Source organism: Salmo salar, chromosome ssa15 (genome assembly GCF_905237065.1).
Source record: "Salmo salar chromosome ssa15, Ssal_v3.1, whole genome shotgun sequence".
Taxonomy (NCBI): domain Eukaryota; kingdom Metazoa; phylum Chordata; class Actinopteri; order Salmoniformes; family Salmonidae; genus Salmo; species Salmo salar.
In genome coordinates, this window is record NC_059456.1 from 80,398,038 (window position 1) to 80,538,768 (window position 140,731).

General features: G+C 43.0%; 2 protein-coding genes across 5 annotated transcripts; both read left to right on the forward strand.

The window, feature by feature from the left end:
* Positions 1-5,850: 5,850 nt before the first annotated feature.
* On the forward strand, positions 5,851-46,197 carry LOC106572016 (msx2-interacting protein). 4 transcript variants are annotated; one of them, XM_014145713.2, is made up of 15 exons: positions 5,851-6,247; positions 9,936-10,256; positions 16,138-16,743; positions 29,927-30,087; positions 33,466-33,681; positions 33,800-33,951; positions 34,062-34,187; positions 34,330-34,443; positions 34,575-34,688; positions 34,814-34,914; positions 35,013-42,897; positions 43,107-43,442; positions 43,612-43,806; positions 43,977-44,135; positions 44,283-46,197. In XM_014145713.2, exons 1-15 carry the CDS (start codon positions 6,165-6,167, stop codon positions 44,409-44,411), a joined length of 10,698 nt encoding a protein of 3,565 aa, XP_014001188.2. In that variant the 5' UTR covers positions 5,851-6,164; the 3' UTR covers positions 44,412-46,197. The 4 variants fall into 4 exon arrangements, with proteins under 4 accessions (XP_014001188.2, XP_014001189.2, XP_014001190.2 ...); XM_014145714.2 differs by having other exon boundaries at positions 29,930-30,087; XM_014145715.2 differs by having other exon boundaries at positions 5,852-6,247; positions 33,466-33,666.
* Positions 46,198-68,211: 22,014 nt separating this feature from the next.
* Positions 68,212-114,036, forward strand: LOC106572015 (ephrin type-A receptor 2). The gene is made up of 17 exons (XM_014145712.2): positions 68,212-68,388; positions 69,729-69,808; positions 72,681-73,332; positions 103,208-103,363; positions 103,612-103,971; positions 105,187-105,314; positions 105,584-105,752; positions 105,963-106,056; positions 106,682-106,737; positions 106,825-106,950; positions 108,619-108,804; positions 108,967-109,028; positions 109,162-109,371; positions 109,563-109,712; positions 110,715-110,908; positions 111,373-111,528; positions 112,936-114,036. The coding sequence occupies exons 1-17, from the start codon at positions 68,307-68,309 to the stop codon at positions 113,042-113,044; spliced, it is 2,970 nt and encodes a 989-aa protein (XP_014001187.1). The 5' UTR covers positions 68,212-68,306; the 3' UTR covers positions 113,045-114,036.
* The last annotated feature ends 26,695 nt before the right edge of the window (positions 114,037-140,731 follow it).

A 140,731-nucleotide genomic window follows, 5' to 3' on the forward strand; every position in this document is an offset into this window, starting at 1 on the left:
ATTATTGACAACAGTGTTTCACATACCATGGGAGTATATAATGAAAAATATACTGACACATCCCCTAACCTTTTTAATAAGGTACCTTGCAATAATGTTGTTTTCAATCCATGCAGAGCTCTTGGGAGATAGGGATGATGCTCTTGCCATAAGAAAAGCACAATCAATAGTGCTACTCTTTCACACAATTCCTTGGCCACAACCAGTCTCTTTATTCTCAAATGTCACTGCCATTAAATTGAGCCAAAATATGTTTAGAATTACACCTTTTGGACCTTAGCAGCCCTGAACGAATGTAACAAATGCTGCTATAGTGTAAAACATTGGTTACACATTTTATTACAGGCCATCATTGTAAATAAGAATTTGTTCTTAACTGACTTGCCTAGTTAAATAAAGGTTACACACACATCATATGATGTAACGGTATTAATTGACACCAAAGATGTGATAATAATCTCCTGACAACATGATGTTGATTTCATCACAGGCAGGCTCATGTCATATGGTATATTGATGTGAACCATGTCAGACTCATCTTGAAAAGAAATGTACACAAAATGGCTGAAGCATAATGTTGGCACTTGTAAATCACACAAAATGGCGTGATACAAACTGTTTGCAGGCTCTTTTCAGAAAAGACGAACAAACCAATCATAACTCGCTATATTGAAAACGTCAAATAGTTTGAATTCTGCCTCTCTTTTAACTGAGTGTCCACAGACTAAAGTATGGGTGTGTTAATTGAAAATAATTACATCGAATATAAACATAAATGTAAATTACGCCTCCCAGGAAAAACCTATTCGGCACTGTTTTTTGCTGTATGCAGATAGGCCTACCTCATTTAAACCCCACATTTATGGCAACCACAGCAGATTATTTTTTCAGTCCTTTTCTCTCTTTTGACAGCAGTTTTCTGGCCACTATTAGTATGCGCAGATTGTATTTGACAGTAAGGTATTTATTTGCCTGCCTCCAAAATTGGACTTGTTTATTCCGTTTATTTATTCCATGATCATTTGAAGAAGTGTGGATAATAAAACGGTGCCGCATGATAATATAATCCAGGGTCGACCAAGATTGAAGGTGTAAAGGAATATGGCAGGGTATAGGCTTGGTAGTTCCACCACAAAATGCCTGTTTTAGATAATAAAACAATTGTACAATCCACGAGGTTATTGGATTTTATTTAGCAGTTCCTTTTTACATCAGAAATATAAAAAAAATCGTTGCGTTGTTATTGGAAGCACACGATTATTTCCAAGAGCATTCATGTATGGAGTTCGTGAAACAGCCGTGGAAATTATAACGTGCCAGTATCTCCTCGTTGACGATTTGACTCAACTGTAGTCTTCCTACAAATGTCTATCTCTGGCCCTTTGGTAGGCGGGCCATACGCATGCGTCCTTGTTCAAATGCAGCTCCTTTTTTTAAATATATATTTTTTTACCGCATTGCAGCGCATGCGTAGCCTAAAACAATGGATTTGTTTTCTTCACGTAGGCCTACCCATCCTTATTCAAACTGTCCATTAGATTTCATGAAACCTTCACTGTAAACTGTAGCCTACCGTTCCGTCAAGTAATTTGATATTTAATAACATTAACTAGGCTAGTCTACTGAACTTGCAACACAAGGACTTTGACCTATAGGCAATTATATCTTATCACCTTACTTTGTTTTGTGGACTTGTGCCTGATTATGCTGTTAATTATTAAACAGAGCCCAGAAACTAGCAAAAGTGTGGTATTACTGATGTCTGTGGTATAGCCACTAAGTTGAAATGGCATAGCAACTTAGTGTTGGAGCTAGAAACATAAGCATTTTGCTACAAATCTGGGTAAGCCACCAATAAACTTTGATTTGACTTATTCAAAAGTGCAAAGATATACACTGTATACACAAGTATGTGGACACCCTTCAAATTAGTGGATTTGGTTATTTCAGCCACACCCGTTGCTGACGTGTATAAAATTGAGCACACAGCCAAGCAATCTCCATAGACAAACAGTGGCAGTAGAATGGCCTTACTGAAGAGCTCAGTCACATTGCTGTGGGGAATCAAGTCCCCACAGCAATGTTCCAACATCTAGTGGAAAGCCTTCCCAGAACAGTGGAGACTGTTATAGCAGCAAAGGGGGAACCAACTCCATATTAATACCCATGATTTTGGAATGAGATGTTCAACGAGTAGGTGTCCACATACTTTTGGTCATGTAGTGTATTTTGTACAGGTAACGCACTGCTAGGTTAGTTATCCTCCAGGGATGAAGTGGTAAAAAAGGGGGAAACCCTGAGCGCTGTGAGTATACCCTATGCAAATAAAGATCAACTTAAAGTGCCGACCCATCATTCAGGGCAGGTGTCACATATCAGTTTGCAAACAATGTTAAAAAAAATATTGAATTAATAAGCTGCATACAAACATGGTCTCTTTTTTGCTTTCTTGAGTAAGGCAGCTCCAAAATGCAGGTGTTTCTGCCTAGCTCAGTGGTGGTGGGGCAGCCAGCGGAAAATACGGAGCGTAGGTGTTGGTAATGTCCTCTAGTTGCTCAGTGTTGTGTCACTCATGGGGACACTGTTACTGCAAAATTTACGGGAAGAGCTCAAATTTCATATGAAATTTCATATGAAGAGAAATTATAGATAAAACGTATTGATGCACATTGGACATCAACATTACACAAGTTGAAAATCGCAAATTCAACAATGAGTCGTTTGGAAGGAATCAGTACCTAACTGCAAGCGTTGCAAAGCAATCACTAGACTGCTATTCAGTGGAGTGGGTATGTGGTCCAAGTCTGGGTTTAAGGGTCTCTTTTCCAAGCTTAAAAGGATAAACATTCAACAACATGGGCCAGAAAAGGTTGAATAGATTGACAGTGCTGTCAATCCAGCATGACTTTTGCCATGTTCAAAACAACTGGAGAATCTCAGACTTCAGTGAGTTCAAGACAACTGGGAACTGGGGAAAAAAACAAGCTCTGACTTGGAAAATAAGTTTCCAACTCGGAATTCCAAGTCGGGAACTCAAGCCTCTTACTAGAGCTCCAACTTGAAGATCACTGACGTCACGATTCGACCTTGTTTAGTTCAGAGTTTCCAGTTTTCTTAAAAGCACCATAAATCCAGAGAATGCCAGACTTTGATAACAAACGTTGATTGACAAAATGTACCCACAAGAAGGACCGTCGCGTCACCTTCCTGTTCAAGTGGGCACAGCACAACAAGGTGAGTCCAAAAATGTATTGTATGCTGCAGCATAATTTATGTAATATGCCAGGTATATATGTATACTGTAGCTAATTAAGTAATACTAAGTGTATGTTGTGTAGTAAGCTGTTAGTAGCCCATGTGCCTCACCCTAATAATTTGGTCCCTTTCCCCCTCATAACTTAGCCTACTGTTCTGACTTGGTGGTGCACATCTAGCCTATAGCCCATTTTAGAGAAATGTAATCATCTGTAACGATGTGAGCTGAGAGTCGGGAAGCAAGTTCAGGGAGTGAATGTTTTAATAAATAAACACAACATAATACGAACAACGCACAGACATAACACAGGAACAGAAACAATAATGCCTGGGGAAGGAACTGAAGGGAGTGACATATATAGGGAAGGTAATCAGGGAAGTGTTGGAGTCCAGGTGAGTGACGCGCAGGTGAGTGAAGCGCAGGTGCGCGTAACGATGGTGACAGGTGTGCGCCATAATGAGCAGGCTGGTGACCTAGAGGCCAGAGAGAGAGCACACGTGACAATACCCCCCCCCCGACGCGCGGCTCCAGCCGCAGGACGCCGACCAAAATGATGATCCCGGGGATCAGGAGTGGACCGGTCACCTCTGCTGAGGTGTGGGAAACCTGTCAATCCGGCTGAGACACGGGAGCATGGTGACCTATAGTGCCGGAGAGAGAGCATAAGTGACGGTACCCCCCCTCCCAGGCACGTTTGGCTCCAGCCGCAGGACGCCAACCAAAGGGACAATCCCGGGGATCAGGAGCGGACCGGTCACCCCTGCTGATGTGCGGGAATCTGTCACCGGCGGGGGCGCGGGAACCTGACAGACCGGCTGAGACGGGGGAGCCTAGAGATCCGGCTGAGGCATGAAAGCCTGACAAGCCGGCGGAGGCAGGGTAGCCTGGCGTGTTGGCGGAGGCAGGGGAGCCTGGCGATCTGGCTGAAGCATGAGAGCCTGTAGCGGCTCCCGGACCCGACTTCATTCCCACTGACACAAAAAACTAAAAACACTCCCTGATGCTTCCCTTAGGTGAGGCGTTATTCTGTAACGATGTGCGCTGAGTGTCGGGAAGCAAGTTCAGGGAGTGAGTGTTTTAATAAATAAACACAACATAATACAAAATAAGAAACACGAACAATGCACAGACATAACACAGGAACTGAAACAATAACGCCTGGGGAAGGAACCAAAGGGAGTGACATATATATATATAGGGAAGGTAATCAGGGAAGTGATGGAGTCCAGGTGAGTCTGATGACGCGCAGGTGCGCGTAACGATGGTGACAGGTGTGCGCCATAATGAGTAGGCTGGTGACCTAGAGGCCGGAGAGGGAGCACACGTGACATCATCGAATATTGTAAGAGCGTTCATTGTCTGCCCCCTTTATTTATACTACGGTTCTGACTGGGTGTACAGGGAGAATACTGTAAGAACGGTCCATGTTCTGAATTCTGTCGCTGTACATTTCAAAAGTGCTGAACAAATAGTTTTATTGACTATGTCCGTCCTAGCACCCTCATTAATGTCTTAATCTAAATTACGGATTGCCTCTTATCCGCTCGTTGTCCCCTTATGCCATGGTTTGTACATCTCAATTGTCAGTGGAAACCACATTTGTTTAAGCAAGTCAGCCATATCACAAGGCTCTGCTGATAGCCAAGAGTAGCAGGGATAAGGATTCACTCCATGGTGCTGCAAAGAAAGCTCTGCTGTTTATGTAGGCTTTATGTAGGCCCTAACAGTTTGTGGGCACCGTTTGTCACGGTTATAGTGCAATTAAAGTATTGTTTAGTGTTGTGTTGTGTAGTGGCTTTGCTGGCACGCATAACAAAAACAAATGTTTTGTTTGCCCCACCAAGATTGACATGCTAAAATCGTCACTGGCACTGTCTCCCAAATTGGTGGCCCAACTATTATGATTTTCAATAGAAATCTATGAATTCCTAACCTCAAGCTCTCTCATACCAAGGTAGTGGAATTCTACTCTACCAGTAACCATAATGTCCTTCAAGCCAAGGGGTTTATCTGTAGAAAACTATTTGCAGCAGGGTGAAACAATTCCATGAGACATTTGAACCTTCATCTTTCGTCATAATTAACTCTTTATTTTACATAATGCAATAATAATAAAGGCATTTACAACCGACAATACATAAGCCTACTTAAAAAAATAATTCAACCTATTTAAGCACAACGTCAAATTCTTGAAAATAATACATGTCTATAAGCTTATAAATGCCATATAAGCTTAGTAAAACTGTCTAATAAAGGTTTTATTACTAAATGTGTTGTTTTTGTCATTTGCGTCTTTGTATAGCAACTGCAGTAACCTACAGTTTTATATGTTTTCTTATCCAATCGATAAGACACTATTCAATGTCACAATGTAAAACATGTTTCAATGGCCTGTTGTAGGACTGTTTTCCAGTTGCTGCCTGTGTGTGTGAAAGATTAATGTCATACCCTTCGTATACCAAAACCAATGACCCAAACCCCAAACTCACGCATTCGATGCCCACGCATGCGCAAGATGAAAGGCGATCTCATCTGAAAGCGAAAAAAAGAGTTCACACACAGTGCCACGCGTGCGCTGTGTGCGCCACATTGCGAGCAAGGTTGCTGCATCTTTTTAGGTAGCTACAAGCATTATTTCGACAGCCAAAGGTCGCATGGTGTCAGGGACGCGCCTAGTCACGGGAATGGTAATAGACCGCATGCTCGTACACCCAGATCGCGCACAGTAAAGGAAATCAAACAGAGTGCAATAATTGAACCTAATGGTTACATTGGGTCAGAACAAACAGTTGATGATCTACGCACAATACTTTGCTGCGCTCAATTTCGCAACGTATTTTACTTTGTATCGGAAAAGATAAGGACATCACAAACTCTTCTGTATGATCGGGGGACAGGAGCGCACAGTATGGTCCGTGAAACCAGACATTTATGGGTGGGAAATTTACCCGAAAATGTACGAGAGGAGAAAATCATTGAGCACTTCAAGCGGTGAGTAAACGATCTTATTCAGAATATTTGATTGAGTAGCCCACAACTGTCAGCATCTGTCTGCCTGATTCCTCTAAAATCAGAAGATGATCAATCCTGGAGCGAATTGCCCAGACAGTGACAGTAGGTAGCCTGGCTAGGCATCTGCCAGCAAAACAAGCTCACAAAACTCGGGTGAAGAGTAAGTCGATAGATATTTTAGTTAACTAACATGAACGTACAAATTGCAATCTTATGACCCACACCTGCATTTCGCGGTCTTGTAAGCCATCTTTCCCACACGGTGGACTTGGAAATAGCCTAGCTAGCTAATTGCTTTAGCAAAACAGCTATAGCTAGCGCCACTGAATACTCTTGCCACTGTAACAGCCTACCGGTTGTGGTGTGTTAAGACAGTGACTTGAATTGTGTTTACAGTTTTATGGTTAGCCTAAAACTTGCCAGTTGCGGAGAGTGTCTCGTGCAATGGAATTCTAACTAAAGCAAAAACAATTGAGGTAGTTTGCAGTTCCGCCAAGACTCACTGCAAATATTGAGGTGGCTTGTGTGAAGTGATGCAGAGCTGACTCTTGCCATCAGCATCATAATGTAACTGATATGGCGTCAATTAGCCTAATGTCATTAAATGTCAGTGGCTAAACCAGTTGACTATCAAAATAAACTGAAATGTTCTTTGAATGTTGCTATTAGTTGTTATTCAGTTGATTAACATAACATTTGGTGTAGATTACAGTGATAGCTTACAATGTCACTAAGATTTCCTTCCTTTTTATTTTAATTGTATTTATTTCACCTTTATTTAACCAGGTAGGCTAGTTGAGAACAAGTTCTCATTTGCAACTGCGACCTGGCCAAGATAAAGCATTGCAATTCGACACATACAACAACAGAGTTACACATGGAATAAACAAAACATACAGTCAATAATACAGTACAACAAAAGAAAACAAAAAGTCTATATACATTGAGTGCAAATGAGGTAAGTTAAGGCAATAAATAGGCCATGGTGGCGAAGTAATTACAATATAGCAGTTAAACACTGGAATGGTAGATGTGCAGAAGATGAATGTGCAAGTAGAGATACTGGGGTGCAAAGGAGCAAGATAAATAAATACAGTATGGGGATGAGATAGGTAGATAGATGGGCTGTTTACAGATGGGCTATGTACAGGTGCAGTGATCTGTGAGCTGCTCTGACAGCTGGTGCTTAAAGCTAGTGAGGGAGATGGGAATCTCCAGTTTCAGAGATTTTTGCAGTTCGTTCCAGTCATTGGCAGCAGAGAACTGGAAGGAAAGGCAGCTAAAGGAGGAATTGGCTTTGGGGGTGACCAGTGAGATAAACCTGCTGGAGCACGTGCTACGAGTGGGTGCTGCTATGGTGACCAGTGAGCTGAGATAAGGCGGGGCTTTACCTAGCAGAGACTTGTAGATAACCAGTAGCCAGTGGGTTTGGCGACGAGTATGAAGCGAGGGCCAACCAACGAGAGCGTACAGGTCGCAATGGTGGGTAGTATATGGGGCTTTGGTGACAAAACGGATGGCACCGTGATAGACTGCATCCAGTTTGTTATGTTGATTAACATAACATTTGGTTAGATTACAGTGATATCTTACGATGTCACTAAGATTTCCTTCCTTTACATTGGTTGCATTCATAAGTTGTGTAAACAAACGACCATATGATGATTATAAGCCCTAATGAAACTGCGAACATATAAGAAACACGGCTATATATGGCACGGATCATATTCTCTATTGTAGACTACATGTTGATATAGCAACATTTTTTTACAATTTTTTTTTACTTTATATAAAAACGATAGGCAATTGTTGCAAATAATTATTTTTCACTACTTAAATGTAAAGGGCAATATTTTGCCACATTGTTCCATTACTATTACTTCACATTGTTATCAGTATGTCAAATCAGATTTGACGGCGAAGGCTATCGTTTTTGTGCATTAAACATTTCCCAACATCTGAATACATTTGGTTCTTGTTTCGACGCTGTGTGCGCTCTCTAGCTCCATACTAGCTGCCAAGGAAAAAACAGCCCGCCTATCTTTCGATCTAGGCACGAGGAGTAGCCTAATTAAAAGATGTGACATCCATATTATTTCTTTACGTTAGCTGAAGTGCTGCATTCATGTAACATTATGGCTGTCTATCCTGTGTTGTAGGCTAAATGGCGTATGTATTTCTGCTACGATTTCAAGCGCAGTGTTTGCTATGCAGTGCATGTAGACAATATTCATCAGACCATTATGACTTTGAGAGTATCCTACAAAATACAGTCCGAAATGGCCAAAACGGACGTTTATTTAGGCATACTTTAATTCAATGTAATCCTTAGCCTTTGATGGTATTGTCAGATGCATGGATTATGATAGCCTAACTGTTTTTCAAATCTTGCGGGGCATTTATGTCATGCTTATGATTTTAATGCATTGGTTACGTCATAAGAATGTAATATGCTTTGGCTATAACACGTATAATAAGACAAACGTTTTGGACAATTGATCGCTTACATATTGTTTTGACTTTTGAGGATGAAGCATTTTGTTGAGGGGAATGAGTGCGCGTGGAAAACAGATTTCGGGGTAGCCTACTTACTCACTGCTCTTCAAGCAGCCTTTAGTTACAGCTTTTGTAACAAGAAACAGCCAGCGTATGCAGGTGCATGACAGCTAAATTTGTGATTGGAGTCCTTGAAGATGGGGGACGGCAGAATGAGGAAGCAGTGTGAACGGTTTTCTAAAATGGCGTCGGAGGGTATTCAATGTGGGAACTGGCATGACAGAGAGACTGCACTTATGGACATTCTCAGGGTGTCTTTCGGAGAAAATAAGCAGAAACAGATTTATGCTCTAGTTTTCATTGAATAGAAAAAAAGTGTTGCATGGAGCTAAACTCTCCAAGACTTTGGCAAATAACTCCAATCACACTTTTCTTTCTCCAGTTGGTTTATAAACGCCATAGGCTACAAGAGAAATACATTTTCAGGCAGTAAACACTTTTAATTATAAGGTACATTCAAGGTAACGATTGAAATCACTTTTTTTAAATATAGGAAAACATCACTTTTTTCTGTATTTCTCTTAAGCAAGCCTTATTGGAATGCCATATTGCATAAAACATTGCACCCACAAGCAAGAGGAAACCAGGAAATGTCACGTGTAGTTATGCTGCATTGTGCCGACCTCATCAGAGTTCCATCTTTGAATAGCTAGGAGGAACTTTAGTCATAACTAGAACACATCCTCTATTGAAAAATGTATGTATAGTGCTATGTGCTTAACCAAGAATGCATTATGAAAAATAACAAATAATGTTGCCTGGTGAGGTTGGGAAATGACACCAGTGGCCAAATAAATGTTTTGTAAGGACATCCCTTTGTGGAGTGTCACCCCCCCCCCCCCCACACACACACACAGAGAGAGCTGTGCCAGTAACCAAAATGTTGCTGGTTCAAATCCCCAAGGTGGAAAAAATCTTTCAGTTGTGCCACTGACTAGGTTTTCCCTTCCATTTCAATATTATAAAACACATAGGTCTACTTTATGGTGAACAGTAGGCTCCTTTACCCATTGACTTGTTTCCATTTCCAATGAAATATGGCATACACCTTAAATCAATTGAGTATTTGTTGCTGATCTCTTTTTCTTATAATTCCCCCTTTCCTCCATAGATATGGACGTGTGGAGAGTGTCAAGGTCCTTCCAAAGCGGGGGTCAGAAGGTGGAGTTGCAGCCTTTGTTGATTTTGTGGACATTAAAAGTGCTCAGAAGGCTCATAATTCTATCAACAAGATGGGGGATAGAGACTTGCGCACTGATTACAATGAGCCAGGCACAATCCCTAGTGCCGTGAGAGGGCTGGACAATAGCCTGTCCTTAGGCTCTCGTGGGCGGGATGTTTCAGGGTTCACAAGGGTGGCAGGGGACCTGGTGTATGGGCCCCCTGCATTGCTCCACAGCAGAGAGGGACGCTATGAACGCAGACTAGACGGGTAAGTGGACAAAGTTTCTCTGAACGCAGGGGGAACTTGGTTTCTTGTAACGCCTTACCTCCAAGCATATTCCACAATCTATTCATTTACTTGTTTGGGGGTTAAAGAGGAAAATGAGGGGAAAATAAAAGAAGTTCATACGCAGGAATAAATCTGTAGGCATCCCTTCCAAAGTCCTCAGAGCGTCGCCATCGCTCATGGATTGATATGGTAGACACCAAGATATACTGTAAATGAGCATGTATGTACATCATGCACACAATTGTATTTCTATGTGTGTAGTAAATAGCGTATTGGCTGTTGGGGATTATCTTTGTAAACTTAAACATTCCTGTGAGGTGGATATCCCATTTGCAGAGAGTATGGGGCATATTGGATATCGTAAAATTCCCGGGATTAATGGATGCTGGAGAGAGTTTGTTCCAGCGGCCTTCCCTGGGATCGCCCTGATCTGGAGTACCATGCCCTCCTTGGTGGATTAATGGGTCATTTTTGTATAACAATTCAACCAAGAATACATATTTGCATAGTAAAGATGCATTAATTCGTTTTTGGGTTAGTAGAAATTGGGTTCTCGATCATTCCGCACCCATTCCAGTGGTGTTTTCAAATGCATCACTTCCCTTGTGGTCTGGAGTCATGTGGATAACCTAAACCGGATATGTATTCCCGTTGGATTAAAACTGGCCAATCACAAAAGGATATTCTATCATTCAATAAAGTTATGGGTTTTCCGGTTTTGTGTGGGATTATGTTTTGTTTCAGGTTTTAAGAATTAAATTCTGGGAGACCTCTACTGTTGATCAACTTTGTAGAGAAATTACAGAAATGTTGAGCAAATTACAAACACTTTTTTTTTTACTTCTAACTTAATTTTGTTGGTGGTTCAAATTATTTTTTAAATATTTTTGCTCTTGAAAGAGTGAGACTGTCCAATGGATGTAGGAGGAAGCATTAAACATAATAATTTATTAGAGGTTTGGACTATTTTTGGATCATACAAATCAATACAATTACATGGAAATATGGGGCTACCTGTCTTCTGTCATTGGATTACCTGCCTCCTGAATGTGGAACTACATCTGTCCATCCTTGGATACAATTATTCCCAGAATCAGAACACGCATCATCCTGTCAACTTCTTCCCAAAGAATAAGCCTACTGCCTTTAAGGGAACTGTACATGTTCGGGAGAATCATTGGGTGAACTGGATTACTTCTGACAGGTAAACTGTGTTACGGTCAGATAATTTTTGCTTCAATGGATCTAGTTGGACTATTGCTCAATTTTGCATACAGAATGTGGCGGACTATTAAAGATGAAGATGAAAGACTTTTCCATAAAATCGTGTGCCATGATGTTCCAGACTCATTGCTCATGGGGTATCAATAGAGCACTGTTTACAGAAGCTGGACAATTGGATATCATTTCTTGATTTGACTGGACTCTGTAGCCTCATTTTCCATGATTTTATTTTTAGCAGTTACGTTTTATGTAACCATTTCTGAAAGGATAGTTTAGTCCTATGACTATTTTCCACCACAGCAAAATCTTGTTACAATTGGATTTGATTTTTGGATTATCTGATCAAAGCAAGTGAGGATTCCTGCCATACTGACGTGGATTACTATTTTGAACATAAACCTACCTATATTGTGTGCTTTTCTCTGTGGATATATTTTTACATTGACTCTTTTTGGAATTAACACCGCAAACATCTGCTTGGAATAATTTATTATCTTGGCTGCAAAGACTTTTGTTTGAACATAAACCTACCAGAATGTTTTTGATACATTTTTATGCCCACCCTATGGTTTTTCCTTTTTTTGCTCACAAAGTTCTGTCTCCCTAGATTGTATTTGGAATTGTAGGTCGGGTTACCGCTGTCTCAAAAGGTTGGTATATCCTGCCCTGTGTATTTTAGCTGTTCTCTCTAACCCCTAGTTTGAACCCCTGTCTCTCTCCATATTTTTCACTAACAGAAGTAGCTGTTAAACATACTGTTTAACTGCTTGTTGTTATTTGCATAGTCTTTACTTTTTACCTGCTGTCTCCCCTCACCTTGAACCTACCCTGCCCACTTCCCAGCTCCTAATCCCTGCTCTCCCTAGTCAATAGTACCACTTTGCTGAAGCATTTTTCACATTAAAGTGAAAAATGTAGATACAGTTTAGATCATGGTAAACAGAGAAGGAATCATGCACCTCCTCTGAATGCTTTTTAAACCATGAACAATTATGTCAGATTTAATAGTTGTATCAGTTAATCAAAATCTGATTATATTCAACCCAATTTGAATTGCTATTGTATATTACATTTTACTGTCAGATTTGCCACCACTAAAGGGTTTATGCCAATGTTTAGATAGCTAGTCTCTCATTTGGTCTTGCTACATGATCGTTAGTAGCCTAACCTTGGAAACTTGTGGTCAAGTCCTTTTTCTTCTGAGCCCAAGAGCAGGATAAGTCCAGGAACAGATTCCTGATGTAGAATTTATACTGAAAGCCAAATGATCCATTGGCTTCAGCGACCCTAATTGTCACAATTTACAATGTTGCATGTAAAATCAGAGAACTGCGATTATTATAATTTTTTGTTGATATTGTTGGTAGCATGACATATTCACACTAACCTCACAGTTTTTACATGATACTGGCAGCCACAAAGTAGCTAAAAATATGTCAGTGCCAAAGAACCGTTATTCCTTATGGCTATGGGCAGTGCATGCACTTGACAGCAACACACCTACTACAGCAGCTAGCTAGCAATCCGCTCGCTGTATACAGTACCAGCATGTGATGGTAACAAACAATTATAGATACAAATCCTGCCTTAATAGGTTGAATTATTTTAGGAATCATGAATAATTCAAATTCCATGAGTGTCAGGACAATGGAGACACTGGCATTGTACACACATTTGAGATTAAAATATTCAGAAAGTCCCAAAATAGGTTAATGCGGTTCTGTCCAGATTTGGACTAAACAGCATAGTTGCAAATATCTACATGGAGGAGTTCACAAAAGTGTGCGTCCAAACCATAGAGCAGAGATCATCAACTAGATTTTGCTGCGGGCCGATTTTATTGTTGAGTGGATGGTCAGGGGGCCGGAACATAATTTCAAATAATTAGTAGACTGCAAATTGACCGCAAGAAGCCCAAAAAGATGTAATATGATATTCGACTAAAAGATAATAATTTCAAATCTTGCTTGCATTTGTATACGATCACGAGTCTCTGTTATGCTTGGGAATAATTGGGAACACATTTCCAACATTTAAAATCGCTTGGAGCTGATTTCCTGGTGTTTTTAAATATTTTATGTCCAATAATAAATAAATAAATACAAATATTTGCTCAGAAACTTGGGGGGGGGGGGCATATAAAACCAGCCACCAGTTGGACCCCTACCATAGAGAATGATAGAGGCCTCTAGTGACCATAAGGCTGTATTAGCATGGGCAGCGCCATTGAGGGCTTCCACCATTTTAATTTAGTCAACTGGGTGGGACTTATAACTTCATTGACATCTCTCATGGTGACCTTGTTGGAGTCATGTCCAACAATGTCATCAGGAGGGATCAGCCAATCGTGAAGAAGAAAATATACTACTTCAAAATAAAGATGGCATGTGCAGCACCATTGAGGCTATCACAGATGGTATAATGACACAGATACAAAGAGGAGTCCTCTATATAGCTCTATTGTCCAAACATGTCATCATGCAGCCATGCAAATCTACCTGAAAACATAAATATGTATGTATTTGCTAACAGAAAAAAGGCTAGTGGGCTCAATTGTTAAGTAATAGCTCATTACAAATAAATTGTTTTTCCACTTAAGTTGACTGTTTTTGTTTTACCCAGAATGGTTTTCATATGTATTTTTCTACTTAATAGCCAAACCTCATTCAGAAAATGTTTTGGGTTCACAGCCTTTTAGCTACATAATGTATCTAAAACAACTAGCAAACACTCTAATCCAAACTATCTCTTATAAATACATTTTTGAAAAGTCACTTAATTACGCAAAAAAATCTATTTTGTTTTGAAGGAAGATCCACTCCACCAGTTTGAGAATAGGCAGTACTATATTGTATTTTGCAATTCGGGAAATGCCCCATTGGCCATTCTTCTTAAAGTAACATTAGGTTTTGAAACTTTCTAATTGTGACTAACCAATCATTTAGACTTCCATCATACTCATCACTTTATTCGGAAAGGAAGTTATGGTAAAGCTTTATTTTACAGCTAGCTATGTATCAGACGCAAGGGGGTGTGGTCTATGGCCAATATACCACGGCTAAGGGATGTTCTTTTCACGACACAACGCGGAGTGCCTGGATACAATCCTTAGCCGAGGTATATTGGCCCTATACCACAAACCCCAGAGGTGCCTTATTGCTATTATATAAACTGGTTACCAACGTAATTAGAGCAATAAAAATAAATATTTTGTCATACCCGTGGTATACGATCTGATATACCAAGGCTGTCAGCCAATCAGCATTCAGTGCTCGAATCACCCAGTTTATAATTTCAATTAGATTGTATATTAGTTATACTCTGGTTTCTTTGAGATTCATAGACTCAAGCAAAGCAGAAGTTACACCGCCAGCCCCTTTTAAACTGCGTCTCAATAAGTCACAGATTAATCTCATACGTATGAAAAAGGGAATTAATCATCTAAGTGTGTTTGCTACATTGTAAGCTGTTCCATTTTTAAGTAGGCATGAATTGGGCTTTTTTATTCCTCTGCCTTAATTCACACCATTTTAAAATATTTGTTGATAATTCACCACTTCGCAAACTCATGCATTTTTTATGGACCCCAACTGCCTCCTTATTGAGGTGGTGGTGTACCTGCTATAAGAACATAAATTAGTACAATTCTATTAATTAGTTATCAGAGCAGTGCATATCAATCAATTTCAGTGTACATTAAATCTTTCGATTGGTGTTTTAGGCCATTCCGACATAGATGAAGGCTGTCACACCTTGACAAGCTACCAGTTAGGAGGTCTGGTGATTTTCTACTTTAGATAGCAAGTTGCAGTATCTTGCAGGATAATCTTCAGAAACTTCTGTATTGTACTGATTACATAATTTATTATGGATAAGCGCGGTATCTTTCTAGCTAGCAGCTACCCCTGTGAATTTACTTAAAAGATAACATAACAAATTGTGCTGTCCAGAATAGGATATATATATATATATTTTAATAACGTTAGGTTTTAGCACTGCATCCATTGAAGTCTCCAGACTCTTGTTTTTCCACATCCGGTTGTGCTCTCTATTGTGTGGGTCATGAGAATTATATAGAAACTAGTTTTATTTTCATTCTGCTTTTCTGTCGAGCATATGTAATTCCATGTCCAAAATATCTACTCCTTTTATCTAGTTTTCATGACATTTTCCAATTGAGAAGATTTGGATGTTTGTCAAATACTAGGGAAAATAAATCACAAACAAGTGAAAGATTAATCGCCGTGCCTAGTTAGTAGTTGTTCAATTTAATTTAGATAGAAATCAGAAAGTATCTGCATAAAAGTGACAAATTCTACAAAATATTATGAGCAATATGAATTAATGAGAAATGTTTACAAATATCTAATAAGTAAAGTATGATATCAATTGATATGTTTACTGTATATTTTAAGTCTCAAATAAACAGAAACACCCTTTGAACACTCAACTTGATTGCTGTCTTAGTTATTTGATAGCCTGACACTTTTATTTACCACCTTGTAAAGCTCAACTAGTTGACTACTAATTAGTGTCAAAAAGCATAACGTGTTTCTCTCTCTCTCTCTCTCTCTCTCTCTCTCTCTCTCTCACACTCTCTCCATTTCCTCCTTCCATCCCTCTCCCTGTCACTCAGGACTGCTGAAAGTCGGGATCGAGCATATGATAACAGTGACTACGGACATCACGAGCGTGCTGGCAGTAGCTTTGACCGGCAGCGTCACTACGACTCAGACTATTACAGAGATACCAGGGAGAGAATGCTTAACACTGGCTCTGGCACTGCCAGTGGAGGTGCTGGGACTGGCTCTGCAGGGGTCAGTGGAGGAGTTGTAGGTACTTGCGTCAGTGCCTGTGGAACAGGTGGTGGGGCTGGGGCTGTGGCTGGAGGAAGTGGAGGATCTTCATCGGTTGGTGTGGGATATTATCGTTCACATAGCCGGAGCCCGAGCCACTTTGATACACCAGAGCCTCAATATGATACTCGTGCCAGAGAACCCTTTATACTGGGCAGCATAGTTCACAGGGATCTATACCAAGAAGAGCGGGGTCGACGTGGAGATCGATCTTACCACGACAGTCGCAGCCGGTCTCCACACTCTTCACATTCACGTAACCTCTCTCCACAAAGGTTGGCGAGTCCAGCATCCTGGCCTCCCCGCTCCCACAGTGGCTCCGGCTCTCGCAGCCGTTCCTCCAGTTCCAACTCTGTCAGCAGCACTAGCAGCAGCACCAGTGGCAGGTAGGTAGAGCGAGTACTCATCAGTTTCACTGTCATGCATTCTGTCCCCTGTAGTTTATTAAATGATGTCTCTCAGTAGCGGCTCGTCCATTAGAGGAGGCGCTCCACTTTTGATTGGTAAAAAAAGTAAAAATATATACAGTACCAGTCAAAAGTTTGGACACACCTACTCATTCAAGGGTTTCTCTTTATTTTTACTATATTCTACAGTGTAGAATAATAGTGAAGACATAAACTATGAAATAACACATATGGAATCATGTAGTAAACAAAAAAGTGTTAAACAAATCAAAATATATTTTATATTTGAGATTCTTATAGTAGCCACCCTTTGCCTTGATGACAGCTTTGCAAACTCTTTAAAAAAAATTATATTTAACCTTTATTTAACCAGGTAGGCTAGTTGAGAACAAGTTCTCATTGACAACTGCGACCTGGCCAAGATAAAGCAAAGCAGTGCAACACAAACAACAACAAAGAGGTACACATGGAATAAACAAACATACAGTCAATAACACAATAGAAAATAAGTCTTTGTACAGTGTGTGCAAATGAGGTAAGATAAGGGAGGTAAGGCAATATATAGGCCATAGTGGCAAAATAATTACAATTCAGGAGTTAAACACTGGAGTGATAGATGTGCAGAAGATGAATGTGCAAGTAGAGATACTGGGGCGCAAAGGAACAAAAAAAAAACAGTATGGGGATGAGGTAGTTGGCTGGGCTATTTACAGAAGGGCTATGTACAGGTGCAGTGAGCTGTGAGCTGCTCTGACAGCTGGTGCTTAAAGTTAGTGAGGGAGATATGAGTCTCCAGCTTCAGTGATTTTTGCAGTTCGTTCCAGTCATTGGCAGCAGAGAACTGGAAGGAAAGGCGGCCAATCGTGGAATTGCCTTTGGGGGTGACCAGTGAAATATACCTGATGGAGTGTGTACTACTGGTGGGTGCTACTATGGAGACCAGTGAGCTGAGATAAGGCGGGGCTTTACCTAGCAAAGACTTATAGATGACCTGGAGCCAGTGGGTTTGGCGACGAATATGAAGCGAGGGCCAGCCAACGAGAGCATACAGGTCGCAGTGGTGGGTAGTATATGGGGCTTTGGTGACAAAACGGATGGCACTGTGATAGACTGCATCCAATTTGCTAAGTAGAGTGTTGGAGGCTATTTTATAAATGACATCGCCGAAGTTAAGGATCGGTACGATAGTCAGTTTTACGAGGGTATGTTTGGCAGCATGAGTGAAGGATGCTTTGTTTTGCGAAATAGGAAGCCGATTCTAGATTTAATTTTGGATTGGAGATGCGTAATGTGAGTCTGGAAGGAGAGTTTACAGTCTAACCAGACACCTAGGTATTTGTAATTGTCCACATATTCTAAGCCAGAACCTTCCAGAGTAGTGATGCTGGACGGGCGGGCAGGTGTGGGCAGCGATCGTTTGAAGAGCATGCATTTAGTTTTACTTGCATTTAAGAGCAGTTGGAGGCCATGAAAGGAGAGTTGTATGGCATTGAAGCTCGTCCAGAAGTATACAGGATTGTGTCGTCTGTGTAGAGGTGGATCAGAGAATCCCCAGCAGCAAGAGCGACATCATTGATGTATACAGAGAAAAGAGTCAGCTCGAGAATTGAACCCTGTGGCACCCCCATAGAGGCTGCCAGAGGTTCGGACAACAGGCCCTCCGATTTGACACACTGAACTCTGTCTGAGAAGTAGTTGGTGAACAAGGCGAGGCAGTCATTTGAGAAACCAAGGCTGTTGAGTCTTCCGATAAGAATGTGGTGATTGACAGAGTCGAAAGCCTTGGCCAGGTCGACGAATTGCACAGTATTGTCTTTTATCGATGGCGGTTATGATATCGTTTAGGACCTTGAGCGTGGCTGAGGTGCACCCACGACCAGCTCAGTGTCACGTCCTGGCCAGTATAAGGGTTAATTGTCATTTTAGTTTGGTCAGGACGTGGCAGAGGATATTTGTTTTATGTGGTTCAGGGTGGTGTGTTAGTTAGGAGGGCGTTTGATTTATTATTTCCGGGTTTTGAGTTATGGTCTATGTTGATGTATTTCTATGTGTAGTCTGGTTGATCTATTTCTATGTTGAGTTAATTGGGGTGGACTTCCAATTGAAGGCAGCTGTGTGGTGTTGCCTTTGATTGGAAGTCCTATATTAGTTGGGTGTGTTTGTCTGTGTATTTGTGGGAGATTGTTCTGTGTTTAGCCTTGTGCCTTGCCAGACTGGCTGTTGATCGGTCGTTCTCTTGTTCGTTATTTTTGTACGTTCATTCTGAGTTAATAAATGTCAAGATGAGCTTACACATACCTGCTGCGTTTTGGTCCTCCATTACCAACGACAATCGTGACACTCAGAAACCAGATTGCATAGCAGAAAAGGTACGGTGGGATTCGAAATAGTCTGTGATCTGTTTGTTAATTTGGCTTTCAAAGACCTTAGAAAGACAGGGTAGAATAGATCTAGGTCTGTAACAGTTTGGGTCTAGAGTGTTTCCCCCTTTTGAAGAGGGGGATGAACACTGCAGCTTTCCAATCTTTGGGGATCTCGGACGATACGAAAGAGAGGTTGAACAGGCTAGTAATAGGGGTTGCAACAATTGCGGCGGTTAATTTTAGAAAGAGAGGGTCCAGATTTGTTGGGGTCCAGATTTTGCAACTCTTTCAGAACATCAGCTATCTTGATTTGGGTGATGGAGAAATGGGGGAGGTTTGGGCAAGTTGCTGTGGGAGGGGGTGCAGGGCTGTTGATCGGGGTAGGGGTAGCCAGGTGGAAACCATGGCCAGCCATAGAAAAATGCTTATTGAAATTGTCAATTATCGTCCATTTATTGGTGGTGACAGTGTTTCCTAGCCTCAGTGCAGTGGGCAGCTGGAAGGAGGTGCTTTTTGGAGTTTGTGCTACATGATGGAAATTTCTGTTTGAAAAAGCTATCCGTTGCTTTCCTAACTGCCTGTGTATATTGGTTCCTAACTTCCCTGAAAAGTTGCATATCGCAGGGGCTATTTGATGCTAATGCAGTACGGCACAGGATGTTTTTGTGCTGGTCAAGGGCAGTCAGGTCTGGAGTGAGCCAGGGGCTATATCTGTTCCTGGTTCTACATTTTTTTTGAATGGGGCATGCTTATTTAAGATGGTGAGGAAAGCACTTTTAAAGAATAACCAGGCATCCTCTACTGATGGAATGAGGTCAATATCCTTCCAGGATACCTGGGCCAGGTCGATTAGAAAGGCCTGCTCGCTGAAGTGTTTTAGGGAGCGTTTGACAGTGATGAGGGGTGGTTGTTTGACCGCAGACCCATTACAGACACAGGCAATGATGCAGTGATCGCTGAGATCCTGGTTAAAGACAGCAGAGGTGTATTTGGAGGGCAGGTTGGTCAGGATGATATCTATGAGGGTGCCCGTGTTTACAGATTTGAGGTTGTACCTGGTAGGTTCATTGAACATTTGTGTGAGATTGAGGGCCTTTAGCTTAGATTGTGGGACAGCCGGGGTGTTAAGCATGTCCCAGTTTAGGTCACCTAACAGTACGAGCTCTGAAGATAGATGGGGGGCAATCAATTCACATATGGTGTCCAGGGCACAGCTGGGGCAGAAGGTGGTCTATAACAAGTGGTAACGGTGAGAGACTTGTTTCTGGAAAGGTGGATTTTTAGAAGTAGAAGCTCGAATTGTTTGGGCACAGACCTGGATAGTATGACAGAACTCTACAGGCTGTCTCTGCAGTAGATTGCCACTCCGCCCCCTTTGGCAGTTCTATCTTGTCGGAAAATGTTATAGTTAGGGATGGAAATTTCAGCCTTCCTAAGTCAGGATTCAGACACTGCTAGGACATCCAGGTTGGCGGAGTGTGCTAAAGCAGTGAGTAAAACAAACTTAGGGAGGAGGCTTCTAATGTTAACATGCATGAAACCAAGGCTTTTTACGGTTACAGAAGTCAACAAATGAGAGTGCCTGGGGAGTGGAGCTAGGTGCTGCAGGGCCTGGATTAACCTCTACATCACCAGAGGAACAGAGAAGGAGTAGGCTAAGGGTACGTCTAAAGGCTATAAGAACTGGTCGTCTAGTGCGTTCGAAACAGAGTGTAAAAGGAACAGGTTTCTGGGCGCGGAAGAATAGACTCAAGGCATAATGTACAGACAAGGGTATGGTAGGATGTGAATACAGTGGAGGTAAACCTTGGCGTTGAGTGACGGAGAGAGGTTTTGTAGTATTCAGACCACTTTTTCACATTTTGTTACGTTACAGCCTTATTCTAAAATGTATTTTATTTTTCTAAATCCTCTTCAATCTACACACAATACCCCATAATGACAAATGAAAACTGTTTATTTTTTATTTTTAACACAAGTATTCAGACCATTTGCTATGAGACTCAAAATTGAGCTCAGGTGCATCCTGTTTCCATTGATCATCCTTGAGATGTTTCTACAATTTTATTGGAGTCCACCTGTGGTAAATTCAATTGATTGGACATAGTTTGGAAAGGCACACAACTGTGGGACCTACAGTTGAAGTCGGAAGTTTACATACACTTAGGTTGGCGTCATTAAAACTCGTTTTTCAACTACTCCAAAAAATGTCTTGTTAACAAACTAAAGTTTTGGCAAGTCGGTTAGGACATCTACTTTGTGCATGACACAACACATTTTTCCAACAATTGTTTACAGATGGATTATTTCACTTATAATTCACTGTATCACAATTTCAGTGGGTCAGAAGTTTACATACACTAAGTTGACTGTGCCTTTAAACAGCTTGAAAAGTTCCAGAAATTGATGTCATGGCTTTAGAAGCTTCTGATAGGCTAATTGACATCATTTGAGTCAATTGGAGCTGTACCTGCACAAGTCTGGTTCATCCTTGGGAGCAATTTCCAAACGCCTGAAGGTACCACGTTCACCTGTACAAACAATAGTACGCAAGTATAAACACCATGGGACCACGCAGCCGTCATACTGCTAAGGAAGGAGACACATTCTGTCTCATAGAGATGAACGTACTTTGGTGTGAAAAGTGCAAATCAATCCCAGAACAACAGCAAAGGACCTTGTGAAGATGCTGGAGGAAACGGGTACAAAAGTATTATATCCACAGTAAAACGAGTACTATATCGACATAACCTGAAAGGCCGCTCTGCAAGGAAGAAGCCACTCCTCCAAAACCTCCATAAAAAAGCCAGACTACGGTTTGCAACTGCACATGGGGACAAAGATCGTACTTTTTGGAGAAATGTCCTCTGGTCTGATGAAACAAAAATGGAACTGTTTGGCCATAATGACCATCGTTATGTTTGGAGGGAAAAGGGGGAGGCTTGGAAGCCGAAGAACACCATCCCAACCGTGAAGCACGGGGGTGGCAGCACCATGTTGTGGAGGTGCTTTGCTGCAGGAGGGACTAGTGCACTGCACAAAATAGATGGCATCATGAGGCAGGAAAATTATGTGGATATATTGAAGCAACATCTCAAGACATCAGTCAGGAAGTTAAATCTGGTCGCAAATGGGTCTTCCAAATGGACAATGACCCCAAACATACTTCCAAAGTTGTGGCAAAATGGCTTAAGGACAACAAAGTCAAGGTATTGGAGTGGCCATCACAAAGCCTTGACCTCAATCACATAACTTTTTGGGCAGAACTGAAAAAGCGTGTGCGAGCATCGAGGCCTAAAAAGCAGACTTGGTTACATCAGCTCTGTCAGGAGGAATGGGCCAAAATTCACCGAACTTATTGTGGGAAGCTTGTGGAAGGCTACCCAAAACGTTTGACCCAAGTTCAACAATTTAAAGGCAATGCTACCAAATACTAATTGAGTGTATGTAAACTTCTGACCCACTGGGAATGTGATGAAAGAAATAAAAGCTGAAATAAATAATTCTCTCTACTGTTATTCTGACATTTCACATTCTTAAAATAAAGTGGTGATCCTAACTGACCTAAGACAGGGAATTCTTACTAGGATTAAATGTCAGGAATTGTGAAAAACTGAGTTCAAATGTACTTGGCAGAGGTGTATGTAAACATCCGACTTCAACTGTATATAAGGTCCCACAGTTGACAGTGCATGTCAGAGTAAAAACCAAGCCATGAGGTCAAAGGAATTGTCCGTTGAGCTCTGAGACAGGATTTTGTTGAGGCAAAGATCTGGGGAAGGGTACCAAAACATTTCTGCAGTATTGATGTTCCCCAAGAGCACAGTGGCTTCCATCATTCTTAATTGGAAGAAGTTTGACTACCCGATCAAACTGAGCAATCGGGGGACAAGGGCTTTGGTCAGGGAGGTAACCAAGAACCCAATGGTCACTCTGACAGAGCTCCTGAATTCCTCTGTGGAGATGGGAGAACCTTCCAGAAGGACAACCATCTCTGCAGCACTTCATCAATCAGGCCTTTATGGTAGAGTGGCCCGACGGAAGCCTCTCCTCAGCAAAATGCATGTGACAGCCCGCTTGGAGTTTGCCAAAAGGCACCTAAAGGACAGGCCATGCGAAACAAGATTATCTGGTCAAATGAAACCAAGATTGATCTCTTTGGCCAGAATGCCAAGTGTCACGTCTGGAGGGAACCTGGCACCATCCCTACGGTGAAGAATGTTGGTGGCAGCATCATGCTGTGAGGGATGTTTTTCAGCAGCAGGGACTGGGAGACTAGCCAGGATCGAGGGAAATATGAACCTGTCAGAGCTTGAGAATCTGCAGAGAAGAATGGGAGAAACTCCCCAAAAACATGCATGCCAAGCTTGTAATGTCATACCCAAGAAGACTCGAGGCTGTAATTACTGCCAAAGGTGCTTCAACAAAGTACTGTGTAAAGGGTCTGAATACCTATGTAAATGTGATATATCAGTTTAATTTTTTTTAGATATTAGCAAAAATGTCAAACCAGTTTTTGCTTTGTCATTATAGGGTATTGTGTGTAGATTGATGAGGATGAAAAAATAAATAATTTAATCCATTTTAGAATAAGACGCTAAAGTAACAACATTTGGAAAATGTCAAGGGGTCTGAATACTTTCCGAATGCACTGTAATTGGGCCGCTGAAATGAGCGCTCAGATCTTCTGGACCAGGTACTCAACAGATGGCACTTAAGTTGGAATTGACAGTGTTTTAACTACTTGCAGATATGAAACAAACAGACATTACCGTGTAGTTTAATAATAAAATGGTCTGATGGTGATGTGGAAATACTTTGTATTCATATCCCGAAAGAAAGAAATGATCTCACTAAAATAAATGTTAATAGAAAGTTAGCAAAAATAGATAAGATCTTGCTATTTGTGGAGAAATCACCCTGATTTAAGTCTTTAGTCATATCCCTGTATACATATTTACTTATGGCCAGGCCTACACCTAGTGACCTGTTCTTTTTAATTTTAATATATGAGCAAAAATATTCAATTTTATTTGGAACGGCAAGCCACACAATTAAACGGGCCTATTTATGTGATGAATATAAATTCAGAGGACAGAAATGATAAATATTAAAGCATTAGACCTCTCACTAAAGGCTTCAGTCATGCAAAAGTTATAATTAAATCTCAACTGGCTCTCTAGCAGATTAGTAAGTATGTCTCACCCCATGTTCAAGAATGGCCTTTTTCCCTTTATTCAGATTACAACCTCTCACTTTATTTCATTTTCAAATAACCGAATCTCCAAAATATTGCTATTTTTAAAACAAGTCATATAAAGTTTGTTGCAATTCCAGTTTAATCCACCAGAAATGACAGAACAAATAATAAAACAAATATTATTAAAAATAACATTATTTTCTTAAAAAAAGAAAAGGTATAATCTTTGTAAATTATATCATAAATAGGACTGCTGGAGTTATGTCACACAAAATATATGCAAATGTCTGCTCTAACCAAAATTACAACCAACTAATTGCAGCCTTACCGCAAAAGTGGAAGGGGAAAAAGTAAGGAACTTGTCTGTCGGCCCTGCATTAAAGACCAAAATTGGTTAAAGAAAATTGTGATGAATAAAAAAGTATACCAGTTTCATTTAAGGACAAAAAAACAACTGTGCCATATAGATTGTAAAATAGTTGGGAAGAGATTTTTGATATACCGATTCCATGTCACATGGTTTATGAACCAAAATGACGCCGGATTCAACACTTAGAATTTCTCAATTTAAATTATTACAAAATTCTTGCAACCAATAGAATGTTTATGTGTATATATATGTATGTATATGTATATATATGTGATACAACCATCCCAGCTCTGCAGATTTTGCCGCGAAGGGAAAGAATCATTAGATCATTTGTTTTGGTAATTTTTTAAATTTATTTTACCTTTATTTAACTGGGCAAGTCAGTTAAGAACAAATTCTTATTTTCAATGATGGCCTAGGAACAGTGGGTTAACTGCCTTGTTCAGGGGCAGAACGACAGATTTCTACCTTGTCAGCTCGGGGATTTGAACTTGTAACCTTTCGGTCCAACGCTCAAACCACTAGGCTACGCTGCCGCCCCGTAATGTCCATATGTAGCTTGTTTTTGGTCGCAGGTACAGGAATGGCTGAGAAATTGCCAAATTTACCTGGAGCTAACTCTGCAAATAGCACTGCTGAGTCTTTTGGAAAGTCATAGTCTGTCGATCAATAATATAATAATACTTTTAGCAAAAATTGTTACATTTACAATCTGTAGAAGCTATGAGAATAGAAAGGTTCAGAAATTTTGTGAAACATCACTGCACAGTTGAACAATATATGGCAAATAGAAATAAAAAATGGATGGTGTTAAGCGATAGATGGGAGGGGTTGAGTGGAGCTGAAGTGTGGGACTAAAAACAACAAGATAACTAATGTAAAATATACTGTCTGTAAAATGTATATAGGTTGAGAACTTTTGTTAAACACCAGAGTTAAATGTATATGGCAAATAGAAATCAAACTGAATGGTCTTCAGAGATAGATGGGAGGGGTTGAAGGTAGCTGCATGGGATTAAAAACAACTATTGTAAAATATATTGTGTCTGTAAAATGTATCTAGTATGTATAAGTTGGAAGTAAAAGCCTGAGTGTCGTTGTCCATTGGTGTAGGGTTAGGGGAAAATAATATGTATATTTATTTACCAAAACATATATGGTGAGTTGAGAATGATGCAGACAATTACATTGATGGAAGCTACAATCTATTTGCAATATAAAAAAATAAAAAAAACAACAATCACTAAATTAGTAAAAAATATCAAATTCCCAGTTCATGCTTCAAAATCAACTTTATAAGAGGTTTAAAAGTAGGTTATATTTGATTTAACATTCCATGACATGCACTAAGGCATTGTTGGCAGAATAGATCGATGCAGTTCAATGCATGATTAATATAATTCACCAATACATTTATTGGAGTCCAAAACATATTGCTATCAGGTTGTAAATCACAGCTGGCCTGGTACATTGTTTGCTGCCTCTATTCGGGATGCACTGTTTCGGTTTCAATAACTCAATATTTTGGACATAAACGGACTAATGTAACTTTAAGGATGGGTTTGTCAATACAATCAAACTAGCAAGGACTAACAAGTCAATCATAACGTGGTTAATAGGCTAGCGTATTTAAGAATTTTCACCTAAAATGACATACCCAAATCTAACTGCCTGTAGCTCAGGACCTAAAGCAAGGATATGCATATTCTTGATACCATTTGAAAGGAAACACTATGAAGTTTGTGGAAATGTGAAATTAATGTAGGAGAATATAACACATTAGATCTGGTAAAAGATAATACAAAGAAAAACACATGCATCTTTTTTATTTTTTATTTCATCACCTTTGAAATGCAAGGGAAAGGCCAATGTATGACTTAGGAATCTAGGCGCTATTTAGATTTTGGCCACTAGATAGCAACAGTGTATGTGCAAAGTTTTAGACTGATCCAATGAAGCATTGCATTTATGTTCAAAATTTTGTATCAACACTGCCCAAATGTGCTTAATTGGTTTATTAATAAATTTTCAAGTTCATAACTGTGCACTCTCCAAACAGTAGCATGGTATTCTTTCACTGTAATAGCTACTGTAAATTGGACAGTGCAGTTAGATTAACAAGAATTTAAGCTTTCTGCCCATATCAGAAATGTCTATGTCCTGGGCTAATCACATTAGCCTACGTTAGCTCAACCGTCCCGAGGGGGGGGGGGACCGATACTGTAGAAGTTTTAAGCAACGTTGCTATTCCTCAATAAAGTTATTGGAAATGTTCTTAAGTTTTTTCCTGTGTTTCTTCCTAAGAAAAAAGTTAAGAAGAAATGGGATTCTTGAAAATAATGTTTTAAGATTTTTTTTCGTGGAAAAGTACTTAACTTTAGGACAGCTAAACCCTTGTCTTGTGACAACTTGATACTTTTGTAACCGTGAATGTTTTCTTGCGCCACTGCCACAGACAGTCTGCTTCCGGACATTTAAATACAGCAAGAAAACTTATTAAATGCACATTATCTAGCTAGCTAGTAATTAACAATATATTACTATATTCTAGAAGTGTTAAATAGCTAGTGTTAGCTTGTCAATTTGGAAAGAAGAACTTGGCTAACTCTCTTGCCATACCCCCGACGGGAGAGAGAGACTCGGCCACTCTCACCCATCCTCTCTTTTTGGTCTCTGCAGTGACTCCTGCAGTTATCGAGTCTCCCAAACAGCAACGTTTTCCTGGCTGTTATTTCCTCCACCATCAATTCAAGCTCTTGTTTGCTGAAGTTGTGCTTTTCTTGGTTATCCATTTTTGTTTTTGATATAACTAGTCTGATGGCTATAATGTGTGAAAAATGTTTATTTGTGTGTATAAAGGGTTTGCGAGCCAACTAAAAAATGTATATTCTTGAGACATAAAGCAGATAAATAATAAAATGGAAATATCAACACTTTATTATAATGGGCCAAATCCTATCATCCCTGTCACAGGTTTATTTATTGATTTCAAGCACGTCACTAATGTCAATGCCACATGAGAAGATATTTACAAAGTTCTTAGGAAGGATATTTACGAAGTTCCTAAGAAAATTAAGGAATGCACTTACGAACTATCATATGAACTTCTTGTTTTTTCCCATAAGAAACTTCTTACGTTTTTTCGTAAGTAGTGTTTTGTGACTCTGGCCTCAGAGCCCTATACTATGAATCAGTTTTTTGTATTTTTTTATTTAACTAGGCAAGTCAGTTAAGAACAAATTCTTATTTACAATGATGGCCTACCTCAGCCAAACCCGGACGACGCTGGGCCAATTGTGCGCCACCCTATGGGACTCCCAATCATGGCCGGATGTGATACCGCCTGGATTTGAACCAGGGACTGTAGTGACACCTCTTGCACTAAGATGCAGTGCCTTAGACCGCTGCGCCACTCGAGGAGTTAGTGAGGTAACTTTGGTCAACTCGTTATAACTGCTGACACAGTGGCTCACCTTTTAGCCAGGTCAATTTCTATGGCAACAAATCCTTCAGAACAAACCTGCTCCGGGGAAGACTAACTCGAGGTTAACTCTACTTATCCTGAATGAAGTGTGTGAGCCATGAGTTGATGACCAATCAAAGTAGATTCCCTTCCTCTCGGAGAGTGTGTCATCATCCCTTCATTCTCCGGACTATATTTGAGGAAGATGACGGATTTAAATATTTTATTAATCAAATGTTCTTGTGTACAAAAATAAAAATAATAATAATATTCAAATACATATCACACAACACATTTAGTAATGACAGGACTAGGGTTGCAGAATTCTGAAAACGTTCAATAAATTCCCTGATTTTCGCTATATCCCGGTTGGATGATTCCCGGAATCAGGAGAGAATAAGCAGGATTTCTGGAAAACCAGGGTGTGCACTCTGCTGCACATGTGGTTTCAGGGAGAAATGCTACAGAGAATGTTTGGAGATGGCTGGTGCATTTTCTCACTGCCTACCTCTGTGTATGGGTGATAGCTCCCCCCTCCGTGAGATCCAGTTGGAACTGGACATTTCTGGCCACTGCTGGCTCCCTGCCCACTCCCACAGGCCAGGCTCCATTAGCAGCACTTCCGGGAGTGTTTGAGAGAAGGAGGAGGAGCAGCAGGAAAGAATTGACAGGGAGAAGGCTGAAAAATGGAGAAAGGAATATTGGGGTGTACTATTAAGGGAAAATTCTTGCAAATGGGAACATATTTAATGGTCATGTATACATATAGTGCCTTCAGACAGTATTCACACCCCTAGACTTTTCCCAAATTTTGTTGTGTTCTAGCCTGAATTTAAAATGGATTCAATTAGATTTTGTCATTGCCCTACACACGATACCCCATAATGTCAAAGTGGAGTTGTTTTTTGAATTTTATTCAAATTAATAAAAAATTAAAAGCTGAAATGTCTTGAGTCAGTAGGTATTCAACCCCTTTGCTTTGGCAAGCCTAAACAAGTTCAGGAGTAAAAATGTGCTTAACAAGTCACATATTAAGTTGCATGTGTGTGCAATAATAGTGTTAAACATGATTTTTGAATGACTAACTCATCTCTGTACCCCACACATGCATATAATTGTAAGGTCCCTCAGTCGAGTTGTGAATTTCAAACAGAGATTTAACAGCACAAGCAGTCTTCCGTCCAAATTGCGCTCTCTTTTCCCTATTGTAGTAGTTCTATGCTACTCTCCCAACCTTGGTTGTTAGTCAAGGTGATTTGATTCAAATACATATGGGCACGACCTGCTGAACATTTTGTGAAATTGGAACAATGGTGGCCAATATTTCAAGCCTTAATGCACTCGTGGGATAATTTGTATATTGAACGGTTATGCAGAATTTTCTGCTTCAACATATGAATAGAATAAACCCCGTATCAAAACAGATTTAATTTCATGTTGATGAATTGGGCCGATAACAGTGCCACTGCAAGACAAGTAATGGTATTACATATCTTCATGTTAGTTTAACCTTCATTATTTCCAACCTCATACAGAGGGTTGTTCAAACAAACCTGATTGAGTGTGTAATGGATTGATGATGTTTACGATATACATCAGATCTGTGAGCTATATCAAAATCTTTTGTAATTGTTCAGACAAAAGTACACCATTTCTGAATTGGAGTTCTTTACAGGGATTTACTCCTCTTCTTATGTCTGATATGTGAGATTCTGTGACATTCACAGTACGCTATTTTCCATTAAGCCTCTGTTCCTCTCCGGCAGCAGTGATTCCAGCAGTAGTTCGAGTGATGACTCCCCAGCACGTTCAGTTCAGTCTGCTGCCATCTCCGCACCTTCAGCTCTGGCTTTATCTGCCGTTGACAAGGATGAGCCTCGAAAAAGTTTTGGTGTCAAGGTCCAGAATCTTCCTGTGCGTTCTACAGGTGAGGATTTGACCCCTTTTCTGCTGTGTATATACCATACATTGTCTAGTCTAGACTACAGGTTAAATACAATGTTAGGATTTGGCAATAATTACATTTGTTGAGTTAATGACATTGTTGTTGAGGCTCTTTGTACTGCAGATATGAATTAGTCACTATGTACAGTGTATTCGTAAAGTATTCAGACCCCTTGACATTTTCCACGTTTTTTGTTACGTTACAGCCTTATTCTAAAATGGATTAATAGTATTTTCCCTCATCAATCTACATACAATACCTCATAATGACGAAGAAAAAACATTTGAGACATTTTTGCAAATTTATAAAAATAAAAAAATGAAATATACATTTACATAAGTATTCAGAACTTTTACTCAGTACTTTGTTGAAGCACCTTTGGCAGCGATTACAGCCTTGAGTCTTCTTGGGTATAATGCTACAAGCTTGGCACACCTGTATTTGGGGAGTTTCTCTGCAGATTCTCTCAAGCTCTGTCAGCTTGGATGGGGAGCGTCGCTGCCCAGCTATTTTCAGGTCTCTCTAGAGATGTTGGATCAGGTTCAAGTCTGGGCTCTGGCTGGGCCACTCAAGGACATTCAGAGAAGCCACTCCTGCATTGTCTTGGCTGTGTGCTTAGGGTCGTTGTCCTGTTGGAAGGTGAACCTTCGCTCCAGTCTGAGGTCCTGAGCACTCTGGAGCATGTTTTAATCAAGGATCTCTCTGTACTTTGCTCTGTTCATCTTTACCTCGATCCTGACTAGTCTCCCACTCCCTGCTGCTAAAAACATCCCCACAGCATGATGCTGCCACCACCATGCTTCACCCTAGGGATGGTGCCAGGTTTCCTCCAGATATGACGCTTGGCATTCAGGCTAAAGAGTTCAATCTTGGTTTCATCAGACCAGAGAATCTTGTTTCTCATGGTCTGAGAGTCTTTATGTGCCTTTTGGCAAACTCCAAACGGGCTGTCATGTGCCTTTTACTGAGGAGTGGCTTCAGTCTGGCCACTCTACCATAAAGGCCAGATTGATGGAGTGCTGCAAAGATTGTTGTCCTTCTGGAAGGTTCTCCCATATCCAAAGAGGAACTATAGAGCTCTGTCAGAGTGACCATTGGGTTCTTGGTCACCTCCCTGACCTAAGCACTTCTCCCCCGATTGCTCAGTTTGGCCGGGCGGCCAGCTCTAGGAAGAGTCTTGGGGGTTCCAAACTTCTTCCATTTAAGAATGATGGAGGCCATTGTGTTCTTGGGGACCTTCAATGCTGTGCCTTGACACAATCCTGTCTCGGGGATCTAAGGACAATTGCCCTGACCTCATGGCTTGGTTTTTGCTCTGTCATGCACTGTCAGCTGTGGGACCTTCAATAGACAGGTGTGTGCTTTTCCAAATCATGTCCAGTCAATTGAATTTACCACAGGTGGGCTCCAATCAAGTTGTAGAAACATCTCAAGGATGATCAAAGGATACCGGATGCACCGGAGCTCAATTTCGAGTCTCATAGCAAAGGATCTGAATACTTACAGTTGAAGTCAGAAGTTTACATACGTTTAGGTTGGAGTCATTAAAACTCGTTTTTCAACCACTCCACAAATTTCTTGTTAACAAACTATAGTTTTGGCAAGTCAGTTAGGACATCTGCTTTGTGCATGACGCAAGTCATTTTTCCAACAATTGTTTACAGACAGATTATTTCACTGTTTCACAATTCCAGTGGGTCAGAAATGTACATACACTAAGTTGACTGTGCCTTTAAACAGCTTGGAAAATTCCAGAAAAAGATGTCATGGCTCTAGAAGCTTCTGATAGGCTAATTGACATAATTTGAGTCAATTGGAGGTGTACCTGTGGATGTATTTCAAGGCCTACCTTCAAACTCAGTCCCTCTTTCCTTGACATCATGGGAAAATCAAAAGAAATCAGCCAAGACCTCAGAAAATAAATTGTATACCTCCACAAGTCTGGTTCATCCTTGGGAGCAATTTCCAAACGCCTGAAGGTACCACGTTCATCTGTACAAACAATAGTACGCAAGTATGGGACCACGCAGCCGTCATACCGCTCAGGAAGGAGACGCGTTCTGTCTCCTAGAGATTAACTTACTTTGGTGCGAAAAGTGAAAATCAATCCCAGAACAACAGCAAAGTACCTTGTGAAGATGCTAGAGGAAACTGGTACAAAAGTATCTATATCCACAGTAAAACGAGTGCTTATACGGACATAACCTGAAAGGCCGCTCAGCAAGGAAGAAGCCACTCCTCCAAAACCGCCATAAAAAAGCCAGACTACGGTTTGCAACTGCACATGGGGACAAAGATCGTACTTTTTGGAGAAATGTCCTCTGGTCTGATGAAGCAAAAATAGAACTGTTTGGGCATAATGACCATCATTATGTTTGGAGGGAAAAGGGGGAAGCTTGCAAGCTGAAGAACACCATCCCAACCATGAAGCACGGGGGTGGCAGCATCATGTTGTGGGACTGGTGCACTGCACAAAATAGATGGCATCATGAGGTAGGAAAATTATGTGGATACATTGAAGCAACATTTCAAGACATTAGTCAGGAAGTTAAAGCTTGGTCGCAAATGGGTCTTCTAAATGGACAATGACCCCAAGCATACTTCCAAAGTTGTGGCAGAAGGGCTTAAGGACAACAAAGTCAAGGTTTTGGAGTGGCCATCACAAATCCCTGACCTCAATCTTATAGAACATTTTTGGGCAGAACTGAAAAAGCGTGTGTGAACAAGGAGGCCTGCAAACCTGACTCAGTTACTTACACAAGCTCTGTCAGGAGGAATGGACCAAAATTCACCCAACGTATTGTGGGAAGCTTGTGGAAGGCTACCCAAAACGTTTGACCCAAGTTAAACAATTTAAAGGTAATGTTACCAAATACTAATCGAAAGTATGTAAACTTCTGACCCACTGGGAATGTGATGAAAGAAATAAAAGCTGAAATAAATGATTCTCTCTACTATTATTCTGACATTTCACATTCTTAAAATAAAGTGGTGATCCTAACTGACCTAAGACAGGGAATCTTCACTAGGATTAAATGTCAGGAATTGTGAAAAACTGAGTTTAAATGTATTTGGCTAAGGTGTATGTAAACTTCTGACTTCAACTGTATGTAAATACATTTTCTTTTGTTATATATTTAATTTAAACATTTGCAAACATTTCTAAAAACCTGTTTTCCCTTTGTCATTATGGGGTATTGTGTGTAGATTGATGATAACAAATGTTTTAATCCATTTTAGAATAAGGCTGTAACATAACAAAATGTGGAAAAAGTGAAGGGGTCTGAATACTTTGAGTGCACTGTATGCACCTGAAAGTATTTAGTCAAGCTTTTATATTGTCTTTTTTCCCTCTTTCAGATACAAGTCTGAAGGATGGCCTGTTCCATGAGTTCAAGAAGTATGGGAAGGTGAAGTCTGTGCAAATCCATGGAGCTTTAGAGGAGCGCTATGGACTTGTGTTCTTTCGCCAGCAAGAGGACCAGGAGAAGGCCCTTTGCGCATCAAAGGGGAAGCTGTTTTTTGGCATGCAAATTGAGGTCATCGTCTGGAATGGCCCTGGTGCGTCCACAACTGGTATATAAAGTGGCTTGAGTTTTTCCTAACCACTTAACCTGACCAGGAATATCTCTGGGCTCTACCTTTTTAAACATGATTTATACAGGTTTATGAAAACATTAATTTCTCTTTTTAGAGACTGAAAGCGAGAATGAGTTCCGGCCTCTGGATGAGAGGATAGACGAGTTTCACCCCAAAGCCACACGAACTCTGTTTATTGGCAACCTGGAAAAGACCACCAGCTACCATGACCTGCTCAATATCTTTCAGCGTTTTGGGGAGATAGTGGTATGTAAAATACATTCTGCATGTTGCAAAGGAGATTTTGTGAGGGAGGAATTGCCTAATTCAACACTGCCTCTCTAAATGTAGTGTTGCCTTTCTTTCCATTCACATAGGATATTGACATCAAGAAAGTTAATGGTGCCCCTCAGTATGCCTTTCTACAGTACTGTGACATTGGCAGTGTTTGTAAGGCCATAACGAAGATGGATGGAGAGTACCTCTGCAACAATAGGCTAAAGGTAAGGACAGCATTATAACTCACACTTTACACAAAACACTTATTTTGAATGTACAACTGAGATTTTAGTTGTTGATAGTAGTGACAGGAGTATTGTCAACAGGATAATATCGTTGATATGTTATTTATCCCTATTTTTACAGCTGGGATTTGGAAAAAGCATGCCCACAACTTGTGTTTGGTTGGATGGTTTAGCCTCCAACATCACAGAGCAGTATCTCACTCGTCATTTCTGTCGTTATGGACATGTTGTCAAGGTAAGCCTGCTGCTTATTCCTGTTTAAGCCATTTTCTCATGACACATTTCATTTCATTCCACATGTTATCTAAAGGAAGATCATATAGTTTTGCCAAATTTTTGTCATCCTTCTCTCCCCTCCCACCACAGGTTGTATTTGACAGACCCAAAGGAATGGCCCTTATCCTGTATAAAAACATTGAATATGCGCAGGCCGCTGTCAAAGAGACCAAGGGTTGGAAGATTGGTGGCAACAAAATTAAGGTCAGCAAAAAACCCATTTTGAACTAGAATGCCTGTCGGTTGGGGAACAGGTCAGATGATTGAAGACCATAGTCCAAACAATCATTTTTGTCCGCCTTATCAATTTCCATGTGTTTTGTTTGCAGGTGGACTTTGCCAATCAGGAAAGTCAGATGGCTTTCTATCGCTCAATGCAGGCATCTGGGCAGGACATTCGCGACTTCTATGAAATCCTATCTGAAGGAAGGTTTGTATAATTTAGCTCTAGATTTCTTTTGTCACAGATCCCCCATTGAAAAATAATATGATGATTTTGGTTCCTGTGTATATTTTTGTGTTTTTCAGTGATGAACGCAGGCCGCAATATGAGTTTGCAATTGAACGGCCATTCTTTGACAACAGTGTGCGAACACCTGGAGGAGCCTTAATAGAAGACCCCCGTCGCAAGTTACCTGCCAGAGGCCGCGAGTCCTACACTGAATGGGACCCATACCAGGGAGATTTCTATGACCCACGTTACTTTGATGACCCGCGTGAATACAGAGATCACAGAGACCCCTATGAGCAGGACATCCGCAAATACAGTTACTTGCAGAGGGAGCGTGAGAGGGAGCGCTTTGAAACAGACCGTGAACGTGACCATGGGCGGAGGACAATTGAACACAGCCAGAGCCCTTCTCACCCTAATCACCCTGTCAGTCCTACAGTGTCCCCCTCTCTCTCTGAGCGTCTACCAAGTGACTCTGATCGCCGCATTTGCTGTAGATCCTCAGAGCAAAGTGGCAGCTGCAGTTCACTCTCACCTCCAAGATTTGACAAGCCTGACAAGGAACACCCTGACCGGTATAATAAGAGTGATAAGCCAGAGAAGGAGAGATCCTTTGAAGTTGAACGTGGTATTGGCGGTGAAAAGGAAAGGCGGGCCGGGCGCAAGGAGAAGGGTGAAAAGGAGAAAGGCGAGAAACTGAGGCTGAGGAAATTTAAGTTGCTATCTCCCAGCATTCCATCGCCTGAGACGGACCCTGAACTTGAAAGAGAAGGTAGTCCAGGCCTTCGAAGCAAAGTCAGCAAGTTTCCTCCTAAGGAAAAAGAAGGCTTGGGCAAAGGACAGCTAGACCTACCACCTTGTGTGGTGCAGCTAACGCGTGTGAAGGAGAAGGAAGGAAAATCGCTTGGTCATGCTGTCCTAGAAAAACAAAAAAGTGGGAATGACAGTATTCGGCTTGAATCACCTTCAAGTGACCAGAACAGTCCTCCCTTTCACATAAAGCCTCAAAAAGGAGATATAATCAAGCATAGAAAGGTGCCAAAAGACAAAAACATGGCAAGACTGGTTGAAGTTGTAGAAAATGATGTTAAAATGAAAGCCAAAATACATATGAAAGCTGGCCCTGGGTTTGATGGTTCTAACTCTGTGGATGTTGACCGTCTAGCTGCACGAAAGAGGCGTTTTGAAGAATCCATGCTGAAGACCGATCGACTGAAGAGGGCTAGTCAGGAAGAGGAAGAGTGTGGTAGATTGGGACTCAGGAAGCCAGCTGACAGCGCAATGGCAGAGGAGAATGAGGGTGACAAGAGCCTATTGCAAAAAGGGGTTCATAAGAAAGAGCATTGCAAGGCTAAATCTGAGAGACTTGTTACTGTTTTCAGTCCTAAAGATAAACAAGAGTCTGATATTGTCCCCATGGGAATGGGCCTTGGACTCAGTTTGGAACTTCAGTCACGACTTGGAGAACCAACAGAAGATGAAACTGATCCATTAGACCCACCCTGTCTGAAAATTGAGTTTTGGGGATCAAAAATCCAGAGGAGTTCAAGTCTCATGAAAATCTCTGATGATGGGAGTCTTGACCAAGACCCATTCAAGGTACAGCTGCAAGAAGACAGTGGCGAGCAGGGTGTAGGACTATACAAAAGCAGAGGGGAGACTGAGGAACGACTTGCGTCTGACATTGACCACTCTCAGAGCTGCAAAAAACAAATGGAACAGAGCCAACGGCTTTGGCAGAAGCTAAAAGAGCCTGACAAATCAGATAAAACTGAAAGCCCACAAGGCAGCAACACAGAGGACTTTGAATGTCGCAGTCTGTTGCATGAGGTAGGAAAACCACATCAAGATGTCACACATGATTCTCCATCTAACAAACGTAATAAATCTGATAGTTTTGACTTTGACTTGCTAAGTGCTAAGAGAGAACGACACTACAGGTCTTCCCAGGAATTAAATGAAGACCTTTGCCGGAGTGTCACATCCTTTTCTGTCTCTGGTCACTTTCCCTCAAATGAAGAAGTGTGTGCTTCCCAGTTATCACAATCAGTTACCAATAAAGAGACTAAAGACTCTCCTAAAAAAGAGGACAAAGTCTACTCACATGTAGATTCATTGAAATACAGCTTGGACATGACACCCAATTGTCTCAGTTCCCCGAACACAGAATTTCCTATGTCTAAGACAACATTGCTTGGGTGTGATGAGGAGCTACTCCAACGATGGGAGAGCGGAATCAAATCTGACTTCCTCAGAATGGACATGACCTTCCCCAGTAGCATTGTGAAACATGAAAGCATTCGCAAACGTCTTGTGCGTGAACTAGAGCCTGGAGAAGTACAATCAGATTCAGATAATGATGGGGAGAACAAAAACCACTCCCCTAAGCCCAACACCTCACTGTCCTCTATATTCAGGGAACATGATGAAAGGTTGACAAACCTGAAGTTCTCAGGCTCCCTGGAGAAGAATAAGTTCTATTCTTTTGCATTAGATAAGACTATAACTCCAGACACAAAAGCACTTCTTGAGCGAGCCAAGTCATTGTCCTCCTCAAGGGAGGATAATTGGTCCTTTCTTGACAGAGACTCTCGCTTTGCAAGTCTTCGCAGTAGATCAGACAAAGAAAAGGTAGAGTCTGCACCACGACCTATCCCGTCTTGGTACATGAAGAAGAAGAAGATTCGTACTGACTCTGAAGGTAAACTGGATGACAAAAAGGAAGACCCCAAAGCAGAGGATCAGCAACGGCAGGAGCTGTTTGCCTCTCGTTTTCTTCATAGTTCAATCTTTGAGCAAGATTCACGGCGTTTGCAACATCTTGAGCGCAAAGATCCAGATCCTAAGTCGGGATTTGGTAGACATCATTCCAAACAGGATTCTGTTGAAGGACAACCTGAGCCAGGAGGAGTGGACCTTCAAGAGCCCATAGTGCTTTTTCATAGCCGCTTTCTAGAGCTTCAACAACAGAAGGAGACCTCAAGGGACCACTTTCCACCAGAAATTGAAAGCGTTGATGTGGTTGATAAGAGTGAAGGAGAAGAAGTTCAGAATGAACAACAAGAAGGGTCTTCCAAGGTTTCAGAGTTCATGCAGAAGGCTGATATTAAATCAGTCGGTCCTTCTCTCATCCTGCCAATTTCACTGTTTCTTCCTTCACCCAGAGAGATATTGCCACAGCAGGAGAAAAAGGCTGTTTTAACTTCCTCATCGGAACAGACTGTCTCACCGATTAAAGAGGAAAAAGTGGAACATAATTGTGATTTGTCCCCACCCCAGTCTCCTCCACTAGTAGAGATCCAACCACCATCCTCGATTGTAATCACACCCCTACGGTCTGTCCTTTCAGAGGCTGAGGTTAAAGTTGAACTTAGAGAGGAATTATGTGAACCCAAAGTTACAACTGAAAGCAATATTACAGTGGATCATGCGTCTATCTTTGATGATAAGCTTCCCACTCCTGGTGCCTCATTAAGTTGTTTTGATGCAGAGGCTGCCGAATTCCCCTGCTCTGCTTCCCCCAAGATTGAAGAGAATATGAACATGGTAAAGATGGAGGTCCAACCAGAGAAACCAGATTCTAAGGACTTTGACACACCTCAGAAATCTGAAGCTTCCCATGAGGTTCACATGCCAGTTTCAGAGGCTGAAATGAAACCAGCAAAGCCAATTCGCAAACAACCCAAGAGTAAAAGGGCTAAGCCAAATGTGTCCGTAACACAAATCCTGAAGCCCCCCGAAACAGTTGTCTCTGAGAAAGCAGTTACTCGAAAGAGTGAGCGAATTGACAGAGAGAAACTGAAAAGGTCTTCATCTCCACGAGGAGAAATATCATCAGAGCCTATAACCACAGCCAAGTCACCAGTTCATGCCCTTGACCCTGAGAATGAATCAAGCCTATTCCTCGGAAGGACTAGACGCCGAAATGTTCGGTCTGTTTATGCCACACCATCTGAAGGGGAGTCCCAGCCACCAGGTAAAGAGGTGGTGGAGTATTCCCGCGCCACACGTAAACGTGGTGTTGACAAAGATCCAGTGCAGCAGCTGCAGCAGGACACATTGAACACATCTACTAACACAAGGCGAGGTCGCCCATCCAAGTCACGCAGGCGAGGGGAAGATGTGTCACCAGTGAAAGGAGACTCACAGAAGGCAACAGAGGAAGACATTGATATCAAAGAGCCTGTGAACACTGGAGAGGGTTTAAGAATGTCTGAGGGGTGGCATTCACCCCGTATGCAGAAAGTGCAGACCGCTCAAGTGTCTTCACCTACTGGAACCTCTGTTGGCAGGAGAGCAAGTAGAGTAGACAAACAATCTGAGAGTGCAACATCAACAGGAGAGAAGTCGGGTGAAAGTACAAATACTGACGAGCCTGAGCCCAAAATAAAAGATAAGTCTGAAGAAGCAGGGACATTATTAGAGGAAGCAAAGCAATGCTTGCCAACACAGAAAGACGAAAAAGACAAAGATCTAACTGATCAAATTGCAAAAAAGTTATCTGAAGGGGACATTGAGAGGATAGAATCTACTCATGTAGAGAAAAGACAACAATCTGAAAAGAGTGGGAAAGTAAAAGCACCAAGGTTGACACAAAATGCCAAATTGGTGACAGAGGATAAATCGCATTGCTTGAGAAACTTTGAGATTCGTGTCAGCATAGATGATGTGAAAGGGTTGCTTTGCTCTGGGGAGGATGAGTCTGTATCTTTTGAGACCACTGTTAAAAAGGCCAAACCAGGAATACCAGATAAAGAAGAAACAAGGACTCAGTATCTGAAAGAAGCATCAGAGCTCAGCCCAGAGGAAAAGGAAGTTCTATTAGACCCTGAACCACCGGTGGACCCAGCAGCTGCTCTTTTGGCACGTCAGATGGAACTGGAACGGGCAGTGGAGAATATTGCAAAACTTACAGTTGAGAAACCTATTCAACCCTATAAGGAACCACCTGCAGAGCCACGTACCCTACTGCCCCCTGTCACTGTAGAACCAGAGGACGAAATGGAGGGGGAGAAGTCTGCTAATCCTGCCAGTGAAACCGAACTGGCTGCTGCCATTGATTCCATTACTGCTGAAGACATATCTACTGATACAGATGGGTTCACAGCTCCTCCAACTTACACTGCACTTGTTCCTACCCCAGAGCCCCTGGTCTCACCCTCTGCCGATGAGATTTTGGAACCAGAAACACACATTATTGACCCAGAGATGGGAGTTCTGATTCCCAGTGTAAAGCCCTTGATGCCAGATGCTAACGCCTCTGAATCATCTTTCTCTGGGGCCTCTGCCCAAGATGATTCCCCTCCACCAGAAACACCCAAGAAAACAGGGAAAGCAGTCAGAGCTAAGACTCCAAAGAGGTCCAGGGGACGAAAGGCTTGTATCAACAGGAAGGGAGAGACTGCTGAAGATGTACCAGAAGCTGAGACCTCCCCTATCAAGCTAATAGAGTCCATTCCTGAAGACATGGAAATCATCAACTCTAAGGCAGCTACTGCTACAGCAACAGTGGATGTCACATGCACCATGACTGTGGACACCCCTAAGGAGGCAGAACAACCTGCTGTGGAACAACTCGTACCTGAAGAATCTGCCTTTCACTCTAGCACCAAGAGTCCTCCTCATTTCAGAAAGTTACAAATATCAGCAGTAGCCCCTGCACTTTCTTCCTCCCTTGCCCTCAAACCATATCCAACCCAATTGAATGTCCCTCCACCCCGCCCAGGCACAATGCCTGTTTCACCAGACTGGCTTCCCAGATCTGAAGAAAGTAGAATTCATGCTACTCCTGCAATTCAAGTTAATATAGTCACCCCCTCTGCACAAGCAGTAACTGCACTTGGGAACCAGCCAGCAAATCCACCCATGCCTCCTGATACTAAGGCATCGGATATTGACCCTAGCTCCAGCACTCTAAGAAAGATCCTCATGGAGCCCAAATATGTATCAGCATCAAACAGCAATGCCATCCCTACTACAGTCCTAACGACAACGCTGGCAGACATTCGCATGTCAGAGAATGAGAACTCGTCTGACACAATGACCGCTTGGCACAAGCATCTTAAAGACAGAACCTCGCCTTTGATACCAAATCCCACTTTTCAAAAACCTTCCCCGCTCACAGAGACCCAGCAGAACTTTGGAGAGAAGATGGTGCATTCAGTAATTTCTTCGCCTACTACCTCTGTCATCAGCCGGATTCCAATGCCCTATGATACTGAGGAAGCACCTCGAATCTCCCTAAGTAACCGTAATGCTGGCCTATCTTTACCCAAACAGAAATTCGGATCAAGTATGAACGAGAACAATCGTTACCATGGAGTGGATGCGGCAGAGGATTTGAACAGCAGAGGATGGTCTGTAGTTGAGAGCACACCCTACAACACAGACTCCAGTCCTGGCCTCAGGGTGAATACATCACAGGGTGTGGTAGTACTAAGTTACTCAGGGCAAAAAACAGAGGGACCTCAACGGATCAGCGCCAAAATTAGCCAGATCCCACCAGCCAGTGCAGTTGACATAGAGTTCCAGCAGTCTGTCTCTAAATCTCAGATTAAGCAAGAACCGCTTACCCCATCCCAGCCTTCCACCCCCAAGGGACCCCTGACACCCACAGGGTACGGACACCCTGGGGTACTCTTAACTGGCCAGTCATACAATTTTCAGCCTGTCATCTCCACCATTAAGCAGGAAAGTCCTGGTTCTGACAAGTCAGAGTCGTCATATCACACTGGACTTCAGGGTAGCACAGTAATGATGATTCAACCAAAGATGATTCAACAACCGGTCACTAGTCCTCAGGTATTGATGTACAAGAAAGGGCTTGGAGTAGAATCCATACCAATGCTGGCAGATATGGCAAAGGCACACCAGACATCCAACCTCAGTCCAATCATGAATCCACATCACCCATCTTTGACTGGAAACCGTATGAGTCCTAGTCCCAGTACCCCAACTGATCAGTCAGTCCCACACCTCAAGCAAGAGCCCTATTCCCCTCGAACAACAGGCCACTCACCTTCACCCTTTGCCAAAGTTTGCCCTCCCAGCAACTCAATGTCCCCCCATGGCAGCTCTATGGTTTTGCATCCTGGTATGCCTGAGATGTCTCTGTACATCTCCAGTATGCACCACCCCAATCCAGAGCAGTCTGTTATCATGAGCCCAGTGTCGCATAGCGTCACCCAGTCAGTGTCTATGGGTCGCCTCTCTCACAGCGAGGTCAGGATGAACACCCCACACCTTTCTGGAATGAATTATGGAAGACGGGCGGATTTCCTACCATCTTCCCACACTGGGCCCCCTCAGCGCTCCAACATGCCAGCCGTGATCAGAGACATGGTGGTGCAGTCCCACGTGGCCCCCACTCGGGGAGCCTCAGACCGCAGCGCCGAGGAGGGCATAAGGCACTACCACCAGGGGCTGTGCAGATCCTCTGCACCCCAGTTCCAGTCAGATGTGATGATGATGCAGGCAGAGAAACAGAGAGGGCTGCATCACGCAGGTCTACGTCTGGACCAGTACAGCATGGCCTCCCGAGACATCAGAGACATACGGGACATGCGCATCCTGATGCACCATCAGCTAGGAGAGCACACCATCGCAGAGGGACGTCAGTCACGAACTCCTGAGGCAGGAGCAACCTCAATTACCAACATCTCTGCTGCTTCCAATAGTCCCTTGGTTGGAAAAGGCATGACACAGATGGGGAAGGAGACTCCCAAACCATTGGAAGCAAAGATGTCTCACCCACCTCATACCGAGAGCAGCAGGATCATGGGGGTCCATTCATCCGTCCCTGTTATGGTGTCTCCTCATCATCCTCAAGGGATTCAGCTGATTCATCCAGGCGGCGCTGGCTCCTTCCCAGTGTACAGGGATATGCGGGGCTTCCACTCCCAGTTTTCCAGTCACTCTTCGATGGGATTTAACCTGGCTTCCCGCGGCATCACACCTTCCCAGGTCAGAGAACAATGCATTCATGCTTACATTTAGTTCATTAGTTTATAAGCTTTCATCTGTTCAGTGTTTTAGCCATAGTGTTTTCAGTTAGGATTGACTTTTACTATTACATTGTTTCTCTCCTACATGATTACTTCTATGCATGCAGCACTGTAGTCCTATTTGTTACTTATGTTTCTAAACATCTTGTTTTTTATTTGTTTCCTCAGGATGGTGATCTCAGCCACAGGGGAAAGCTGTCTCAGTCACTATCTGCTGGGTCACTTGGTGGAGGATGTGAAACCAAGTCGGACAACTCCCACCTCCGTCACACAACCTCCATGGACCTATCCCACATGCCCCGGATACAGAGGGACACCATTTCACCCTCTTATACATCTCCCATGGCTCTCTCCCACAAGCAAGAGCTAGTTCTGCAGAAGGGCCCACCAGTCTTCATGTCGAGCCCTCCAGCAGCACCCCTCTCAAGTTTCTCAGAGTTGCGCCCTGAGGGTAAACTGGGGCACTCAGGATACCGGTCCGTCGATATGGTGCAGCTTTTAACGGTAATGAGCCTGATCATGGGAATTAGAACAATTACTAGAGGGACAATACTGAAGATATTCAGTCGTCATTTGTAAGATTAGAATTAGAAATCTGTTTAGGTAATATTGCTTGTACTTAAGATTTAACCTATTTATCTGACCTGTCTTTTCTTTACTTTTGTTTGTGCAGAAATACCCCATAGTGTGGCAAGGCCTGCTGGCACTGAAGAATGACTCAGTTGCCGTGCAGCTCCATTTTGTCTCTGGCAACAATGTGCTGGCTCACCATTCACTGCCACCCCTGGAGGGAGGTGCCCCACTCCGCATTGCACAGAGGATGAGACTGGAAGCGTCCCAGCTGGAGGGCGTGGCTCGCAGGATGATGGTGAGATGCTAGCTGTTCGCCATTAAAACAATGCATTTTTATCACGATTCTTAGGCTCTTTGGTGATGTTTTCTGTTCAGGCAGCTAGTTCTCATTACAACTGTGAATGTAAACATGCTTAATATTTCAGTAGAAAAGCTCAACCGATTTAATTGGGTTGTTGTTTACAGGTGGAGAATGACTACTGCCTCTTGCTAGCTCTGCCATGTGGACAAGATCAGGAGGACGTTCTCAGCCAGACCCTTCTCCTGAAAGGAGGCTTCATCACCTACCTACAGAAAAAACAGGCAGCTGGGATCATCAACGTCCCCAACCCCGGCTCTAATCAGGTATGTTGTGCATTGACTGTTATGGCATGTAAGCATCCATTTTCAAACAGACCGGTTCCTTTCTGTATTCAAGTAAACATTAGTTGGAGATGGGAGTATGCTACTGAACTGACTTCAATCCATGTGTTTTTTGTATTCCTTCTCCAGCCGGCATATGTGGTGCAGATTTTCCCACCGTGTGAGTTCTCAGAGAGCCACCTGTGCCGGCTTGCCCCCGACCTCAACAGTATCTCCAGCATCTCCCCTCACCTCATGATTGTCATTGCCTCCGTGTAATACCTCTCCATAAAAAAACTCAATTTTCTTGAACCCACCAGAACCAAGCCAACACCAGCCTTTTTGGACTTTCATCCAGTTTAGAAAACTGGAAATGCCTCATAGTTTGGATGGGTTTGACCATTTTTTGTTTTTAAAATATGTATTTCTCTTCACCAAGTCCTTAAATCATCCTACCACCTCTGATTCCACAACTCTCTGCCTTTACAGAGAGCATACGGAAGGGTGGATTAGGAGTTTTGATGATCAATTCTATGATCATCCATTTCGCTTTTGCCATTGTTGAAGGTTAACTGGATTGCGTCTTGATTTTCTAAGCGTTCAAGGGGACAAGGGAACTAAATTAGAAGGATGGCTAAGGGATGTTTTTTATCCAAATAATGTTTGATTTTTTTTTTTCTTTGCGCAATGACTGGTCGGAATTGTTTTCTATGTTGAGAAAACAAAATCAAAAAGGAAATCAAAAACATGACATTTTTACAGAGAAAAAAAGGACACATATTATAATAGACATGCTCCAGTGACCAATCTTTTGTACTTTTATTCTTCTACCATCTGCCAATTTAATTTCCTTCTACTTCATTTCCAGTCAGCTTTCCTCAATGTTCCATCCCCAGGAAGCTATATGGGAACTTTGAGTTGTACAGTTTATACTTAATGCCTCAACAGGAGACTAATATATATATATATATATATATATATATATATGCCTCCTTTTCAAGTCTAATGTTTAAAGATGAAAAAGATTTAGGGAGACCAAGTGGATTACATGACAGATTATCACTTTTAAAATGTTGGGGGTATAGAGGGGTGGCAACTGACAAGGACCCCAACAAAACTCAGTCCAGTGACGTTTATGAACCTTTGTTTTTACAATTGATTATGTGCCAAAATGTATTTTTCAAAGGAAAAATCACCACAATGTCTCTAAATAATCTGAACCTATTTTCATACTTGAATTTGTATTCGTCACTCAGATCTACTGTAATAGCCTCTGTTTTTGATATATTTTCTTCATCAGCCCAACCTGTTACAGCCTACTGCTACTCCATTGTGAAATCCTGTCCTCATTTCAATTGAGTACCATTAACAGTTCTATTTGAGGTTCAATTGTGGATACAATTTAGCAAACTAGTAAGCATAGTCCTCTCTCCTTGTGTCCTCCACTGCCCGCTACTGTTCCTCTGAAAATACCCCTGGATACCAATATGTGTTCCCAAAGTCAAAAAGCTAATTACTAAATTACAGCTGTAGCATGCTTAACTTGAAGAAGTAAAGGGGAAATCCAATCCATGAGGCAACAAATGTGACTTGAACTTTAAACAATGCCAGGAATGGATGTGTAAACTGTCCATCTCTCTTTCCTTTCTCTGAACTAGTGTCTCCCTGAGCCAATGCTGTAAATACTCATGTTCCCAATCTGTGCTCTTGTGTACTTTCCCTTATTATGGTCTCCGTTCAGGGTCCTCATATTTTGATTTGTGTTACAAAACAAGGCAGTCTGAAAGACACAGCTAGTTGTGAACCGATGCAGAAAGTAAACCATGATTCTCAGTTTTTGTTTTGTAAATAGTTATATTACTACAGGCTGAATACTCTCATGGTAATGTTGAAGGCACTTAATTTTGATATACAAATGACAAGAAAATACAAAAAAAAATCTTACTGTCTTTTGATCAAATCTTATTTCATAATTTGTGTATTTTGCTGTTCCTTCCTCTATGAGGACACTGTAAAATAGTTGTTTAACATACTTACAGATCATTAAATGGTCTGTTACTCTTGATTGGCGTTTTCTTGACTGTGTCAGTTGTCTTGGTATGGCTTGTTCCACTATAGATACATTACTGTATGATAATATAATGCCAACGGTTTATCATAATGTTATTACTATATGTTGCAGTGCACCTTGAAGTCACAAGATGTCAGCATAGGTAAGTATTTTGCACGTGTCTGTAGCCTAAAGCCTCACTAATGCTCTTATGGCTGAATGGAAGCAAGTCCCTGGGAAATCTTGCCCATGATTTTGGAATGAGATGTTCGACAAGCAGGTCTCCACATACTCCTCTTCATCTTTTCCCATTGGCTGGAATGTATTGTAATAAGCATCAATAGGTTGACAAATCTTTTCCCATTGACTGTAAATGTATTGACATAAGCATCAACCCTGTGACACTCATCTTTTCCCATTGAATGCAATGTATTAACAAAAGCATCAATTGGTTGACGTATCTTTTCCCGTTGCCTGTGATGTATTGACATAAAAATCAAGCTTGTGACACCATTATTTTACCATTGAATGCAAAGTATTAACATAAGTGTCAATTGTTTGACACTCATCTTTCCCATTGAATGCAATGTATTGACATAAGCGTCAAATGTAAAAAATGTAAAAATGTAAACCCTATGACACTCATCTTTTCCCATTGAATGCAATGTATTGACATAAGCATCAACTGGTTGACACTAGAGGTCTTCTCCGGACCCGAACAAACCAAGGACCATCAGACCCAGAACCCGAATGGACCCAACGACAACCAAACCAAGACCCAACCCGTACCCTAATGGGTCCGGGTCTAGAACAGACCCGATTGGACCGGAGTGACAAAATTATTTTTATCAGCCAAGTTGCTCTTTTGGTTTATGAATAGGATTTTAGATGTTGGTTAGGCCATATATAAGTAATAAATTAATCTTATTCGGGTCCACTCGGTCAATCAACGGTAGTTAAATAGACCCGAGACCCGAGGACAATCAATCAGGACCCGGCCCGGAACTGAGGAAAAAGTTAGAATTTTGGACCTGGACCCGCTCGGATCCGGGTCGGGTATCTGGTATTTGGGTTTGGGTGGACCCGTGAAGACCTCTAGTTGACACTCATCTTTTCTCATTGAATGCAATGTATTGGCATAAGCGTCAACCATGTGACACTTCTTTTACATTAAATGCAATGTATTGACATAAGTGTCATACCTGTGACGATCATCTTTTCCCATTGAATGGCATGTATTGACATAAGCACCAATTGGTTGACAGTCATATTTTCCCATTGACCATAAATGTATTGACATAAGCATCAACCTTGTGACAATCATCTTTTCCCATTGACTGTGATGTATTGACATAAGCGTCAAGTGGTTGAGGCTCAGCTTTTCCTATTGGCACCGCAAAGCCTGCTGGGAGCATGGCCAATTGACATAAACATAAATTGTTTAATGCAAAACTTTTTGCAAAAACATGACACGATGACGTTTTCTCTTTTCATTACAGGAGGAAGAAGGGAGTGTGACTACGGAAAGATGTGAAGCGCAAGCAATTTATAGTGCCTAGACAGGCTAAGACAAGGAATGTTAACTAAGGCCCAGCATGAGAAAAAGCAGAGATGCTGGGACACTGTGAGGGGAGGACACAAAGCAAAGTGGAAACTTAAGATACTGCTCCTCTCCTCACATTGCCCCCCCTCCTAACAGCAGCTATAGTACAAAGGATACAAGTTATGCGTCCTTAATGCTTGCTCAACCAACTTCATCTTTCTGTCCTTTCAGTCTGTTTCTTGAATGCTTAGCCCCAAACATTACATTCCAAAGGCCAAATGTAGGTAGTAAAAGAAAATACAAAGAATGTCAAAAATGCTGGTTTTGGCTTTTTCTGACACTGATAAGTGCTTGTTTTCTTGTTTTTCGTTTTTTGGCTTGTTGCTGTGACATTCCATGCAGATGTTGTTCTGAATGTATTATCCACAGACAAATTTCAACACATGATAAACACAACTAGACAGGAAGAATTACAATTATGTAATCCATTTATGAAATGCTTTCCTCTGGGTCTGTAAGAGATACCCCGAAGTTACATTATGTAGGGGTAAACTCACTTCATCTACCATGCATGTGGACCATCCACCTGGGTGATGCAGGCATCCATTTTATGACCGAATGATCACCTTACCTAATCAGGTTCTGTCATGCAAAGGCATAAAAAGAAAATAATGGGATCAGTGGTTCTACAGCATTGCTGCTTAACAATCTGTGAAAGAATCCTTAAGACCACTGGAAAACTCAGATTGACATTTTAATTGCCTGAACAATAACTGTTGCAAGACCTAGGCTGAACCATTCGGAAGAGGTCTAGAGTGGGGGCAGCAAATGTGCCCTGGAGTGAATTGTGACCCCAAATGATGAATGGGATGTTCATTGTTCAGTAAGCTCTTCATTTGGGGGATCAGACCAAAGCAGCCTGCGTTTTACATGTTTGGCTTGTGGATACTCTGGGATGGGAGATTTCAGCGGCATGGCTCACCCCTCCCTTGACTGTGTGTGGGAGGATTTGATAATAGGGTGGTATGGAGAATTCCAGGTCCCTGTCTAAAACTGCCTAATTTGAGGGAATATGTTTTAAAAGAACACCCCCTCACTGCGCCTTTGTGATAGCGTGAGCACGGCTAACACCACAGCTACTTACAGTCATTAAATCCAACTTTTGTGAACAATGGTAGTGGAGAAAATAAATTTTATGAGGAAACACTGTTGGTGGCAATTGGTCCCCGGGCTCCCATAGTGAAAAAGCTGAAATTAAGTGTTTTAACATTTTATTTTCAGGACAACCAGGGCTACAAGTAGAACACAAAACAATTTGACATAAACAGTTTCATTCATGAGTTTTATTGACAAATGTCAATATACAAATAAAGTTTGCCATGCAAAAACCTGATAAAAATGCATTTATAACAATGCTGCAACTACATGCAGTGCCTTCAGAAAGTATTCAGACCCCTTGACTTTTTCCACATTTTGTTACGTTACAGCCTTATTCTAAAATGGATTAAACAAATCCTCAGAAATCTACACATAATACCCGATAATGACAAAGCGAAAAATGTTTTTCTTTTATATTTGCAAATATATTACAAATAAAAATAGAAATACCTTATTTACATATGTATTCAGACACGTTCCAATGAGACATGAAATTGAGCTCAGGTCCATCCTGTTTCCATTGATCATCCTTGAGATTGATTGGAGTCCACCTGTGGTAAATTAAATTGATTGGACATGATTTGGAAAGGCACACACGTGGCTATATAAGGTCCCACAGTTGACAGTAGATGTCAGAGCAAAGACCAAGCCATGAGGTTGAAGGAATTGTTGTCTGTAGAGCTCCGAGACAGGATTGTGTCCAGACACAGATCTGGGGAAGGGTACCAAAGCATTTCTGCAGCATTGAAGAACACAGTGGCCTCCCTCATTCTTAAATGGAAGAAGTTTGGAACACCAAGACTCTTCCTAGAGCTGGCCGCCCGGCCAAACTGAGCAATCGGGGGAGAAAGGCCTTGGTCAGGGAGGTGACCAAGAACCCAATGGTCCCTCTGACAGAGATCTATAGTTCCTCAGTGGAGATGGGAGAACCTTCCAGAAGGACAACCATCTTTGCAGTACTCCACCAATCTGGCCTTTATGGTAGAGTGGCCTGATGGAAGCCACTCCTCAGTAAAAGGCACATGACAGCCCATTTGTAGTTTGCCAAAAGGCACATAAAGACTCTCAGACCATGAGAAACAAGATTCTCTGGTCTGATGAAACCAAGATTGAACTCTGGCCTGAATGCCAAGCGTCATATCTGGAGGAAACCTGGCACCATCCCTAGGGTGAAGCGTGGTGGTGGCAGCATCATGCTGTGGGGATGTTTATCAGTGGCAGGGACTGAGAGACTAGTCAGGATTGAGGGAAAGATGAACGGAGCAAAGTACAGAGAGATCCTTGATGAAAACCTGCTCCAGAGTGCTCAGGACCTCAGACTGGGACAAAGGTTCACCTTCCAACAGGACAACGACCCTAAACACACAGCCAAGACAATGCAGGAGTGAAGTCTTTGAGTGGCCCAGCCAGAGCCCGGACTTGAACCCGATCGAACATCTCTGGAGAGACCTGAAAATAGCTGTGCACTAACGCTGTCCCATCCAACCTGACAGAGCTTGAGACGATCTGCAGAGAAGAATGGGAGAAACTCCCCAAATACAGGTGTGCCAAGCTTGTAGCGTCATAGCCAAGAAGACTTGAGGCTGTAATCGCCGCCAAAAGTGCGTCAACAAAGTACTGAGTAAAGGGTCTGAGTACTTATGTAAATGTAATATTTCAGTTTTAAATTTTTTATACATTTGCAAAAAATTCAAAAAACCTGTTTTGTTTTGTCATTATGGGATGTTGTGTGTAGATTGAGGAATAAAAACATTTAATCAATTTTATAATAAGGCTGTAATGTAACAAAATGTGCAGAAGGTCAAGGGGTCTGAATACTTTCCGAATGCTCTGTAAATTGTTTTCTCAGTGGGAAATAATAGACAGTGACTGTTTGGAGTTTGTGACAGCAACTATGCAAGCTTTTTACAGCATTATAGACACCATGTCTCGGGATTTCCTATGATATTCTATGTATAACAACCTCTTACCTTCTAACGACTCTTGTGTGGCTTGTAAGCGTCATAGAGCAAAATAAATTACATGTGCGTGAGAGTCTCAACTTTTCATAGTTGGCCCATAATACACTGAACAAAAATATAAACGCAACATGTAAAGTGTTGGTCCCATGTTTCATGAGCTGAAATACAAAATCCCAGAAATTTTTCAAAAAGCTTATTTCTCTCAAATTTTGTGCGCAAACTTGTTCACCTCCCGGTTAGTGAGCATTTTTCTTTTGCCAAGATAATACATGCACCTGACAGGTGTGGCATATCAAGAAGCTGATTAAACAGCATGATCATTACACAGTTGCACCTTGTGCTGGGGACAATAAAATGACACTTTAAAATGTGCAGCTTTGTCACGCAATCCAATTGTCACGTCCTGACCAGTAAAAAGGGTAATTTGTCATTGTAGTATGGTCAGTGCGTGGCAGGGGGTGTTGTTTTTGTGTGTTTTGGGGTTGGTTTGTTTCATGGGGATTTGTTCTAGTTTTCATTTTCTATGTTCATTTTCTATGTGTGGCCGAGTATGGTTTCCAATCAGAGGCAGGTGTCTTTCGTTGTCTCTGATTGGAAGCCATACTTAGGCAGCCTGTTTTTTCCTGTGGGTTGTGGATGGTTGTTTTTTCGTATAGTCTATGTTACCTTACGGAACTGTCGTGTGTTGTTTAGTTATTTTTTTGTTTAAGTGTTCATGTTACTCTAAGAAAAGAAGATGAGCACTTAACACGCTGCTCCTTGGTCCAGTCCTTCCGACAGTTGTGACAGAACCACCCACCGACGAAGGACCAAGCAGCGTGGAAGGGAGCAACTGGAGAGTTATCTGGAGTCCTGGACCTGGGAGGAAATCCTGGATAGCAAAGGACCATGGAGGCAACCTGGAGAGTATCGCCACCCGCTGGAGGAGATAGAGGCAGCGAAGGCGGAGCGACGATACTACGAGGCTTTATACGCACCGAAAGGCAAGGCTGAGAGGCAGCCCCCACCAAAAAATTTGGGGGGGGCATACGGGTAGTTTGGCTAGGTCAGGGGAGCCCAAAGGTATGTGGTACTAGTCTGGCGCCTCCTATACCAGTCCCACATAGCAGACCTCCAGTGCGTCACCATAGCCCAGTACGTCCTGTCCCTGCTCCCCGCACTAGCCTGAAGGTGTGTGCGACTAGCCTGGCGCCTCCTATGCCAGCCCCACATAGCAGACCTCCAGTGCGCCACCATAGCCCGGTAAGGCCGGTGCCTGCTGTGAGCACGCGGTCCGAAGTACGTCTCCCCAGTCCGGTGAGACCAGTTCCAGCGCCCCGAGGGAAGCCTCTAATGATAGTCAATGGTCCGACATCTCCAGCGATAATCCATGGCATGAAGCCTCCAGTGATGATCCATGGCCCGGAGCCTGTAGTGTTAATCCATGGCACGAAGCCTCCAGTGATGATCCATGGCCCGGAGCCCGTAAGGATGATCCAAGGCACGAAGCCTCCAGTGATGATCCATGGCCCGGAGCTTGTAGGGATGATCCATGGCACGAAGCCTCCTGTGATTATCCATGACGCGGAACCAGTAGTGATGACCCATGGCACGGATCCTGCAGTGAAGGTCCCCAGTCCGGAACCTACAGAGACGCTCTTCAGCGCGGAGCCTCCAGCGACGTTCCTCAGCCCGGAGCCTCCAGCGACGCTCCTCAGCCCGGAGTCTCCAGCGACGCTTCTCAGCCCGGAGCCTCCAGCGACGCTCCCCAGTCCGGAGCCTCCAGCGACGCCCCCCAGTCCGGAGCCTCCAGCGACGCCTCCCAGTCCCGAGCCTCCAGCGACGCCTCCCAGTCCCGAGCCTCCAGCGACGCCTCCCAGTCCTGAGCCTCCAGCGACGCCTCCCAGTCCCGAGCCTCCAGCGACGCCTCCCAGTCCTGAGCCTCCAGCGACACCTCCCAGTCTGGAGCCTCCAGCGGTGGTCTACAACCCAGAGCCTTCAGCGGTGGTCTGCAGCCAAGAGCCTTCAGCGGTGGTCTGCAGCCCAGAGCCTTCAGCGGTGGTCTGCAGCCAAGAGCCTTCAGCGGTGGTCAGCAGCCAAAAGCCTTCAGCGGTGGTCTGCAGCCAAGAGCCTTCAGCGGTGGTCTGCAGCCCAGAGTCTTCAGCAACGGTCTACAGCCCCGAGATCCAGCGGGGGTCGGCAGCACAGAACGGGAGCTACGCCCGGAGCCGGAGCCACCTCTGTAGTTGGAGGATTGGCGAAGGGAGGGTGTAGCACAGGAACCGTCGTTGACGGTGGCCACCCTCCCTTCCCTCCCTTTAGGTTTGGGGTTGTTTTTGTGGGGTTTTTTGTTTTGAGGTGCAGTCGGGGTCTGCACCTTCGGGGGGGGGGGGTACTGTCATGTCCTAACCAGTAAAAGGGGTCATTTGTCATTGTAGTATGGTCAGGGCGTGGCAGGGGGTGTTGTTTTTGTGTGTTTTAAGGTTGGTTTGTTTCATGGGGATTTGTTCTAGTTTTCATTTTCTATGTTCATTTTCTATGTGTGGCCGAGTATGGTTTCCAATCAGAGGCAGGTGTCTTTTGTTGTCTCTGATTGGAAGCCATACTTAGGCAGACTGTTTTTTTCCTGTGGGTTGTGGGTGTGTCACGTCCTGGCCAGTATAAGGGTTAATTGTTATTGTAGTTTGGTCAGGACGTGGCAGAGGGTATTTGTTTTATGTGGTTCGGGGTGGTGTTTTGGTAGAAGGGCGTTTGATTTATTATTTCCGGGTTTTTGGTTTATGGTCTATGTTTATGTATTTCTATGTGTAGTCTGGTTAATGTATTTCTATGTTAGGTTGATTGGGGTTTGGGACTCTCAATTGGAGGCAGGTGCTTCCTCGTTGCCTCTGATTGAGAGTCCTATATATGGGTAATTGTATGGTGTAGGTTTTTGTGGGAGATTGTTTCTGGTTTAGTGTGGTTGCACCTGACAGGACTGTTGGCTGTCAGTTTTCTCAGTTTGTTTTTGTTATAGTGTTCTTTCTATTAAATTCAAGATGACGAACACTAACTCTGCTGCATTTTGGTCCTTTCCTGAAGACAGCTGTGACAGAATCTCCCACCACAAAAGGACCAAGCAGCAGAGGAAGGAGCAACAGGTGGACTGGAAGGAGCAGAGGGAATTTGAATTGGACAAACGGGAGAAATGGACATGGGAGCAAGTTATGGCCGGAGAGGGCCCATGGAAGAAATGGAGCAAAGACCGGGAATGCTACCGAGGAACACGACTGGCGATTAAACCCGAGAGGCAGCCCCAAGAAAACTTTTTGGGGGGGCATATGGGTAGTTTGGCGGGGCAAGTTTGGAGCCCCAGGCCAAATCCCCGGACTGTTTCACAGAAGCCAGTTAATGGACAGGTCTCGTGCTTCGGGGTAATGAGTATTATGGCGAGGCCAAGTGTCTTTAGGCCAGTACGCGCTATACCAACGCCCCGCATTTACCAGGGGGTAGTGGGCATTCAGCCAGAAAGGGCGATGCCAGGTTTAAGCTCGAGACCGCCAGTAAGCCTCCAAGGTCCTCTATATCCTGTTCCCGCTCCACGCACTAGCCTAGAGGTGCGTGTTCCCAGTCTGGCACGTCCAGTACCAGCACCACGCACCAGGTTTCAAGTGCGTCAGCCCAGTCCGACTCGTCCTGTTCCCGCTCCCCGCACTAGCCTGGAGGTGCGTGTTCCCAGGCTGATAACCCCAGTACCAGCACCACGCACCAGGCTTCCAGTGCGTCGACTCAGTCAGGAGTCGCCAGAGCTGCCCGTCAGTCAGGAGTCGCCAGAGCTGCCCGTCAGTCAGAAGTCGCCAGAGCTGCCCGTCAGTCAAGAGTCGCCAGAGCGGTCCGACTGCCCGGAGATGTCAGAGCGGCCCGACTGCCCGGAGATGCCAGAGCGGCCCGACTGCCCGGAGATGCCAGAGCGACCCGACTGCCCGGAGATGCCAGAGTGGCCCGACTGCCCGGAGATGCCAGACTGGCCCGTCGGCCAGGATCAGCCAGAGTGGCGGTCGGCCAGGATCAGCCAGAGTGGCCCGTCGGCCAGGATCAGCCAGAGTGGCCCATCTGCCCAGAGTCTGCTGATGACCAAAAATCAAGGGAGTCTAGCAGCAACCCTAAACTGAGTAAGCCTGACATTTCAGAACTTAAAGTAATTAACGGTTTAATTGATGAGTCTGCATACACGGTGGAAAGGAGGAGGTCTGCCCATGATCCAGAGCAGGGGGAGTCTGCCTACGGTCCGAGGCTGATCGGGTCGGTCGGCACTCTGGAGGACAATAGGCCGGAGCCTGAACCACCACCTGCATAGGTGGGTTGGGGAGGGGGGGTGTAGCACAAGTGCCGTCGGTGACGGCAGCCACCCTCCCTTACCTCCCTTTAGTTTAGGGGGATTTTTTTGTTGTTGTTTGGGGTTTTTGTTATTCTTGAGGGGGGGGGTACTGTCACGTCCTGGCCAGTATAAGGGTTAATTGTTATTGTAGTTTGGTCAGGACGTGGCAGAGGGTATTTGTTTTATGTGGTTCGGGGTGGTGTTTTGGTAGAAGGGCATTTGATTTATTATTTCCGGGTTTTCGGTTTATGGTCTATGTTTATGTATTTCTATGTGTAGTCTGGTTAATGTATTTCTATGTTAGGTTGATTGGGGTTTGGGACTCTCAATTGGAGGCAGGTGCTTCCTCGTTGCCTCTGATTGAGAGTCCTATATATGGGTAATTGTTTGGTGTAGGTTTTTGTGGGAGATTGTTTCTTGTCTAGCGTGGTTGCACCTGACAGTTGAATAAATGTTCAAGATGAACAAACACAGTCCTGCTGCATTTTGGTCCTCCTTTTCCGATGATGATTTCGCTATATCGTCTGACGACGACGACAACCGTGACAGGGTGGTTGTTTTTTCGTATAGTCTATGTTACCTTACGGAACTGTCGTGTGTCGTTTTGTTATTTTTTGTTTAAGTGTTCACGTTACTTTAATAAAAGAAGATGAGCACTCAACACGCTGCGCCTTGGTCCAATCCTTCCGACAGTAGTGACACCAATGCCACAGTGGTATCAAGTTTTGCGGGAGTGTGCAATTGGTATGCTGACTGCAGGAATGTCCACCAGAGCTGTTGCCAGTAATTAAATGTCAATTTCTCTACCATAAGCTGCCTCCAAGGTCATTTTACAAAATTTGGCAGTACGTCCCTTTTGTGGGGAAAACCCCATTCTGGTTGGCTGGACCTGGCTCCTCAGTGGGTGGGCCTATGCCCTCTCAGGCTGTGCCCTGGCCAGTCGTGTGAAATCCATAGATTTTGGCCTAATTTATTTATTTCAGTTAACTGATTTCCTTATATGAACTGTAACTCAGTAAAATCTTTTAAATGTTTGCATGTTGTGTTTATAGTTTTGTTCAGTATAGTTTGCAGCTCAAACCATTCAGACTTTACAGTTGTTGTGAGAAGAACCGTTTTCAGGATCTACCCTTGTCTCACAAACACTGTTCTAGTTCAGCACCCTTCAATTGCACAGGCTAATGGTTGGTATCGGTGGATGTAGAGAAATAGACAAATCCAATGCAAAATCATCAGGCTAGGTAGTCCTGAGGCATGGTCCTAGGGCTCAGGTCCTCCGGGAGGGGAGGGAGAGAGAGAATTAGAGGGAGCATACATAAATTCACACAGGACACCAGATAAGACAGGAGAATCACATAATGTTTAAAAGGGGTTAGAAGCACTAAATCACTCAGGCGTGAAAGTGGGACTCGAGGTTAATGTCTTAAGTTGTAAGTCAAGATGAAGACCTCTTAAGGATCCGCCCCTTTTTTTCAATTTTCGCTTAAAATGACATACCCAAATCTAACTGCCTGTTGCTCAGGACCTGAAGCAAGGATATGCATATTCTTGATACCATTTGAAAGGAAACCCTTTGAAGTTTGTGGAAATGTGAAATTAATGTATGAGAATATAACACATTACATCTGGTAAAAGATAATACAAAGAAAAACCCATTCATTTAAAAAAAATGTATTTTGTACCGTGATCTTTGAAATGCAGCCCCGGCGCAATTTAGACTTTGGCCACTAGATGGCAGCAATGTGTGTGCAACGTTTTAGACTGATCCAATGAACCATTGCATATCGGTTCAAAATATTGTATCAAGACTGCCTAAACGAGCTTAATTGGTTTATTCATACATTTTCAAGTTCATAATTGTGCACTCTCCTCAAACAATGGCATGGTATTCTTTCACTGTAATAGCTACTGTAAATTGGACAGTGCAGTTAGATTAACAAGAATTTAAGCTTTCTGCCCATATCAGATATGTGTATGTCCTGGTATTTTTTGGGGTTTCTTACAACCTCATGCTAATCACATTAGCCTATGTTAGCTCAACCGTCCAGCAGGGGGACACTGATCCTGTAGAGGTTAATGTTGTTGTCCTCTGTGCATTTTCTGTGAGTTCCTGATAAGCTTCTGGTATTTATGTTGATACTGGTATTTACCAATCTTGGGAATATTTACCAATCTTGGTGGTATTCACCAATCTTGGTTCTATTTTCTCCTTTTATTATTTGCAATAATCGGTTAATGAATGGTATTTACGGCTATTGCATTTCATTAGTAATAGGCAATTGAATGCAAAGTGTTATGAGAGTAACATAGACTGGAGCCTTTCTGTAAACTCCTTAATCCAAGAGCCTTGATATGAACACAGACAACGTGGAGAGAGACAGATGACAGGCTGCTTGTAGTAGCAGAATAATAGTAGAAGCAGGAAGTACAAGGGAGCAAAGATCATGTGTATAGATATACACACAGTTTATGCAGTAATGCAAAACATCACACAGTCTAATACCACTAATACTACATTTGGTCTCTGACTCATTCTTTCAACATCTGGCTTTTGGCCCATTTTTCTCAGGAGAACATGGCTATGCCTCCATACACTCCTATATGTACAGTTTAGCACCTCCCAGTCCTCTTTTGTCCCTATTACCTGGTCATAAGAGAAAGGTGTCAACCCACAGTACATACTGTATGTATGACACATCCCACATGCTTTCCTTTAAGTGAGTTCACATCTGGAGGCCTTTTTGTCAAGAAGGTCAATGTTATCGTCTAAACATGATAGGACCAGAGAAAGGAATAGGATGAGGTTATAGTTCAACTTTCTACAGTCAATACCCCAATACAATGCCACAGGCGGAATTGCGAGCTCTAAAGGGTCATGGTACACGTTGTAGAGTAGACTCTTAGGTTGGGACAGGAAGGCAGAGCTCCGGTTATGGGTCTTTACCAGGTGACTTAGAGTCACCATAAATACATAAAAACTTGTTATCATCCGGGTTTCATCAGCTCCTTTCCTCCCAGGCTGAAATCTGATCTAGGGCCATATGTATCAAGCATCTCAGAGTAGAATAGATAATTTATTGTTCATTGGTTAGAACGGACGCACACACACACACACACACACACACACACACACACACACACACACACACACACACACACACACACACACACACACACACACATTGAGGGACACAGGGTCAGACGCAGTGCAGCGCCCCTGGATGGAGAGCTATTGGAGGGGAGTAGGAGTCCATGTAATCTTATTCATTGTGATCTAAAAGGCTGAACTGATCCTAGATCAGCATTCCTATTCTGATACACTTTATGAATAAGGCCCCTGAAGCACAAGTAACAAGCAGATATGTATTACATGATTTCTCATCACCTCTCTTAAGTTCTTGTTTTCTTCTCCTGTTTCGTCACAGTGGGTTTTGCATGGTAATGAAATGGAATGTGGCTCTGGAGGAACTTGTGGAAGTGATGTCGATTGTGTTCGTTTCACTTTCGGGGTTTAAATAAAATAGTGTTTTTGTGGTTTTTCAATTCTGTGGATACAGTGCAGCCCCCTTCTATTTTGGCTATAACCGTTCCAGAGTTGAAATCCAATATGCCAGTGACAGTGAATGAGTGTGAGAGATTGTATCTGTTGGGTTTTTACTGTAGGTAGATGGTGAAGCAGGATTAAAGTCACCTCAGGTTATTTTTCATTTTGTAATTCCCCAAGAGGGGTTTTGTTCAGGGCTCATCAGAAAAAGGGTGGGGTGGGATGGTAGTGAAGGGGTTAGGAAGGGTCACCAGCATTTACTGGATCGTTGCAACCATGTATTTGTTTATTGCTGGTTGAAAAGTTCCCTTTTTTCTTTCTGCGTCACAATTTGTGGTGACCACTGTGGCATCAAGCACAATTGCAAGTTTGATTTTCTTCTCACATTGCAAGACAGCCAAAGTGAGTTTTGATATCACCGTTGCAAGATGCTAGGAATTTACTGTAGAAAGTCAGGTATTTAGTGAATTGACATTGGGGAGGATACAAAAAAACTTTATTGATGTTATTTCATAAAACCAACTCTACCTCTCAATTTGCTTCCATTCTGATTTTGTCACGTCCTGACCAGTAAAGGGGTTATTTGTTATTGTAGTTTGGTCAGGACGTGGCAGGGGGTGTTTGTTTTATGTGGTTCGGGCTATGTATTTAGGTAGAGGGGTGTTTGGTTTATGTGTTCCAGGGTTTGTTGGTTTATGTACTATGTTAATTATTTCTATGTTCTAGTCTAGTCCTTTTAGTTCTATGTTTAGGGTTTTGATGGACCTTCAATTGGAGGCAGCTGTTCCTCGTTGCCTCTGATTGAAGGTCCTATGTATAGGGGTGTTTTTGTATTGGGATTTGTGGGTAGTTGTCGCCTGTTTAGTGTATGTTCGCCTGACAGGTCTGTTAGTGTTGTTCGTTGCGTTTGTATACGTGTTTTGTTTGTTTTTTTCCTTCTTTTTATATAATAAAGAAGATGTGCATACACGTTCCCGCTGCACCTTGGTCCACTTCTTACGACATCTTTGACAGAACTACCCACCACCAACGGACCAAGCAGCGGAGGAAGGAGCAGCAGTTGGATTACAAGGAGTTTTGGACTTGGGAGCAAATATTAGCAGGAGAAGGACCATGGAGGAAGACTGGAGAGATCCGGGAATGCTATACAGGAACACCGGGATTGGAGCACCAGGGTGAAGGATGGACATGGGTGGACAAACGAAGGAAGCTAGAGGAGACCAGGGGGCAGCCTCAAGAACATTTTGGGAAGGAACTCACAGGAAGGTCGGCGGAGCTAAGGGTGGAACCAGAGCCAGTCGGAGTGAAGTTGGAGGTGAGCAAAGGGAGCGAAACAGAGACAGTGAAGGAATTAATGGGGAAATTGGAGGAGAGAGCTATGAGAGAGCTGCTGTGTTGGTGCATGAGGCACGACATTCGCCCTATGGAGCGTGTCCTCGAATTATTGTCACCTGAGTTAGCTCTCCATACTTGTCCTAAGGTGCGTGCTAGCCGTCGAGTGAAGACAGTACCAGCACCACGCAGCAGGCCTCCAGTGCGTCAGGCCAGTCCAGTACGTCCTTTTCATGCCCCTCTCACTAGCCCTGTGGTGCGTGTTGCTAGTGTGGTACCTCCCGTACCAGTCTCACACAGCGGTCCTCCAGCGCGACAGCCCAGTCCAGTACGTCCTGTTCCTGTCCCTTGCACTAGGCTTCCAGTGCGTCAGCCCAGTCCAGTACGTCCTGTTCCCGCTCCTCGCACTATCCCTGAGGTAGGTGTCTCCAGTCTGATACCTCCAGTACCAGCCCCACGCACTAGGCTTCCATTGCATTAGCCCAGTCCAACTCGTCCTGTTCCTGCTCCTCGCACTAGCCTTGGGGTGTGTGTCTCCAGTCTGGTACCTCCACTACCACCCCACGCACCAGGCTTCCAGTGCGTCAGCCCAGTCCAACTCGTCCTGTTCCTGCTCCTCGCACTAGCCTTGGGGTGCGTGTCTCCAGTCTGGTACCTCCAGTACCAGCCCCACGCATCAGGCTTTCAGTGCGCAGTCCCTGTCCAGAGCTTCCGACGACAGTACCCCGTCCAGAGCTTCCGGCGACAGTGCCCAGTCCAGAGCTTCCGGCGACAGTGCCCAGTCCAGAGCTTCCGGCGACAGTGCCCAGTCCAGAGCTTCCGGCGACAGTGCCCAGTCCAGAGCTTCCGGCGACAGTGCCCCGTCCAGAGCTTCCGGCGACAGTGCCCCGTCCAGAGCTTCCGGCGACAGTGCCCCGTCCAGAGCGTCCGGCGACAGTCCGGAACCGAGAGAGACGCCCTACAGTCCGGAACCGGCGCAGCCAGAGTCGCCCTACATTTCGGGACCGGCACAACCAGAGTCGCCCTCCAGCCCTGAGCCTGCGGAGTCGCCCTCCAGCCCTGAGCCTGCGGATTCGCTCATCGGTCCTGAGTCTCCCGAGACGCTCATCGGTCCTGAGTCTCCCAGCGACGCGCCTCGGCCCGAGGTGTCCAGCGACGCGCCTTAGCCTTGTGTCTTCAGTGGGAGAGGACAGGTTAGGTTGGGGACCAAAGCCGGGGCCTAGGCCACCTCCAATATTGGAGGATTAGGGAGGGGGGGATGTAGCAAGGGTCGTCGGTGACGGTAGCCACCCTCCTTTCCATCCCTTTAGTTGGGGATTTATTTTTTGTTTATTTTTTAGGGTTTTTGTTTGTTGTGTGAGGTGCATCCGGGGTCTGCACCTTTGGGGGGGGTACTGTCACGTCCTGACCAGTAAAGGGGTTATTTGTTATTGTAGTTTGGTCAGGACGTGGCAGGGGGTGTTTGTTTTATGTGGTTCGGGCTATGTATTTAGGTAGAGGGGTGTTTGGTTTATGTGTTCCGGGGTTTGTTGGTTTATGTTCTATGTTAATTATTTCTATGTTCTAGTCTAGTCCTTTTAGTTCTATGTTTAGGGTTTTGATGGACCTTCAATTGGAGGCAGCTGTTCCTCGTTGCCTCTGATTGAAGGTCCTATGTATAGGGGTGTTTTTGTATTGGGATTTGTGGGTAGTTGTCGCCTGTTTAGTGTATGTTCGCCTGACAGGTCTGTTAGTGTCGTTCATTGCGTTTGTATACGTGTTTTGTTTGTTTTTTTCCTTTTTATATAATAAAGAAGATGTGCATACACGTTCCCGCTGCACCTTGGTCCACTTTTTACAACATCTTTGACAGATTTACAGTACACTGTGGATTGACCGTGGTTTAGGCAGTTATCATGGACTGGTTTATTGTCTGGTATATTTGTCTGGTTTTTACATAAAAATGTGATTTACGCCTTGTAATACCACAATCGTTACAGACTCACTGGGACACAGTGTCCCGACTAAGATCTTTGGACTCCATAACAGCTTAATCCAACATCCACAACACCACTGGACATGTCTCCTGGGAGGCACCTTGTCTGGTCTTGACAAAGCAATACCAAAATATCAATTTGAAATGATGTGTTACTTAACTGTGACTCTTCTCGTGGGTTTCACTGAATCACTGCCGTCTCAAACCCATACACTTTACATGCCAACCTTTTCATAGAATTTCATCATTCTGTCTTGTCTTTGAGAAAAGACATACAGGTTTCTCTGTGGTTTGGAACTGGGAGCTGTTGAAAGAGAGCAGACAAGCAGGAACAAGCTTTCTGAGACGGGCTAGAGGAGTGACAAGCTTTGATATGAGCTGCCATTCCAAAGACAGCTGTCATACACAGTACTTTCTTCCCCCAGCTCTGTCTAACTACCTAAGTCCCATTGACCCTTAATTAGCTTAGCACCCACGTGGCTGGGCGACACCTGTTTGTATGCTCACGCCCCTTTCGCCTCAATGGACGTTACAGCTGTATTTGGTCACCTAATAGTTGAAATGTACTCTCTGTTTTCACTCGCAGAGCAGCATGAGAAATTGTGTGTGTGTGTGTGTGTGTGAATTGATACCTCCTCATCTGCAGGTTCTAGCCACACACACTTACCATGTCCTCCTTTGTAACCCTAGCCTTATTTGGCACTATGTTATATACAGTACACAAGCCTTGTTATGATGAGAAGATGACATGGTTGAAAGACATACTGTATAAGCACATCACTTAGCTCAATCAAAAAGGCTCTGAAATATTTTCCCTCTGAGCATTGTCTCATGTTTAATAGCCTTTCCAAGTAATGATGTGAGCAAAAATGTTCACCAACCCTGTTTCTCCTCGTCTACATAAGCTCTGTACATAAGACAAATTGCTGGTGAGCAAAAGTACCACTCTACAACACTACAACCAGTGGTGTAAAGTACTTAAGTAAAAATACTTAGTAGTTTTTTGGGGCATCTGTACTTTACTTTATTATTTATTTTTTTGACAACTTTTACTTTTACTCCACTACATTCCCTAAGAAAATAATGTACTTTTTACTCCTTACATTTTCCCTGACACCCATAAGTACTCGTTACATTTTGAATGCTTAGCAGGACAGGAAAATGGTCTAATTCACACACTTATCAAGAGAGCATCCCTAGTCATCCCTACTGCCTCTGATATGGCAGACTCACTAAACACAAATGCTTAGTTTGTAAATTATGTCTGAGTATTGAACTGTGTTTTTGGCTATCCGTAAATTAAAAAAACAAGAAAATCGTGTCGTCTTATTTGCTTAATATAAGAAATTTTAAGTGATTTATACTTTTACTTTTGATACTTAAGTACATTTAAAACCAAATACTTTTAGACTTTTACTCAAGTAGTATTTTACTAGGTGACTTTTCCTTTTCCTGGAGTCATTTTCTTTTAAGGCATCTTTACTTTATGAAAATTGAGTACTTTTTCCACAACTGGCTACAACAACTATCAACACTACAACTTTGTGTCATTCTTACTTTCGGTAACGGTCTTACGTGTACGCACACACACACACACACACACACACACACACACACACACACACACACACACACACACACACACACACACACACACACATAGCCATCCGAACACATTATTGACACAACACCCCTTCTGGGGGCCGGTAGCATATGGAGAAGGGTCAGACATGCCTACTTCAGCAAACTGCAGACCACTATAGGCCTACAGGGGCAACTACAAGGACAGGTGTTGCCTACCATCATGACATCACTGCTCAGCATCATTAACCATTCAGCCTAGAAACAACCCTAAAGAACCTGGCACTGTAAAAACGAATACATCTCTCTTTCTTTTTTTCACTTTCTTTTAGTTCTTTCTTTATGTCTCTCTCTCTCTCTTTTGGTCTTTCTCTTCTTCTTTCCCTGTCTCGCTCTCTCTCTCTCTGTCTCGCTCTCTCTTTCTCTCACACAGACACACAAACGAACGCGCACGCACACTCCCACCCACCCACACACACACGCACACACACACAAAATAGGTAATTTGGAACAGAATCCACAGGTTGCTATCAATGAACACCATTCATGCCCTCCGGGCTCACATCCACCCTAAGCCCTCCGGAGTCCATCTCACACATTCTGGATGTGCTTTCTCAAGTGCACTTCCTTCAAGGGATTGTCTTGAATGTCCTCTGACCCCAGTAGTGTCATCCAAAATGTGCAGTGTTATAGCTAATCTCATGCTATTCTACACATTTTGCATTGAGGCTGAGAGAATTTTGCATTTTTAAGCTAATTTCCTGCTATTCAATTATTTCATTTATTTTTTCCACATTAAATTACTAGAGGGGCTATGTCATAAACCCTCAAAGTTCCCAAATTTGGTGAAAATGGCAGTCTATTTGGAATGAATGGCAATAATCATAATCCTGATTTTACTTATGCAGGAAAATAAAACAAAGGCAGGTGATATATCAGAAATTGTGTAATAAAATTATTGTCAACCTATTATATGATACAACATCAGTACTTGTTGCATTTACAAATTGTCTAAGTCCTATCATCTACTGATTTCAGCCAGTGTATGGCTGTGGATTGAGGGCATTGTTTGAATGGAAGGTTGGCATATTGGTAGTTAATTTAAAAGAAATTATGGAATCATTCCCCTAAAACTGGCTGGCTAGCTAGCTAACAAACAGATACATTCTTGAAATTCATGATTTTTCATGTTATCTTATCACAGCACTGGCAGACAATGGTTGACAAACTCCCTGACCAAAAAGGCTGACCTTTAACTGATGGCTGACCTTGTCCAAATGCCCTATTCCGTCTCCAAACTTTTCATGGCAGCTATCGGTACATTCTGGCATCTTTCTGTATAGTGTATAGTACATCAGTGTTTCCTGTGTTGTTATGTGTTAATAACATTTAGACTACGTTACCCAGCAGGCTATGCAGGGGGGGCAGGTGGTTGAAGAATGCCTTGCATGGCTTAACAAGGAGTTTTCTAGCTGAAGTATATGTTCATTAAAAGTAGTTAAACCTACGCCCCGGTTTGTCATTATACAAGGAACAAACATAACATTTCCCAACTCTGGTCCTCGAGTTCTCCCAATAGTACACAGTTTCATTGTAGCTGTTGACAAACACACCTTATTCAACTCATTGAGAGCTTGATGATTAGTTGACAAGTTGAATCAGCTATGCTTGTCCAGGGTTACAATAAAAATGTGTACTGTTGGGGATACTCGAGGACCAGGGTTTGGAAACACTGTAGTATAGTATATCACTGAGAGGATATTGTTCAACCCTTACTCACCCTGTCAGCCTTTAGATACCCCACAGACAGTTTGCTCAGCATTTTTCACTTTGGTCTCATTGTATTAAAAGAATACTTGTCTACTTAGGAACTGAATAGCTGTAAGTCTGACAGGCAATGGGGAACAATATCATATACAGAGCCCAAAACAGGTATCGCATAGCCCCGTTATTCTAAAATTTATTAAATTGTACGTTTTTAGACCCCTTTACTTTTTGCACATTTTGTTACGTTACAGCCTTATTCTAAAATGGATAAAATTGCTTTTTCCCCCTCATCAATCTACATACAATACCCTAAATGACAAAGCAGAAACTGAGGGTTCCCAGTGTTGAGGATCAGTGTAGCAGATGTGTTGTTGCCTACCCTTGCCACCTGGGGGCGGCCCATCAGGAAGTGCAAGATCCAGTTGCAGAGGGAGGTGTTTAGTCCCAGGGTCCTTAACTTAGTGATGAGTTTTCTGGGAACTATGGTGTTGAACGCTGAGCTGTAGTCAATGAACAACGTTCTCACATAGGTGTTCCTTTTTTCCAGGTGGGAAAGGGCACTGTGGAGTGCGATTGACATTGCGTCATCTGTGGATCTGCTGGGGTGGTATGCGAATTAGAATTGGTCTACGGTATCCGGGAGGATGCTGTTGATGTGAGCCATGACCAGCCTTTCAAAGCACTTCATGGCTAATGACGTGAGTGCTACGGGGCGGTAATCATTTAGGCAGGCTACCTTCGCTTCTTTGGGCACAGGGACTATGGTGGTCTGCTTGAAACATGTTGGTATTACAGACTCGGTCAGGGAGAGGTTGAAAATGTCAGTGAAGACTCTTGCCAGTTGGTCCGCGCATGCTTTGAGTACACGTCCTGGTAATCCGTCTGGCCCCACGGCTTTGTGAATGTTGACCTGTTTAAAGGTCTTGCTCACATCGGCTACCGAGAGTGTTATCACACAGTCGTCCAGAACCTCTGGTGCTCTCATGCATGCTTCAGTGTTGCTTGCCTCGAAGCGAGCATAAAAGGCATTTAGCTTGTCTGGTAGGCTCGCGTCACTGGGCAGCTCGCGGCTGGGTTTTCCTTTGTAGTCTGTAATAGTTTTAAAGCCCTGCCACATTCAACGAGCATCAGAGCCGGTGTTGTAGGATTCAATCTTAATCCTGTATTGACGCTTTGCTGTATTGACACTTAGACCACCCTTTGCAAAACATTAGAAGTTTTGTAAATAAATGTATGTGAGGATTTGATCATTGCTGTTCTGCTATAGATATGTTTCAACACAGATCCAAAAGTTGCTTGTACGCGACTGAGAAAAACTATAATGGAGAAATGCAATCGTCTAAGAGGGATACACTGTGACTCTCACTCGTCCCTCTCCCCCTCTCCTCCCTTCATCTCTCTCTACCCCTTGCTTACTCCCTCCCCTCTCTTTCTTTCTTTCTTTCTTTCTTTCTTTCTTTCTTTCTTTCTTTCTTTCTTTCTTTCTTTCTTTCTTTCTTTCTTTCTTTCTTTCTTTCTTTCTTTCTTTCTTTCTTTCTCTCTCTCTCTCTCTCTCTCTCTCTCTCTCTCTCTCTCTCTCTCTCTCTCTCTCTCGCTCTCTCTCTCTTTCTCTCTGTCTTAAATGTATATCTAAAGAGAGAGAGAGAGTGGAGGGATTTTAGGTTCAAAAGCTCACTAATGTGGCATTTCATAAGGCTCAATGCATTCTCCCTGGTGTGAGGGGCTTTGTGAAACCAGAGCCTCAGGGTACGTGGAGGCGGCGTGGGGAGGGAGGATTCGCACATGGCTGGGAGAGAGGGAGAAGCCCAATCTTTTCCCGCAGAGTTGGGCCCACAGGTGTCTAGGAACATAAAGCCAATAAAATCTTAATGTTCCTAGACCGGTGTGACTCTTGCAAAATCAATGACACACTGTATTGTAATCATCTATTGTGAAGACAGCATTCAAAGGTAAATATCTACCCAGAAAATCTAGCAGGTTGACAAAGTATTCAGGAGTTTTTTTAGTGAAACCATGGTTTAAAAAACTACAAGATACAGGCACATGGTCCTGTGTGGCTCAGTTGGTAGAGCATGGTGTTTGCAACGCTAGGATTGTGGGTTCGATTCCCACGGGGGACCAGTATGAAAGAAAAAAAAAAATGAAAATTATGCATTCACTACTGTAAGTTGCTCTGGATAAGACCGTCTGCTAAATGACTAAAATGTAATGTAAAATGTAAACATCCATATTCAATGCATAGTATTCTCACACATATAACCATAGTTACACTGTACAACAAATAATGAAAGTAGACAGAGCTTGACTCCCAAATTCCTTTGCAAAGGAGTTGCTAGGTGATGGATTCTTTAATCCTCTATATTCATACTCATACCAGCACACCCTCCCACACTCCATACTCCAACCTCTCTATCTCTCCCCCTGAGAATACAGATTCTGTTCTACTTCACTAATATTGATCAAGGGGATGATATTTCAAATTCTAAAGACCTTATGTAAAAGTATTTGCCATTTCTCTTGACTTTATGGAGTAATTGTGTTTGCGTGTCACACTGCTTCAGATTCTAGAATATGAATAGGAAAACAATCTTGTTAATTTACTTTTATCATGAGTTTCACGCAGTATTCTTCTTGTTTTGTACACAAAGAAAGAAACATAAAAAGGTAAATAGGCCACATTTCTTTGAATATCTGCTTTGCTTGTGGCTCAGGCAAATTATTGAGGCCATCAAAGCGTAATGCCAATGCCACTTCCCTGTTTGCCACACCCCCTCCCTATAAGGAATTGATGACATTCCAACAGGCGGGGGTTGATGACCTCCTCATTTGTGAATGAGGCTTCCGCGAGCTCAGCGTTCAGTTGAGCAACTAATGTGAGTGTTGAAGTATCCCAACCTAGCCTAGAAATAAGAAGAACACTTTCCCAAATGGATCCCCGTGGAATTAAGCTCTTGTTGTTTTCCTATGTATTTATTAGCTTTATATTTATTACACTGCAAACTAAAGAAGGTAAGTGAAGTACTACTTTTACAAATATAATTTCTCCTTTTCCAACAAGTCTATCCTATGCCCAGGTTGTGGGACCACGAGGAAGTTGAACGTATAAAGCGCAGCGCAAGAACATACTGATACAATGACGCAACTTGTAGAAGTTTTTGTTGTTGCATTTTGACCACAAAGTTATTTTTATTCAATCCCTTATCAAATTTCATAAAATGTCGATCACATTCGATTATCCGCTGTCTATCCCTGACCTCTTTTATCAACATGAGGTGTGCTGAGAGCAATCTACATTATAGAGGGCTACTAACGTTACCTGTTGGAATTTTGAATTTACAGATTGTCTCTAGATCAATAAGGTTGCAGTATGACATTGTATTAACATATTAAATATAACACAGATTTTTAAACAAAAAAGAAGACTATGCTACTTTGCCATAGTTGTCCTACACTGAAATAAAATGATCAGATACTTTTCTAAAAAAATTAAGAAGTGGAGATTTCTTTCGTTATTTTTTTCAAAAGGAATTAAAAAACGATTTCACACTTGTCAGTGCAAGGTAGCCTAACAACTACGTATGGGAGACATGGATAATTATCTGCATGGCTGGGCTGAACATTAATGTCGGTTACTACTTAGTGCACGTTGAATGATAGATGATAAAGTTAGTATTTTCTATTTCATCAAGTTAGTGATTACACCATAAGCTTCCTTTTTAATTTTAAGTCACTGACATAGGCCTATGTATTAGCCTCAATTTAGGATGTGTAAGGGAATACGAAGTTAAATGGAGTAAAATATTAGAGTGGAAATTGTAATACCAAGAAGCAAATAAACTTCAAAATATACTTGTCCCAGCTCTCTCTGTTATGGCAATCACATTAAGACAAGATTACATCAAGAATAGTCTGATTGGTGACAATATTAGTTTATCACTTGTGAATTATATATTATCACTTGTGTATGATGTCCAGCATAAGAAACAATGCCTACACCTCATGTAGCCTAGCTCATAAGCCTGTATGTTTTAATTAGGTTTGTATCACAACTAAAGTGGCCAAATAACTTCTTAAAATGAAGCACATGAATCTGCTTTACATGGGGTGTAGAGCCTAACTGGCATATATTAGCAGCGCGGGAGTTTCAAGTTTGGGGAAGATACCATAAAAATGCATATTTTTATAATAAAGGTATTACATGCATAATTGCATTTGTGGTCACTTTTGATAATGGTGTTTTCTGCTAATGGAACATTTGCGCTTATAGCCTACTACCATGTGCGCATTGCTGCGCTTCACCAAGTAAAGTGGTTGAATTAGACTTAATTTTGACTTTTTCCTTTGTGCAGAGGTGCTGTTGGATATGAGGGCATCAGGGAGTGAGCTAGGCTGGCTGACCGGGCTATATGAACAAGGAGACAAGCAAGGGGTAAGTATCCATCCACTCTTTCCTATGCCCTGTTCCTGTACTCTTCTCTTGGGAAGTATGGCTGGAGTAGCACATAATATGCTATGTCTGAATGTCTCACCTTTACACTACTTTCACAACTCTTATTTGCCAGTATCTGCCTTTATAACTTGGTGCTCAAGTACAAATGTTAGTCATTGTAATGTCAAGTTAAATATGTGAAAGGGTCATATTATTCTAATGGGGTTGGGTTTAAGTGCGTATCATGTCTGGACTCTCCAAGGGAGAGACAGATGGGAGAGAATGGCAGTTATAGCAAGCGTGGTAGAGAATACTTGTGGTTTTAAGTCCCTCGCTTCAGAATTGTATGTAAGGGTGCAATTAACTTCAGTTTGGAGCATATGGTACCTTTTGGGGAAAATTTGATGTAGCGAGTTAAGTTAGCTGTCGTTTCCCATAAGTAGAAAATGGGTTGTCTTTCATCACGGTAAAACACAACAGATTGTTTTTTTTTTTTCTTATCGTTTGCTTTTGTGTCATGTGTGCTTGGGCCCAATTTTGTGTCGTTAACATTTGAGTGGTCATTCAGTTGCATGCAAATAATTACAAGTTGGTCTATTTGATAGGTTGATGACTCAAAGGCAAGTTTGGGCATGCTGAACATACATAATCCTATCTTAAAATTCCTCAAAATAGTGTCTTCAATTGTGTACTAACAGTTATGTTGAATTTCACCTGGCACAATCTTGCTGAAGTTCAACTACTGTATAGATCAGGAAAATAAAGTTAATTGAAAGCCTGAATAGTTGTTATGTTACAATATTTTATGTTTTGATAGCACTTAATTGTTGACTAAATTTACACGTATCATGATAATTATGATATCATGTATTATAATTCAAAATGTTTCTACCACGTTTGAATCACCCATTAAAACATTTTGCAATAGTTTTATGGAGCCGCTTGCTCTCGTGTTGCATGCCCCCGTTTATATGTGATGCCACACAGTCAGCCAACAAAGCACATTCCTTTAATAAATAGCATAGTGGTAACATGCAGAGAACAAACCACAGGCTCAGCCCCCGTGGGGCCAAATGTATTTGAGCAGCCACTATTACGCTGAAGCATGTTGGAAGTAGGGCTGTTGCGGTGACCGTATTACCGCCACACCGGCGGTCACGAGTCATGAAGGCAGTCAAATTCCACATGACCATTTAGTCATGGTAATTAGGCTTCTCTAAATTTAAGCATATAGGAGTACCTATTTATTTTTTAAACGCTCAACACAGAATAGCCGCATGTGCGCACTCCCTCAAATCGCTTGGAGAAAATATTAATATTTTTATTCAGTTTTGTTCAATTGTATCCTTCGTACTATAAAATAATGCCACGGAATTATAAACAAATCTTGTCTGCTAAATGAACTAGTCTAACCCACAGCCATTTGGCATAGCCACATCAGGACCTAACATAAGGAGACCTCAGAGTATGCTATTCTTTTCTTCTGAAATGAACTACCGTAAATTCCGGACTATAAGCCGCAACTTTTTCCCCACGCTTTAAACCCCGCGACTTAAACAATGACGCGGCTAATATATGGATTTTTCCCACTTTAATTATTATTTTTTTTTTAAACACATTCTGTGACGTGCTCAGTTTTTTGGCGGCATGAAGCTTTCATTAGACCAATGAAATTGCCGAACGGGTTAAGGTCAAACAACTTTTTTCTTTACTGTTTAGATTAAATCGAGCACTCTCAAACTTCCAATCATTCTGATTACGGTAGTCATTTTGTCACACTCATCATGGAAAAGACACGGAGAAATGCATATGATGCAGCTTTCAAGTTGAAGGCGATTGATCTGGCTGTTGGAAAAGGAAATAGAGCTGCTGCACGGGAGCTTGGTCTTAATGAGTCGATGATAAGACGTTGGAAACAGCAGCGTGAGGAATTGACTCAGTGCAAAAAGACAACTAAAGCTTACTGCTAATTTTTTATTTTTTGTTACAAGCCGTGTTTCGTTAAAGCCTATTTATTTTTGTTACAAGCCATGTTTCGTTAAAGCCTATTTATTTTTGTTACAAGCTGTGTTTCGTTAAAGCCTGTGTAAAGTTCATTTGTTTCAATGTACTGGTAGGCACCTGCGGCTTATAGACATGTGCGGCTTATTTATAAAAAAAATTAAAAAAAAAATAAATTCAGTGGGTGAGGCTTATATTCAGGTGCGCTTAATAGTCCGGAAATTACGGTACATTTTCTTCATATCATGCTTCTTTAGACCGGTCTAAAATAAACAATGGATTTATTGTGAAGGTGTAGGCTATATTACATGGATTTATTGAACTTTTTTGTGTGGAAGCCAGGAGATGCTAAATGTGTTTGTTAATTAACGGTCAATTACCGTGAGACCGACAGTTATTTGCTTGACAATCACCGGCTGATTAAATTTTGTGACTGCCACAGCCCTAGTTGGAAGACTTCTCACTAAAATGTCTAACTGCTGTGGCAGCAAGAGTTGGATACATGGATCAACATCTGTTGCTTAAGATGCCTCATTGTTGACAGGCTTCAGGGGTATTTCAATAGTATTGTAAAAATCAGCGGGCTTCATTCCTTCGCTAAGACCTCTTGTCTTTTCTCGCCACTCTTATGTCTTGATATGTTCCTTTGGGGTCTCCCTCACTCACTTTCCCTTTGCCTCCAGGGTTAAAATTACAGGGGTGATAGTCACTCCTATAACAAATCAAGGCACCCCCATTAGAATTTAAGATGTCAACATGGGCTGTAGGGAACCCCCAATAAGCATTGAACATTTTAACTTTGCTCAAAATGTATCCCCCAGAGTCAGTGTTTGACTGAATTCCTGATAGTCTGTCTGTGTGGTTGTTTCAGTGGGAGGTGGTCCAGAGGAGTCTCAACGGCTCACAGTTCTATACCTACTCGGTGTGTAACGTGGGTGAGCGTGAGCAGGACAACTGGCTGCGCACCACCTTCATCCAGCGCCGCCCGTCAGCCTCTCGAGTCTTCGTGGAGCTGCAGTTCATCGTGCGTGACTGCAACTCGTTCGACGGCTCATCGCTTACCTGCAAGGAGACCTTCAACCTGTTCTCCTCCGAGTCGGACGCTGATATCGGCACCAACTTCCGCAAGGGCCAGTTCAAGAAGGTGGCAACCATCGCACCCGACGAGATCACCAGCCGCAATGAGCTACACATCAACACAGAGACGCGGGTGGTGGAGAGCCTCAGCAGGAAAGGCTTCTACCTTGCCTTCCAAGACATCGGGGCCTGTGTTGCGCTGCTCTCTGTCAGGGTCTACTATAAGACCTGCCCGGCCACTGTCAAAAGCCTGGCAGCCTTCCCCGAAACAGTGGCAGGGGGGGGGGAGAACCAGGCCCTGAGGGAGGTGGCGGGGGCCTGCATAGAGAATGCGGTGAGCGAGGAGATGCCCCGCATCTACTGCACGGTGGATGGAGAGTGGGTGGTGCCCGTCGGACAGTGCCAATGCAGGCCCGGCTACGAGGCCGTCAACGGCACATGCCGAGGTAAGGTGTATGTTCCTTTGTTGGCTGGTGGTCTGAGAGTCTTTCCCCTCTCGCATCATGGATTCTAATGCTGTGTATGTGTGTGGAGGCTTGTGAGTGTGAGCTGGCATGAATAGTCTGCATAGAGATATTTCGCAGAAGGTGTGTTATGTTTTTTAATTTGTGTTGGCTATAAAAATGCAAATATTAAAAAGGCAATTCCACAGTAACTTAATGATGCTGAGACTCCGATTTTTCACTTGAACAATTTTTTACAATTTCCACAGAATTTTACAAAAACGCATTTACTTAAATAACAGCGCAAATGCGAAGTTTGGTAACAGAATGACCTAACAAACAGCACAAACAGTCATTCTGTTACCAAACTTTGCATCTGCACTGTTCTTCAACTAAATCCATTTTTACTACATTTTCAGTGGAAATTGTTAAATGTCGTCCTTGTACATAGTTGGCTGGTTTGTTTAACTTTGCAATCATTTGTTTTTGTTTGGCATGCATTTTAAAGTGGAAAATCGGATTCTCGGCATCATTCCATAACTGAGAAATAGCCCCCTCTTAACTGAAAAGTGTTTGAGGTCGCTCACTCTTGTTAGTAGCCATTTTTATCATGACCTTTGGCCCTTGTAAGCTAGTATGCTGCTAATTTGTCATTCATTCATTATCTTAAATACTCATACGTAGTCTTACCTGGGCTTTGTAGTCATGTTGCCACCATATTGCGTTCAAGTCCTCATCAGAGGCCCTCTAGTCTACATCTCCTCAGTCCTGCCAAAATGGCAGATGTTGCTCAAAGACTGGAGAGGCAGAAGTCACTCTGAAACTGTACTGGTGGTGTATTGACTTCTTCGAGGTAGGAGGAGGGTAGAGAGGTGGAGGAGAGAAAGCCCCTCTGGTTATCAATTCAATTTCAATGAAATTTCAGTTCTCTGGCTTTCTTTGTTACATGCATCAGAGAAATTGGCATTCCTTAAGTCATTGGGAAATCCTTCTCTCCCTCTCTCATATCTGCTGTAAGAGACTAGGTTTCACCATGTGAGTGTTTTTGTATGTGACTGCAGCAGGGTGAGAGCGAGCATGTTGGCATGCTCAGGCCTGTTAGGAGCTGTTCCGTGATGGGGCACCACAAAACTCCCATCACCGGAACATTAAGCATGTTGCTACACCACTGATTTTGGAAGATGCACACGCACAATCTGTTTCCCCTCCATTGGTAATGAACGTGTGTGTGTGAGATTAAAAAAAGTGAGGAATGGAATGTAAAGGTAGGAGAACAATGAGGTGCAGTGTTGAGCTGTAGGCACTGGCTCCTCTCACCCTCCCCTTCCCATTCTCCACTGCATTCCTCTTCCATTTACTCCCAGATTACTGCAGGTCTGAGGAATTCCCTATGGAGAACTCCTGGGCTGTGCCCCAAATAGAACCCTATTCCCTATATAGTGCACTACTTTTGACTACAGCCCTATACATAGGGAATAGGATGCAATTTGGGACGCACTCCTGCTCCCACCTTACAGGAAAATGGATTGAGGCTGAATACAGGTTGAATACAGAAAGCTACAGTGTAAGGTGAAGGTGAATGAGCTTGGCATTAGTAGTGGAAACATACACAGATAAAAGTACAACAGTACATCAAATGCACACGCAAAGGCACACACACACACACCCTCTTCCCCCATGCAGTGTGCTCCAGTTGACTCACTGTTGACATTGACAGTTTTCTTCCTTAAAGGGTAGGTAGCATAAATGTAACCACATGTAACATATGGAGTAGCATTAGAATGCGTGTCAAAAGTCCCAATGCAAAGTTGCACCTCACTTTTCTATTTTTCGAGTTATTACATAAAACTGATCAGAATTCCGAAGAATGCTGAAGTCATGCTGGAAAAACATTTGCGTGGTGTGACGTAATATGGATAACCTGGCAAGCCAGACTATTCCCTATAATGTAAACTCCAACAAATAATTTCTAATTAAACAAATCGTTTGCACCCATGACTACTGGTTTCAATGACATTTTCTGCCTATTTGCAAGCTACTACTTTATGAATGTATTGTTACATATCAGCTTGCAAGGTTGCTAGCCAACTAGCCTACTAACGTTAGGCCTACCAGCCTGCTAACATTACGTTAGCACTGCGTGAGTCAGCCAGTTGCTATCAACACCTAGCTTACAGATATATTAAAGTAAACCAAAGTTTTCTAAATGCATAACGCCATCTAACCAATTATCAAATAATGTTACCAGTATATGCCGTTATCTTAGCTAGCAAGTAAGCCATCTTGCTAAAGTTTATTTTAGCCTGCTAGCTAGCCAACCACCACATTCAACATAGCTGAGTAGTAAGCCAGAGAACAACTAGTCTAGCACAGGCTGGAACCCACAGAACAAAACAACAAAAATTGCCATCAGATATAAAGTAGAGAGAGCGGAGACTTACCAATTTACGCTAAATTAGCTACCTAAGTTAAAGAAGAGTCAATGAGAGGCCTTTAGAGGGAGAGGCCGTTTCAGCGGCCGAGGGAGAGTCAGCTAATCCACAATGAATTTAACCGGTTTATCTCCATCACTGCAGACACTCGCGATGTACCAGTAGGTCGGTAGGAAATAGAGGTTGCAGGCTTCACATTCACGCTCGGCACAGTAACTGGTTTCAGTCAGTCTCATTCCAAAACCGAATAAACCGGTCCTGCTTCAAAGCTAGCTTCTCTTTTCTGGACCACAAATGAGTCGTAACTCCGTCCTTGTGGATATTATGGCAATATGTGGGTATTACTGCACTAGCTACGAACGACGGAAAACTACTACAATGCTCGCTTGACTACCACTACTAAACGCACAGGAGAAGAGATCTTTTGCATGAAGTTAAATGGTTTCTTTGTAGATTTTCACCAGCACCAACACTTGGTTTGGAATGTAATTACATGCTAGCATAGCGTGTAGCTAACGTTAGCCAGCTGGAACTAGCTAGGTAGCACCGGTTCTCCATATGATGTTGAGAAATAGTGCATTGTGGGTAGTTCCGAAGATATCCGGAAATAAGTTAAGAAATATGTAAAAATCGCAAACAACTGTTTGTACACTGAACAAAAATATAAATGCAACATGCAACAATTTCAAAGATTTTACTGAGTTACAATTCATATAAGGACATTTGTCAATTGAAATTAATTCATTAGGCCCTAATATATGGATTTCACATGACAAGGAATACCTTAAAATAAAAACAGTCTATCTGGTGTGGCCATCATTTGCGTCATGCAGCCTGACACATCTAATTCGCATAGAGTTGATCAGGCTGTTGATTGTGCCCTGTGGAATGTTGTCCCACTCCTCTTCAATGGCTGTGTGAAGTTGTTTGGTATTGGCAGGAACTAGAACACGCTGTCGTACACGTCGATCCCGAGCATCCCAAACATGCTCAGTGGGTGACATGTCTGCTGAGTATGGAGGCTATGGAAGAACTGGGACGTTTTCAGCTTCCAGGAATTGTGTACAGGTCTTTGCGACATGGGGCTGTGCATTATCATGCTGAAACATGAGGTGATCGCGGCGGATGTATGGCACAACAATGGGCCTCTGGATCACTTCACGGTATCTCTGTGCATTCAAATTGCCATCGATAAAATGCAATTGTGTTTGTTGTCCGTAGCTTATGCCTGCCCATACCATAACCCCACCGCCACCATGGGGCACTCTGTTCACAACGTTGACATCAGCAAACCGCTTTCCTCCACAAAGCCATCTGCCCGGTACAGTTAAAACTGGGATTCATCCGTGAAGAGCACACTTGACCGGCATACCAGTGGCCATCGAAGGTGAGCATTTGCCCACTGAAGTCGGTTACGATGATAAACTGCAGTCAGGTAAACACTCTGGTCAGGATGACGAACACGCAGATGAGTTTCCCTGAGATGGTTCCTGACAGTTTTTGCAGAAATTCTTCAGTTGTGCAAACCCACAGTTTCATCAGCTGTCCGGGTGGCTGGTCTCAGATGATCCCGCAGGTGAAGAAGCCAGATGTGGAGGTCCTGGGCTGGCGTGGTTACACCTGGTCAGTGGTTGTGAGGCCAGTTGGACATACTGCCAAATTCTTTAAAATGACAGCGGCTTAAGTAGATAAATTAATGTTAATTTATCTGGCAACAGCTCTGATGGACATTCCTGCAGTCAGCTTGCCAATTGCACACTCCCTCAAAACTTGAGAAATCTGTGGCATTGTGTTGTGTGACAAAACTGCACATTTTCGAGTTGCCTTTTATTGTCCCCAGCACAAGGTGCACCCGTGTAATGGTAATGCTGTTCAATTAGCTTCTTGATATGCCACACCTGTCAGGTGGATGGATTATCTTGGGAAAGGAGAAATGCTCACTAACAGGGATGTAAATACATTTGTGCACAAAATTAAGAAATAAGCTTTTTGTGCATGCATATGGAACATTTCTGGGATCTTTTTATTTCAGCTCATGAAACATGAGACCAACACTTTACGTGTAACGTTTATATTTTGGTTCAGTATAGTTATAGGTAACCAGATCGTGACTACAAAATAAGTCTTTGACCACACTGTGTTGAGTAAAAACTCATGCTTCCTACCCTTTAAGAATGCCTTTCTTTACACATAATCTTTGCTGGCAGAAAGGAACACAAACCTTGTGTTACCACACAAAGGCACACGTTTGACCTGGCTGCTCCTTGGATTGTGTCGAGCTGTCCGTGCCCACACCCTGTCACCCACATTAAAGCCATATGCACACTCATCCCAGAGCTGGGCAAATATGTCTTAAGGCCAACTTGACCTGTGTTCCAAATGGCATCCTATTCCCTATGAACTGCACTACTTTTGACCATGGCCATTTGAGACGCACACTCAGTATCTAAATGCTCTTGTTTACACACAGAGTCTGAATGTTGTTGAGCTCCTTTTTTTGTCTGTGGGAAAAATCCTGAGGGAACCAGTAAATTAGTTCTGGTAAGGTTATTTTCTCCCAAAGGAGGATTTCCCTTTTCCAGTAATCTAGGCCTAGTTTTCCTCTCCCCTAAACTGATGTCGGTGACTAAGTTGAAGCTGCATGACTGTGCCTGCCGTGTGGCGAGTGACTTTATGGGTAGTAATTGACTTGGGTGTGTGTGTGTGCTTTATGTGCAGTAACTGCTGGTTCTCCCTGCGTCTTTGTCTTCCTGCCCTCATTTCTTTTGCTCGTTCCATTTTCTTTTTTCTCTCTCTTAATCTCTTTTATTGCTCCCAGGCTCTACCCCCCCCCCTCCTTTTCCAATCTCCATTTTACAACTCTCCTGTAAGTTTTATGATCAAAAGTAACATTATTACTGACTATTCCCTCATGTAACCAGCTACAAGACAACATTTTTCTATTGCTCTCTGGATGATGAAGATATTATTATTGTTGGCCTGTGTGCATCTCCTGAATGTGACACCAATTGAATCGTAACATCCCGTTTCACACGACCCAGATGTGATTATTTAGACTTTGTGCTGTTCTGTGTATGCCAGTAAATAAAACAAGTATTTTTGGGGGGCTTATTTGACGACTGTCTCCAAAAATAATAAACAGATGCTACATTTGAAAAGTATCCCTGATCTGTGTACCGTAGTTTGGTGGGGATACACATACTGTACATCACAGGAAGCTGCTGAGGGCAGAATCAAATCACATTTTTATTGGTCACATACACATTTAGCAGATGTTATTGCAGGTGTAGCGAAATGCTTGTGTTCCTAGCTCCAACAGTGCAGTAGTATTGAAAAACGATTCACAACAATACACACATCTAAAAGTAAAAGAACAGAATTAAGAAATATATAAATATTGGATTGAGCAATTTTGGAGTGGCTTTGACTAAAATACAGTATATACAGTGAGAGAAAAAAGTATTTGATCCACTGCTGATTTTGTACGTTTTGCCCACTGACAAAGAAATGATCAGTCTATAATTTTAATGGTAGGTTTATTTGAACAGTGAGAGACAGAATAACAACAAAAAAATCCAGAAAAACCCATGTCAAAAATGTTATAAATTGATTTGCATTTTAATGAGGGAAATAAGTATTTGACCCCTCTGCAAAACATGACTTAGTACTTGGTGGCAAAACCCTTGTTGGCAATCACAGAGGTCAGATGTTTCTTGCAGTTGGCCACCAGGTTTGCACACATCTCAGGAGGGATTTTGTCCCACTCCTCTTTGCAGATCTTCTCCAAGTCATTAAGGTTTCGAGGCTGACATTTGGCAACTCGAACCTTCAGCTCCCTCCACAGATTTTCTATGGGATTAAGGTCTGGAGACTGGCTAGGCCACTCCAGGACCTTAATGTGCTTCTTCTTGAGCCACTCCTTTGTTACCTTGGCCGTGTGTTTTGGGTCATTGTCATGCTGGAATACCCATCCAAGACCCATTTTCAATGCCCTGGCTGAGGGAAGGAGGTTCTCACCCAAGATTTGACGGTACATGGCCCCGTCCATCGTCCCTTTGATGTGGTGAAGTTGTCCTGTCCCCTTAGCAGAAAAACACCCCCAAAGCATAATGTTTCCACCTCCATGTTTGACAGTGGGGATGGTGTTCTTGGGGTCATAGGCAGCATTCCTCCTCCTCCAAACACGGCGAGTTGAGTTGATGCCAAAGAGCTCCATTTTGGTCTCATCTGACCACAACACTTTCACCCAGTTGTCCTCTGAATCTTTCAGATGTTCAGTGGCAAACTTCAGACGGCATGTATATGTGCTTTCTTGAGCAGGGGGACCTTGCGGGCGCTGCAGGATTTCAGTCCTTCACGGCGTAGTGTGTTACCAATTGTTTTCTTGGTGACTATGGTCCAAGCTGCCTTGAGATCATTGACAATATCCTCCCGTGTAGTTCTGGGCTGATTCCTTACCATTCTCATGATCATTGCAACTCCACGACGTGAGATCTTGCATGGAGCCCCAGGCCGAGGGAGATTGACAGTTCTTTTGTATTTCATCCATTTGCGAATAATCGCACCAACTTGTCACCTTCTCACCAAGCTGCTTGGCGATGGTCTTGTAGCCCATTCCAGCCTTGTGTAGGTTTACAATTTTCTCCCTGACATCCTTGGAGAGCTCTTTGGTCTTGGCCATGGTGGAGAGTTTGGAATCTGATTGATTGCTTCTATGGACTGGTGTCTTTTATACAGGTAACAAACTGAGATTAGGAGCACTCCCTTCAAGAGTGTGCTCCTAATCTCAGCTCATTACCTGTATAAAAGACACCTGGGAGCCAGAAATCTTTCTGATTGAGAGGGGGTCAAATACTTATTTCCCTCATTAAAATGCAAATCAATGTATAACATTTTTGACATAAGTTTTTCTGGATTTTTTGTTGTTATTCTGTTTCTCACTGTTCAAATAAACCTACCATTAAAATTATAGACTGATCATTTCTTTGTCAGTTGGCAAACTTACAAAATCAGCAGGGGATCAAATGCTTTTTTCCCTCACTGTACATATAAGATGTGTAAACATTATTTAAACATTATTAAAGTGGCCAGTTATTCCAAGTCTATGTATATAGGGCAGCAGCCTCTAAGGTGCAGGGTTGTGGAAGCCAGCTAGTGATGGCTATTTAACAGTCTTATGGCCCTAAGATGGAAGCTGTTTTTCAGTCTCTCGGTCCCAGCTTTGATGCACCTGTACTGACTTCGCCTTCTGGATGATAGTGGGGTGAACAGGTCGTGGCTCGGGTGGTTGATGTCCTTGATGATCTTTTTGGCCTTCCTATGACATTGGGGGCAGTAGGCGTCCTGGAGGGCAGGTAGTTTGCCCCCGGTGATGCGTTGAGCCGTACCAGGCAGTGATACAGCCCAACAGTATGCTCTCAATTGTGCATCTGTAATAGTTTGTTGGTCTTAGGGGCCAAGCCAAATTTCTTCAACCTCCTGAGGTTGAACAGGCGCTGTTGCTCCTCCATCACCACACTGTGTGGGTGGACCATTTCAGATCATCAGTGATGTGTATGCCGAGGAACTTGAAGCTTTCCTCCTTCTCCACTGCGGTCCCGTCAATGTGGATAGGGGTGTGCTCCCTCTGCTGTTTCCTGAAGTTCAGGATCAGCACCTTTTTTTTGTTTTGTTATTTTCCTGGCTCCACTCTCCCAGGGCCTCGTCATTGTTGGTAATCAGGCCTACTACTGTTGTGTCGTCTGCAAACCTGATGATTTGAGTTCGAGGGGTGCGTGGCCACGCAGTCATGGGTGAACAGGGAGTACAGGATGGGGCTGAGCACACACCGTTGTGGGGCGCCTGTGTTGAGGATCAGCCAAGTGTAGGTGTTGTTTCCTACCTTCACCACCTGGGGGCAGCCCGTCAGGAAGTCCAGGACCCAGTTACACAGGGTGGGGTTCAGACCCAGGGTCTCGAACTTAATGATGAGCTTGGAGGGTACTATGATGTTTAATGCTGAGCTATAGTCAATGAACAGCATTCTTACATAAACTCAGAAAAAAAAGAAACGTCCTCCCACTGTCAATTGCATTTATTTTCAGCAAACTTAACCTGTTAGGGCTAGGGGGCAGTATTTACACGGCCGGATAAAAAACGTACACGATTTAATCTGGTTATTACTACTGCCCAGAAACTAGAATATGCATATAATTATTGGCTTTGGATAGAAAACACCCTAAAGTTTCTAAAACTGTTTGAATGGTGTCTGTGAGTATAACAGAACTTATATGGCAGGCAAAAACCTGAGAAGATTCTGCTATCTACTCAGAATATTGCAAAATGTGCTTTCACTGAAAAGCTATTTTAAAATCGGACATAGCGAGTGCATAAAGGAGTTCTGTATCTATAATTCTTAAAATAATTGTTATGTTTTTTGTGAACGTTTATCGTGAGTAATTTAGTAAATTCACCGGAAGTTTGCGGGGGGTATGCTAGTTCTGAACGTCACATGCTAATGTAAAGAGCTGGTTTTTGATATAAATAGGAACTTGATTGAACAAAACATGCATGTATTGTATAACATAATGTCCTAGGATTGTCATCTGATGAAGATCATCAAAGGTTAGTGCTGCATTTAGCTGTGGTTTGGGTTTATGTGACATTATATGCTAGCTTGAAAAATGGGTGTCTGATTATTTCTGGCTGGGTACTCTGCTGACATAATCTAATGTTTTGCTTTCGTTGTAAAACCTTTTTGAAATCGGACAGTGTGGTTAGATTAACGAGAGTCTTGTCTTTAAAATGGTGTAAAATAGTCATATGTTTGAGAAATTGAAGTAATAGCATTTCTAAGGTATTTGAATATCGCGCCACGGGATTACACTGGCTGTTGCGTAGGTGGGACGATTTCGTCCCACCTAGCCCAGAGAGGTTAACATGTGTATGAACATAAGATTCAACAACTGAGACATAAACTGAACAAGTTCCACAGACATGTGACTAACAGAAATGGAATAATGTGTCCCTGAACAAAGGGGGGGTCAAAATCAAAAGTAACAGTCAGTATCAGTGTGGCCACCAGCTGCATTAAGTACTGCAGTCCAATGAACAAGCTCAGTCCGATGATGCTGTGACACACCGCCCCAGACCATGATGGACCCTCCACCTCCAAATCGATCCCGCTCCAGAGTACAGGCCTCGGTGTAACACTCATTCCTTCGACGATAAACGCGAATCCGACCATCACCCCTGGTGAGACAAAACTGCGATTCGTCAGTGAAGAGCACTTTTTGCCAGTCCTGTCTGGTCCAGCGACGGTGGGTTTGTGCCCATAGGCGACGTTGTTGCCGGTGATGTCTGGTGAGGACCTGCCCGGACCTACAACAGGCCTACAAGCCCTCAGTCCAGGCTCTCTCAGCCTATTGCGGACAGTCTGAGCACTGATTGAAGAGGTTGTGCTTTCCTGGTGTAACTTGGGCAGTTGTTGTTGCCATCCTGTACCTGTCCCGCAGGTGTGATGTTCGGATGTACCAATCCTGTGCAGGTGTTGTTACACGTGGTCTGCCACTGCGAGGACCATCAGCTGTCCGTCCTGTCTCCCTGTAGCGCTGTCTTAGGCGTCTCACAATACGGACATTGCAATTTATTGCCCTGGCCACATCTGCAGTCCTCATGCCTCCTTGCAGCATGCCTAAGGCATGTTTTTTTTTAAATATATATATATATATATATATATATATATATATATATATATATATATATATATATATATTTTAACCTTTTTATTTAACTAGGCAAGTCAGTTAAGAACAAATTCTTATTTTCAATGATGGCCTAGGAACAGTGGGTTAACTACCTTGTTCAGGGGCAGAACGACAGATTTGTACCTTGTCAGCTCGGGGATTCGATCTCGCAACCTTTCGGTTACTAGTCCAACGCTAGTCCACGCAGGGGCGGCAGCGTAGATGAGCAGGGACCATAGGCATCTTTCTTTTGGTGTTTTTCAGAGTCAGTAGAAATGCCTCTTTAGTGTCCTGAGTTTTCATAAGTGTGACCTTAATTGCCTACCGTCTGTAAGCTGTTAGTGTCTTAACGACCGTTCCACAGGTGCATGTTCATTAATTGTTTATGGGTCATTGAACAAGCATGGGACACAGTGTTTAAACCCTTTACAATGAAGATCTGTGAAGTTATTTGGATTTTTACGAATAGAATAGGAGTGGGCCTAGAACAGAGCCCTGGGGGACACCAGTGGTGAGAGCACGTGGTGCGGAGACAGATTCTCGCCACGCCACCTGGTAGGAGCGACCTGTCAGGTAGGACGCAATCCAAGCGTGGGCCGCGCCGGAGATGCCCAGCTCGGAGAGGGTGGAGAGGAGGATCTGATGGTTCACGGTATCAAAGGCAGCAGATAGGTCTAGAAGGATGAGAGCAGAGGAGAGAGAGTTAGCTTTAGCAGTGCGGAGAGCCTCCGTGACACAGAGAAGAGCAGTCTCAGTTGAATGCCCAGTCTTGAAACCTGACTGATTAGGATCAAGAAGGTCATTCTGAGAGAGATAGCAAGAGAGCTGGCCAAGGACGGCACGTTCAAGAGTTTTGGAGAGAAAGGAGAGAAGGGATACTGGTCTGTAGTTGTTGACATCGGAGGGATCGAGTGTAGGTTTTTTCAGAAGGGGTGCAACTCTCGCTCTCTTGAAGACGGAAGGGACGTAGCCAGCGGTCAAGGATGAGTTGATGAGCGAGGTGAGGTAGGGGAGAAGGTCTCCGGAAATGGTCTGGAGAAGAGAGGAGGGGATAGGGTCAAGTGGGCAGGTTGTTGGGCGGCCGGCCGTCACAAGACGCGAGATTTCATCTGGAGAGAGAGGGGAGAAAGAGGTCAAAGCACAGGGTAGGGCAGTGTGAGCAGGACCAGCGGTGTCGTTTGACTTAGCAAACGAGGATCGGATGTCGTCAACCTTCTTTTCAAAATGGTTGACGAAGTCATCCGCAGAGAGGGAGGAGGGGGGGAGGAGGATTCAGGAGGGAGGAGAAGGTAGCAAAGAGCTTCCTAGGGTTAGAGGCAGATGCTTGGAGTTTAGAGTGGTAGAAAGTGGCTTTAGCAGCAGAGACAGAAGAGGAAAATGTAGAGAGGAGGGAGTGAAAGGATGCCAGGTCCGCAGGGGAGGCGAGTTTTCCTCCATTTCCGCTCGGCTGCCCGGAGCCCTGTTCTGTGAGCTCGCAGTGAGTCGTCGAGCCACGGAGCAGGAGGGGAGGACCGAGCCGGCCTGGAGGATAGGGGACAGAGGAAATCAAAGGATGCAGAGAGGGAGGAGAGGAGGGTTGAGGAGGCAGAATCAGGAGATAGGTTGGAGAAGGTTTGAGCAGAGGGAAGAGATGATAGGATGGAAGAGGAGAGAGTAGCGGGAGAGAGAGAGCGAAGGTTGGGACGGCGCAATACCATCTGAGTAGGGGCAGAGTGAGAAGTGTTGGATGAGAGCGAGAGGGAAAAGGATGCAAGGTAGTGGTCGGAGACTTGGAGGGGAGTTGCAATGAGATTAGTGGAAGAACAGCATCTAGTAAAGATGAGGTCAAGCGTATTGCCTGCCTTGTGAGTAGGGGGGGAAGGTGGGAGGGTGAGGTCGAAAGAGGAGAGGAGTGGAAAGAAGGAGGCAGAGAGGAATGAGTCAAAGGTAGACGTGGGGAGGTTAAAGTCACCCAGAACTGTGAGAGGTGAGCCATCCTCAGGAAAGGAACTTATCAAGGCGTCAAGCTCATTGATGAACTCTCCAAGGGAACCTGGAGGGCGATAAATGATAAGGATGTTAAGCTTGAAAGGGCTGGTAACTGTGACAGCATGGAATTCAAATGAGATAGACAGATGGGTCAGGGGAGAAAGAGAGAATGTCCACTTGGGAGAGATGAGGATTCCAGTGCCACCACCCCGCTGGCTCGATGCTCTAGGGGTATGCGAGAACACGTAGTCAGACGAGGAGAGAGCAGTAGGAGTAGCAGTGTTATCTGTGGTAATCCATGTTTCCGTCAGCGCCAGGAAGTCTAGGGACTGGAGGGTAGCATAGGCTGAGATGAACTCAGCCTTGTTGGCCGCAGACCGGCAGTTCCAGAGGCTGCCGGAGACCTGGAACTCCACGTGGGTCGTGCGCGCTGGGACCACCAGGTTAGAGTGGCAGCGGCCACGCGGTGTGGAGCGTTTGTATGGCCTGTGCAGAGGGGAGAGAACAGGGATAGACAGACACATAGTAGACAAGCTACAGAAGAGGCTACGCTAATGCAAAGGAGATTGGAATGACAAGTGGACTACACGTCTCGAATGTTCAGAAAGTTAAGCTTACGTTGCAAAAATCTTATTGACTAAAATGATACAGTACTGCTGGCTGGTGGAGTAGGCTAGCTAGCAGTGGCTGCGTTGTTGACTTTGAACGTGTAGCTGGCTAGGTAACCTCGATAGTTTCAGTACTACACCTTGTCATGATACAAAGCAACTTTGTAGCTAGCTAGCTAACATAACACTAATCAAGACGTTCCTTGTAATGTATTTAGTTTCTACAATGCTGCTCGTCGGTAATAGTTGGCTGGGTTAGGAAAAATGGCGTCGCGGGGGACGGAAATAGCTGGCTAGCTAACCTCGATGGCTGGCTAGCTAACCTCGGTAATTACTAGACTACACAATTATCAAGCTATGACAAAGACAACTAAGTAGCTAGCTAGCTAACACTGCACTAGTCAAATCGTTCGTATTTCATACTATTCCGCTCCAGTCATTAACACGAGCCCGTTCTCCCCAATTAAGGTGCCACTAACTTCCTGTGCTGTACATGCAGCAAAAACAGTTGCCGTTCTTCACATATTGGACAAGAAACGTCCACATTTTGTCCAGATAAAATGTAAACTGAAATGTAAACACTTTTTAATGTTCTGAATATGTCTACTGGGATCACAGCATTGATATGACACAGGCGATAGTGAATACTTGACAAAAAGAGAGGATTCACCCCAGTTTACTCCCTAGAGAGTCATTATGAAGAGCAGAACAATTGTTATTTTGGTGCAACATTATATCAGCAGTGCAGTCTGGTGCTGGAACCAACTTGTTTATTGTAATCAGAAAGGAACCTCTCTGGGACTGGTTTGTGACGTTTCCTTCTTTAGCAGATGGGATGCATAGGTCTACAGTGTTACATATATACTATTTTCCCCTCCATGGGATCCATAGCTTTAAGAGGAGTCATCATTATGGATACTGTGGATTTACTTGGCCTATGATCGCATTGTGTTAACAGTCAAAGAAATCCTCATTAAGGGCTATTTTTGGACTTTCAGCAGATGCTCATATCAGTCTTTCTTTCTTAACCTTTGGAAATGGGGAGGTTTCAGGAGATTGACTGTGATTACATTGAATGTGTTTCTGTGATCTTGTGCCAAGTTGATGTTGACCGCTCAAACTGAGGTTCAGAGCGTGGGCTAGATAATGGAGGGACTCTGAGTAAATTACCTAAATGTAGGACCCGTCATTATTCCTAAAACAATTCACGACATAGTGGCCAATATTTATCTAAATTGTGAATTTAAAAATGTTTCACTGATGCTGTTGTATTAGTGCATTTGAATTGATGGCGCTAGTTTAGCCTTTGCTTTTACATTCATTCAATAGGCCTATAAGGTGTGGTTACAATGTCACATGTCAAATCCTATTGATTTTAGGATCCAGCGGTACAGTTAACCTGTTGGGTCTAGGGGGCAGCATTTGCACGTCTGGATAAAAAAAATGTACCCGATTTAATCTGGTTACTAATCCTACCCAGTAACTAGAATATGCATATACTTATTATATATGGATAGAAAACACTCTAAAGTTTCCAAAACTGTTTGAATGGTGTCTGTGAGTATAACAGAACTCATTTGGCAGGCAAAACCCTGAGACATTTTCTGACAGGAAGTGGATACCTGATGAGTTGTATTGACTTTAAACCTATCCCATTGAAAAACACAGGGGTTTAGGAATATTTTGGCACTTCCTATTGCTTCCACTAGATGTCACCAGCCTTTACAAAGTGTTTTGAGTCTTCTGGAGGGAGATCTGACCGAACAAGAGCCATGGAACGATGATGGCCCATTAGACACCTTGCGCGCGAGTTCATGTTGGGTACCCTCGTTCCAATACGTTATAAAAGAGTATGCATTCGTCCACCTTGAATATTATTCATGTTCTGGTTAAAAAGGCCCTAATGATTTATGCTATACAACGTTTGACATGTTTGAACGAACGGAAATATATTTTTTCCCCTCGTTCATGACGAGAAGTCCGGCTGGCTTACATCATGTGCTAACGAGACGGAGATTTTTGGACATAAATGATGAGCTTTTTTGAACAAAACTACATTCGTTATGGACCTGTGATACCTGGAAGTGACATCTGATGAAGAGAATCAAAGGTAATGGATTATTTACATAGTATTTTCGATTATAGATCTCCCCAACATGACGTCTAGTCTGTATCGCAACGCCGTATTTTTCTGGGCGCAGTGCTCAGATTATTGCAAAGTGTGATTTCCCAGTAAGGTTATTTTTAAATCTGGCAAGTTGATTGCGTTCAAGAGATGTAAATCTATAATTCTTTAAATGACAATATAATATTTTACCAATGTTTTCTAATTTTAATTATTTAATTTGTTACGCTGACTTGACTGCCGGTTATTGGAGGGAAACGATTTCCTCAACATCAATGCCATAGTAAAACGCTGTTTTTGGATATAAATATGAACTTGATAGAACTAAAAATGCATGCATTGTCTAACATAATGTCCTAGGAGTGTCATCTGATGAGATTTAATTAGTGCATCATTTTAGCTTTTTTTTTTTCCTTTTCTCTCTTGTAAATTCTTCCTATTCATGTTATAGGAATTTTTCTTTCAAATTGTCTTTTTGAAAAATTTGAATTTTGACATTTATTTGGATTCAAATTTGCCGCTCTTGAAATGCACCTGCTGTTGATGGAGTGCACCACGGGTGGCACGCTAGCGTCCCACCTAGCCCCAAGAGGTTAAAGGGTCAATCAGCAGTTGAAACTAACTAAGCATAGTCCCTGACCCCTGTTTCGGTAAAAGCGGAGGGATGGGGCTTGAAAGATGTAACTAATCTCAAATTCATAGACTGAGCTATGGATGTTTATAATTTATAGTTTTAACCATGTTTTGAGGCTATATAGTGTTTTAAATGTACTTTGTTTACAAACATTGGCGTAAAACAAGCTCATATTTTGGGTCCTGATGGGGTTCGACAGCTGGAAAGCAGAATACCTAGCCAGTTACAACAACTGAATGCATTCAACTGAAATATCCATGTCATCGGCAACATGTCAACTTAGCTCATGAGGCATTTATACGTTTATAGTCTTCAATGGGGACATATCATTAGTTTATAAGTCCAAAAATGTATGTAGCAAGTGCAGATTGCCCCATTTTTTAAAATATCTTTCATAAGTAAATAAGAAGGGTTAGTGTTAGAAACTCATAGGCAGTACATAATGTGGCATAATGGCATTTGCTAGTCATGATAATGAGTAAAGGTGGCTCTTCTCTGTGCATATGTAGGCCATAGATTGATATAGGTCTACTTTTTCATATTGCTGACAGTACAACAGTAGAGTAACTTAAAAGGCAGCTCCGCCACTTAACATTTGGGTTGTTATTATGAAGTATTTAGTGATGTCCTACACAGTTTTAGTGTAATTTTATAATTTAATGTCTATTACTGTTTAGTGATGAGCAAAACCGGAAATTGCTTCTGACATTTTCAAGTAGGATCCCTGAGATGATTAATAAAATAAATGATGGACCGTTATTTCAGCGATCTATATAACCCGTCTGTAGTTTTCAGGTTCGTATTGAACTGCTACAGGGCATTCGGAAAGAATTCAGACCGCTTGACTTTTCTATATTTTCTTATGTTACAGCCTTATTCTAAAATGGATTAAATCATTTTCTCTCTTTAATCTACACACAATACGCCATAATGACAAAGCAAAACCTTTTTCTTTTTTTTAGCAAATGTATAAAAAATAAACGGATAAAATGTACATAACTATTCAGACCCTTTACTCAGTACTTTGTTAAAGCACCTTTGGCAGCGATTACAGCCTCAAGTCTTGGGTATGGCGCTACAAGCTTGGCACACCTGTATTTGGGGAATTTCTTCCATTCTTCTCTGCAGGTCCTCTCAAGCTTTGTCAGGTTGGATGGGGAGCGTCGCTGCACAGCTATTTTCAGGTCTCTCAAGAGATGTTCGATCGGGTTCAAGTCCGGGCTCTGGCTGGGCCACTCAAGGACATTGAGACTTGTCCCGAAGCCACTCCTGCGTTGTCTTGGCTGTGTGCTTAAGGTTGTTGTCTTGTTGGAAGGTGAACCTTTGCCCCAGTCTGAGGTTCTGAGCGCTCTGGAGAAGGTTTTCACCAAGGATCTCTGTTTACTTTGCTCCGTTCATATTTCCCTCGACCCTGACTAGTCTCCCAGTCCCTGCCGCTGAAAAACATCCCCATAGCATGATGCTTCTACCACCGTGCTTCACCGTGGGGATGGTGCCAGGTTTCCTCCAGATGTGACGCTTGGCATTCAGGCCAGAGTTCAATCTTGGTTTCATCAGACCAGAGAATCTTGTTTCTCATGGTCTGAGTACTTTAGGTGCCTATGGGCAATCGCCAACCGGGCTGTCATGTGCCTTTTTACTGAGGAGTGGCTTCCGTCTGGCCACTCTACCATAAAGGCCTGCTTGGTGGAGTGCTGCAGAGATGGTTGTCCTTCTGGAAGGTTCTCCCAACTCCACAGAGGAACTCTGGAGCTCTGTCAGAGTGACCATCGGGTTCTTGTTCATCTCCCTGACCAAGGCCCTTCTCTCCCGATTGCTCAGTTTGGCCGGATGGACAGCTCTAGGAAGTCTTGGTGGTTCCAAACTTCTTCCATTCAAGAATGATGGAGGCCACTGTGTTCTTGGGGACCTTAAATGCTGCAGAATTGTTTTGTTACGCTTCCCCAGATCTGTGCCTCAACACAATCCTGTCTCGGAGCTCTACGGACAATTCCTTTGACCTCATGGCTTGGTTTTTGCTCTGATTTGCACTGTCAACTGTGGGACCTTTTTATACAGTGCCTTGCGAAAGTATTCGACCCCCTTGAACTTTTCGACCTTTTGCCACATTTCAGGCTTCAAACATAAAGATATAAAACTGTAATTTTTTGTGAAGAATCAACAACAAGTGGGACACAATCATGAAGTGGAACGAAATGTAATGGATATTTCAAACTTTTTTAACAAATAAAAAACGGAAAAATTGGGCGTGCAAAATTATTCAGCCCCTTTACTTTCAGTGCAGCAAACTCTCTCCAGAAGTTCAGTGAGGATCTCTGAATGATCCAATGTTGACCTAAATGACTAATGATGATAAATAGAATCCACCTGTGTGTAATCAAGTCTCCGTATAAATGCACCTGCTCTGTGATAGTCTCAGAGGTCCGTTTAAAGCGCAGAGAGCATCATGAAGAACAAGGAACACACCAGGCAGGTCCGAGATACTGTTGTGGAGAAGTTTAAAGCCGGATTTGGATACAAAAAGATTTCCCAAGCTTTAAACATCCCAAGGAGCACTGTGCAAGCGATAATATTGAAATGGAAGGAGTATCAGACCACTGCAAATCTACGAAGACCCGGCCGTCCCTCTAAACTTTCAGCTCATACAAGGAGAAGACTGATCAGAGATGCAGCCAAGAGGCCCATGATCACTCTGGATGAACTGCAGAGATCTACAGCTGAGGTGGGAGACTCTGTCTATAGGACAACAATCAGTCGTATACTGCACAAATCTGGCCTTTATGGAAGAGTGGCAAGAAGAAAGCCATTTCTTAAAGATATCCATAAAAAGTGTCGTTTAAAGTTTGCCACTAGCCACCTGGGAGACACACCAAACATGTGGAAGAAGGTGCTCTGGTCAGATGAAACCAAAATCGAACTTTTTGGCAACAATGCAAAACGTTATGTTTGGCGTAAAAGCAACACAGCTCATCACCCTGAACACACCATCCCCACTGTCAAACATGGTGGTGGCAGCATCATGGTTTGGGCCTGCTTTTCTTCAGCAGGGGCAGGGAAGATGGTTAAAATTGATGGGAAGATGGATGGAGCCAAATACAGGACCATTCTGGAAGAAAACCTGATGGAGTCTGCAAAAGACCTGAGACTGGGACGGAGATTTGTCTTCCAATAAGACAATGATCCAAAACATAAAGCAAAATCTACAATGGAATGCTTCACAAATAAACATATCCAGGTGTTAGAATGGCCAAGTCAAAGTCCAGACCTGAATCCAATCTAGAATCTGTGGAAAGAACTGAAAACTGCTGTTCACAAACGCTCTCCATCCAACCTCACTGAGCTCAAGCTGTTTTGCAAGGAGGAATGGGCAGAAATTTCAGTGTCTCGATGTGCAAAACTGATAGAGACATACCCCAAGCGACTTACAGCTGTAATCGCAGCAAAAGGTGGCGCTACAAAGTATTAACTTAAGGGGGCTGAATAATTTTGCACTGCCAATTTTTCCGGGTTTTTTTTGTTAAAAAAGTTTGAATTATCCAATAAATTTTGTTCCACTTCATAATTGTGTCCCACTTGTTGTTGATTCTTCACAAAAAAATACAGTTTTATATCTTTATGTTTGAAGCCTGAAATCTGGCAAAAGGTCGAAAAGTTCAAGGGGGCTGAATACTTTCGCAAGGCACTGTATATGCAGGGGTGTGCCTTTCCAAATCATGTACAATCAATTGAATTTACCACAGGTGGACTCCAAGTTGTAGAAACATCTCAAGGATGATCAATGGAAACAGGATGCACCTGAGCTCAATTTGAGTCTCATATCAAAGGGTCTGAATGCTTCTGTAAATACGTTTTTTTTGTTTAATGTTTTGTTTAATACATTTGCAAACATTTCTAAAAACCTGTTTTCACTTTGTCATTATGGGGTATTTTGTGTAGATTGATTACATTTTTATTTTTGCCATGTTAGATTAAGGCTGTAAAGTAACCAAATGTGGGAAAAAAGTCAAGGGGTCTGAATACTTTCCGAAGGCACTGTAAGTGATGTTCTTGGTCCCAATCGATCAACACAAGCCTTTGCGACCCATTAAACTGAACAGGATGAGTACGTCATCATTTAGCGCTGTTTTTGTTTTAAACTCAAATTTGCTTGTTTTCGCTTTGTTGTTATTGGGTATTGTGTGTAGATTGAGGAAAATGTTTTATTTAATCCATTTTAGAATAAGGCTAAGAAAATGTGGAAAAGGGGAGGGGTCTGAATACTTTCCGAATGCACTGTATATGTTGCTCTGGTTGTCTTCCTCTAACATCTGTAAAAAATATATTTTAAATGGACGCTCAATAACCTATAGAATGATATTTATAGTTGGCTTATTCCAATTTTTTTCTGTTGTTCAAGACTCACGCTCCCATGATTCCATTCTTCAAAACCACTCCCACCATCACCGCCGAAGTTGCAGCTCTGGCAGCCATTGCTCCCTTCCAAATAGCCTATATTTTTGTAGTGAATTACTTAAATAATATTATACTTTCTATTAGTTCCAATAGGCCTACAGTGTTGTGGCTTGGACAATATTGTTAAGGCTGTTAAACATTAACACTTTTTAATTTTTCAGATGCAGCAGGGTTAGCTACTTAGCTAGCTAGCATTGCTAATGTTAGCACCAAAGATACTACAATCATGAAAGACTAGGATTTTGTAGTGATTTCATAATAAATGTTGAGTTCTAACAGGACTACATGTTTAAGACAGTCGCTAAGATTAAACTGTGCTAACTATTGTTGCAAACACTATTTCGGATGTAGCACTAGCGTGCTAGCAAACCATCAGACTAACTTACAGTTAGCATTCGTTAGCATTTAAATTATAATACATTTTTGAGTGTAATGTAATGGATTGGTGACAATGACATTTGGATATATTTGGCAAGATATTCATGCAAGCATTATATTATTACAACCCAAAATGAATGTGAAATGCACTCATAAGTTATGACATAAGCTTTGTCTAGGCTTGCTAGCCATAATATAACTGCAGACTGGGTGGAGCATTGCATCCTGGGAGGTGAAATGGACTCTGGGAATTGGACTATACTGTAGACGAGGACAATGTAGTAGTAAAAAAAAAAAGACAAACGAGGTATCGTGCAGTATGACTGACAAAAACGATAGCTTAAATGTCTATCAAATCTTACAGTAGTGCATATATACTAACAGCATAACTGGTTATAAAGTGGTGGAATTGTCCTTTAAACAAAGAACAATAAACATTTGGTGTCTCAGTGTTGAATTTGTATGAGTCAAAGACATTTGTCCCATTATTCTACCAGTATCCAGCCATACAAGTACTCCCAGGTGCCACGTAGCTCCATTTCCAGGGCAGGTTTTGGGTGCATATTTCCTCTGTATGGCATTCCTGTGCAACGTGGTGGTGGTGGGGCCATGGAGATTTGTGTATTGTGCTGCTGGTGTGTGAGCTCAGCCCCCCCACACCCCCCCGGACAGGACGGGCTCCAGCGGAAACCGGACGCCACCTAATCCGCAGCAAGTCTCCAACCCGTTGGTTCAGGGCTTTCCATTGTTGCCCGCAGTCACTCCTTTTTCACCCCACCGATTTTAAGTAATTTTGTTTATTGGTTCATTTGGCCTCTCTTAACAGGAAGTAGACACGTTGTTGGAATCCAGCATGTACTGCCACCTGGATGTCTAGCCTGGACTTTAAGGAAAGACAAAGAAAGTGTGTCCTAGATGACCGTGGTGGCTGTTGTTTGGGCAGTGTAGTTGAAGGACAGGTCACGGGACATCTATTTAGTGTTAGTTTACAAGCATTTCGCTACACCCGCAATAACATCTGCTAATCACGTGTATGTAACCAATAAAATGTGATTTGATGGCTGCTTTCTTCCTATTTGTACCTCTCTCTCCCATTTGCACTCCTCCCTGTTCTGTGAGCAGCCCGAGGGAAGAGGAGTGTGAAGAGAAAGGGATTTGGGAATGTATTGTGTTTGTTAAAAACCAGATGAAAGCCTAAGTGGAATTGTAAAACAGATGTAATTCCCTTACAGCTGCTCCATCGGTCAGTTAATCCTTTTGACTATTTCCCCACACCTTAACCTGCACACCCCACACCTTGACCTCCACCCTCCCCCTCTCTCCACCCCCCTCCTCTCTCTGTGACCCCCCTGGCTTCATGTTACTACCATACCTCCCCCATCAGAGAGACACTTTGTTCTACTCAACTACTCCTCCACCACCCCCTAATACACCAATGAGACGTTGTCCTGCTCATGCAAACACAGCATTAGTGGCAACACGTAGAAATTACAGAGATGTAAAACAACTGAAAATGGGAGCCAAAAATACATTTTTGTCAATAAGCACGCATGCTTCTCATCTGAAACAGTTCGAAACAGTTCGTGCATATGTAACAGTGTAGGTTCCGTCCCTCTCTTCGCCCCAACCTGGGCTCGAACCAGGGACCCTTGCACACATCAACAACTGACACCCACGAAGCATCATTACCCATCACGCCACAAAAGCCGCGGCCCTTGCAACGCAAGGGGAAACCCTACTTCAAGTCTCAGAGCGAGTGACGTCACTGATTGAAACGCTATTAGCGCGCACCACCGCTAACTAACTAGCCATTTCACATCGGTTACACTCACCCCCCTTTTGACCTCCTCCTTTTTCCGCAGCAACCAATGATCCAGGTCACGGCACCAATGTAACTGTGTAGGTTCCGTCCCTCTCTTCGCCCCAACCTGGGCTCGAACCAGGGACCCTTGCACACATCAACAGCTGACACCCACGAAGCATCGTTACCCATCGCGCCACAAAAGCCGCGGCCCTACTTCAAGTCTCAGAGCGAGTGACGTCACTGATTGAAACGCTATTAGCGCGCACCACCGCTAACTAACTAGCCATTTCACATCGGTTACACATATATTATGATGACATTTTGTACAGTTTTTGTTAGTTTTGGCTTTCAGCAAGGTTGTTTTTTGGCTGTTTTGTGCACATAAAAAGAATTCTGAAGCTGAAGTCTATGCCCCTTCGTCGGAGATTGGTTAACAGTAGGGATTCTTCAATGAAGTGTTAACGTTCAACGATAGACGACTCATTTTCACGTGCACATTTTTCACTTGAAATACTGTACTCCATGTCTTGGTTAGATGTAGAATTGCGCGACTAAGATCTTGGAAAAAACTTAAATGTATGCCCGATTTCTTTATTTTTTTTTAGATTCATTCAGACTATTTTGAGGAAGTATATACAGGCTTCATTTTTTAATTGAACCTTTTATTTAACTAGCTAAGTCAGTTTAGAACAAATTCTTATTTACAATGACGGCCTACCAAAAGGCCTACTGGGATGGTGGCTGGGATTAAAAATACACACAAAGAACGGTAAGTCGTGGCTAATATAGCCGACAGCTATATAATTTATAACTTTACTAGTGTAGCATGTAGGCTAACATAACGCTAAATCAATGAGCCTCCACACAGTCAGTCAGTGCGGGAACGTGATCATTGCACCCAAGATTGAGCTACAACTGGCTAGGCAGTTGGTAGCCTAAATCCTGCCTGATGTTACTGCTGTTCCTAAAACCATTGACATATGTTAGCCTACTGTAACCACACAGAGTGTGTGTGTGTGTGTGTGTTAAGGTTGGGAGATTGTGTACAAGCCTACATCGCCCGATAGCGCCCCATTGCGGTCCTCGATAGTTGATCACTAATGGGGGGGGGGTTCTTTCTCATGGCTACTCATGTATTTCCATGGAAATATAATGTTTATTTTACGCAAAGCATTCATGATTTGCGTAAATGTAATATACTAACTATTACTCTTGTTAAAAATATGAAATGGTATTACATTTGGTGAAGAGCACATTATGACTTGTTTAGGACTCAAAACTCAAAGTTTAGGACTTGAGACTTGACTTGATACTTACTTGTGACTTGTAAAACAATGACTTTGTCCCACCTCTGCACGAAGCAGCCACAACTGTCAGTAAGAGTGTCCGTGATTGCTATGGCTCTCAAGATGGACAAACCGTACTATTGCTGGTCTTTTAAGGGTGTATGCGAGATTGTTCACCTAGCCGATTTCAGTTAGGCGCCAGCCGACCCAAAGCATGCGGTAGCCTTTAGCCATTTCCCCTCTCTCTCCTTTGCTCACTCCTGTATTTGTTTTAGTTGGCTTTTGACTCCCTGTAGTCAAGGACAGTTTAACTCACTACTACCCTGAGGCAGACATGACCCTCAATGTGCTTTAAAAGCTAAAGAGCCCAGGACTTGAATTGAGCTTTTTTTCTTCTTCTCTAGAGCACCCCCACTTAACTCAAGTCCTTGGGGGATTTTCTGTTGTCCAGCCACTGAGTACCCATTCAATCATCCATCGGTCCGTGCATTCATCACGGTCTCCATCTCCATCCATCTTAACTCCGGCTGACAAACCAGCCCACTCCACTTCCAGAATCCACCAGGTCCCGTCAGTCACTCGCCAGTCACTCACTATAAATAAATGCCCAGGCTCTTTAGACACAGGACCTCTCAAATGACAAACAGGGCCTACCTCCCAGGGGACCCCGAAGGGCAAAAAAAGGAGACATTCTCACTTAAATTTCTCGGCGGTCTGGCTCTTAAAGAGCTTAACAGACTTTTATTTAGTTGAGAAATGCACTGTGTTTTTACTCCCAGTTATGTTCTCTTTGAAAACAACAATGTAGCTCTCTCCCATATTCTTTCCCTGGACTCTATCTGTGGCTGTGACCACCTTCCCTCGCATGCTTTGATTGGCTGCTGGATGAAGGAAGCTCAGCATCAGCCTCACGCTTCCTGCTTCCTGTTGTGTCCAGCAAAGATTAAGCTCCCTCCTCCTCCCCTCTCTCTCGCTCCCTTTGGAACATTCCTTTACCCTTCTTCAGTTTCTATTCTTCTTAAACTCAGAAACTGGTGGTCACTGACTCCTGGTCATCACGTTTATTGGATTAATTTCCTGTAATGAAAGGCAGTAAATGGAAATGGGCCTGAACCCTATGGCCACTAAGCTCAGTCCTGCCTCTCCCATCTCCTCATTGGTTTATAGAAGCAGGTACCCACGTGCCATCACCTCATTGGTCATACCCACGTGGGTGACTGAAAGACTAACGAGGTCAGTGGCGGTAATGCACCTAATTTATGAAAGTTGCCAATCGCAATATAAATTCAAAAGAAGTTCAAATTCAAAAAAAGCCTGTAAGGAGGAGAGATGACTAGAAACGATTCGGTTGACCATTTTATGTGTGGATTAATTGGCAGAGTAGAGATTGTGCATTTCAGATAAAATAACTCAATGTTTATATCCCAGGACAGATTAGCTAGCAACAGCAAGCTAGCTAAATAGGACAAATTAGCTAGCAAGTGCAAACTAGCTAGCTAAATTGCCATAAATGTTTAATGCTTTTCGACCTGTCCTCAAATTAATATAATTGGTTCAGAGTTTGTTTTGATATTTTAACCTGCATGTCGTGATCGCGTTTGGTGTTGGGGGACAAAATGCATTTATGCACGATGGCGTACACGCGCAGCCTGTTTGGGGTCCGTGTTAGTGTATTTGTATTTATTAAGGATCCCAATTAGCTGTTGCCAAGGCAGCAGCTACTCTTCCTGGGGTACAGCAACATTAAGGCAGTTATATACAATTTAAAATATGATGTTACATTTCATAACATTTTTCAAAGGCCACTACTCTACTACCAGATATCTACAATACAAAATCCATGTGTACGTGTGTGTAGAGTGCGTGCCTTGTGTGCCTGCCTTACACCATCATCCCATAAACCCTAGACCCAATCCAATTTGCATACCGCCCCAACAGTTCCACATATGATGCAGTCTCTATTGCACTCCACACTGCCCTTTCCCACCTGGACAAAAGGAATACCTATGTGAGAATGCTATTCATTGACTACAGCTCAGCGTTCAACACCATAGTGCCCTTAAAGCTCATCAATAAGCTAAGGACCCTGGGACTAAACACCTCCCTCTGCAACTGGATCCTGGACTTCCTGACGAGCAGCCCCCAGGTGGTAAGGGTAGGTAACAACACATCCGCCACGCTGATCCTCAACACAGGGGCCCCTCAGGGGTGCGTGCTCAGCACCCTCCTGTACTCCCTGTTCACTGCACAGCCAGGCACGACTCCAACACCATCATTAAATTTGCCAATGACACAACACTGATCACCGACAACAACGAGACAGACGATAGGGAGGAGGTCAGAGACCTGGCCGTGTGGTGCCAGGACAATAACCTCTCCCTCAACGTAACCAAAACAAAGAGATGATTGTGGACTACAGGAAAAAGAGGACCGAGCACTCCACCATTCTCATCGACGGGGCTGCAGTGGAGCAGGTTGAGAGCTTGAAGTTCCTTGGTGTCCACATCACCAACTAACATGGTCCAAGCACACCATAACCATAACCACACTCATGCTGCCAAACACCCTCGTAAAACTGACCATCCTACCGATCCTCGACTTCGGCGATGTCATCTATAAAATAGCCTCCAACACTCTACTCAGCAAATTGGATGCAGTCTATCACAGTGCCATCCGTTTTGTCACCAAAGCCCCATACACTACCCACCACTGCAACCTATACGCTCTCGTTGGCTGGCCCTCGCTTCATACTCGTCGCCAAACCCACTGGCTACAGGTTATCTACAAGTCTCTGCTAGGTAAAGCCCCGCCTTATCTCAGCTCGCTGGTCACCATAGCAGCACCCACTCGTAGCACGCGCTCCAGCTGGTATATCTCACTGGTCACCCCCAAAGCCAATTCCTCCTTTGGTCGCCTTTCCTTCCAGTTCTCTGCTGCCAATGACTGGAACGAACTGCAAAAATCTCTGAAACTGGAGATTCCCATCTCCCTCACTAGCTTTAAGCACCAGCTTTCAGAGCAGCTCACAGATCACTGCACCTGTTCATAGCCCATCTATCTACCTCATCCCCATACTGTATTTATTTATTTATTTTGCTCCTTTTGCACCCCAGTATCTCTACTTGCACATCCATCGTTTGCACATCTACCATTCCGGTGTTTAATTGCCATATTGTAAATACTTCGCCACCATGGCCTATTTATTGCCTTAATTCCCGTATTTTACCTAATTTGCACTCACTGTATATAGACTTTTTGTTTTATTTTTTCTACTGTATTATTGACTATGTTTTGTTTATTCCATGTGTAACTCTGTGTTGAATGTGTCAAAATGCTTTGCTTTATCTTGGCCAGGTCGCAGTTGCAAATGAGAACTTGTTCTCAACTAGCCTACCTGGTTAAATAAAGGTGAAATAAAAACATTTAAAATAACAGTTGTGAAGTGGGCACGACAAAATCTATTCCCCCTCAGGAGACTGAAAAGATTTGGCATGGGTCCTCAGATCCTCAAAAGGTTCTACAGCTGCACCATCGAGAGCATCCGGACTGGTTACATCACTGCCTGGTATGGCAACTGCTCGGCATCCGACCGCAAGGCACTACAGAGGGTAGTGCGTATGGCCCAGTACATCACTGGGGCCAAGCTTCCTGCCATCCAGGATCTCTATACCAGGCGGTGTCAGAGGAAGGCCCTAAAAATTGTCAAAGACTCCAGCCACCCTAGTCATAGACTGTTCTCTCTGCTAACACACGGCAAGTGGTACCGGAGCGCCAAGTCTAGGTCTAAGAGGCTTCTAAACAGCTTCTACCCCCAAGCCATAAGACTCCTGAGCATCTAGTCAAATGGCTACCCAGACTATTTGCATTGCCCCCCCCGCCTCCACACCACTGCCACTCTCTGTTGTCATCTATGCATATTCACTTTAATTAACTCTACCTACATGTACATACTACCTCAACTAACCGGTGCCCCCGCACATTGATTCTGTACCAGCACCCCCCTGAATATATTGTTATTTTTTTTACTGCTGCTCTTAAATAACTTGTTACTTTTCTCTTATTCTTATCCATATTTTTTGAAACTGCATTGTTGGTTAGGGTCTCGTAAGTAAGCATTTCACTTTAAGGTCTACACCTGTTGTATTCGGCGCATGTGACTAGTAAAATTTTGATTTTTGTTTTGATTTATGTGTGTCTGTGCCTATGTGTGTCTCTCTTCACAGTCCCCGCTTTTACATAAGGAGTATTTGTATATAACATTTTTTTTATCTGATTTTACTGTTCACATCAGTTACCTGATGTTCCATGTAGCCATGGCTCTATTTAGTACTGTACGCCTCCCATAGTCTGCTCTTGACTTGGGGATTGTGAAGAGACCTTTGGTGACATGTCTTGTGGGGTATGCATGGGTGTCCGAGCTGTGTGCTAGTAGTTTAAACAGACACCTCAGTGCATTCAGCATGTCAACATTTCTTAGAAAAACAGGTAGTGATGAAGTCATTCTCTCTTCCACTTTGAGCCATGAGAGATTTACATGAATATTATTGTTAGCTCTCCGTGTACATTGCTGTAAGGCCATCTCCCCGCAGCCATGACCAGATGCATCGCAGCCGTTCTCATTCCCCCACCATTGCTGCCGCGCAGAAATAGCCTAGTCCCCTCTATTGTTACCATGTGGCATTTCTACTATTTGCAACAAGTGTTTATTTATTTTAAATTTTTTTGTTGTTGAATGGCTTGACATTCTTCTGCCTGCTGGTCACTTGTGAAAGAATATGCTAATGAGTTAGCTGGGAGCCTTTTGGTGAGGCTTGAAGGGAAGGAATCGAGGTATTTGTTGATTACCAGTGGGGAGGCAGGGAAGATGGAGGCCTATGGATTGGGATTCGAGATGGCAGCTGTTTCGTTTGCCCACTCGCAGTAGGATTCGATACCCCTCTTTCTTTCTATCCCTCTGCTGCCCTTCTGTTTCTCTATCCCTCCGTGTCTTTTCGCCCTTCGAGATCTTGTTAATGAGTAGTCATGAATGTTATAGAAACAGCTGGCAGAGAAAGAGAAGAATCCTAAATCTTTTCATGCTTAGAATTTCCTCTTAAACTAAGAATGCACTATTGTTGTCCATATTCGCCATGTCATCCTACTGCCGAGAAATGGCAACTGCAACTTGTAGGCCTCAATGAGGCAAAAGACGAATGGAGCGAAGGGAACGTCTCATAGTTACTTGAATTAGTGAAATGTGGGCGATTTTCTTTCAGGCGAGTGTGAGGTTACTTGCGGGTTCCAAGTAAACTTCAGCGAAGGCCGTAACTGATCAAAGCAGATTTTTCTCTGAGAATAGACATCGGCTTCCTTCTTGACTTGCCCCTGGTGTTGCCATTTAGATGCAGACACTAGAACCATATATCATTGATTCTTTACATATTTCACCTTCTTTCTCAGGTCATTCCTCCATTGCCTGTAATCAATTTCTCTCGCTCTCTCGCCCCCCCCAATGTCTGATAAAGCAATGAAGTCAACCTAGGAAAAGAGAGCTGGCTGAAGAAAGGATGCTATTTGAGATCATTGGAATACAGACCCATATCGCAGGGCCTGGAAATAGAAGAACCAAAGAAAACAGTGTGTGTGTGTGTGTGTGTGTGTGTGAGAAGGGGAAACAGGTGAAGAGAACAGTAATCCTTCCTCTGAAGTCAGATTTGCTCGCCGTGTGTGTAATCATGTAAGGGGATAGAGCACGGACATGACCAGAAGCCATTGGAATGTTTTTGGAGCATTTAAGGGCGGCCTTCTCATTTTCACTTTCCTCCATGAGATTTCACGCCGTCTTACTCTGATTCCAACTACTGTTGGTGCACAACTTGAGCTTACCTGTGTCTCTCCCACCACTCTATTCTCCCATGTGTGAAATCAGCAGACATCTTATCTAAGCGATATGGTTTCATATTTACACAGGGGTCTTTTTAAAAGACGGCTGAGGTATGCACATAATGGTTTCACTTATTCATTTTCTCTCTGATTTATTTTCCAACTTGATTCTGGCTTGCACTCCTCTGTTTTCTCTCTTCTCGTGGAGTATTGATGGCTGACTTACTGTCCTGGAAATGTGGGAAGACTGGTTGTATTGGTTTAGAGAGAGAGAGAAAAGGGGGATGGTTTAAAGGTTTAAAGAGTAGTAGTATGGCTGTTGTTTCTGCACCAACCACCCACTCAGATGTAGGAAAACACTGTAATAATCATCTACATAAACACTTTTGTTTTTTCATCCAAATGGCACCCTATTCCCTTTATAGTGCACTACTTTTCACCAGGGTTCATAGGGCTCTGGTCAAAAGCAGTACACACCATATAAGAAGTAAAGTGCAATTTGGGATACACACCATGTTTTCCTTGCCATGTTTTAATTTCCCGTTTCTTAACTAGTTCCCCTCAGTTCCTAATGAAAGTCTCCCCTGTGTGTGTTGTGATTTCAGAGTGTCAGCCAGGCTTCTTCAAAGCCTTCGTGTCCAGCGACACGTGCAAACTGTGTCCTGCTAACACCCAGCTACTGGGCTCCGGGGCGCTGCTCTGCCCATGTGCAGAAGGCTTCTACCGCGCTCCCGACGACCCGGCAACAGGGCCCTGCTCAGGTTAGGAGGAGGAAGGGAGGCCATTTAGAAAAATGACTTTAATGTGCACTGTCACCATTGGTGGATCCCACACTGACAACTAATGAGAGTTTTTATTGCGCTCATAGTGCTCTCTTAACCAAAATAATGACATAATGACACTAAATAGAAAATCACAGAATGCTACAGTGGTTGACATAATGATGACATTAATCATACATCGTGAACTAACATACTATGCATCCATTTTACTGCTCCTGTTGCATTAGGCCTGCCCTCAGCGCCGCAAGAACTGGTCGCCACGACCACCCAGCTGGCCGCGGGCAAGCTGCATCTGTCATGGAGCCCGCCGGAGGACACGGGCGGCCGCAGTGACATCACCTACAGTGTGGAGTGCAGATGCTGTGACGGCGGCGCGTGCCAGCCATGCGGGGAGAAGGTGCGCCTCGAGCCAGCCAGCTTTGGCCTGATGCACACCTGGGTGGCGGTGAGCGAGCTGGAGCCCCACCTCAACTACACTTTCACCGTGGAGGCCCACAGCGGAGTGTCGCTGTTCGCCAGCCAGGGGGCACCGCGCTCCAACAGGCCCCCGTCCACAAACACATTGACCACTGCCCTGCACTACACAGGTGAGTCATCATCAGTGTTGGGATTCATTCCTTGAAAAAGAAATACATTACGTATTACTCATTACATTTACTTTACAGTATTACTTTGTGTAGAAAGTAATGCAGTATTACTTTGCGTTACTTTTATGAATCCAGGTGAAAGCTATGATCCCTTATTGTTGTCACCTGTTAAACCCACTTCAATCAGTGTAGATGAAGGGGAGGAGACAGGTTGAAGAAGGATTTTTAAGACAATTGACACATGGATTGTGTATGTGTGACATTCAGAGTGTGAATGGGCAAGACAAAATATTTAAGTGCCTTTTGAATAGTTTATGGTAGTAGGTGCCAGGCATACCTTTTTGAGAACTGCAATGTTACTGTGTTTTTCACGCTCAAGAGTTTACCATGTCGATCAAGAATGGTCTACCACCAAAAGGACATCCAGCCAACTTGACACAACTGTGAGAAGCATTGGAGTCAACATGGGCCAGCATCCCTGTGGAACCCTTTCGACACCTTGTAAAGTTCATGCCCTGACGAATGAAGTCTGTTTTGAGGGCAAAGGGGGGTGCAACTCAATATTAGGAAGGTGTTCCAAATTGTTGTATCCTCGGTGTATACTCAAAGCAAAACATCTGTACAGATTTCCAATCTTTTCATAAAAAATATCTCTCTCTCTATAGAATGCACGTACACTGACCCATAGAGATGTATAGAAGGCCCACTTGCCACTAGACGGGAAAGCCCTCTATGGCAAAGATCAGAGGTGCGTCCTCTATAAATTTGTATGGACAACAGCTGCATTGCTTTTACTCAAAACGGCCTTTCTCCGCTCGCTCGAGAATGAGGAAACGAGACAAGATCGGATCATGGGTTTTGACAAAAATAACTGTAATAATATTACCCAATTTGTAAAAAGTAACACGTTACTTAATGCCGTTACTCATAAAGTAATCTGATTACGTAACATGTTACTTTTGTAACACTTTACCCTCAACACTGGCCACCGTACTTAGGAGTAATGGTAGTAGAAGTAGTAGAAACCTTTTTTATTATGCATGATCAAATGGGATCTGAAATGTAGTTATGGCTTCTCATACAAGCATGATGACTAAATACTCTCACACATATTGCAATGAAAGCATTTCCAAAGCTCTTGGTTGGTTGAACCTGTGAAGGATATTGCACAAAGTCTCGGTATTGTTGACATCTCCCCTCCTTCCTTCTCCTTAGACCCCCCCAAGGTGACGTCCATGCGTCTGGTCGAGCGAAGCCCCACCAGCCTTTCCCTGTCCTGGGCTGTAGCCCCCCGCAGGCCCCTGCCCCGGCCCATCCGCTACGAACTCAGCTACCGCAAGAAGGTACAGTACCACCCACGCCACCACTAGCGGGTGCATATTTTTGCACTGTTCTATTGTATGTTTTTTGATACATAAGGACTTAAAAATGTAATGTTGTGATAGTGCACAAAAGAAAGAAAATGAGCAGGGTTTCATGGAGGATAAACGCCACATAAGGGGAGCAATATCGCACAACAAAATCATTATTATTATGAGTCCTTACTGAAACCCAGTGAATCAATCATGACTTCTCATCTTTCAATTCTCTCCCCCCTCTCCAACTCTTCCAGGATGACAATCTGGATGTGACCACGTACACGGTTCTGATTCTGGAGAAGAGCTCTGTGCAGATCAGTGAATTGTCCCCAGCCACAGCCTACCTATTCAGGGTCAAGGCCCTGAGCCCCGAGGGCAGCCCTGGAGGATCCATGGAGGATGAATTTGAGACCCTGCCTGATAGTAAGGACGATGGCCATATGAGGCTAATAAGGAGAAGGGAGAATGATAGGATGCTATTTGAGATGATTCGGACACAGCCCCATACTACAGGGCCTCGAAATGAACGAACCAGTGTGTGTGTTTTTTATTTTTTGTCGGTGTGTGTGTGTTTTTTTGTGTGTGTCAGTGTGTTACCATTGTGTCTCAGGGTTTGTTGTTGATATGCCACAGTACCCCAGAGCAACACGGCGGTCATCTTCGGAGCGGCAGTTGGCGGAGCGGCCATGTTGTTCATTGTGGTGGTCGTCCTGCTCGTACGCAAACGGTTAGCAGCAACCTCCTTTTCTGCCCCTCGCCCTTTGCTTCTCGCTCCTTTTGTTAAGCACCTCCATAACACTCACCCCTTCACTGGTTTCCTTTCTCATTCTTATTTTCTTTTGCCAATTCTCCAAATGGCCTTTCCTCCATTCCTTTCAGCCACCTTTCTCTCCCCTTCCTTTTGCAACTCTCTCTCTGTCTGTTTTCCAGCACTCACTAGGGGAGAATTGGCATTGAGTGCAGCTTGTCATTGCTCAATGAGTATACTCTAACAAGTAGTGGCTTTGAATGGAAGCGGGCCCAAGTGGCACATTGTTTTGGAATAAGAGCTGGTCGGCTCTTCTTGTGGCATACTGTAGCAAATCCTTCAGCACAGCAGCACACCGCTGTCTGTCCGTCGATCCGTGCATCTGTCTTTGTCACGGCTTAGGAAACACAGACAGGCTCCAGTCTTTATCAAAGCTTTCCCTCAGTGAATCGAGGCGGCACACACCAATGACTAGGCGTCTTTTGAAACTAGCTGGAAATTGAAGGATAAAAAGAAAAAAACGGACCATTCGATTTTGGAGCGAGATGATGATGATGATGATGATGATGATAATTACTGATGATATTTATTTTCTGTTATTCAGGAGAAGGAACTCCCATACAAGACAAGAACCAGAAGATACTTACTTCTCTAGCTCAGGTAGACAAAAGAAAATAAGTACCCCTCTCTCTCTACGTATTTGTATCTTTCTTTCACAAATGCCCATCTATTCGTATTCTTCTCCAGAGCAACTGAAGCCGCTAAAGACCTATGTGGATCCGCACACGTATGAGGACCCCAACACAGCCATCCTCAAGTTTGCCAGCGAGATCCATCCCAGCCACGTGACCAAGCAGAAAGTCATTGGAGCTGGTGAGTTCAGAACTAAGTTAAAACAATGTGCTTAAGGGCTGAGGATGAAGGTGTTGAAGGGGTTTTCCATCCCCTAAGTCCCTGTTTATAAAATGTTTTGTTGTGTTAATGCTACAGCTTGAGCTCTTGAGTGGCAGTGGGTAGACCATTCAGATTGGTATTGATGGATTGCGTCTTCGGCTTGCATGTTTAGACATAATTCAGTGTGGCAACTCTGCTTGGCTTCGGGGACCAGTGCTTTATCTCAAAATCCACATTAAATTATAATAAGATAAACAAAAGTATCTGGAGCAGAAAACTGAGTATTTGAGAGGCTATAACCCCTTGATCCCAAACTCCTACTCTGCAAATGATAGTTTTATTGCAGTGTGACAACATCTGCCATTCTGCCCTTTGAACCCCCAACCCCCACCTCCCCTTCTCCTCCCCAACCGTGCTCTGTCCTCTGTGACAACTGATTCCCATGCTCCCACACAGGCCACAAGCCTCCACCAATGAGAGATTAAAATGTTTAATGTAACCTTTGTTTAACTAGGCAAGTCAGTTAAGAACAAATTCTTATTTATAATGACGGCCTACCTCAGCCAAACCCGGACGACGCTGGCCCAATTGTGTGCCGCCCTATGGGACTCCCAATCATGGAGAGAAACACATATTTCTTACACAATCCCACAATAACACACCTCTGTGAAAGGCCCGGAGCAAAACAGCTCCTGATGCTTCCTTGTTTACTTTCTCCTTATACAATTTCCATAACCCTCGAGAGACACTAAAGGTAGGGCTGGGCGATATGGGCTAAAAATCATATATATATATATTTTTTTTTTTCAAACTTCACAAAATCTATTTTTTTTTAATGTTTTCTCTAAGTTTTGTTGTACAATTTTCTAGCTAACAAGGTAGAGCAGTTGAATTGGTATTGAACACACCTTTCATTCCGTCTCCAACTGTTTGAAGAGGATGCTAGCCTGTTCACTTTGTTCAGATGTTGGAATCAGGTGGCCTACCGTATTTCTCAGAATGAGATACAAGAGAACGGGTTGCCAATTCCTTATAGAATTGCGTTTAATGCTTATTTCATATTTATAAAACACAGACTAGATAGCTAGTATAAGTCTTTGGCTAAAATGCACTGCAATGCCACGCTCGACAAACTGAGCATGAATGTTTCAGAATCAATGTTAATTGATGCTCCTGTTTTAGTAGTGTCTGTTCTGCGTGCAATTTCAGGAGTTGAGACGCAAAAGGGTATTGTTGGAAAGGTTAACTTCTCTATTACAGTAAAATAATGTGTCCGTGTGTTTGTGTCCATATGATTGATTCAGTTGGACCAAACCTTAAATGCAAATAGTGAGTTGAAACCGCTTGTCAGAGAGGATGAAGTGATTTCTCATCTTTGTTGTTGCGTGGGTGTGTGTGTGTGTGTGAATGGGAAGGTGCACAGAAAGAGCAAAGGAGACGAGACCAAAAAGACAACATGAGAACAAGTGGACATAAACGCTAAAAAAATAAAAATAAAGGGATTCTGCACAAAAACATTTGAACGAATTGAATTATTTCTATATTGCCCAGCCCTAACTACAAGCCACAACCATATAAAGGATAGGGCTTGAAATATTGCTCAATCTTGTCTTTGGGTTTTAAAACAGTTTTCTTCTGCGCCTCTAGGGGAATTTGGAGAGGTGTTTCGCGGTATTCTGAAAGCACCAGGGCGGAAGGAGGTGGCGGTGGCCATTAAGACGCTGAAGCCGGGATACTCGGAGAAGCAGAGGCGAGACTTCCTTTCAGAGGCAAGCATCATGGGACAGTTCTCCCACCAGAACATTATTCGCCTGGAGGGAGTCGTCACTAAATGTAAGAAGGCTCTATTAGTCTACTAGGCGCTACCTGTAACAAGAACAGTATGCTCCTGTCAAACATTCACTTACCCGGTCTATATATCAATTCCATATGTATACATTTCCTGCCTGTTTTGGGCAGTAGTTAAAATTTATTTATTCCCTTTTTTAATTCCAGTCAAGCATGCCATGATTGTGACTGAGTATATGGAGAACGGAGCACTGGACAAGTACCTAAAGGTGAGTACAGTACATCGTATGCAAGTTACCTATATAAGTGAAGGACAATGCGTTGCCACTGAGTTACCACAGAAACTTCACATGATGTCTCTCTAACAATATGTGTGTACAACCATGTGTGTTTCCTCCTCAGGATCACGATGGCGAGTTGCCCTCCTTCCAGCTGGTGGGCATGATGCGTGGCATCGCCGCAGGCATGAAGTATCTTTCCGACATGAGCTACGTTCACCGGGATCTGGCTGCCCGCAACATCCTGGTCAACAACAACCTGGAGTGTAAGGTGTCTGACTTCGGCCTGTCCCGAGTGCTGGAGGACGACCCTGAGGGCACCTACACCACCAGTGTGAGTTCTCATTGGACGTTAGAATGGTTGGCTTTACTTAGCCCATGCTTATGCATTTGCCTTGTAAACACTGTATTTCAGTGTAAACTGCTCACAGAGGACTTTAATTGAATAAAATGTAATTTAATTGAGCAAAACTGTATTTTTTGGGCTTTGACCTGAGTGTTGTCCACTTGTTTCCCCTCCAACAGGGTGGTAAGATCCCCATCCGCTGGACAGCCCCAGAGGCCATTGCCTATAGGAAGTTCACCTCGGCCAGCGACGTGTGGAGCTTCGGCATTGTCATGTGGGAGGTCATGGCCTTTGGCGAGCGGCCCTACTGGGACATGAGCAACTGCGAGGTATGCTACAATTCTAATGCTAACCAGGAGTTGGAACCAGTTCAGGGATCAGAACCGAAAATCGGAAAACAACAAACATTTTCAAGGAACGGAAACGAAAGTGATCCATACTGTTCCGGTACAGAACCGTTATTTTTAAAGCATGGGAACTGGTTAATAACGTTCTTTAACATTCCAGGCATTTTGCTCTAGTCCCACAAAAAAATGCAACAAAGTGCCTATGCAAAGCCCTCACTCTGTCACTCAGAAACATATTCCAGGATCTGCCTGCAAGCTGAAAATCCTTGTGCGTGTTTAGGCTACCTGCCCTCCGTCTGAAGCATAGTCTACTGTACTGACGTTACCATAGGCTACTGTACTGACATTAAGCGTGATTCAGAAGATGGGAGAGAGATTTTACTTTTTCATTGTACAAGAAGTGCAAAAGGGTAAGACGTGTTTTTAGTTCTGGTGCCGCTCTGCACACACAAGCATGCTAGCTACCAAGCTAGCTCAAGCTTGTTAGCTAGCTAGCTCAAAGGACATTCAACATTCCTCCATAGAAGCCGCTCCTCCTAGATATAATTCTGTGGACCTAATTCAGATAATGCGTGTCATAACAAGATGCCCATAGCTTCAAGCCTCCTCAACCCTCTCTTGCTCTCATCTCACCCGCAAAATTCCTGTCGCATCCTGCGCCATAGGCTACACTGTCCATCAGACATGTAAACAACTAGCTTGCTTGCTCTATCTGCACTGATTGGTGAAGTAATTTAATGAGCTAAATGTAAAAAACGGATTTCACACGTTAAAAAAAGAACAGAAAGAAATTATATAAACCAGTATTTTTTGGGGCGTTCGAACCGAGTCAGAACATTTATTTTGCTGGTCGGAACAAAAAATGGTTGTTCTGTTCAGAATGAAACGATTGTAAAATAATTTTGGTGCTAATTACCATAACATCTCATTGAGCCTCATTTCAAGTCTGAGAACTCAAAGTGACCTCTAGCCTCTGATTGTCAGGTAATGAAGGCCATCAACGAGGCGTTCAGGCTGCCGGCGCCCATGGACTGCCCATCAGCCGTCTACCAGCTTATGTTGCAGTGCTGGCTGCAGGAACGCTCCAAGAGGCCCCGTTTCCCGGACATTGTCAGCCTGCTGGACAAGCTGCTCAGGAGCCCTGAGTCCCTGAAGGCAATCGCAGATTTCGACCCCCGGTAAGAGTCCTTTAATCTCTAGAAGGGAATTAAACAGCAAAACAGAGTGGAGCGCAAAAAAAAGCAGATTTTTGTTAAATTCTTGGAAGGATAGTGTGGCAGCATAATGTGTGTCTGTCTGAACATGTTTTAAATACATTTACATATTGGTCATTTAGCGACTTACAGGAGCAACTAGGGTTAAATGCCGTGCTTAAGGGCACGTCAACATATTTTTCACCTCGGGGATTCGAACCAGCGACCTTTCGGTTACTGGCCCAACACTCTTAACTGCTAGGCTACCTGCCGCCCCACAAAAAACAAAGAGCTGTCAGGTTCCTTCCTTAATCAGTTTCTCCATAGCTGCACCAACCGCTTTTTATCTCACCATTTCCTCGCAGGGTTATTACAGCCTTTTCTTTGTCTTCATTGTCAGCCGGCTGTTGATGATTATTGCTCGCTCTTCTCGACTTTCCCTACCCCAGTGTATCCATCCGCCTGCCCAGCACCAGTGGTTCGGACGGCTCACCCTTCAGGTCGGTGTCCGAGTGGCTGGAGTCCATCAAGATGAGCCAGTACAGCGAGAACTTCACCTGTGCCGGAGTGTTCACCATGGACCAGGTGCTGCAGATGAAGAACGAGTGAGTAGTGTTTTTTTAAGCGTTTATTTTTATTTTGGGGGGACATTGTCTGTTGCAAGATGAGATGTTCATCATAAAAAATATTTATTCTGAGAAACTATTGATTGCAAATAATCTAAGATTGGTTGAGAGTATAGGAATAGAATAGTACATTTATATGTATAGAGTATCTGCACAATGGAGAACAACTGGTTCCCAAGCTGGGCCCTTTCTTAGTTTTCCAAATCATGTTATGGATGTGACTTCTGCAGAGTATTTTGGGTTTTTGTTCTTGAAAAAGTTACTTTCAAAAGCCAGAGAACAGTTTACGCACAATATAAGCTCTGGCATTTCTACAACTCGAGAAAACAAGTGAGATGGAAGAAATTATGGAGCGAAAGAAAGACCAGGCTCATTTGTGGTGGCCTGGTGGTGGCTTGTGGTTTGCCCCCTCCTCTCTCTTCCTCCCTCTGTCCTTTTTACAATTCTTTCTCTCATCCCTCCTTTGCCCACACCACCAGCCCAGGGCAGCACTTCTGCAGCAGCCTGAACACTGGTCCTGGCTGTGTAGGGCAAAGGCCCTCGTGACTTATGCATCATAAAAGGAAAGGAGAAGGAGAAGAAGAGAGAACAGCCACTAGAGTAGAAGGGGCAATGTGGAGATAAGGGAAATTAAGGCAAATGTAGCGTAGAACAGTTGTGGATGAGGAGAGGACTTTAGGGCAACACAAACCCCCAAAAGATTTTCAGACGAAGGCACTGTCCCGAAATATCATATCAGTCTTTCAATAATTACAGTATCTGGGAGTTAGATAGTCTTCAGACATAACACATGAAAATGAGCGCTGTGTGGAAACAGGGGAAACGTCTTTGAAGTGTGTGTCATATATTCCCTGGTGAGATCTTCGGTCCCATGCTCGATCTCTTGTCATCTGGTTGCACTTGACCTAACCAGGAACTATTTACGACACTCCCTCTGCTCGCCAGAGAAGTGATTGATGGGCGAGATGGAAAATCCTCATTAACTAATTAAAAATGTAATTAAACCTGGTAGTGAGTGACTTAGATGTGGGACACCTTTGCCAGATTCTGGCCCTTTCTTGAAAATGTGAAATTGTCCTTCCATCCTCCCAGCTAGTCTCTAGAGGTTATTCTCAATAGGTTGCTATCTTTGCTTTGCTAGTGTCTAGTGTCTGCAGGTTTTAGTTTTTTCCTTTCAATTAAGACCTAGACAACCAAGTGAGGGGAGTTTCTTAATAATCAGTGACCTTAATTCATCAATCAAGTACAAGGGTGAAGTGAAAACCCACAGACACTCGGCCCTCCGCGGAATGAGTTTGACATGTGACTTGAAAGAAATCTGAACCAAGTCAAGACGTGAATCCCATCCAATGACTCTCTCAATCGCTCTCGTCTTCTTTTTCACAGGGATATCAAGAACATTGGCGTAAGACTGCCTGGCCACCTGAAGAGAATTGCATACAGCATCCTGGGCTTGAAAGACCAGACCAGCACCCTGAGTGTATTTGCAGTGTGACTCAATACTAGTGGTACAGGAATTTGAATCGGCACTAAAGCGGGCAGCACTCTTGAACTCTGTGTTGGACTGGACTGGAGCGGAGCTGCGGGAACGGCTTTGGACAGGCAGAACCAAACTGAACACGTCGTAAGAACATGGTCTAGCCAAAAGAGACTTTCTTGGAGATTTGTAACAGACTTGTTAAGTGATAGCTAATATTTTTGAATTTATACAGCAATAGATATATTATACTGTATATATTTTTTATTATCCATCTCCATTCTACAGATACAGTTCATTGCTCAACCTTTGTTTTATATATTTTTGGGATGCATGCTTCCCCTCTCCCCCATGAGGTTGTCTCTTCCATCTCTAGCACCCAATATTGAGAAGAGAAAATGAAAATAAGTGACACAACCACTTATACTTAGTTCAACCAATGTGATTCTTTGTGTGACGTGGACTGCTGTGTCCATTTCGGAATGAGTCTGGTGTTGTCGATGCCATTGCAATTCACTGAGTGAAATGCATTCTGGTCAGCGTAATCTCTTGCTACACTAATGAAAATGGACTCGAAGCAGAGAGTGGACCTGAAAGGGGCTGGCCGTAGTTTAACATGGGGCACTGGTGTATGCCAGTCTTGAGGTTATTGTCTTAAAGTCCAGGTTGGGCTGTTGTTAGCTACTGTTATGCCTTATGTGGGCTTGATTCAGATGTTAAGCTATCATATGAATTTGAGTTTATATAAAAACAGTGTGAAAAGATATGAGGTACTCATCATGTTCAGTTTAATGGGCTGTAAAGGCTTGTATTGATCGATTGCAACAAAGAACATCACTTACAGTGCCTTCGGAAAGTATTCAGACCCCTTGACTTTTTCCACATTTTGTTACTTTACAGCCTTATTCTAAAATTGATTATATATAATTTTTCCTCAACAATCTACACATAATACTCCGTAATGACAAAACGAAAACCCTTTGCTATGAGACTCGAAATTGAACTCCGGTGCATCCTGTTTCCATTGATCATCCTTGATGTTTCTACAATTTGATTGGAGTCCACCTGTGGTAAATTAAATTGATTGGACATGATTTGGAAAGGCACACACCTGTCTATATAAGGTCCCACAGTTGACAGTGCATGTCAGAGCAAAAACCAAGCCATGAGGACGAAGGAATTGTCCGTAGAGCTCCGAGACAGGATTGTGTCGAGGCATAGATCTGGGGAAGGGTACCAAAGAATTTCTGCAGCATTGAAGGTCCCCAAGAACACTGTGGCCTCCATCATTCTTAAATGGAAGAAGTTTGGAACCACCTAGACTCTTCCTCGAGCTGGCCGCCCGGCCAAACTGAGCAATCGGTGGAGAAGGGCCTCGGTCAGGGAGGTGACCTAGAACCCGATGGTCACTCTGACAGAGCTCTAGCATTCCTCTGTGGAGATGGGAGAACCTTCCAGAAGGACAACCATCTCTGCAGCACTCCACCATCAGGCCTTTATGGTAGAGTGGCCAGACGGAAGCCACTCCTCAGTAAAAGGCACATGACAGCCTGCTTAGTTTGACAAAAGGCACATAAAGACTCTGACCATGAGAAACAAGATTCTCTGGTCTGATGAAACCGAGATTGAACTCTTTGGACTGAATGCCAAGCGTCACATCTGGAGGAAACCAGGCACCATTCCTAGGGTGAAGCATGGTGGCAGCATCATGCTGTGGGAATGTTTTTCAGCGGCAGGGACTGGGAGACTAGTCAGGATCGAGGGAAAGATGAACGGAGCAAAGTACAGAGATCCTTGATGAAAACCTGCTCAGGACCTCAGACTGGGGTGAAGGTTCACCTTCCAACAGGACAACAACCCTAAGCACACAGCCAAGACAACGCAGGAGTGGCTTCGGGGCAAGTCTCAATGTCCTTGAGTGGCCCAGCCAGAGCTAGAACTTGAAACTGATCGAAACATCTCTGGAGAAACCTGAAAATAGCTGTGCAGCATCGCTCCCCATCCAACCTGACAGATCTTGAGAGGATCAGCAGAGAGGAATGAGAGAAACTCTCCAAATACAGGTGTGCCAAGCTTGTAGCGTCATACCTAAGAAGACTCGAGGCTGTATTCGCTGCCAAAGGTGCTTCAACAAAGTACTGGATAAAGGGTCTGAATACTTGTGTAAATATAGTATTGAATTATTTTTGCTTCGGCATTATGGGGTGTTATGCTTAGATTAATGATGAAAAAAAACTATTTAATCAATTTTAGAAAAAAGTTGTACGTAACAAAATGTGGAACAAGTCAAGGGGTCTGAATACTACTGTATATTGTAGCACTTAATTAAGTAACAATTGGGTTAAGTTGTCTCATCTAAAAGATCTAACTTGCCATTTTTATTGTCATTATGCCATAGGAAGATCACATTTGAAATAAAATGATGCGTAAAGAATTACATTAATAATGACGAATTTAATTTGGAAAGGTATTGTCGAGCTTCAAGTCAGGAATACATTGAGCCTTTTTTAAACGTTTTTTAAAGTTAGTTGAAAATACAAATGCCTAAAAAAGTAACATTTCGGAGGGTTAGAAATGCTTTTTGAGATGATTTCAGACAGTGTAATGTGTAGTTTGATATGCAATTTCAATGTGACAGTAAAGTAGTATTTTGTTCTTTTTCTTTTATCAGAACTTCGATAACTATTCTTATTCCGATTGCATTATCCAGATTTCTTATATGGTGTTCAGTAACACATTTTTGTGGGATGAAGCTATTTGCTTTGACAATGCAGATATACTAGTAAGCTTGGTGTATTATTTTTCTCTGATTGCATTCCATTGATAAAGAGGCTGTTTCTGGTAATGCCAAGAAAGTATACATTTCCTTCCGTCTTTATTGACCAGCTCATCCATATCCACATTTTTTTCCCCAGATCTGCTTGTGCTCTTGTCAACTCACATCAAACAATGACATCAATGGAGTTGGCAAGAGCACAAACACGTCTGGGACAAGTCTATATCCAAAAGACATTGTTCATAATGTACCCCAATGCTCTTAAAAGAAAACTGCAAATCAGTTTACTCTCTCTTCACTACTTGATTTTTTATGTAACATTTTGACTGTCTAATTTAACGAAAATATGATGGTCCTTGTTTCATATGTCTTGTGAACATTATTAGATTACTAAATGTCCATTTGTAAAAGAGATTTTTTTCCTGGTCTATTGACTGACATTTTTGTCTTTTGTATAATTTGCCTTTTTAAAGCCCCCAATACAGCGTTTTATCTCAATATCAAATCATTAACTGTGGTTTTCAATTCAAATGTTTTTTTGTTTTTTTTTAAAGAAGGAAAAAAATGCTTCTTAACAAAGAGCAATATCTCAACCAAGAATTTTGATAAGAATGTCTGGGAGTGGTGAGGGGAAAACTAGCTGTTAATGGCAGAGATGTTTGGAATTCATATTGGTCTATTTACTAGTTAACTGCCTTGTGATGTCACCAGGCAGGCCATAACTCCATCCCACCAAAACAGGCAAAAAATTTCAGGCGATCTTTTCAAACAGCTCTTACACTAAATGGGCATTATCATTTTCACAATGTCATAGTATTATTCCAACCACATAGTGTGGAAATATACACTGAGGATACCAAACATTAGGAACACCTTCCTAATATTGAGTTGAACCCCCCTTTTTCCTTCAGAACAGCCTCAATTCGTCGGGGCATGGAGTCTACAAGGTGTTGAAAGCGTTCCACAGGTTTGATGGCCCATGTTGACTCCAATGCTTCCCACAGTTGTGTCAAGTTGGCTGGATGTCCTTTGGGTGGTGGACCATTCTTGATACACAGGAAACTGAGTGTGAAAAACCCAGCGTTGTTGCCATTCTTGACAAACCGGTGCGCCTGGCACCTACTACCATACCCCGTTCAAAGCCACTTAAGTATATTGTCTTGCCCATGCACCATCTGAATGGCACACATACACAATCCATGTCTCAAGGCTTAAAAATCCTTCTTAACCTGTCTCGTCCCCTTTATCTAGATTTAACAAGTGACATCAATAAGGGATCATTGTTCACCTGGTCAGTCTATGTCATGGAAAGGGCAGGTGTTCTTAATGTTTTCTCAGTGTATATAAAAAACAGGAAAATTACATTTTTGACTACTGGTTCTTTAAGCAGACAAATTAGCAGTTTCTTGATTAAAAAGTAAACTCCATTTTATACTTTATTTAAGTCTATTTTTTTACTTTTATTTATTGTCATTTTTACACTGAGCTGGGATTTATTTGTAATTGAAGGTTGTTTTTCAGTCTCAATAAACTATTGCCTTTCATTCATATTTGGTATTTATTAGGATCCCCATTAGCTGCTGCAAAAGCATCAGCTACTCTTCCTTTGGTCCACATGAAGCATGACATAATACATAGTACAGAACATTACTAGTCAAGGACTGAAATACATACATTTAAAATGTCACACACAGCCTACGTATCAGTACATACAGGGCATTCGGAAAGCCTTATTGTAAAATGGATAGATTTTTTTCCCTCATAAATCTACACACAATATCCCATAATAACAAAGCAAAAACAGGTTTTTAGAAATCTTTGCAAATGCATTAAAAATAAACTGATATCACATTTACTTAAGTATTTAGACCCTTTACTTATTTTGTTGAATGTTGAAGCACCTTTGGCAGCCTCGAGTCTTCTTGGGTATGACGCTACAAATCAAATTTATTTATATAGCCCTTCTTACATCAGCTGATATCTCAAAGTGCTGTACAGAAACCCAGCCTAAAACCCCAAACAGCAAGCAATGCAGGTGTAGAAGCACGGTGGCTAGGAAAAACTCCCTAGAAAGGCCAAAACCTAGGAAGAAACCTAGAGAGGAACCAGGCTATGAGGGGTGGCCAGTCCTCTTCTGGCTGTGCCGGGTGGAGATTATAACAGAACATGGCCAAGATGTTTGAATGTTCATAAATGACCAGCATGGTCAAATAATAATAATCACAGTAGTTGTTGAGGGTGCAACAGGTCAGCACCTCATGAGTGAATGTCAGTTGGCTTTTCATAGCCGATCATTGAGAGTATCTCTACCGCTCCTGCTGTCTCTAGAGAGTTGAAAACCGCAGGTCTGGGACAGGTAGCCAGAACAGTTGAAACTGGAGCAGCAGCACGGCCAGGTGGACTGGGGACAGCAAGGAGTCATCATGCCAGGTAGTCCTGAGGCATGGTCCTAGGAATCAGGTCCCCCGAGAGAGAGAAGGAAAGAAAGAGAAAGAGAGAATTAGAGAGAGCATACTTAAATTCACACAGGACACTGGAGTAATACTCCAGATCTAACAGACTGACCCTAGCCCCCCGACACAAACTACTGCAGCATAAATACTGGAGGCTGAGACAGGAGGGGTCAGGAGAAACTGTGGCCCCGTCTGACGATACCCCCGGACAGGGCCAAACAGGCAGGATATAACCCCACCCACTTTGCCAAAGCACAGTCCCCACACCACTAGAGGGATATCTTCAACTACCAACTTACCATCCTGAGACAAGGCCGAGTATAGCCCACAAAGATCTCCGCCACGGCACAACCCAAGGGGGGGCGCCAACCCAGACAGGAAGACCACGTCAGTGACTCAACCCACTCAAGTGACACACCCCTCCTAGGGACGGCATGGAAGAGCACCAGTAAGCCAGTGACTCGGCCCCTGTAATAGGGTTAGAGGCAGAGAATCCCAGTGGAGAGAGTGGAACAGGCTAGGCAGAGACAGCAAGGGCGGTTCGTTGCTCCAGTGCCTTTTCGTTCACCTTCACACTCCTGGGCCAGACTACACTCAGTCATAGGACCTACTGAAGAGATGAGTCTTCAATAAAGACTTAAAGGTTGAGACTGAGTCTGCATCTCTCACATGGGTAGGCAGACCATTCCATAAAAATGGAGCTCTATAGGAGAAAGCCCTGCCTCCAGCTGTTTGCTTAGAAATTCTAGGGACAATTTGGAGGCCTGCGTCTTGTGACCGTAGCGTACGTGTAGGTATGCACGGCAGGACCAAATCGGAAAGATAGGTAGGAGCAAGCCCATGTAGTGCTTTGTAGGTTAGCAGTAAAACCCTGAAATCAGCCCTTGCCTTAACAGGAAGCCAGTGTAGGGAGGCTAGCACTGGAGTAATATGATAATTTTTGGGGGTTCTAGTCAGGAATCTAGCAGCCGTATTTAGCACTAACTGAAGTTTATTTAGTGATTTATCCGGGTAGCCAGAAAGTAGAGCATTGCAGAAGTCTAACCTAGAAGTAACAAAAGCATGGATTACTTTTTCTGCATCAATTTTGGACAGAAAATGTCTGATCTTTGCAATGTTACGCAGATGGAAAAAAGCTGTCCTTGAAACAATCTTGATATGTTCGTCAAAAGAGAGATCAGGGTCCAGAGTAACGCCGAGGTCCTTCACAGTTTTATTTGAGACGACTGTACAACCATCAAGATTAATTGTCAGATTCAACAGAAGATCTCTTTGTTTCTTGGGACCTAGAACAAGCATCTCTGTTTTGTCCGAGTTTAAAAATAGAAAGTTTGCAGCCTTCCACTTCCTTATGTCTGAAACACGGGCTTTACCATGTTTCATTGAAATGTACAGCTGTGTGTCATCCGCATAGCAGTGAAAGTTAACATTATGTTTTGGAATGACATCCCCAAGAGGTAAAATATATAGTGAAAACAATAGTGGTACTCATGTATTTGGGGAGTTTTTTCTGCAGATCCTTTCAAGCTCTGTCAGGTTGAATGGGGAGCGTCGCTGCACAGCTATTTTCAGGTCTCTCCAGAGATGTTTGATCGGGTTCAAGTCTGGGCTGTGGCTGGGCCACTCAAGGACATTCAGAGACCTAAGCCATTCCCGCGTTGTCTTACATTTACATTTACATTTTAGTCATTTAGCAGACGCTCTTATCCAGAGCGACTTACAAATTGGTGCATTCACCTATAATATCCAGTGGAACAACCACTTTACAATAGTGCATCTAAATCTTTTAAGGGGGGGGGTTAGAAGGATTACCTTATCCTAACCCAGGTATTCCTTGAAGAGGTGGGGTTTCAGGTGTCTCCGGAAGGTGGTGATTGACTCCGCTGTCCTGGCGTCGTGAGGGAGCTTGTTCCACCATTGGGGTGCCAGAGCAGCGAACAGTTTTGACTGGGCTGAGCGGGAACTGTGCTTCCTCAGAGGTAGGGAGGCGAGCAGGCCAGAGGTGGATGAACGGAGTGCCCTTGTTTGGGTGTAGGGCCTGATCAGAGCCTGAAGGTACGGAGGTGCCGTTCCCCTAACAGCTCCGTAGGCAAGCACCATGGTCTTGTAGCGGATGCGAGCTTCGACTGGAAGCCAGTGGAGAGAGCGGAGGAGCGGGGTGACGTGAGAGAACTTGGGAAGGTTGAACACCAGACGGGCTGCGGCGTTCTGGATGAGTTGTAGGGGTTTAATGGCACAGGCAGGGAGCCCAGCCAACAGCGAGTTGCAGTAATCCAGACGGGAGATGACAAGTGCCTGGATTAGGACCTGCGCCGCTTCCTGTGTGAGGCAGGGTCGTACTCTGCGAATGTTGTAGAGCATGAACCTACAGGATCGGGTCACCGCCTTGATGTTGGTGGAGAACGACAGGGTGTTGTCCAGGATCACGCCAAGGCTCTTAGCACTCTGGGAGGAGGACACAATGGAGTTGTCAACCGTGATGGCGAGATCATGGAACGGGCAGTCCTTCCCCGGGAGGAAGAGCAGCTCCGTCTTGCCGAGGTTCAGCTTGAGGTGGTGATCCGTCATCCACACTGATATGTCTGCCAGACATGCAGAGATGCGATTCGCCACCTGGTTGTCAGAAGGGGGAAAGGAGAAGATTAATTGTGTGTCATCTGCATAGCAATGATATGAGAGACCATGTGAGGATATGACAGAGCCAAGTGACTTGGTGTATAGCGAGAATAGGAGTGGGCCAAGAACAGAGCCCTGGGGGACACCAGTGGTGAGAGCACGTGGTGCGGAGACAGATTCTCGCCACGCCACCTGGTAGGAGCGACCTGTCAGGTAGGACGCAATCCAAGCGTGCGCGGTGCCAGAGATGCCCAGCTCGGAGAGGGTGGAGAGGAGGATCTGATGGTTCACGGTATCAAAGGCAGCAGATAGGTCTAGAAGGATGAGAGCAGAGGAGAGAGAGTTAGCTTTAGCAGTGCGGAGAGCCTCCGTGACACAGAGAAGAGCAGTCTCAGTTGAATGCCCAGTCTTGAAACCTGACTGATTAGGATCAAGAAGGTCATTCTGAGAGAGATAGCAAGAGAGCTGGCCAAGCACGGCGCGTTCAAGAGTTTTGGAGAGAAAGGAAAGAAGGGATACTGGCCTGTAGTTGTTGACATCGGAGGGGTCGAGTGTAGGTTTTTTCAGAAGGGGTGCAACTCTCGCTCTCTTGAAGACGGAAGGGACGTAGCCAGCGGTCAAGGATGCGTTGATGAGCGAGGTGAGGTAGGGGAGAAGGTCTCCGGAAATGGTCTGGAGAAGAGAGGAGGGGATAGGGTCAAGTGGGCAGGTTGTTGGGCGGCCGGCCGTCACAAGACGCGAGATTTCATCTGGAGAGAGAGGGGAGAAAGAGGTCAAAGCACAGGGTAGGGCAGTGTGAGCAGGACCAGCAGTGTCGTTTGACTTAGCAAACGAGGATCGGATGTCGTCAACCTTCTTTTCAAAATGGTTGACGAAGTCATCCGCAGAGAGGGAGGAGGGGGGGGAGGGGGAGGAGGATTCAGGAGGGAGGAGAAGGTAGCAAAGAGCTTCCTAGGGTTAGAGGCAGATGCTTGGAGTATAGAGTGGTAGAAAGTGGCTTTAGCAGCGGAGACAGAAGAGGAAAATGTAGAGAGGAGGGAGTGAAAGGATGCCAGGTCCGCAGGGAGGCGAGTTTTCCTCCATTTCCGCTCGGCTGCCCGGAGCCCTGTTCTGTGAGCTCGCAGTGAGTCGTCGAGCCACGGAGCAGGAGGGGAGGACCGAGCCGGCCTGGAGGATAGGGGACAGAGGAGATCAAAGGATGCAGAGAGGGAGGAGAGGAGGGTTGAGGAGGCAGAATCAGGAGATAGGTTGGAGAAGGTTTGAGCAGAGGGAAGAGATGATAGGATGGAAGAGGAGAGAGTAGCAGGAGAGAGAGAGCGAAGGTTGGGACGGCGCAATACCATCCGAGTAGGGGGAGAGTGAGAAGTGTTGGATGAGAGCGAGAGGGAAAAGGATACAAGGTAGTGGTCGGAGACTTGGAGGGGAGTTGCAATGAGATTAGTGGAAGAACAGCATCTAGTAAAGATGAGGTCAAGCGTATTGCCTGCCTTGTGAGTAGGGGGGGAAGGTGAGAGGGTGAGGTCGAAAGAGGAGAGGAGTGGAAAGAAGGAGGCAGAGAGGAATGAGTCGAAGGTAGACGTGGGGAGGTTAAAGTCACCCAGAACTGTGAGAGGTGAGCCATCCTCAGGAAAGGAACTTATCAAGGCGTCAAGCTCATTGATGAACTCTCCAAGGGAACCTGGAGGGCGATAAATGATAAGGATGTTAAGCTTGAAAGGGCTGGTAACTGTGACAGCATGGAATTCAAATGAGGAGATAGACAGATGGGTCAGGGGAGAAAGAGAGAATGTCCACTTGGGAGAGATGAGGATTCCAGTGCCACCACCCCGCTGGCTCGATGCTCTAGGGGTATGCGAGAACACGTAGTCAGACGAGGAGAGAGCAGTAGGAGTAGCAGTGTTATCTGTGGTGATCCATGTTTCCGTCAGCGCCAGGAAGTCTAGGGACTGGAGGGTAGCATAGGCTGAGATGAACTCAGCCTTGTTGGCCGCAGACCGGCAGTTCCAGAGGCTGCCGGAGACCTGGAACTCCACGTGGGTCGTGCGCGCTGGGACCACCAGGTTAGAGTGGCAGCGGCCACGCGGTGTGGAGCGTTTGTATGGCCTGTGCAGAGGAGAGAGAACAGGGATAGGCAGACACATAGTAGACAAGCTACAGAAGAGGCTACGCTAATGCAAATGAGATTGGAGTGACAAGTGGACTACACGTCTCGAATGTTCAGGAAGTTAAGCTTACGTTGCAAAAATGTTATTGACTAAGATGATACAGTACTGCTGGCTGGTGGAGTAGGCTAGCTAGCAGTGGCTGCGTTGTTGACTTTGAACGTGTAGCTGGCTAGGTAACCTCGGTAGTTTCAGTACTACACCTTGTCATGATACAAAGCAACTTTGTAGCTAGCTAGCTAACATAACACTAATCAAGACGTTCCTTGTAGTGTATTTAGTTTCAACAATGCTGCTCGTCGGTAATAGTTGGCTAGGTTAGGAAAAATGGCGTCGCGGGGGACGGAAATAGCTGGCTAGCTAACCTCGATGGCTGGCTAGCTAACAATTATCAATTAACAATTATCAAGTTATGACAAAGACAACTAGGTAGCTAGCTAGGTAACACTGCACTAGTCTAATCGTTCCGTCTTGGCTGTGTGCTTAGGGTCGTCATGTTGGAAGGTAAATTTTCGCCCCAGTTAGAGGTCCTGAGCGCTCTAGAGCAGGTTTTCATCAAGGATCTCTCCCTCTGTACTTTGCCTCGTTCATCTTTCCCTCGATCCTGTCTAGTGTCTCAGTCCCTGCCGCTGGAAAACATCATCCCAGCATGATGCTGCCACCATGCTTTACCGAAGGGATGGCATTGGCCAGGTAATGAGCGGTGCCTGGTTTCCTCCAGACATGACACTTGGGTTTCAGCCAATGTGTTCAATATTGGTTGCATCAGACCAGAGAATTTTATTTCTCATAGTTCTGAGAGTCCTTTAGTTGCCTTTTGGAAAACTCCAAGCGGGCTATCATGTGCTTTTTTACTGAGGAGTGGCTTCAGTCTGGCCACTCTACCATAAAGGCCTGATTGGTGGAGTGCTGCAGAGATGGTCATCCTTCTGTAAGGTTCTTCCATCTCCACAGAGGAACTCTGGAGTTCTGTCAGAGTGACCATCGGGTTCTTGGTCACCTCCCTGACCAAGGCCCTTCTCCCCCAATTGCTCAGTTTGGCGTGGCGGCCTGTTCTAGCAAGAGTCTAGGTGGTTCCAAACTTCTTCCATTTAAGAATGATGGAGGCCACTGTGTTCTTGGGGATCTTCAATGCTGCAGACTTTTTTTGTATACCCTTCCCCAGATCTGTGCTTCGGCACAATCCTATGCTCTATGGACAATTTCTTCCACCTCATGGCTTGGTTTTAGCTCTGACATGCATTGTCAACTGTGGGACCTTATATTGACAGGTGTGTGCCTTTACAAATCATATCCAATCAATTGAATTTACCACAGGTGGACTCCAAGTTGTAGAAACATCTCAAGGATGATCATTGGAAACAGGATGCACCTGAGCTTAATTTCGTGTCTCATAGCAAAAGGTTCTGAATACTTTTATGTAAATAAGGTATTTCTGTTTTTCATTTGTGATACATTATGCAACATTTTCTAAAAACCTTTTTTCGCTTTGTTGTTATGGGTTATTGTGTGTAGGTTGATGAGTTTTTTTTTATAACTTAATCCATTTTAAAATAAGGCGGTAACGTAACAAAATGTGGAAAAAGTCAAGGGGTCTGAATACCTCCTGAATGCATTGTACACACTATCTAGATCTAATACATAGTACAGTGCAAATTACAATACAAGATATATAAAATGGCTGTGTCTCTTCACAGTACCCTTTGTGCAGTAAGGTGTTCTTTATCTGTTTTTTGAAACTGGTTTTATTGCTAGCTTGAGTTACCTGGGGTGGCAGAGAGTTCCATGTAGTCATGGCTCTATTTAATACTGTGCGTTTCCCAGCCTCTGTTATGGACCTGGGGACTATGAAGAGACCTCTGGTTGCATGTCTTGTGTTGTAGCGATGAGTTTCCGAACTGTGTGCTAACTGATTGAATAGACAGTTCGGTACCTTCAAAACATCAATACCTCGCACAAAGACCAATAGTGATGTAGTCAATCTCTCCTCATCTTTGAGCCAGGAGAGACTGACATGCATGTTACTGACACTTTTCCTCTGTGTACATCTAAGTGCTATACGTGCTGCTTTGTTCTGGACCAACTGCAATTTACCTATGTCCTTCTTTGCCGCACATGATCACAGAGCTGGGCAGTACTCCAGGTGCAACAAAACTAGGGCCTGCAGGACCTGTCTGGTCGACTGAGATGTCAAGAAGGCAGAGCAACGCCCTATCATGGACAGACCTCTTCCCATTTTAGCAACCATTGAGTCTATATGTTTTGACCATGAAAGAATGATGCTTTTATTTTTTTTGATATTTAGCACAAGCCTATTGCTAGTTACCCATTCTAAAACTGACTGGAGCTCTATGTCAAGTGTCTCAGTTATTTATTTTACTGTTGCAGCCAACATGTATACTGTTGAGTCATCAGCGTACGTACATAGACACAGAGGCTTTATTCAAAGTCAGTAGAAGGTCATTTGTAAAAACAGAAAACAATAATAGCCCTAGCCGGCTGCCCTGCGGCACACCAACTGAATTTGCATGAAAGAGGCTTCCATTAATGAAAATCTATTAGATGGGTAGCTCTCAATCCATGATAAGGCAAAGGATGCAAATCCATAACACCTACTGTATGTTTCTTCTGTAAAATAACTTTGTATTTCATCAAACACAATTTTTTCCAAAAGTTTGCTAAGCACTTGTAACAGGCTGATTGGTCGGCTGTTTGAACCGTTAAAGGGTGTTCTGTATTCTTGGGTAGTAGAATGACCTTTGCCTCTCTCCAAGTCTGATGGTACACACGGTCTTCTAGGCTTAAATTAAAGATGCGACAAACAGGAGTCACAATGTATTCTGCCACCAACCTCGGCAATTTACCACCCAGGTTGTTGGTACCAGGTGGTTTGTCCTCATCTCCTTCTTTCACACCCACTTTGTGGAACTCAAAACTTCAGTGCTTGTCTTTCATTATTTAGCCCATTATGCATGAATATGAAGGCTCAGCTTTTGTTGTTTGCATGTCATACAGTACCTAACTTTCCTAATCTTGTCAACAAAAACAATATTAAAGTGTTTGGCAATATCGAAGGGTTTTGTTATGAACAAGCCATCTGCCTCAATGGAAGATGGAGCCGAGTTTGCTTTATTGCCTAGAATTAAATTTAAAGTACTCCAGAGCTTTTTACTATCATTCTTTATATAATTTACTGTATCTTTGTTCCATAGTATAGTTTCTTCTTCTTTTTGTTTAGTTCTGTGATTTCTCAATTTACTGTATGTTTGCCAGTCTGCTGTGTTGTCAGACTTATTTGCTATTATTTCCTTACCCTCATCCCTCTCAACTATACAGTTTTATTTATTTAATTAATTTCTGTTGACTGATTGACACTCCAAAACACCACTTACCTTAACTTAAGCCTGAAATTTGATTTCATTTTGCATTGTCCACTTGGTGATGTAGTTTACACACAGTACTGAGGATTTTGTTTTCTGTATCAAAGTTTATTTTCATATTTTATAGGCTACAGGGGAAGGTATTTTTAAATTAAACCTGGATGTAATTTTAATATGGCTGTTCATACTATATTTACACACATTTTGAGTATATATATATATATATATATATATATATATATATATTTTTTTTTAAATGTTTTATTTAATTTTATTTAACATTTATTTATCTAGGCAAGTCAGTTAAGAAGAAATTCTTATTTACAATGACGGCATACCCCAGCCAAACCTGGATGACACTGGCCCAATTGTGAGCCACCCTATGGGACTCCCAATCACAGCCAGATGTGATACAGCCTGGATTCAAACCAGGGACTGTAGTGATGCCTCTTGCATTGAGATGCAGTGCCTTAGACCGCTGTGCCACACGGGAACACGGGAGCACAATTGCAGGGGCTGTTAGTTTTTTTGCTATGAAAATCTAATGCCCTTTCCATCTTAAATTATTTAATTTACTGTTTGTTGACACAGGAACTGCATTCATATCTATCCAAAACTGGAATTAAGTTTATGTAATACACAACAATGATCTAAAAAGTTAGACTTGGTGATTTTGTTTGTTTCAAAAGAGATGATATCTTGATCTGCAATTAAATGACTTTTCACTTTGGGAAATCACCAACGTGTAGTATTAGAACTTCTCCCATGAACGTTAAGCTTATGTTAAACTTCACATAATAAGACCGGTCATCATCCATTTACTCAACTGGTAACACTGGCTTTTCGAGATTTAAAATCTGTTATGAGTCATGGTCAACATGCAGATGACAATGAAAACCGCTGTACAATGTATTCTAGCAAGCCCAGACCTGCCCTTTTCTTTAAATTGCACTTGGTGTTGACCAAGCCTCTCCTAATCTCATTCAGGCTGACCTTGTATTGAAAGTCACTTGGGTCTGGCACCATCTATTTTAAATGTATCAGCTGGGGTTGATTGATGCAGGTAACAAAGTATGTAATGCATTCCATAGATAAGACGAACATACAAGAAAAGGAATGTAAATATTTAGATAGACTTTAGTTTAGCTGGGAAAATGGGAAAACAAAAGAACTAACAAGGAAATAGTACAGGTAGACAGAGCGTGGGCGCAGTGATAGTCATGTAAGCATGACTTTGTCATGGTCTTTGTCCTTGACTTAGTCTAGGCCTGCAGTGTGTAATCTACGACACTTTGAGGTGAATGTGACACCTAGAAATAGTCACGGCTTTGTGTGAACAGAAAAGAAAGAAAGTCTTCCACCCTTCCAGTGTGTCTCATATGAAGTGGGACCTTTTGTCTATGTTCCCAGAGGGAAAAACAAGAGCAGAACGACAACAAGCTATTTCTTTGCTAAATGTTTGTATTCATGTTTGTGTGGTATTCCATGTCAGAATGTATGTTAGCCAACAGTTGTTGTATGTCTTGTCAGTTTCTTTGTATGTACAGTAATTTTATTTTGCACACCTTTGGTGTGTGTTCGAGCTGGTGTGTGCCTATGTAACAGATGTCACACTGCTTGCTTAGTGAGCACTGCTTCCAGCGCCACCGAAAAGTTAACAATTCAGCAGCGCAAGTGGTAAAACTTCAGGCTGAGAAGTGAGTTTCACACATTTGCACAGGGTGCAACTTTCACTGGGGACTGAAATTGCATTTTTGTCCCCCTCCCTGTTTTATCATTGGAATGTGATACAAAACATGGCAACAGTGTGCTTTAGGACCATGCGGCGCCTCTGAGCGGTCGGGTAGGCTGTTTGGAGTGTTTATCCGACTGGATAAAAATATATGTCCCCCCACTTCTAAAACCAAAGTTGCACCCATGTGCTTCATTTACCCCCCCAAACTTACTCCACAGCAACCTTAGCGTTGAGCGGATATGCAGATCCAAGGTCCCTAGCACCATTTGTAACACTGCTTGCTTACTGAGTACCACTTCCTCCTAATTCGTCTCACACCAAGACTCAAGCTCAGGACCTCTGCTTTACTAGCACACATGACCACCCTCGCAAAGCATCTTACCAGTCGGTGCCACTGAATAGTTAGCAATTTGGCAGCGCAAGTGGAGACACTTCAGGCTGAGGAGTAAGTTTCACACATTCCCATGTGCTACACATGCATGCAGTTGTGCGCTCACACGTCATACGGGGTTTAGCTGCAGTCCAAAATAGCACATGCAGTGATTTTGTTGAAGGCTGTGAGTCAATGCCTGTGTCTGGGACACATGGTAAAAGTAAAGTCTGCCCTGTGGATTCTTCTGTTTGTGGGCCCGCTGTGGCTTTTACTCCTCCTTTTTGTGGCTTTGAAGATGTTTCTGTTCTTCTATAAAAGAGAGGGGGAAAAGAAACAATCATGCCACTGTTCACATATGACTTCTCACGTCCATTCCTTTTTGTTCTAGGTAGGCTTGCAAAGGGAGGGTATATTAACTTTTGAAGTTTACCAGTAAAATACCAGAATCTGTATAACTTTCAAGTCTTTTAGGGAATTTTATCACATGACATCTAGTGGCCTTTTTGGTACTGTGTCTGTAATTATCTATGGCCCTCTGTGTGGCCTTATCATATGTACAATGTATTAAATAATCAAATAAGATGATTTTACAAAAAAAAATAGAATAACAAAGCAGTAAAACATTATCCTAAATTTAAACCAACTTAGTGAATACCATTGGTGTTTATTATGAGGGTTTCAGCATGAAATATCCTTTATTTTTTACACACTTTTATTTATTTTACTACATCAATATGTCTTTGATGTCAATGTTTTTGTGCCAAACTGGTGGCAGTTGTGAAATAAGTCAATAGTTGGAAATAGTTAATTGAAAATAATGCCATTGTTGATTATATGCTTTTTTTTCATTAATTAGGCTATTTTCCTCTTGAATCATATGGTCTATCCACTAGAAACTCATGGACAATATTGACACATACAAACAATTAATACTATATATGAATACATTTTTTTTCATGTTTTCATGTAAAAATGACAAAAGTTAACATAGATTACCTGTTAATTACCAAAATTACAGAATTCTCGGTAGTTTTGCAAACCTAGTTCTGGATAGCTCTCATTTTTATGTGTGGATTTAAAACCGGCAACACTGTGGAATTTACACCCATGCTAATTTTAGAGATGGGTTCCTGACCAAAAAACACATCCTCCAATTTGGTCTATGTTGGTCTTCCTTCGTCTTTCAGTTCTCTTTTTCCCCCCTTACTCTCAGGCTTTTAAAAATGATTCTCTTCCTAAGTCGTTCCCCCATTTCCTGCTTTCATTGCGTTGTCATCTATAAAGTCCTCTCAGATATAAAAATATTGCAGTGTAATGATGTTGACAAGATTTTAGATCCTTGTGAGAGAAATTGCTTGCCAAAAACAATGCATATAAATATAAATGGATGCTTGAATACTGAAGGTAACGGCAACTTTCTATTTGTTTTCTGGTACCAGGCTTGGTATAGAAAGGTTTATCTTATTTGGCATAATCACTAAATACTCACACACACACGTTGCAATGAAAGCATTTCCAAAGCTCTTGGTTGGTTGAACCTGTGAAGGATATTGCACAAAGTCTCGGTATTAACAATGGTCATTATGGCCAAACAGTTCTATTTTTGTTTCATCAGACCAGAGGACATTTCTCCAAAAAGTACGATCTTTGTCCCCATGTGCAGTTGCAAACCGTAGTCTGGCTTTTTTTATGGCGCTATTGGAGCAGTGGCTTCTTCCTTGCTGAGCGGCCTTTCAGTTTATGTCGATATAGGACTCGTTTTACTGTGGATATAGATACTTTTGTACCGGTTTCCTCTAGCATCTTCACAAGGTCCTTTGTTCTGGGATTGATTTGCACTTTTTGCACCAAAGTACGTTCATCTCTAGGAGACAGAACGCGTCTCCTTTCTGAGTGGTATGACAGCTGCATGGTCCCATGGTGTTTATACTTGCGTACTATTATTTGTACAGATGAACGTGGTACCTTCAGGCGTTTGGAAATTGCTCCCAAGGATGAACCAGACTTGTGGAGGTCTACAATGTTTTGGGATGATTTCTTTTGATTTTCCCATGATGTCAAGCAAAGAGGCACTGAGTTTGAAGGTAGGCCTTGAAATACATCCACAGGTACACCTCCAATTGACTCAAATGATGTCAATTAGCCTATTAGAAGCTTCTAGAGCCATGACATCATTTCTGGAATTTTCCAAGCTGTTTAAAGGCACAGTCAACTTAGTGTATGTAAACTTCTGACCCACTGGAATTGTGAATAAGTGAAATAATCTGTCTTGAAACAAATGTTGGAAAAATTACTTGTGTCATGCACAAAGTAGATGTCCTAACCGACTTGCCAAAACTATAGTTTGTTAACAAGAAATTTGTGGAGTAGTTGAAAAACGAGCTTAATGACTCCAACCTAAGTGTATGTAAACTTCCGACTTCAACTATACATACATTAAGTATTCACACCCCTTTGCTATGACACTCCAAATTGAACTCGGGTTCATCCAATTTTCTTTGATCATTGGAGTCCACCTGTGGTCAATTAAATAGTTTGGGCTTGATTTGGAAAGAAACACATCTGTCTATATAAGGTCCCACATTTGACAGTGCATGTTACAGCAGAAATGAAGGAACTGTCCGTAGATCTCTGAAATAGAATTGTGATGGCAGCATTATGCCACCGGGATGCTTTTCAGCTGCAGGGACTGGGAGACTGGTAAGGATAGATGGAACAATGAATGGAGTCAAATACAGGCAAATCCTTGATGAGAACCTGCTTCAGAGTGCAACCGACCTTAAACTGGGGGCAAATATTTACATTCCAACAGGACAATTACCCCAAGCAATGCTGGAATGGCTTCAGAACAAGAATGGGAAAGTCATTGAGTGGCCCAGCCAAAGCCCATATTTGAAATCCCATACATTTGTGGAAAGACTTGAAGATTGCTGTTCACCGCCGCTCCCATTTAACTTAACAGAGTCTGAGAAAATCTGCAAGGACGAAAGGGAGAAAATGCCCAAATCCAGATGTGCAAAGCTGATAAAGACATACCCAAGATGACTCAAAGCTGTAATTCCCGCCAAAAGTGCTTCTACAAAGTATTGACTCAGGAGAGAATACTTAAGTAAATTAGATATTTCTGTACTATTTTCAATAAATTATCAAAAAAGTCAAACAATGGGTGAGAATGTGTATTTCAATCAATCTTAAATTTGGGCTGTAACACAAAGTGTAGTAAGTCAAGAAGTATGAATATTTTGTCTGTGTGGAGTCTCATTGGTGCTTCTTAACAGGAAGAGTTTGCTCTACAAAAGCTTTGAGTTTAACTACACACAGCCTGGGTGGTATAGTTGTACATGTGGGCCCAAGGTTTGGTCTAAATAATTCTAAATTTGGATGATGCGTTAAGCCACAATAATATTCACTCTAGTGCTGCTCCCTCCTCTGGATATACGAACCCTCAGGGTTAAACACATTTCACAGAAAACAAAAACGAGAAGCTCATCATTCAATTGCTCTTGGCCCACACAGCACGACATGTCTTTCCCAACTTTATTGTCCTTTTAGCCAATCTGCTATTCATCCACTGCTATGTTTCCTTGTGTCTACATGTTTTGTGGGCCAGTAATCGTTGGTGCACAACGTGAACCCCAGCAGATAATTAGTCCTTAAACCAATTAGAAGGCAGATGGATGAGGCTTCGTCTTTCCCTGAGGCCTAGCCCTATTATCCAGCTCAGGACTAGGCCTTGGCCGAGGTGGTCTCCCCCAGCTCTGGCATAGTTTTAAGAACCAAGTGACATTACTTCATCCCAGTTGTGGATTAATACAATTTCCTGTCAGTGTGGCCTTGGAAAGACTTTGCCAACTTAGCTGCAGGCAAGGCACCGTAGTCCAAAAGCCACGTTTTTGAGAACAAGGTGGCCATTTTAGGTTTGTCATCGTGACGTGTGGAGCTTAAAGTGCTACCTGTGGTTTCGGAGAGAAAGGGGGGAGAAAGGGATTAGGAGTGGCAGGGAAAAAAGAGTAGTGAATTCTGCAGACATTGGTTTTCAACATTTTCTGTCCATCCTGCAATCCTTGAGTCAATGTTTTGGTTTCATTGTGCTGGGAACAGTAGGAGGCCTAGAAGTGCGAGACACAAGGCATTGTGCATGTTTAGGCAGCATGGTTCTAAGCCATCATCGAGTCAGAAACTCTCCCGTAGCAATCCATGTTGGGAAAGCTACAGACACCTCCCTGTGAAGTATCATATGGTTACTGTGGTGGACACGTATTTGTACACTTCGTTCTTTCAGACAAATGTTTCCCAGTGGTCATATTGTTGTGCTTGGCCTATGTTGGTGAACTCTGAAAAGAGTGCAGTTGTGATTTTAGCAAATGGTAGAAACTCAAGTCTTAATGGGCAGTTTTGAATGATGGATTTTCATCATTTAGAAACAAATTATGGCACTTTTTATTACAACTAAATAGTTCATCTTTGACTCAAACATTGACTCAATTGAAATAAATTGCTTATTTACAAGAAATCCCATTTTCTCCAGAGCTTTCACTTCCAAATCTGAAAGCGGGTCAAATCCATCAATACAATTGTTGGTCGTTATTACTCTGCAAAGTAGTCCACAGTCTGATCAAGCAAATTCCAATGTCATTCTCCACTGATTGCTCTTGTAATCAGGTTCATAGGTTTAATTTGTTATCTTTCGTGATCTACTTTTCTCCAAGGAAAGGAACAATGCCCTTACACAAACAATTACAAACCTGTGAAACATTCAGAATCTATGCTCTAATGAAGTTATTATTGCCAACAAAGTCTCTAAAAACAGTACACTGTCTCATAATGGTCTCATAACATGAGACCCTTGTTTACAGTATAATCACAAGGCGTAGAATCACCTCTTTGTGGTAGTTTTTATAGTATTGTGAAGTGTTGGAACAAGCTCCACATCAGACACCAAATGAAACAAAAAGCCTGCTATAAACATCAGTATTCCACAAAGATATCCTATTGAATCTTTCACATGGTGCTACTCTGCAGATGTCTGTTTATCTGACTGTTAAAACGACAGTCTCCTTTAATTAGATTACTGATTTCATTTGTGTTCTTGCCGTCAAACATGTCAACACGCTGGAGACAGAGGAGAGGAAAGTGGAGAGTCAATACAAGCCTCAGTAATAACACTGACAATAGAAAGTTGTTGATTTAGACCCTGGATTTGAGAATAGCTGTTTATCTACACTCCCTAGAAAGAGGTTTACAGAAGGAGGGGGGTCAAGACAGGTTATGGGAGAGAGGGGAGGGGACATGAGGCGAGTTTAGGGCCAAGCTAGTTCACTCCAGGGAAGGCAATGATTGACACTTCTGGGAATACTCCAGAAGACACATTTTCCCAGCGTATGTTTCATGCAGAAACCTTGACATAAAGTTTGGTGGCGTGTACATGTGATTGTGTGTGGTTATTTCATTTTAGTTATGGAAATGCTGCACTTGTATCTGAACACCAGTAGAGGTCAGCCTCCTCCTACATACCCTTCTTTCTCTTACATTCAGATCATACACGCTCCCATCCTCTGATTTCAACTTAGCCATATCAATTCAAAGGGCTTTATTGGCATGGGAAACATAGATAATAAACAATCAGAAATGAACTGTAAACATTACACCCACAAGTTTCAAAACAGACATTTCAAATGTTATTATTGGCTATGCACTGTCTTGTAACAATGTGCAAATAAACTCAGCAAAAAAATACACGTCCTCTCACTGTCAACTGCGTTTATTTTCAGCAAACTTAAAGTGTAAATATTTGTATGAAGATTCAACAACTGAGACATAAACTGAACAAGTTCCACAGGCATGTGACTAACAGAAATGGAATAATGTGTCCCTGTCACGTCCTGACCAGCAGAGGGTGTTGTTGTGTAGTTTTGGTCAGGACGTGGCAGAGTATGTCTGTGTATGTGTGTTCTGGGTGTTGTATTTCTATGTGGGTCTGTGTGGCTCCCGATCAGGGACAGCTGGTTATCGTTGTTCCTGATTGGGAGTCATATAATTAGGAGTATGTTTGTCACTTGGGGTTGTGGGTGGCTGTGCTAACACTGCTAGTCTTTGGTATGTACTTAGCATGTTAGTCGTGTTTGTTTATTGTTTTTCCTGTGGATACTTTGCTCTTATATATTAAAAAGATGAGTATCTACAATTCACCTACTGCAGTTTGGTCTCTTCAACACGGCTGTAATTATGACAGTCCCTGAACAAAGGGGGGGGGGGTCAAAAGTAAGTCAGTATCTGGTGTGGCCACCAGGTGCATTAAGTACTGCAGTGCATCTCCTCATGGACTGCACCAGATTTGCCAGTTCTTGCTGTGAGATGTTACTCCACTCTTCCACCAAGGCACCTGCAAGTTCGTGGACATCTCTGGGGGGGGAATGGCCCTAGCCCTCACCCTCTGATCCAACAGGTCCCAGATGTGCTCAATGGGATTGAGATCCGGGCTCTTTGCTGGCCATGGCAGAACACTGGCATTCCTGTCTTGCAGGAAATCACGCACAGAATAAGCAGTATGACTGGTGGCATTGTCATGCTGGAGGGTCATGTCAGGATGAGCATGCAGGAAGGGAACATGAGGGAGGAGGATGTCTTCCCTATAATGCACAGCATTGAGATTGCCTGCAATGACACCAAGCTCAGTCCGATGACGCTGTGACACACCGCCCCAGACCATGACGGACCCTCCACCTCCAAATCGATCCTGCTCCCGAGTACAGGCCTCGGTGTAATGCTCATTCCTTCGACGATAAACGCAAATCCAACCATCACCCCATGTGTGACAAAACTGCGACTCGTCAGTGAAGAGCACTTTTTGCCAGTCCTGTCTGGTCCAGCGACGGTGGGTTTGTGCCCATAGGTGAAGTTGTTGCCGGTGATGTCTGGTGAGGACCTGCCTTACAACAGGCCTACAAGCCCTCAGTCCAGCCTCTCTCAGCCTATTGAGGACAGTCTGAGCACTGATGGAGGGATTGTGCGTTCCTGGTGTAATTCGGGCAGTTGTTGTTGCCTCCTGTACCTGTCTCGCAGGTGTGATGTACGGATCCTGTGCAGGTGTTACACACGGTCTGCCACTGTGAGGAAGATCAGCTGTCCGTCCTGTCTCCCTGTAGCGCTGTCTTAGGCGTCTCACAGTACGGACATTGCAATTTCTTTCCCTGGCCACATCTGCAGTCCTCATGCCTCCTTGCAGAATGCCTAATGCACGTTCACGCAGATGAGCAGGGACCCTGGGCATCTTTCTTTTGGTGTTTTTCAGAATCAGTAGAAAGGCCTCTTTAGTGTCCTAAGTTTTCATAAGTGTGACCCTAATTGCCTACCGTCTGTAAGCTGTTAGTGTCTTAACGACCGTTCCACAGGTGCATGTTCATTAATTGTTTATGTTTCATTGAACAAGCATGGGAAACAGTGTTTAAACCCTTTACAATGAAGATCTGTTAAGTTATTTGGATTTTTACGAATTATCTTTGAAAGACAGGGTCCGGAAAAAGGGCTGTTTCTTTTTTTGCTGAGTTTAGTTAAAGTACAAAAGGGAAAATGAATACTGATAAATATAGTTTGTATTTACAATGGTGTTTGTGCTTAACTGGTTGCCCTTTTCTTGTGGTAACAGGTCACAAATCTTGCTGCTGTGATGGCAAAGATATGGGAGTTTATCTTAATTTGATTTGGTTTCAAATTCTTTGTGGGTCTGTCTAATCTGACTGAAATATGTCTCTGTTAGGAAGTGCAGCTCAGTTTTCACCTCATTTTGTGGTCAGTGGGCAGTCTTCTCTCGAGAGCCAGGTCTGCCTACGGTGGACTCTCAATTGCAAGGCTAAGCATTCCTTACTTTTAGGTCAGTCACAGTGGTCAGGTATTCTGCCACTGTCTGCTCTCTGTTTAGGGCCAAATACCATTTCAGTTTGCTTAGTTTTTTGGTTAGTTCTTTCCAATGTGTCAAGTAATTTCATTTTTGTTTTCTCATGATTTGGTAGGGTCTAATTGTGTTGCTGTCCTGGGACTCTGTGGGGTCTGTTTGTGTTTGTGAAAAGAGCTCCAGGACCAACTTTCTGAAGGGATTCTTCTCCAGGATCATTTCTCTGTAGGTGATGGCTTTGTTATGGAAGGTTTGACATTTGACTTAGAATTCTAGTAGGGTGAGGCCCGGTGCTGCAAACTGTTCTAGTGCCCTCGCCAATTCGTTGATATACTGTATATGTTGAAGAGGGTGGGGCTTAAGCTGCTGCCATGTCTCACCCCATAGCCCTGAGGAAGGAAATCAGTGTACATGAATATTATGTTGTCTGTTTTTTCCCCCAACACCGCTTTCCATCAATTTATATAGCAGACCCCAAATTGAGTCAAAAGATTTTTTGAAATGAACAAAGCATGAGAAGACTTTGCTTTTATTTTGTTTGTCAATTAGGGTGTGCAGAGTGAATATGTGGTCTGTCGTACGGCAATTTGGTAAAAAGCCAATTTGACATTTTCCCAGGATGTTGTTTTCACTGAGGAAATGTAGAAGTGTGCTGTTTATGATAATACAGAGGATTTTACAGAGGTTGCTGTTGACACAGATCCCACGATAGTTATTGGGGTCTAATTTGTCTCCACTTTTGTGGATTGGGGTGATCAGTCCTTGGTTCCACATATTGGGGAAGATGCCAGAGCTGAGGATGATGTTAAAGTATGGCCAATTGGAATTTGTGGTCTGTATATTTTATCATTTAATGTAGGATACCATCAACACCACAGGTCTTTTTAGATTGGAGGATTTGTATTTTGTCCTGTAGTTCATTCAATGTAATTGGAGAATCCAGTGGGTTCTGAGTCTTTAATAGCTGATTCCAAGATTTGTAGCTGATCATGCATATGTTTTTGATGTTTAATTGTTATAGGGCCAAAAATATTGGAGAAGTGGTTTATCCATACATCTCCATTTTGGATAGACAGCTCTTTGTTTCATTTGTTTAGTGTGTTCCAAATCTCCTTCAAAGCTTCACTGCTTTAATCCTGATACTTTAAAGGATATATTTTCAGGCTCTTTTCAGTTAGCTGATCCTAGGATTGCAGGAGATTTTGAGTAATTACTCAATTCATCACAAATAATCTAATCCTCCATCTTCAAATACATGTCATCACACATTCACCTCCTTCCCTGCTTACTAGATTAGCATACAGCAACGCATAGAGTAAGGGATTGTCATGGGAACAGGATTTTCCCAGTGATGAGGATTTGACTGTTTCAGGAGAGAGAGCTCCCGCATGTAGCTCTAGTTAAGACATTACTAGTGTTGGGGTCATTTTGATGTGTTGAGACAAAAGTAATGTTGACCGATACACACAAATGCTTGCTGTGTGTGTGAGCACACCTGAGTTGTGACAGTCCGAGTCAGCAAACCCAATGACACTACATTTCCATTCAGCAGCTTACATTCATTTTGACACAATGTATTTACAAAAGGCCCTATGTCATGTTCACAGGAGAGTGTTTAACATAGTTAACTGTTGCCAGCCATCTTTTCCCCAGAAAGTAATGTGTATATATACTGTATGGCATGTGCGTCATGTGTTAATTTTGCTCACTACATTTTACAGCTATGCAATATTTCGAGGCAGACTTGTCAGGATCTACGAGATTAGCCTTGTTTAGAGACACCATATAACTCAAGACTCATCTGGCAGTCAAGGCTATCGTCATGGTTGGATGTGCATGATAGCCAGCGGTGGAAAAAGTATTCAATTGTCATACTTGAGTAAAAGTAAAGATACCTTAATAGAAAATTACTACAGTGAAAGTCACCAAGTAAAATACTACTTGAGTAAAAGTATCTGGTTTTAAATGTACTTAGGTACAGTGGTGTAAAGTACTCAATCATACTTGAGTAAAAGTTATACATTAAATTCCTTACATTAGGCAGCGATGGACGTATTTCAGTATCAAAAGTAAGAATCGTAAGAGCCGTAAATCCAAAAAGCAAAACAGCCAGACCTTTTATTTGGTTTGAGCTTTTCTGAAAGGTAACAGTCTTACGGATGCAATAAGAACAGATTAAAAAAAGTGGATTCTCAAATAGGCAACATTTCGAAATACATCTCTTACAGACAAAATATAATTATGCCTTAATTATGTAGGAATATAGCCAGTAAACGTAAGCACTTAATCACTTTGCTTTTGAAAAAACATTCTATAATAGAACCCTATACATAACAAAATGATCATTTGAGCTCATCAAAAGTACACACCTCACTGTAGGAATATGAGGACATCACCACTAATGGAACTCTATTAGAAATCAGTGTGTCAGTTCATGCCATTGTAACAACGACCTATAACTTGTGAATTTTAAATATAAATTAACAAAACGCATAAGCCATCCGTGTCCTTGGGCTTGCTAGCATTAAGCTGTCATTACTTGAAGTTGAGGAATTTACGGTTCATCTTCAGTAAAAGCTTGTTTTCAAAGTTTCTGTAGTCCAGCCTTGCTCTCCTGGGGCTGAAAACAAATCCTGCAATGATGAACAGCCTGTCACAGGCAGCTAATGCAGGTAAAGTTGTGTTTACCTCAGAGACAGCTTACAGATTGCCGGGAAGGACTTGAGCAACGCCATATGATCAGCTGAACAGGCTAGGTATCCATCCAGCTGTTTGGTGCTTTCTTGTGTTTGAGATGTATCCATGGCAGAAAAGTAGTCGTCCTCATCTGATGAACTGGTGCCATCACCTAGCTGCAGCAAGAGTTCTTCCAGGTGGTCCTTGATGTAGTTCATTCCTGAAATACAAGGAAGATGACAATAGAAATCATGCAGTTGTGAGCCTACAGTAATCCATCCCCCATCTATATAAACCAAGCAACAGGGCTAAGTAAGCTACCCATTTGACTGAACCACAAAGTCAGGAATGTAATTTAAATGTGTGGTTCTCAAATCTATGAGGTGTTAAGATGTACACTATAGACAGTTGATTATGAAGAATATACTGTTAATTAACCCCATGTTGTCTTACCCATTCTGATGGTGGTGTCATCCTTTGTCCACGTTGTTTTGAATTTGGGGAGTAGGATTGCAGCTGCTATCAGCTCAGGGTCATGAAACATGTGGCTGAAGCGCTACTTCAGTCCCAGTTGTAGCGCATCCACCAGAGGCTTACAGGACTTCAGGGACAACTTGATTCTGTCAAGTTTATTGATCGGCAGGTTGATAGTTGGAAGTAGCCACCCCATCTCGATATTGGTTTCAGCCTGCAGGATGTTGATGGCCTTTGCGACTGGGCTCATGGTGGCAGCATACTCTGAGGAAGGCGAGTTCAGCTGGATTGAACCTATGAACAAAATATATACAGTTGAAGTCAGAAGTTCATATACACCTTAGCCAAATACATTTAAACTCAGTTTCACAATTCCTGACATTTAATCCTAGTAAAAATTCTCTGCCTTAGGTCAGTTAGGATCACCACTTTATTTTAAGAATGTGAAATGTCTGTCACGTTCTGACCTGTAAAGGTGTGATTTGTTAGTGTTTAGTTTTGTCAGGACGTGGCAGGGGTATTTGTTTTATGTGGTTCAGGGTGGTTGTGTGCATGTGTCCATGTAGAGAGGGGTATTTGATTTATTAGTCCAGGGTTTTGGTTATTGTTCTATGTTAGTTCATTTCTATGTTCTGTCTAGTCATTTGTATTTCTATGTTTAGTTAATTGGTGTTGGGGCCTTCAGTTGGAGGCAGCTGTCTATCGTTGCCTCTGATTGAAGGTCCTATAATTAGGGGTGTGTTTGTATTGTGGTTTGTGGGTAGTTGTATTCTGTTTTGTGCTTGTCACATGACAGAACTGTTAGTGTCGTTTCTGTAAATTGTATACGTGTTTATTTTGTTTTTCCTTCTTATATATTAAAAAGAGAAGATGATTATACACTTCCCTGTTGCGTCTTGGTCCTCCACACACGACACTCGTTATAATGTCAGAATAATAGCAGAGAGAATGATTTATTTCAGCTTTTATTTCTTTCATCACATTCTCAGTGGGTCAGAAGTTTACATACACACAATTAGTATTTGGTAGCATTGCCTTTAAATTGTTTAACTTGGGTCAAATGTTTTGGGTAGCCTTCCACAAGCTTCCCACAATAAGTTGGGTGAATTTTGGCCCATTCCTCCTGACAGAGCTGGTGTAACTGAGTTGGATTTTTAGGCCTCCTTGCT

Excerpts from the sequence above, each read along its gene's own strand:
- LOC106572016 (XM_014145713.2), top strand. The coding sequence starts at position 6,165 with ATGGTCCGTGAAACCAGACATTTATGGGTGGGAAATTTACCCGAAAAT. Across the intron at positions 34,188-34,329 it reads TCTGCAACAATAGGCTAAAG|CTGGGATTTGGAAAAAGCAT; the intron begins GTAAGGACAGCA and ends CTATTTTTACAG. Across the intron at positions 34,915-35,012 it reads GAAATCCTATCTGAAGGAAG|TGATGAACGCAGGCCGCAAT; the intron begins GTTTGTATAATT and ends TGTGTTTTTCAG.
- LOC106572015 (XM_014145712.2), top strand. The coding sequence starts at position 68,307 with ATGGATCCCCGTGGAATTAAGCTCTTGTTGTTTTCCTATGTATTTATT. Across the intron at positions 106,057-106,681 it reads GTCCTGCTCGTACGCAAACG|GAGAAGGAACTCCCATACAA; the intron begins GTTAGCAGCAAC and ends TCTGTTATTCAG. Across the intron at positions 109,713-110,714 it reads GGGACATGAGCAACTGCGAG|GTAATGAAGGCCATCAACGA; the intron begins GTATGCTACAAT and ends TCTGATTGTCAG.